This window comes from Petaurus breviceps, unplaced genomic scaffold (genome assembly GCF_028583685.1).
Source record: "Petaurus breviceps papuanus isolate PSGF00001 unplaced genomic scaffold, PetGlider_PUasm1.0 90847, whole genome shotgun sequence".
NCBI lineage: Eukaryota > Metazoa > Chordata > Mammalia > Diprotodontia > Petauridae > Petaurus > Petaurus breviceps.
Window position 1 is genome coordinate 2,934,356 of NW_027187360.1, and position 144,179 is coordinate 3,078,534.

A 144,179-nucleotide genomic window follows, 5' to 3' on the forward strand; every position below is an offset into this window, starting at 1 on the left:
CTGTTAATCCAGTCACTCCATACCTCTGATGGCTCTTTAAACATCCTCCCATTGCTTACATCCCAGCTGAGGTAATCAGCACCCTTTTGTTTTACTCTGACAAAACTGGTTAAAGAAGATATGTGCCAGAGTAAAAACCACAGTATGTAAACAGAAAGCAAATAAAAAACTTTTAAAATAACAGACTTTTTGGTGCAGAAATTCTCATCTTTAGATACCTATTAATGAACACATTCACAGAACTGGCAAGTGATAGCTTAGTTTTCACTTTATTCAGTACACATTAGATACCTACTCTGTGGCAGGTATTGGGAAACTGCACAAACACAGAAACAATCCTTGCCCTCAAGTTTAAATAATGGGGAAATTGGGAGCCAAAAAGTTTTAGTTTAGAACATAACATTTCCATTTTCTTAATACTTTTGTCTCCATTGGTTTATTTGATCTTAAGCCTGTGAAGTATATATTCACATACTTCATGCAGATCTCAAGAGATCTTCCTACTGGCACAAAGCTAGTTGGAAGCCACATCACTTGAAGGGGCCTTCAAGGATCAGTGAATCCAAGCCTCACCATTCTGCACTCATCCCTGGCTAGCACAATTAAGTGTAAGAGCACTGTAGATAGGGCACTGGACACACTTTAAAAGGAACAGGAAAAATATTCACAAGGCTGTATTCAACAAGCAAGCCTTTAGTTCACTTATGTCCTTAAATAGTACATTAGAAGTCCCCTGTAGGAAGATAAATTGGATGATGCAAAAAGCAAACTAAGAATGTTATAAATGCTTCACAGTATTAGTTCTATGGGCACCAATCTCAATCTTCTGGGTCCTGGAGGTATTCACCCTGGAAGGATTTAGAGGAGGGAATAGCTATCATTAAATATATCTAAAGGTTGATATGGAAATAAAGTCAGCATTCTGGTTGTCCCAGAGGCTAGGCACTCAACTCAGACCTGAAAGGTCATTCATTGCTCAAAGATCTCTAGTGAAGGGAAACCTCTTTCTGCCAACTTTTATTCATTGCTTTTTCTTTCTGTTCCCTCCTTTCTTTTCTGTCCCAAAACTGCTCCATCCCCTAGAAGTTTTCTGTCCTCCAAGCAGTTAAGTGGCACAGTGGATAAAGCACTGAACCTGGAGTCAGAAGAACATCTCACTTGGGCAAGTCACTTAACCTTGTTTGCCCAAGTTCTTCATGTGTAAAATGTGAGCTGGAGAAGAAAATGGCAAACCACTTTTGTGTCTTTGCCAAGAAAACTCCAAAATAAGATCAGAGACCTGACTAGAACAACAAAATAATCCTCAGTTCCTTCAACCAATCTTACTTTGCAGGATCTTGAAGTCCTCTATGATACTGGTTTTTCTGCTCTGGAGACTCTCCAGCTTGTTAAGGTGCTCACTCTAACGTGTGGCACCCCAAATTCCAGATGCCTGACCAGGGTGAACCACATGTAGACCACCCCCACCTTGTACCTGAACACTGGGCCTCTCAAACGGAAGCAACTTTTCTGCTGCCATGTCAAACTTTGCTTCCTCATTCGTGACCTTTTTTTTGGTTGGGCAGCTTTCTGACCACCCCTTCCCCATCCTATATTTTAAATATGTATCCCCATTAAATTTGGCCGTATTCAATTCAGTTTGGTATTCTAGATATTTTGAATCATCATAGGAAGTGTCAGCCACCTCTGCCAGCTTTGTGTGCCCTGGAAATTTGATGACCATGCCAATTCTGCCTTAAAAGGCACTGAAATGATTGTCTAACAACATAGGGCCCGGCAGCAGAGACTCCTGAGGCATTCCATGAGATCATGAATTGTTAGAAATCATTCACTGGATATATCAGACCAATTCCTAATCCACTCTACAGATCTCTTGTTTGTAATGACATGGAATGAAATCGTAAAGTGCTCTGCTAGATTCCAGGTAGCCCTGTATGGATGCTGCTGGTAGTTGGTAGTACACTGTACATTTAGCTTCAAAGTTTGGGATTCTAGCATTCTATCCTATGTGATTTTATATAGCCCAATGTAAAAAAAACAACAAAACCCAACAATAATATTATTATTGTGTGATCCTGAATAAGTTAATTCCCCTCACTGAGCTTTCAGTCTCATCTAAAAATGGAACTAATACTTGTACTAGTACCCGTATCTGGTGATGACAGCTCTTCATTGGGGGCAGCTAGGTGGAGCAGTGAATAGAGCACCAGCCCTTGGAGTCAGGAGGACCTGAGTTCAAATCCAGCCTCAGACACTTAAAACTAGCTGTGTGACCTTGGGCAAGTCACTTAACCCCAATTGCCCTCCAAAAAGCAAAAAAAAAAAAAATTACTACATTGATGTGAACTATTATGTGTTAAGTAAAAGATATGAAACTTGCTTTCTACCACTCCTTGAAGCTTGTCTTTTCTGTATCACAGCAGTTAGCCAGAGTCAGTTCTAAAAAATCTGTGTCAGCTTGGAAAAATACCATACTAGACTTTTTTTTTACAGAATTCTGGTTTTGGCAAAAAAAAAATTTTTTTTTTTTTAAATAAAACCCTTCAACCATACATTTTGCATATATTGCTCAAAATCAATTTAATATAGTTTAGCAAACATTTAGTACATTCCAATGGTTTCTGCAATTAAGTGCCAAAATAAGTGTTAAAAAATACCAAGAAAGCAGAGAAAAAATATGCTCAATGGCTTATCAAAGGCAGAGTCTGATGACAGATGTTTTAAAAGAGCTGGCAGAGTCCTGGGTGAGTGGAGCAAGCCTACTGACATTCTGCCCTGGTCTGTGGGTGTCAGCATGTGCTCCCACTGAGAGCTTGGGAGCACAGAATGATGTGCAGTTCGGTTTTAAATGATCCATCACTTCCCTGGAGTGGGCACGTGCTTACCCTCACAGATTGCGTCACTTCATTATTGCACCTATGTTTTACCATCAGTTTGTTGTAGAGGATCAAAACCAAGTTTTCTAAGTTGACAGTAGTAACAAGGTCCTGCTTACTTCCCATTTAAAATAAATCCAACACCTTGCACAGGAATGAAATGATGAGCTATCTTCTACCTACTTCATAACTGATAGCACTGTACAAATGAAGGCTTACATCTTATGGAATTAAAGATGAATTTAATTCTCCAGATCGTGAGTTTCCAGTGTAGTTCTGTACCTTTGAAGGCAAGACTGCAACTTAGGGTAGAAATACGGTTAGCCATCACAGCTCCTTCAAGTGGTTCAGTCTGTTCAGTTCTTCTTAGTTAACCTATATTTGATTTTGAAACTGCCAATCTTCAACAGTGTTTCCAAAGCACATTGACAGATATTTAACTGGCTAAGGGGGGGAAAGGAGTGGGGCTGCCCCATTTTGGTGTCATTGTGCCAGGCAGACATACAGCTTACTCTCCTCCCCTGAGAATCTGGTCTATGCCTCTGATACACCTGAGGCCTCCCAAACCCCAGAGGGATGCATGGAAGGGAAAGTAAGTCTGCCAGTGTTGGTGTGGCCTTAGGGAATGGGAACTAATGAGACTTTCAGAAGTAAGAACCCAGGGAAGAAATCCCAAGTTTGTGCTGCCCTATTTACAACTGCACATCCATTAACATGAGTCCAATGACCCATGATATTTGTGACCCCAAAACAAGTTTCTGCATTCCTTTCTTTAGTCACTGCTCAAAGATTACCAGGATTCATTAGTTGCAATTTTATTGATCAATGGTTTTTATATAAAGTTATTTTAGACCTTCTGATTATTGGCCAGACTGAATCACATTAGCATTACAAGTCCTTACCTCCACTCCCCCAAGGAGGGAAAGGAAGGGCAGGCAATCCAGCAACAATAGTATACAAGAATAAATTAACCAAAAAAATTTAGTATGACCATTTATTGGTGACAAACACTCAGTTTTACTTACATTCCATGAGGAGAAAAAATTTCCAGCGTGAACAATGAACTGAAGCAGTACTTAACTTGCAAGGCGACCGTGCTTTTTTACCTGGACCATATGCAAAAACTTACTGCACACATTTCTGTGCACAATAACACAACATCAAAAGCAACACAGTTTTATATATAAACATCGTTAATTTTTTTCAGCCCTACATGGAGATGTAATTCAACAGTATAAAGCACTCAAGGAAAATCAATCTGCAGTTTTTATATGTACTACACTGAGATCATATCCTGTAGTGTTGTGAAAGCTGTGTGCCACAGAGAGCTATATATACACACATTTATTTTTTTAATTTTAAAAAGATCAAAATTCATTTATTTTAAGTTCTGTTGTGTTTAACAAAAAAAGGAAATAGTAAGTAAACCAAATGATCATGTGAAGCTTAAAATTCCTAAAATGTCCAATTTACAAACCATTGGGCAACTTCATCAAGGCTCTATATAGAGAGATATATATGGATATGTGTGTATATTATATATATATATCTCTATAGATATCTGGGACATTAAACTGGATGGCACACAATTGGCATCATCGGAATGGTCCTAGGCTACTCCGATAGAAACAAAATGTATAGCCACATACATGGATATGATCTTTGCAGGTTAGTTTACAGAGAACGTCAGTCTCAGACAAGTTTCTAAACTGTGCTATATAACTAGATACAATTGAGAAACTTTCAAATGAAAAAAAAACGTATAGTGTCGTTTCAATCAAAACAAAAAAGGAAACTAAAAATGTATCACTGTCTTAGGATAAAGCAATGGTTATGGTTTCAGTAACTACAAGGAAGATGGAAGGGCTGCAGCACTCACTCTATAACAGGTTACACTGAATAGGAAGCATTTGATTTTCTCTGGTGCTTTCAGACTTGGGTCAAGTCTAATGCCTGTTGGGCACTGCTGTCCAGTGTCTGTCCCTAAAGGTTTGAGTTAGCCAGTTTGAGAAGGGGATTGCTTTCCTTTTCTGGTTTCACACATCTATAAAAACACAAGACAAAGCACTGAAGAAGACCATGTGACTCCAGGATGATGAACAATTACTTCCTAGTTGAGACAGGAGGACTCAATGTAGGAGACCAGAGAGTTGCTCTCCGTTCACTTGACCCTCCTTCCCCACGAACAGATCCAAGCAGTAGCTTGTGCATGATTTTAGCTCTCCCCCACTGCACCTCCTGTCTGGCCCCATCAGAAGAAACCAGGAGAGTTCACAATCACAGCCTCCTCCTGTTTGTCTCCATTCTCATTACTATTGCCTTCTCCATTTCATCATTCACCACATCTCTCTGCCCATTGGAGGCATCAGAAATTCCAAAATTGCAAAGCAGTTTCAGTATATATGTTGAACTTTTAAAGTGGTTTGTGGCCAGAAAAGGTTCAGCACCTCCCACACCTTTAAAGAAAAAAAAAACAAGATAAGTCATGAGGCACCAGTTATGAAATGTGATTTGTTGAGTCCCTGACCAAAAAAAACCAATACAACGCAAGAAAACAAAAAAAATAACACATCCAGGAAGTTCAGGTAGCCTGGCAGGTAGGCCTGAGCTTATGGCAAAGGCTGATTGTAGTACTTAAGGTACTTAAAGATCATTCCCCAGAAGATGATCTGATAAAGCCCAAGGAACTGTTGGGGTTAGTGTGAGGGGAGCAGAGGCTTGTTTCCTATAGTAACAACAGTACACTCACACAGACATTGGTCCATTTCCTGTTCTTGGCATCTCTGTACTTTGTTGGTCCAACTCAGACAGCAACTTTAAAATGTTCAGTGCAGCCTGGGAAACGGAACAGAGAAAGGAGAGGAAGGACATTTCTCATTAATCACACAGCTTAATAACCTGGAAGTAGGGAATGAGGACCACTTTGACTGTGATTGGTCAGGTAGCAATCACTTAAGCTGAGTTTGAGGAATAACCTTTATCACTCAGCATTTTCTCATTTAATGACTGTTCTACTATGATCTTGACGTTGGCAAGGAGGTGACCTGGGGCTGTCCAACCTGAGTCACAAGCTCTGATGGGTCTTTTGTTTGGGCTGTAGGCCTGACCAGCTCTAAGTTCAAAGTAGCTCATTCCCAGAGATTTTTGTCACTAGGATTTTTTTCATTTTGTCACATTTTTTGGCAGACATGCCAACTCATGAAAGCTGTCTACGTAAGTATGGCAGGAGGAACACTCAAACTGAGGAAACCACAGATTTTTTAGGTAAACCGTATTTCACCGGCAGCACCAGGTGTTCCAGCTGGTGCGACTCTGCTGGGAACTGATGAATTTCATTCTGGTGAGAGGCTAACAAAGGGCCAACACCATTATGACTCAAGACAACTGATCCCAAAGTCATAAATGACAGAAGAAATAGTGTGGGGAAGGAAGAGAAAAAGAAATACAAGGAAGAAATAGCAAAAAATAGTTCTCATCCTGATGTGAGGTTTGTACCAAGAGGAACGATTCTCCCCTGAGAAATGTTTGCATTTTAGCCAAGTCAAAAGTGGATTAATTTTGTGTGAGAAAACAGAATCAGATATTGAACAACAAACTCAGGATGTAGTTACAGTGTTCTTGGGGAAATGTTCTGCATAAATGAGCAATTTGCAAAGAGCTGGAATTATAAAGAGCAAAGATTTTCAAAGAAAATGTGAGGTCAATTACCAGCTGAAATAAGTGGGACAGTACCTGGGTTTTTAAATTCACAGCTCTCCACTTATTTAATTTTCAATCAAAAGGGCCAGCCTCAAGTCACTTAACCCCAATTGCCCTATGGAAAAGGCAATCGGCCCTCCAAAAGGCAAAAAAACTAAACCAAAAAAGCCAGCCTATGAACAGGCAAGGTCACTTAAGTGTTAAGTCACGTACCATATCATGGCAGGATTCCACATCCTTTCCGATCCCATGGCTGATCAGAGGCGGCTGAGAGGAGCAATTTATGAGAGAGACAAATTCATTCTTGTTGTTTTTGGGGAAGTCTTTGTACTCCACCTAAGAAGTCCAACAACAAGAAATTACTGTCATTCCTAAGGACAGCTGGGAAATTGCCAGCGCAACTCTCAGCTAGTTCTGCCTACGAGACGAAGAAAAGTGAGCCGAATGCTTTGGGCCAGAGATGGCACCTGGGTCACTCTGGCTACATTTTCCCTATTGTTCACTAGACCTGACTGGGTTGGGAAGGAGGAGTCAAGGACCAGAGACTAATACTTTTACACACCATCGCACAGACTTTTGCAGCCCTCATTAGCACCAAACCCTTCCCTGTAGGATACTTTTGTTGTTGCTGACGACAAAGTGATTTCCTCAAAGACACAATCAATCTGGGGCCTAGACATGCCTCTTAGGGACCCTAATATCTGCTAACTTCTCCACGTCTTAAAGAAGCAATCATTTTTTCACCTTGGTGAACGAAATGTCAGATACAAAGAATGTCAACATCATCACAACTGCTCCTTTCAAAGGCTAAGTTGTTAGGCCAATAAATCAAAGGCTTAGTTTCTCCAGAAGGCTTGTTTCTTTTTTCAAAGGCACTAGACTCCCTCTCAGCAACCAAGTAATGTGACATTTTCCAATTCTTCTTTTATCAGACCCAAGATATAAAATACCTCCTTTAAAAGCTGAGCAAAAATTCTCAAGTCTAGGCCAAGGCAGAAGTTAAAGTTAGCTCAGTCTTTCCCCCGAAGAAAGGAATCCTTATAATTAGTCCTTGTGGTATATGGTAAATTTCCCAAAACAGCTCCATAAACTTTTAGAAGTTCCTCCTCCCCAACAAGCTGGGAAAATATGACAAGACAATGACATGTTATGTGGTTCAAAAATAAATACCTGGATTCCCTGGACATTGGAAAGGTAATCCAGTTGCTCAGAAGGTCTGGTGAGTGGCCCATGGGGGACATGGCCTGAGGAGATGTTATTCTTTAAAATGGTCTCAGCTGTGGGGGAGGTCCCCCCATACAACAGCTCTCTAGCAATCATGGCTGTGACTGTTGCCTTGGCGGGATTCGGAGCTACCCTGGTAAACTCTTTGGTATGATGTCCTTGATTGACTCCTACCGCCTGTGCCACTTCAGGCACCATGGGAAGAATTCCTGCTGGAAGTTGCTGATGACTGAGATAAGGCATCCTAAATTCATCTTCCTTATTACCTAAGGAGACATGTACATAAGTTCAAAACAGCCATCAAACTCGAACGCACGATAGATACATAGAAACAACAGGCAAAGTGGCAACATGCACATAAAATCATATGAAATAAAAGGTATATATGTTGTCATATATAGATTGGGCACCAATAAATAACTAAGATGTTAAACAAACCCAAGGATCAGCAATGATACTTGCTTGCCAAGTTGGCTCAAAATCTCAAAGAAAGATGTAATAGAAACAAAGGAATGGTGGGAATGAACTCAAGAAAGAGAAGGCAAGAAGTCCCTGAAAAATCACTTATTATTCATCTCTGAGATATACTATGTACACACACACATATATATGCATGTGTTATATTTCATGTCAGAGTTAGATGAGACCTTAGAACACAGAATTTATAATAGCATAGCAGGGGAAGAGATTCATTCATCTAATCACTTCATTTTATGGAAAATGACATTTGAAAAGGGAAGTGACCTGCCCAAGGTCACAAGCCAGTTAATAGAAGAGCCAGAACTAGACCTCAGGTCTTCAGATTCCTAATACAAGGGGGAAAAGGTAAAAAGAAAGAAGGCAAGAAGAAACAACAGGTATTCAAACTCTTCTTTATGGTGTAGCATTAAGAGAAAATGAGGATAAAGACAAAGAAAGAAGCAAAGGAGACCACTGAGACTGATGCTTAGCCAAAGTATAATCAATGAAGCAAAAGGTCCCCACGACAAAGGCAAGCACGAGGTAGTGAGAACCTCAGCGGGGGAAGAAAGATAAACTTTATAAATCATAAAGGAATTCTAACTGATGTCTTCTTCCCCCCCTCCACAAAATACAATATTCACACAATCAGGCCAATCCATTTCAAAATTCCAATGAGGTCACACTTACTGGTCACATTTTCATCACCAGAGTTGGGCTCAAAAAAGGTAACTTTTCTTCCATCACCTGGTTTCTTTACTGGGGTCTTAAAAAAACAAAGTCAGAGACAAACCAATAGCATTTTTCTAAAGAATTTGATTGCACAGAGGAAAAATTAGCTTTTGTATTTACATATCAAAAATTAACAATGTCTACTGGGTTCATATTTGGAGTTCTAAATTACACAGCTCTCTATCACCACCCAGAGCTATGCAGGAGCTTAGGGTCACCACTACTATATGCAGTAAAACCCATTATAAGTCACCTTACTCTCCCACAGAATGTAGGACCACACACCCCTTAAAATATGCTCATTTTTTCATATAAATATAGAAAGCCATTAAACTTGCATTTTCTTATATGTCCTCAGACATCAGAGCCATACATAAAGTGGTTTTCTCTTAACCCTGAAATGCTAAACAATGGTATTCAAAGAAAGAGCAGTAAGAAATGGACAACTTAACCTAAAGGAGCCAAAAAATGACCAAATAATGTGAAATCATACTAATGCAAAGGAAAATTTTAGGGTGACTCAATTTATAAATCCAAGAACACTCTGGGACTAATATCACCATCCCAACTGAGATGAAAGTAAGATACTGTTTCAAACAGAACAAAGGCAGTGTGGTGTAGTGGAAACAGCACTGGAGGGGAAGGCTAGAGATCAGGGTTCAAATCTCAACTATCAATAATTTTCTATGTGACTGGACAGGTTATTTCCCTTACTGGGGCCTCAACTTCCTCATCTACAAAATGAAGTGATTGTACTAGATGACCTTTAGAGGCCCTTCAAGTTCTGACAATTTATATTCTCTGACTGAATTGTCAAAGATAAAGACTGAAATGCAGTCAAATGGAAGGGCTCCCACCTCATCGGTAACTAATGATAAATCAATCCTTACAAGTTTTGGCAGGAAATTTTTAAAAACAAAGCCCAACATTTAGCTAGGGTATATTAAAATAAAGCAGTTTGGGGCCTCTACTGCTGTAAAGCAGCAGATGAGGACTGTTCTCAGAGTTGTGCAGAGCACAAGTGAACTAAATAATCACAGTGTTTTCAGGATTATCCTGACAAAACCATTCAAAAATTTTGAAGAAGAACCATGAAGGTTTTCACAAGGAAGTACAACTTGTCCATTCCTGTGAACAACTGAAAATTTCCAGCATGACTCTTTTTACCTGATATTTCTGAGCACCAGGGAACCTGCATTAGGGGGAAAAAATTCTACCAAAACCAACAGAAATATATGCCTTCTTTTCCAAATCTAACATCACACTCTATCTGTGTTCTGGAAAATCAAGTCTAGCTCGCTCACTAATTTAAGCCTCATGTTAACCAGTCTCCTAAGCACACTTTACTTTAGGAGATAGGGATGGATACTGGACCTGTGACTTCACTGATAGAGGGAACCTCCCTTATCAATGCAGGACACAACCTTCTCTGCAATTCAGTCTTAGAGAATTTCCTAGAACCATCTGAGGTTAAGTGGTTCAACTAGGGTCACAAAGTCAGAATGGGAAGTAGGACTGAAGTCTTCCTGGCTCTGCAGCCGGGCCTTTATCTACGTTGGCATTCTGCCTCTTTATGTTAAGAAGTGGCTAAACTGCACACAAGTTTCAAGCACAATTATCCACCATTTCACCAAGCAGAGAAGAATCTCTTTTAAACAACTGCCCCATGCCTTTAAGGTACTAAACAAGGATAAGAATTCACAAACAATTTTTCACAGTCCGTTTGTAGATACTTGAAAGATATCATACTTCTAAGCACATTCTCATGTTCGAGGTGTTGAAACAACCACTGGAGCATGTTTCTTTAAAGACAGGATTTTTTATGACTTTCTCAAGGACCTTATTTGATGTTGGTCCCTACTGATAAGTCTCCCTCGAGATGTAGATTTTGTCTGTCTGTGGATGGTTACCTTTTCTTCTGTCTTTAGCGCTGGCTTGGGGGGTTGGGCTTGCGGGACTTTGAAACCTAGGATCTCTAACATATTTTCAGCTGCATTGCGCTTTGCCACCTTCTTATTTGTGCCCATTCCTTCGGCAGTGTGGCCACCAACTTTGACCTGCACAAAATCAAGCAACAGAACTATAGTTAAGTTTTTTTTTTTAAATAAGCAATCAGGGTTAAGTAACTTGTTCAAGGTTACATGGCCAGTTATTTCTGGGTGGGTGCTAAGTATTTGATCCCCAGGTCATCCCGACACTGGAGCCAGTGCTCTTACTCGCTGAGCCACCTGGCCGCCCCTTGTAGTTAAGTTTTTACTGCAAAAATCAAACCATGGCTGGTTTGTTAAAAGAACGAGTCAAATAATCAGAGAAAGTTGAACAGGTTTCTATTTTTATACAAGCTGTTCTCCACTTATGAAGTCATAAACACTAGACCACATCAAATACAGAGAATGAAAGAATTGGTGTAAAAAACTTGAAGGTCCTTTCTAGCTCTAACTTCCACACTGTGCTAAAGTCCCTTCCAACTCTGACCTTTTAAGAATGACTTATTTCATCTCATGGTCTATTAGCCATACTTCTTAAATTGTTCCTGGTATAAAAACAAAGGATTTAGAGTCTACCAAACGCCTATATATAACAACAGCCTGAATGACTAGCTGTTGTCGCCATGTAAGAAATGACACAACAGTTTCATCTAATCTGAAACCATATATGCACAAAAGGCAAAAGATGGTTGGGGGCAAAATCTACTGGGCAAATAGTAAAGAGTGTTTAGAACTGTCAACTAAATGAGTTTTAAGAGGTATCCCAATATTGGAATTTTCAAGGAGACAACATAACATTACAGGTAAGGCATTTAAAAAATGAGTAAACATTTCAAAGAATGTTTTCTCCCAAAGAACGTCTAGTCTCCAAACATAAGGTAACATTAGGCTGCCCACATGACAGAATTTCACTAAGCCCAGTGAAACCCTCCTATATACTATCAATTTCAGGACAGGACTAGACGTGTGGGGAAGCAATAAACCCCTAGGCAAGAAATTCTAGACAAAGACATGGGAAAATGGAAGAGTGGTTCTTTTTAAAGGCCACATGGCAATGTCAGCAAACCTATAAGGGACAAATAAAAGCACAAGGAAGAATAAAGAAACGTACCTCTTCATTAACAACTTTTTCATGTATTAAAATTGGTAATCTTAAGGTAATCAGGCCCAACCCTTCTCTTCACCTACCTGCATTACGAATTCCCTGCGCCGTGGAAGGCCTCGCTCAGTAAGAAGCATGTATTCAGGCTCCTTATCTTTTTTGGCCTGCTGGATTTGGGCGAGTCGGCTAATAGGATTCATTCCCTGACCATATTCTGGGCTTGTCTGCAGCTAAAGAGGAAAAAATGTTGGCAAAATTGGCTGTCACATCATTGGAGGAAATAATTTCTGGTTCAGAGTGAATATTGATTTCAACTTAATAAATTGGTTTAAAATTTTAAAAGTTTTGAAAAGGTCTGTGAATATTATAGCTTTGAAAACAAGGATTAAAAACTTGCTCCTCACAAATGAATACTACTACTTTGAAACAGATAATCATCACAGGAAAATGTAATCAAAAGATTTTATTCAATGTCCCTACTCACCACCTTTCACCAAAAGGCAGTATGTTTTCTGAGGAGGAACTATTAGACCAACAGACAAGAGCCCTAAGTTCAAATTTTAGCTTTGACACAAGCCATATGGATAAGGTCATAACACTTGGCTTCTCTGTGTCTCAAATTCTTTTTTTTTTTTTTTTGCTTTTTGGAGGGGAGAAGACAGGGTAATTGGGGTTAAGTGACTTGCACAAGGTCACATGGCTAGTAAATGTTAAGTGTCTGAGGCCAGATTTGAACTCAAGTCTTCCTGACTCCAGGGTCCATGCTGTATTCACTTTGCCATCTAGCCACCCTCTCTCAAATTCTTTATATGTAGCATAACATTATACTTGTCTTGACTAGTTAACAAGGGAACAATGAGGTAAATATTTAATAAAGTAAATGTGATCTGTTATTATAATGTAAAAATGAATTTTAATAAGTCAGAGTACAAGGAACACAGAGGTAGGAGACATGTACAGAGCATCTTATTAATATCAAGCCCAAAACTTTAGGTTTTATAAAGTGGACTTTTTGCACAGATGAATTTCTATATTATTGGAATCTGAGTACAAATTGCAATCTGTTCAACTGACATGATCAGACCTGTATTTGAGAACAGCAACACTTTGATAAATATGTGGAAGGTTAACAGGAGAGGAGAGAGATTTGAGGCAGAGAGCCAAATGAAAAGTTACTACTACAATCCAGGATAGAGGGCCTGAACTAGGGGGTTGGCTTAGATAAGTGGAAACAAAAGAACAGAGGCAAGAGATGTTATGGAGGCAGAACTGATGAGACTTGGCAACTGACTGGATGAGGAAGAAGGAAAAGTTGAAGATAACTCAAGGGCTTTTGAGCTTGGTTGACTTGAAGGATGGTGGCACCATTGACAGAAACACAGAACACAGCAAGACGGGCTAGATGTCTATTTGCAAGGAAGAGAAGATGGTGATGAGTTAGCTGTGTCGAATTTGAGGTGTTGGCCAGATATCCAAATGGAGATGTCTAGTAAACAAAAGGGGATAACATCTAACATTTATATAGTGCTTTAAAGTTTGCAAAATGTTTTATACATATTATCTCATCTGAGCCTCAAAATAACCCTGTGAAATATGTGCTGTTAATTATCATTCCCATTTTATAGATGAGGTAATATCGCACACTATATGGCACCTAGCTGCCTAGTGTGGCCTTGAAGTTCTGAGAGATTAGGAATTAGAAATATATAAATTTAGATGCTCTCTCTTGTTATGGAATCAGAAATATATAAATTAGGGGTGATTTCTGCAGAGGTGATCATTGAACCCATGGCAGCAGATGAGTTCACCAAAGGAAGAGACTAGAGGACTTAAGATACAGCCTTGGGGAGCACTCATGCTTAGGCCATAAGAGGAACATGATAATGAACTAGAAGAGAATTTGTTCCTCACAAAGAGGAAAACCAGCAAAACAACTGACATGGAAGCCAGTGAATAAGAGAGAATTCAGGTGAAAGCGATAGTAAAATAAAACAAAAAACCACCTCAATATTACAGAAAGGCCAAAGAGGATGAGGACTGAGAAATTAGAGCATTAGATTTAGTCACCGATTATAAGGAACAATGAGAACAAAAAAATTAAAAAGGAATGCTGTATAATTACAATGGCCAAGTTTGAACTTGAAAGAAATGTAAGACAATGCATACCTCATTACTTTCTTTGCAGAAGTGAGGGGATATGAGTGTAGAACACTGCATACATATATAATGTCAAACTGGCTTGACATGGTTAGTATTGCTGACTTTTAAAATCATCTTTCTTACTCTTTGTTGGGAAAAGGGATCAATAAATTAGGAAATTAAAGTAGTATAAAAACAAAAGACATTATCAATAAGATTTTTTAAAAATCTGTGATGACATTTGAAAGAGAATGTTCAGAAGGAAGAATTGCAAGGGGTTGAATCAACAGTTATTAAGAGCTCAGGAAGGTGGAGAAAGTATACCATTCTTTCTAGAAGAAAGGTAGCATTTATTTGGTGATGGGTTGTTTTTTATTTTGTTTTTGTGAATGTAGTAGAAGGGAAGAGGGATGGGAAGGGCAAACTATTGAACATTCATAAAGTATATAATGAGGCGGTCCCACTATTTAGCATTTGCTTAGTTCCCAAGGGCAGAACAAATAGGTAGAAAGTATAAGAAAACGGTTTTCAGCTCAGTTTAAGAAAGAACCTGCTATTAATAACAGCAATCAAAAAACAGGTTCCCTCTCACTGAAGGGCTTCAGTAGAGACTAGACAACCATTAGCTGTCCTCTCCAATTTAACCACAGCACCTGTGCCAAAGTAATTATCCTAAAATGACTCTAACTGCCTCTATCATTTCTAAACTCAATGAACTCCAATGGCTTTGTTACTTTTAGGATAAAATACAAATCACTGTCATTTAAAACTTCTCATAACCTACCTTTCCAGGCTTATTACACAAGATGACCCAAAAATTCTTATGGCAGCTTTAAGTTATTAAAACTGGAACTTTGTATATGAAATATTACCGTCCTTTCTCACATTCCATAGGCCCCTGAGCTGGTCTTGTTGATGCTCAACATGCAAATTCTTCATCTTTTGGCACTGTGCCTTTACAACAGTCATTCCCCATTCTTGGTATAGTCTTCCTCCTCATCTCTGCTCTAAGACTCCCTAATTTACTCTGTAGTTCAAGTCAAACCCCACCTTCTACATAATGCCTTTGTTGATTTTTTCCTGCTGCTAATATCTCTATTAGTTTTTATTTATTTTGTTTATATAACGTGTGTGTACGTGTGTGTGTGTGTGTGTTTTTCCCTGACAGGGTGGAAACTCCTCAAGAGCAGGGACTATTTAGTTTGTGTCTTTCTAATTCCAGTGCTTGGCACATAGTAGATGCTTAATGAGTGTTTGTGGATTGTTCGAAATCACAGGTTCATAGATTTAGAGTTGGAATAGGCCTTAGCAACCCTCACATTCATTGCTACTTTTATATTTTATAATTCACAAAACAGAGACCCAGGGAGGCTGGGTCAACTATTCTGAAATTTTTTGGATGCTGCAAATATTAGAGGGGATTCAGACTTCTGATAGAGATTGAACTACATCATCTTGGAAGTTTCCTCCAATTCTAAAATTTAGTAAATCAACTAGTCTTGTTGATGAAGGAAAGGCTAAACAAGTTGTGGCAAATGAATATAATGGAATATGTGTTGTAAGAAATATCAAATATAATTACTACAGAGAAGTATGTGGAGATGTATATGAATTGGTAGAAGTGAGTACGGTACAACTGAATGCGTGGCAAAACTGAAGTCCTATGACCCAGGTTTGATTTCTGGAACTGCCACTTATTACCTATGTGACTGTGGGGAAATCATAGCCCCTCAGCCTCTGTTTCCTCATCTGTAAAATGAAAGGATTGGAATAGACTATTAAGGTCTCTTTCTAGATCTACATTTATGATCTTATAATGCAAAGTAGAACCAGGAAAATTATATATATGTAATCACTATGATTAAGACAGAACAACAACAAAACTACCAGGTAGGGGATTATGGACATGGAACACTGACTGCATATAACAGCGGCTTTTTTCCTGAAGTGTTGGCTAATTTTCTGACTTGGGGGTTTTTCCCCTTTTAAATGTTTCACTATATGGGATAACTTTCTGAAAGAGGGAATATCAAAGGGATATCATTAAAAATATAGATGATGTAAAAAAAACCCTTTTTTTTAAAATCAGTGGGTACAAGATGGTTAAAAACAGGAAGGTCCTATATACTGAGAATATCATTTACAACACCTTTTTTTGTAGCGGCAAAGAATTTTAAACAAAGGTACTTTTAGGGAATGCCTAAAGAAATAGTAGTAGATGAATGTAATAAAAAATTATTACACCCTAGGAAACAACAAATATGAAGAATTCAAAGAAGCATGAAAAGACTTAAATGAAGTAAAGACTGCAGTAAGCATAACTGAGAAAAAAAATCCATGATAACAATAATGTAAATCAAATGAATGAACAGAGTCAACTGAATGCTGCATATCATAACAACCAAGCTTGTCCCCAGAAGAGTTGAGAAAAAGTACCTCCCATCCTCTTTTGTTTTGTTTTGCTTTTTAGAGGGGGGAAGGCAGGGCAACTGGGGTTAAGTGACTTGCCCAAGGTCACACGGCTAGTAAGTGTTAAGTGTCTGAGACAGGATTTGAACTTAGGTTCTCCTGACTCCAGGACCGATGCTCTATTCACTGTGCTACCTAGCCACCCCTCCCATCTTCTTATAGTGCATATACTGCAAATAGGCATAATTAATGTATTGGTTAGTTTCATTCATCTGCTTTTTATTCCTCTTTCTTTTTATGCTTTTTTACAAAGGATAGCTTGCTACACAGCAGACTTGGAAGGGATATATTTAGAAATGAATGTGATGTGAAAAGATTAAAAATATGATAATTAAAAAATTAAGTCAAGCAGTAATTTAAAAGCCTTTTTCACTGGAAAGCATTTTGAATAAGTTGTGGTCTATGAACTAATGCAGAGTGAAGTGAGCAGAACCAAAAAAACAATTTAAGACTCTAACATCAATATTGTGAAAATGAACAATTCTGAGGAATTTTACAAACTAATAAAGAATGAAATGAACAGAACAGGGAGCATAATTAACACACTGACAACACTGTAAAAACAAGCAACTTTGAAAGTTGTAAGAACCATCACCGATACAATGGCCATTCATGAAGCCAAAGTAGTTATGATGAAACATGGTCTCCATGACAGAGAGATTATGAATTTGGGACACAGAATATGATAGATACATTTTTAATAAAGCCATTGGGGAAAACTGCTTTGCTTAACTATGGATATTTGTTGAAAGAATTTTTTTAATGGAGTGAAGCATAAGAAGGAGAAATAACAGATTTGTTAATTTTTTTTTTAAATAGAGAAGGGCAGGTACTACAGATATGAAATGTTGCATGCACTTTCAGATGAAGTCACTGTATTATTATAGTTTAACTTAACTGTTTAATTTCATCACAAGAGTTCTCAATCTGTAAATGTATGTAATGTAATAAGAAAACACATCAATAAAACTGTGACAAAAAAAGAAAGTATTCTGACCTTAACTATTGATTTTGTTTTCTTTTTTATTCGTGGCTTCATTTTTTCAACTGTTGGAAGTGGGGGTAATTTCTTTAGTTCTTCAAGGACAGCTATAGCAGCATTTTTCTTTGAAATCTTCTTGCTTTTTCCTTCACCTTCACCCATGAATTCACCAACTGATACCTTTGTCACAAAACTCTTCATGTGAGGTGGGCCACTCTCCCTGGTGACCTGTTTCAGAGGGAAAAACTGAGTGAAAGCGTGATAAACACTTATTAAAAATGGTAGGGGACACTGGTTACAGCAAAGTTCATTAACATGAAATACAGAATGGGGGTCAAAGGACAGAATTTCTAAATGAGATATATGGCATCTCAAGGAAATGTATATAAAGGGACATTTTTCTCACTGATCTTTCAAAGGTGTTTTGTTGTTTCCCCCTTCACGCTTGCATCTTTCAAGGCTCTCAAGAGAACTCATTCTCACTCTACAAGTTGGCTTGCAGTAGCATGGGAGATTTTCTTCATTTTGCAGACAAAACAATTGAACCCAAGAAGTGACACAGTGGAGCATTATTGTAGCACAACAGAAACAACACTGGATGTGGAGCCATAAGACCTGAGTTCAAATCCAGCATTGGTCACTCCCTTGGCCAAGTCACTTTAACATTTTGAAACCACAGTATCTTTATCTGTATAATGAGGGGGTTGGACGTGATGGTCTCTAAGGCCCCTTCTGGCTCCTCTAGGGTTCTATAAGCTAGAATGCAGTACTAAAAGATAATAGCATCCTTGGTAATTCCAAAGTCCCACAGCAGGTTCCTAGCAGAGACAGAACGTATCCAAGCAATAAGTTCCCACCCCACCACATTTTATGACACAGCTACCTCTGGTCTTAGAGGGAACATATCAACTGACCCAAAACACAATGAGGGAAATATCACTGCTTCTCAAAAGGAGGTTTTGACAGCCAGAGGAAAGAGACTGAAGACAAACAAATGACTTCACAACAAGGCTGAGAGCCAAAGCAGCTGTGGCTGGAGAGGACACTGGACGTTTAATTCCTTCCCAGTATGGTTATGCTTTGCAAATATGGCAAATATGTACAGAAAGATACAATATAATGTATGCAACTTTATTAATTAACACAATTACTTTTAATAAAAATCATGTTGGCCTATTACAACACATTGTTTGAGGAAGCAGTTCATCATTAACTGCTAGGAATTTCTGCTATATTTTTGCGTGTGTTTTTGTTTTTCCTCTTCATCCTATTTCTTGATGCCCCATAAATTCTATCTCAGACTCATCATGTTACCCCCCAGAATGATCAAAACCGCGTGGCATAAGAAGACACACATTGTCTTCAAAATGAAGACTTGGGTTTGTGTTCCAGCCCTGTCATGTTGTAGTTACACAAGTTTGGGAAAATTCATTCCCCTCTTGAGACCTCCATTTTCACCTCTATAACACGAAGGAGTGCTGAGCTCAATCTCCAATGTCCCATCTAGCTCCACAATTCTGCTACTATAAATTGATGGCTCTATTTGTACATCTCAGGAATATTTTCCAGCAATGCTTTATATATAATCAACTTTTTTGCTCAAATATTAGATGCAGTTTCATCATTTTGATTTTTTTTACTGTTTACTTTTACTTTACATTTACTTTTTTAAAATCTCTACTGCTGACTGATATGAATATACAACACTGTACTAATGCCCACTAGTGATCCCACCACACAATAGTATCACACTTCCATTTGCATTTGCAAATGTATTATCAACATTTAAACTCTGTATTAGTTTAATTGAAGTACCAGATAATGCAATTCTCTCTAGTCTTTTCTATCAAATTATTTCATTTAGACTTGTTTTCTAATTTAGCCTACATCTGCATCAAAAAATTAATTCAGTCAGGGAATAATCTGCAAAAGTCGTTACTAGAAACATGATAGAGTATGAGGGCTTTTATGATAGAGTATGTAAACTTTTAAATAATTACATGGAAACACTCAAAACAGTACAGTTTTAAGTTAAAAAAAGGGTTTGGGGGTTAAAAAAGGGGTTTATTTTAAAGATGTATTAACCACCAGAGGGAGCTCCTACATTTTCACATATATAAATAAAATATAGTTAGAAATAGGATTAAGGTTAGGGCTACATTCATGGGTAAAATACCAAATTAAGTGTGCCTATAAAAATGCTACATTTTAATAGTTAAGACCTAAGTATTTTGCAAGATAGTAAATTATAACTATCCTGTTTAAGGGGGAATAATACATTCAGAAACTATACCTTTCCTTATCATTGAAATAACAAGCATTTCTCTAAAATGGTACTTTTTTTTTCTTTCTGGAGGGGAGAAGGCAGGGCAATTGGGGTTAAGTGACATGCCCAAGGTCATATGGCTAGTAAGCGTTAAGTAAAATGGTATTTTTTTGACCTGATGTTATAGTATTCAACAAAAGTTGAGAACTCTTGAAAGTTTGCATTAGCTGTTTTCAGTCTTAAAGGTAAAAACAGGAGAAAATGTCGAAGTATCCAGCTACAATTTCTAAAAAATGAAACTCTGAAACTGTTTTTGAAACTACTAGACACATTGGGAAAAGGATAAAGTATCCTTTGTACATTCATATGTGCAAATCAAAACCAAATAAGAATTTGCAAATAATTAAAGTACCTTTGGAAAATAAAAACCTTTTTCTCTTTACCTTCCCAAATTGATTGGATTTACTGTCTTTTTAGGTAATCCAAGTACAATACTTGCTTTCTATTTTGGATTTCTTACAGTGGGATTTATTTTAAGCATATGTAGTTGGAAAGGTAGGATTTAATTCTTAAAAGCAGTATATAAGTAGCTTTTTAAAAGATAATTTCTCAAAAGGATCTTGGGAAAACTCTCAAAGACTGCCTAGAGAAATAACTAAACTCCAAGGTTAAATCAAGGGTTTCAAATTATAAAAAATTGCATAGTTTATCCTCACTTTCTCCAAAATGAACACCTTGAATACTTCTTAGTATGAACTTTCATTCTTGCTTATTAATAAGCTTACCTCAAAATTCACAGGCAAGTTCCGTTTAAGTGCAATCTCAAACACTTGGCTTATTTCAGATTTATTGAGATTTTCATCATCTGGTTCTCTTCCATTCACCTAGAAGATCAGTCATTTAAAAACAATCACATTTTGAAGTTGTCTGGTAACTTGCTTGATGAGACTACAAAACTAAAAGCCTTCAAAAACCTTTGCCTGATGGGTATTAAACTTTTAAACTGGACAAAATAAAGCATATACAGTTTGCTATTGTATTACAAAATAAGTTACAGCCTATTAAACTCAAGTTGTATTGTGTCTCAAATCTACCACCAACAATCTACCCAGCTAAGGCAAAAACATAAGTAAATCTCTTTGGATATTCTTGGGGCTAAATTCCATCGCAGACATGTGTCACTCCTGATTAGGGCAACATCTTGACCATTAAATCTTTTTTTTTTTTTTTAAGCAATTGGGGTTAAGTAACTTGCTCAAGGTTACAGGCCAGATGTTTCTGGGTGGGTGCTAAGTATCTGAGCCTGGATTCGATCCCCAGGTCATCCTGACACTAGGGCCGGTGCTCTTACTCGCTGTGCTACCTGGCTGCCCCAACCATTAAATCTTTAATTGGCAACAGTAAACCAAATCTGATTCTGGAAGATTCATAACCTACTAAACGATCAACATGTGTTCAAATATAAGCCTCTCTACACAGAATTTTAGAATTTTGGAGGATTTTTTGCATTTGAAGTAATCTTATACTGATTTGAAAAGTAATCTTACATTGATTATACTGTCTCTTGTACTGGGGAGTACAGGAGACAAAGAAGAGGCTGATATGATGCTGACAAGACTTTTACTAATGTTCTACTTGTTAACTTTGGGATGCAAACTAATGCTAATCCTTTGAATTCTATACAATATTTCACAAGCCTCTAGTTAAACAAAGCAATGTATTTTAAAAGTTTAATGATGACATAAGATAATGGAAGATGTAGTCAGACTTGAAAAGAGATTGAGAGAGCAATGTTCTTGGAAAAGTCCACTATCACAGTAGAAGTGTATAATTTCCTTTACCCAGTGAAGACGTTCAGCAAAGGATTTGGAAAATGTTTGGGACTCGGGGGACCAGAAATGTAAGAATAGAAACTTGGCCATAAACAGGTTATTTAGTTTTTATCTTAATTGCCAAGCCTAATGGCCTTTTATCAGTCTTCATCTTTCTTGACTTCTCTAAACTGATCTTTTGATCATCAAGTAGTAGCAGGAGAATTTAAAATATCTTATAAGTCCATTTTCCTTCTCTTGAAAAATTTCTCAAAGCAAGGCAATGCTGGACTAGAACCCAAGATCATAGATCTTTAGATGTAGACAGGACCATAGCAACACATGGAAGTCTACACAAGTTGCTCAATACTGTATATGTGCTATACATTTCAATGTGTTCATCAGGTGGACAATGAGACAATTAAGGGTCAAAGAAGTTAAACACATTGCCAACAGCAAACAAACTAGCAGCAGAGCTGGGAAGTGGAAAAGGTATATCTTACCCTGAAAAAAAAAACAAAAGCAGCAGTTCTAAGGGTAAAGGAAAATGAAATTAAACTCTAAGTGAAAAATCTCACTTTAATGTCACTGAGACCATAACCATGCCTCTAATTATGTTCTCAGTGGACATATAAATGTTATTAATGATCTAATTCTCTTCTCTTTGCATTTTCATTCCTATCTAATTTCACTGTACTTTTGGCCCAGTCAAAATTATATTGTATGGCATTTCTGGTAGTTTATTAACTTAAACACATACTTCTATTTTTGTTGTTACTATAAACTCTTGTGAGAAAGAAAGCCTATCTGTACAGGGTGTACATTTTTTTTTAAATCAGAGGAGGATGAACTCTCAGTCAAAGCTTACTAAAGGAACCAGGGAGAAAAATAGTAGTAGCAAGATTATTTTTGTTATGTAGAAAAAATAATTTATATACTCTTATCTGGGCTTTAGAGAAACTGTAGTGAAGTTACTCTGCATGGTGTTCTTTAAAAAGTAAAACAGAATTTAAAAAGAAGTGAATTTGGAGTTAAAGAACCTTAGTTTGAATCTCTGCTCCCTAAACCAACACTAACTTGCCACATGACCTTGGGCAAACCATTCAGCTTCTCTGGGCCTCAGTTTCCTCATCTGTATAATGAGATTGTACTAGTTAAGGAGTGCTGAAGGGGTCATGACTGGAAAGAGTTTAAGAAGCCCCACATTAGATGACTTCTGAGTTTCATTCCAACTCTAGATACACCAAATGTGTATGGCTCCTATACACCAAATAATTCAGACAGATTAAAAAAAAGCCTAGGAGGCGGCTAGGTGGTGCACCAGCCCTGGAGTCAGGAGGACCTGAATTCAAATTCGCCTCAGACACTTAACACTTACTAACCGTGTGACCTTGGGCAAGTTCCTTAACCCCAATTGCCCTCCAAAAAGCAAAAAAAAAAAAAAAAAAAAAAAAAGCCTACTGAATCCCTAGTTTCATCCTTAATTCAACTAATTTAATTCAACTCAGCACTATTATCTACTACTTGAAAGAATCAGTGCTGGGTTACAGGAACTTAAAAATACAGAGACAATAGAAACCTCGCACTCAAAAGAGTTCACAGTGCTAGGGGTAGAAGTGAAGTTAACTATTATTTGCTAAGCACCTCTCAGGTGCCAGGCACTGTGCTTAGCTCTCTCTCTAGCTCTCACTCGCACACACACGCACAACTACGATATGAAAAAGAGTATGACAGGCTATGAAAGAAAGGCTGATAAAGTATAATAAGAAATGTTAGGACAGTGATTATTTTTTTTATCTGGAGTGGTAGAGTGGAGAGATGTCAGGGAGGATTTCATGAAGTTTTTAAGGGTTTTTAAGGGACAGTAGCAATTGTACTTCTAGGAATGGAAGTTAGAGTGAACAAAGACAAGAGGATTAAAGAAGGCAGGATGAAAAGAGGAGGTGGAGAATAATCCAGTTTAGCTGAAATGTGGGCTAAATGACAAAAATTAGGGTGGGAAAAGGCGGAAGAGGTGGAACTGAACCAGGTTACAAATGGCTTTGAATGCTAGGATCAGTGTTTAACACTTACCTAATAAAACATTAGTCTCATCATTCATCTATAACTAAATCCTATTTAGACTGGCTTACTTCAGCAATAAGATCACTGGTATCTGAAAGACTCAGCCGTGTAACCCCCACATAGACCATTCCTCCTTTAAATTCTTCAAGTAAGTAAGAGAGCTGACTAGCTAGGGATAACATGAACAACCTCAGGATAACTGCCCTCTGAGAACATGATGGCAATTATCATCTAGAAGATGTAACCCTGTCTTAGGCACAATGATATACTGCAGACAAAGCTGTAAGGTGGTCCAATTATCCTGTATTTCAATTTGGAATTATGCAAGAAAAGTGACTAAATTGTTCGTTTTGCTCAGTCTAGCAAGCAATCCTACTACTTACTGGATCTGGATATTTGACTTCCTCAAGGAAATCATAGACAGTAATAAGATCTAGTACTTGGCAAAATATTCACAGCAACACTCTTGGTGGGAGCAATGTCTTTCTATTGAAGAATGGCTGAAAAATGAATAAAATGCAACATTTTTGTACATTTTTGTGCAGTAAGAAATGACAAATATGAGAAATGTGGGAATTGATTCACATGAAGTGATGCAGAGCAGAAACAGAAGCAAAAGATCATCAATTATTATAATGTGAGGGAAAAGATCACTAAAAGATGAAGTGTAATGGAAAAAACCAATGAAAGTCCCAGCAAAGAAATAACGAAGTATTACCTTCTCCTTCCTAGCAGAGGAAGGGGGAATACTGGGATCAATATTGTATATACAATTAGACTCAATGTGCATGTTGGATGTTTTGCCTTATCTTTTTGTCACAAGAGAGAGTTCAGTCTGGATGGGAAATGACTATAATATAAAGACAAAAGGCATCAATAAAATAAACAATCATGTTTCAACTAAAGCTAAGGATTCCATGAGAAATATGGGAATAGTAGAGAAAGCACTGGGCTAGTAGGCATGAGAAGCAGCATGGTGAAATGTTAAGTGTGCTGCACATCCCACCCTATCATATGCTATAGTCAAGAAACCCAAGCCTATGCCTTGAATTACCTGTGTGGCCCTGGAAAAATCACTTAATTTCTGAACCTTCCTTCCTACAACTCCAAAATAATGGTGCTGGACTCCAGAATCCTTACAGAGATTCAGCATAGTAAAGTAGAAAGAATGCTTGATTTAGAGAAAAGAGAAAATGGACTTAGATCTCAGTTCCACTACTCAATGTTTATATGACCTGCACTTAATCTCTCTATTATTTTGTTTCCTCATCTATAAATTCAAGGGCTAAGCTAAATGATTTCTGAGACCTTTTCAAGCTCTAAATAAATGATCCTATACTCCATGAGCCCATAAAAGACTCTGATCCAAGGTTAAAGTTTTCTGTTTTTATTTCTGATTATATCACCTATCAAAAATCTATCTTAGGCTAGGATAATGATTCAAGCAGTATGTTTTTTGACTAAGAGGAAAAACCAAGCCTATGACCATTGGTAATTATTACAATTCTACTAGCAATATATGAAAACAATGGGAAGTGAATACCCTTGGCCTTCACAGATAGTGAACTACACTTTACCTACCTAAGTTCTCAGGATTTTGCTCCACTTTCTAAACCATTTGTCACTGGTTCCCTAGAACTTTAAACAGCTGCCTCATTCCCCCATATAGGTGAATGGATGTGTCACAATAGTGGTTAAAGTGATCCCTTGATATAGATTAAATTTGTAAAGTGAACAGAAAAGAAATGTGTTGGGGTGGCTAGGTGGCACAGTGAATAGAGCACTGGCCCTCGAGTCAGGAGGACCTGAGTTCAAATATGGCCTCAGACACTTAAACCCAATTGCCCTCCAAAAAGAAAAAAAATTAGAAAAAAAGGGGCGGCCAGGTGGCACAATGAGTAAGAGAGCCAGCCCCGGAGTTGGGAGACCCAGGATCGGTTCCAGCCTCAGATACTTAACACCCACACAAACTAACTGGCCGTGTAACCTTGAGCAAGTTACTTAACCCCAATGGCTTAATAAAAAAAAAATAAGAATAGAAATGTGTTAAGTTCCATAATTACTAAGAGCCAGCAAGTGGATCTAGAGTTGGTCCCCAAGTCAGGATAACCTGGATACAAGTCCTGCCTCTAACCCAAACTGGTTCTTGTGGCCCTGGGCATGTCACTTAATTTCTCAGTGTCCTGAACAACTCTCTAGGACCTATTAAGTGCACAGAAGTGGCTAATCTGCATTGGTTAAGGGAGTTCCCTCATTAGGAGCTGCTTTCACCTATATCACCTATATGCTAGCTAGGGATAACATTAACAACCTCAGGATAACTGCCCTCTGAGAAGATGATGGCAATTATCATCTAGAACATGTAACCCTGTCTTAGATACAATGATATACTGCTGATGAAGCTGTAAGGTGGCCCAATTATCCCAAAAGGCTATAAAAATGTACATATATACCCAGCATTACCACTATTAGCTCTGTATCCCAAAGAGATAAAAAAAAAAAAAGAACCTTATATGTACAAAAATATTTATAGAAGCTCTTTTTTGTCTTTTTTTTTTTTGGAGGGGGGAAGGCAGGACAATTGGGATTAAGTGACTTGCCCAAGGTCATACAGCTAGTAAGTGTCAAGTGAGGCCGTGTTTGAACTCAGGTCCTCCTGACTCCAGGGACAGTGCTCTACTCACTGCACCACCTAGCTGCCCCAAATAGAAGCTCTTTTTTTTTTTTTAAGCAATCGGGGCTATGTAACTTGCTCAAGGTTACAAGGCCAGTTATTTCTGGGTGTGGTGCTGAGTGTCTGAGCCCAGGATTCAATCTCCAGGTCATCCTGACACTGGAGCCGGTGCTCTTACTCGCTGTGCTATCTGGCCGCCCCTTAGAAGCTCTTTTTGTGGCAGCAAAGAATTAGAAATTGAGGGGATGTCCATAAATTGGAGAATAGTTGAACAAGTGGTGATATATGAATGTAATGGAATACTATTGTGCTATAAGAAATGATGAGCAGGCAGATTTCAGAAAAACTTGGAAAGACTTAGATGAACTGATGCTGAGTAAAGTGAGCAGAACCAAGGGAACATTGTACACAGTAACAGCCATATTGTGAGATGACTGACTTTGATAGACTTAGCTCTTCTCAGTAATGCAAGGATCTAAAACAACTCCAAAAGACTCATGATGGAAAATGCTATCGAATCCAGAGAAAGAACTTTGGGGTCTGAATGCAGATGGAAGCATACTTTTTGCTCTCCTTTTCTTTTGTTATGTTTTGTTTCTCTTTTTCATGGTTCCTCCCATTAGTTCTAATTCTTCTTTCCATCATGACTAATGTGAAAAGATGTTTAATATGAATGTATAAGTACAGCCTAAATCTGACTGCACGCTATCTTGGGGAGGAGAGAGGTGAGGGTGGGGGAGAAAATTTAAAACTCAAAATGTTATGAAAGTGGATGTTGAAAACTAAAAATAAATTAACTAATTATAAAAAAAATGATGAGCAGAATACATTCAAAAAAACCTGGGAAGCCATTACATAGTAATGGCAATATTGTAAGATGATCAGCTGTAAACAATAGCTATTTTCAGCAATATAATGATCCAAAACAATTATGAAGGTGTTACAATGAAAAATGTTATCCACCTCCAAAGAATTAATGGTCTGAATGCAGATGTGAAACATATATATTTTTTTTTTAAGCAATCGGGGTTAAGTAACTTCAAGGTTACATGGCCAGTTATTTCTGGGTGTGGTGCTGAGTGTCTGAGCCCGGGGTTCTATCTCCAGGTTATTCTGACACTGGAGCCGGTGCTCTTACTCGCTGTGCTACCTGGCCGCCCCGAAACATGCTTTTTTACTGTCTTTATTATTCTTGGGATTTTTGGTCTGCATTTTCTTTTGCAACATGGATAATATGTAAATGTTTTATATAACTGCACATGTGTAATATATATCAAATTGCTTGCCTTTTTAGGAAAGGACAAGGGGACGCAGGCAAGGAGAGAATTTGGAACACAAAATTTTGATAAACAAATGTTAAAAATTTTTGTTTATATGTAAGAGAAAAAGATAAAAATTAAATGTTTAAAAAAAAAAGACTGCCAGTATATACAAGGTTTTCTTTGAGGAAACTTGGTCATTTTAACTGTAGTTTTTGGAGGTTTTATTTGCTATCTCTACACTATTATGATCATTGCATATGTTGTTTTCTTGATTTTGCTTACATTACTTGGCATCAATTCTAGAAGTCCTCTCTTTTGTCTATATTCTTCATATTCACTGTTTCTTTAGGGTACAGTAATATTCCACTGTAATTGTATACCACAATCTATCTAACCATTCAATGTACATCAACTTGGTTTCTGGTTTTTTTACTAACAAAATAAGTACTACCACAAATATAATTATGATAAGCATTTATATAGCACTTATTAGGTGCCAGGCACTGTGCTAAGCACATTACAAGTATTATATTATTTGATCCTAATTTTTTTTATCACCATTTTACAGATGAGGAAATTAACAGCAGTTAAGTGACTTACCCAGTTAGTAAAGTTTCTGAGGCAGATATGAACAGAAGTCTTCCTGACTCCCAATTGAGTGTTTTATCCACTTTAATACTTAGCTGCTATGTTGTAATTATATTTTGGTTCACTTGGGCTTTTGTTCTATCTTTAAACTCCTTTGGGAGTTCTTTGGATCAAAGGGTAAGAACATTTATTTTTCTTAAATTACTGATAAGTTGTTTTTACATTATGACATTTCCTAATTTCTTCCTCCCCTACTTCACCATGAGAGCCTTTCCTTATAACAAAAAAAAGGAAAGAAAAAAAACAGTTCAGCAAAACTAAGATATTGAAAAAGTGATATATGTAGCGTTCCACACCCGTAATCCCCTGCTTCTACAAAGAAGAGGGGAAGTACCTCCTTATATCTCTTCTGTGGGGTCAAGCTTATTATAGTCGGTTCCTATCTACTGAAAAATGGCTCGTTTTTCATGTATGTACATTGATCTTGAGTAATATACCCTTTTTAGATATCATAAGATGCAAAGATTTTCCCCCCAATCAAGAGCATCCCTTTTTGTATTAGCTTTATTCATGTAAAAGTTTTTAATTTCATGTTATATAAATTATGTATTGTATCTTTTGTAATGGATCCGAACCCTTGCTTAGTCAAAAACTCCTCTTGGCGACAGATATGAAAGGTATCTTATCTTTTTCTCCTCTACTTTTTAAAATGGCATTACCTTTTGTATTCTGGTCACATATCTATTTTGAACATACTGTGTGGTATATGATAAAAAGATGTTGGTCTAAACCTCATTCCCATAAAACTGTTTTCCAGTTGATGTTATCTTAGTTATAAGGGAAGGCAGAGGATATATTTGGAAAAGATCATGATATAAAAACAAAAACACCAATAAAACTTAAAACAAAGTTAAATGTACTAAAAGTCCTTTATAATGCTGATGTTGGTCACAGTATATCCACTTGCCCTTTACAAACTAACTGTATTATGTCAAGGTTTTATCATCTACAATAGCATTACATTGAAAGTCTATGTAGCAATAATATATACAAGTGAACCATCACTCTCTAAAGGGATCTTTTCTTTAACTTTATTCAACTGCTTAATATAAGCCTAAGGAGACCCTTGATTACACTGTAGAACAATTATTTGCATTAACAATTCATTAATATGTTCCCTTCATGAAATGTTATACCTACTAATTTTACAAGTATAAGGCTTTATGCCATTATGATTCAATGGCAAAAATCAATTTAAAATATACTCATGGCACATATTTCATAAGCTGTAAATGGGCCAATGAAAATTTAACTAAAAGAATTATTTGCACATTAATCTTAAAGATGTTCAAGCTTCATAGTCTTACTTTCATCAAGGTTATGTCACCAGATTTAAGAGATACAAATGTACTAAAATCTTTTTGCTCCTTTTTCAATAATATTATGACAAATACCACAAGGAACCCTAATATGCCTGACCCAAAATACTGACTGTATTTTACATTGCTGGGTATTACTTACTTACTTATTCCCTAACATTGTGCAAAAGAGGCTAAAAAAAACAACGTGTTTCTTTTGAAACACAATTTTTCTATAGTCTGAACAACATTTAGAGAATAATAGTAATAATGAAAAACATTTCTATAATACTTTAAAAGTTTGCAAAGTGCTTTATATACATTATTTCATTTGAGCCTGAGATAGGTAATACAAATGTTGTGACCCTCATTTCACTGAGTTATATGCTATATAAATGAAAGCTCCTGGGGGGCAGAGCCAAAATGGTGGCATAGAAACAGGAAAACTTCACTGAGCTTCCCCCCATAACCACCTCAAAAACCTATAAAATATGACTCTAAACAAACTTTAGAGCTACAGAACCCACAAGGTGACACAGGGATAAACAAATCTCCTGCTGAAGGTAGCCTGGCAGGCCAACAGGAAGAGTCCATCACAGAGCGCTGGGAGCAGAGCCCAGCCTCGGGAGCTCTTGGTTTTAGCCCCAGGGCAGCCCCGACCAGCAGCAGCTAGAGTGGACCACCACCAGCTGTGGCAGTTTCCAGAATTGTCAATCCATAAAAGACAAAGGCAAAGTAAAGGATCAGTGTGGACTTTGGGAACAGGGTGACTGAGTGCAGTCTGGCCTCTGCCCCCAGAAGCAGAAAGCAAGAGGAGGAGCGGCAGCTGTGCAGCTGCCCCCATGTGGCTGCTCCAGAGCTCCTGGCGTGCAGATCAGAGGGGGACCAAGGGACCATGCTGAGGGGAAATCACAATTTCTTTAACCTGCTTGGATCTGGATCACTGTCCTGAGTGGGGTCCTAAGGTGTGTGACCAGGGAGCAGAGCCTGGGGAGGTTTTAGAGAAGGCACCCAACTAATAGCTCTGGCAGCTGTGAAAACTGGGACAAAGCTCTCCTCTCTGGAAGCAGATTTCTACTGTGGCAAGAAGCTCAAAAGTCAAGTAATTGAGTGACAACATGAGCAAGCAAAGCAAGCACAGCAATCCAATATTAGATTCCTATTTTGGCGACAAAAAGGATCAAAGCATGGAACAGGAGGAAGACAACAAAGTCAGAATTCCTGCACCAAAAGCTTCCAAGAAAAATATGAACTGGTTGCAGGCCATAGAGGAGACTAAGTAGGATTTTGAAAATCAAATAAAAGAAGTGGGAGAAAAATTGGGATTAGAAATGAAAATGATGCAAGAAAATCATGAAAAGAGAGTCAACAACCTGACTGAAGAAAATAACACCTTAAAAAATAGAAAAACTCAAATGGCAAAAGAGGCTCAAAAAGCCAATGAGGAGAAGAATGCATTAAAAAGCCAAACTGGGCAGATGGAAAAAGAATTTCAAGAGCTCACTGAAAAGATTTAGATTTGAGCAAATGGAAGCTAAGGATTTATGAGAAATCAAGATACTATTAAACAGATCCAAACAAATGAAAAAATAGAAGGCAACGTGAAATATCTCACTGGGAAAACCACTGACCTGGAAAATAGATCCAGGAGAGATAATTTAAAAATTATTGGACTACCTGAAAGCCATGATCAGAAAAAAGAACCTAGACAATAAACCTTGCCACTTTTACCGAAAGAAGGTTTGAGGACTTGAATTTTTCCAGGGATACTCCCCTGTACCCTGACAAGCCTGAACAAAGCCTCTCCTCCAGTCAAGACTGGAAGGTACTGTACCGGCTCTGGGGGTGCAAAGACAAAAATGAAACAATCTTTAACATCAACTAGCTTCCTTTCTAGGGGCAGAGTCAAGATAGCAGAGCAGACACAGGACTTCTGCTGGCTCCGGCTCCCACCAACTCCAATTCGTGTAAAAGGTGACTCTGAACAAACTTTGGAGCTACAGAAATGACACAGAGAAGCTAACCTCCCACTGAGGAGATCCTGGCAGGCTGGCAGGAAGCAGCCAGCCCAATGCTCTGGGAGATGACCCCAGCCCCGCATGAGCCTGAGGTTTTAGCCTCAGGGCAGGCCTGACCAGCCACTGGCTGGAGGGACTTCAGATCACTAGCAGCTGTGGTTTTCAGAATTATGAATTCATACATACTAAGGTCTAAGTGAGAGGGTGGAGGTCCTGGAGTGTGCGACCAGTTTGCCAGAGCCTGTGGAGACTTCAGAGAGGGTACCCAACTAATACCTTCAGCAGCTAAGAAAATCTCAGCATTTGGTAAGAAGCTCTCCTGTCTGGTGGCAGGGTCCTACTGTGGCAAAAAGCCCAAAAGTCAAGTAATCAAGTGGCAACATGAGCAGGCAAAGGAAGCAAAACAAGCAGAGCAATCCAACTTTACACTCCTACTTTAGGGACAAAAAGGATCAAAGCATGGAACAGGAGGAAGATAATGAAGTCAGAAATACTTTCTTCCAAGAAAAATACGAGGTGGTTACAGACCACAGAGGATCTTAAGAAGGATTCTGAAAACCAAATAAGAGAAGTGGAGGAAAAATTGGGAAGAGAAATGAGAACAATGCAAGAAAATTATGAAATGAGAGTCAACAACCTGACTGAAGAAAAAACATCTTAAAAAATAGACTAGCTCAAATGGCAAAAGAGGCTCAAAAAGGCAATGAGGAGAATGCTTTAAAAAGCTGAATTTGCCAGATGGAAAAAGAATCTCAAAAGCTCACTAAAGAGAATAATTTCTTCAGAATTAGATTGGAGCAAATGGAAGCTAGTGACTTTATGAGAAATCAGGATACTATTATTACTATTACTATTATTATTACTATTAAACAGATCCAAACAAATGAAAAAATAGAAGGCAATGTGAAATACCTCACTGGAAAAAACACTGACCTGGAAAATAGATCCAGGAGAGAGAATTTAAAAATTATTGGACTACCTGAAAGCCATGACCAAAGTAAGAACCTAGAAATCATCTTCCAGGAAGTTCTCAAAGAAAACTGCCCTGATGTTTTAGAACCAGAGGGCAAAATAGAGGTTGAAAGAATCCACCAATCATCTGAAAAAGATCCCAAAAAGAAAACTCCTAGGAATATTATAGCCAGGTTCCAGAGTTCCCAGATTAAGGAGAAAATATTACAAGCAGCCAAGAAGAAACAATCAGAATATTGTAGAAACACAATCAGGATAACCCAGGATCTGGCAGCTTCTACACTGAGGGATCGATGGGCTTGGAATATGATATTCCAGAGGTCAAAGGAGCTGGGATTAAAACCAAGAATCACCTCTCCAGCAAAACTGAGTATCATGTTCCAATGAAAATATGATCATTCAGTGTAACAGAGGACTTTCAAGCATTCTTGATGAAAAAACCAGTTGAATAGAAAAATCTGACATTCAGATACAAGAAGCAAGAGAAGCAAGAAGGTAAACAGGGAAAAGAAATCATAAGGAACTTATCATATTGAACTATTTACATTCCCATATAGAAAAATGATAATTGTAACTTATGAAACTTTTCTCAGTATGAGAATAATTGAAGGGAATAGAAATGTGTGTGTATGTGTGTATATATGGGCATATGAATACATATGTGAATGTATGTATGTATATATGTACAGGTATACATAGACAGAGGGCACAGGACCAATTTAATGGGAAGGGATGATACTTAAAAGGTGAAATTAAGAGGGGACAGAGGAATATAATGAGAGGAGATGGGGAGAGACAGAATGGGGTAAACTATCTCATAAGAAGAGGCAAGGGAAAATGGTTACAATGGAGGGGAAGAACAGGAGGCAAAAGGGAATGGGTCAACCTTATTCTCATTGAATTTGGCTTAGGGAGGGAATGACATACACACTAAACAGGGTAACTCACCCTAAAGGAGAATAGGGGTGAAGCAGATGAGAGAGGGGATGATGGAAGGGAGCGCAGGCTGGGGGGGGGAGGGAAGTTGGAAACACGCACTTTTGAAAAGGGAAAGGATCAAAGTAGAGAATAGAACAAGTGGGAGGTAGGGTAGGAGGGAGGGAAATATAGTCAGTCTTTTCCAATATATCCACTATAGAAATGTTTTGCATAGCTACACATGTACAACCTATATTGAACTGCTTATCTTCCCAGTAAGGGTGGGTGACAAGGGAGGAAGGAAATGAATCTGGAATTCAAAGTTTTAAAATCAAATGTTTAAAATACACACACACACACACTCTCTCTCTCTCTCTTATTATTTTTCACGTAACTGGGAAATAAGATATACAGGCGCTGGGGCATAGAGATCCACCGTGCCCAAATGGTAAGTCAGAGTGGGTATGGGAGAAGATATGGGAGAGAGCAGATTGGAGGAGGGGATATCCAGTGGGATCGCTATTTTGGGGTGGTGGGTAGGGGAAAAACAGGGAGAAAATTTGTGACTCAAGATCTTGCGGGAATGAATGATGTAAACTAGAAGCTAATAAAGCATTTGATAAAAAAAAAAAAAACTTAGAAATCATTCTTCAAGAAATTCTCAAGGAAAATTGCCCTGATGTTTTAGAACCAGAGGGCAAAATAGAGGTTGAAAGAATCCACCAATCACCTCTTGAAAAAAGATCCCAAAAAGAAAACTCCAAGGAATATTATAGCCAGGTTCCAGAGTTCCCAGATCAAGGAGAAAATATTACAAGCAGCCAAGAAGAAACAATCTGAATATTATGGAAACACAATCAGGATGACACAGGATCTGGCAGCTTCTACACTGAGGGATTGAAGCACTTGGAATATGATATTCTGGAGGGCAAAGGAGCTGGGATTAAAACCAAGAAATCACCTATCCAGTAAAACTGAGTATAATGTTTCTGGGGAAAATACGGTCATTCAATGAAATAGAGGACTTTCAAGCATTCATGATGAAAAAAACAAAGTTGAACAGAAAATCTGATATTCAGATACAGGAAGCAAGAGAAGCATGAGAAGGCAAACAGGGAAAAGAAATCATAAAGAACTTATCAAAGTTGAACTATTTACATTCCTACATGGAAAAATAATAATTGTAACTTATGAAACTTTTTCAGTATGAGGATAGTTGAAGGGAATATAAATATATATATATATATATGTATACATACATATATATGTCTATATAGGAGGCTATATGGGCATATGAATACATATGTGAGTGCGTATAAATATATATGTACAGGTATACATAGACAGACGGCATAGGACCAATTGAATAGGAAGGAATGATACTTAAAAGGTGAAATTGAGAGGTGAGAGAGGAACACAATGAGCGGAGATGGGGAGAGACAACACGGGGTAAATTATCTCATATAGAAGAGGCAAGGGAAAACTTACAATGGAGGGGAAGAACAGGAAGGCAAAAGGGAATGGGTCAACCTTACTCTCATTGAATTTGACTTAAAGAGGGAATAACATACACACTAAATTGGGTATCTCGCCCTACATGAGAGTGGGGGGAAGGGGATGATGGAGGGGAGGGAAGGTTGGGGGGGAGGGTAGTTAGAAGCACACTTTTGAAAAGGGACAGGGTCAAAGTAGAGAACAGAACAAGTAGGGGGTGGGATAGGATGGAGGGAAATACAGTCAGTCTTTCACAATATATCCACTATGGAAATGTTTTGCATAGCTACACAAGCACAACCTATATTGAATTGCTTATCTTCCCAGTAAGTAAGGGTGGGTGATGAGGGAGGAAGGGAAAGAATCTGGAATTCAAAGTTTTAAAATCAAAGTTTAGAAAAAAATATTATTATTGTTATAATTATTATTATTATATGCAACTGGGAAATAAAATAATAGGCACTGGGATATGGAGATCCATTCTGCACTACAAGAAAGTCAGAGGGGGTTGGGGGACAAGATAGAGAGAGCAGATGATTGGGAGAGGGGATATACACTGGGATCGCTGTTTTGGGGTGGTGAGTAAGGGAAAGACAGAGAGAAAATTTGTAACTCAAAATCTTGTGGAAATGAATGATGTAAACCAAAAATAAACATAAAATAAAATGAAAGCCCCTCACAGAAAACAGATTTGCTATTTTCTTTGGTAATAACATTTTGATAAACTTGTCAGGAATTATTTTTGTATAGCCTAAATCCTTCCTTCTCCTGCTTTAGCATCCTATTTTGCCCCCAGAAAGAAGAAAAGCAAATCATTTCTATAAGAACATGTCCCTGGAAAATAGCGGTATAAGTCAAACAATTGAAAAACCAACCCTGTCATATCAATCTTGTGTTTCGCTCATCTGAGGTCATAGACAGACACAGACAGACAGACAGACAGACACACACACACACACACACACACACACACACACATCAGAACCATACACTGCAGCTCAAGAATGACCATGAAGACATCATCAGTCTAGAGGTCTGTTTCCTTAGAAGTAGAAACCAAAATGCAAACCAGGTATATATTCAAGTCTTGTTTAAGTTTGGATTGAAGATGAACATTTTCTCTCAGTTTCTTTATCAACTATGTTGTGGCTGAGTGAGGTCGTAAAATCTGGATATGATCTTTTTTAAGTGTGATGTGAGCCTACTTTCCTCCTTAGTATCATGACCTCTGAGGAGTAATGTCTTCTGCTACCTCCTTAAGCAGAATTACATTAACATATAAATAAAATATATTAACGTTATATATTGTCTATTTTACATATAATATGTAACATATAGCATATAATACATCAATAAAATATAACATTAACATATTAATGTTAATGATTAAATTTTAAATTTAAAGTAAAAGCAAACTAGTCTCATTTATACCTTAATCCTGTTATCCTGCTGACTGAGGTTTATTGCCACCTATGCTACATGTACCAAAATATATCAGCAGCAGCCCCAATGAACACAACAGCATATAGATACTTATTTCATAAGTGTTATACTCTCATGTAGTAAAAAACAAAACAAACACATATACACACACACCCAGCAAAAATAATTTTTCTATATAAAGAAAATCTTTCCTTAAGACTAAATGTCAGCCTTAGAAACATCTAAAAAAATTTTTCTGTGTTATGTTCTGGCATCACTTGAAATAAATGTAATAGCACAAACTCACAAGAGGATCTAACAGATAACAATAACCTTTACTACCTAAGAATATATTAGCCATTCTCAACTCTATTGTGACACATAGTAAAGATTATGCCTTAGGGTTACAAGTCTTCCATGAAAATACTAGAAATGGCATGAAGGAAGCAAGGTGCCAAAATTTCAAAGTTTTCCGAAAGTACTAGGAAACCATAAGCATTTTTCAGAGGGCAAATGCACAACAGGGAAGCAGATTAGGAAAGATAAACAGACAAAAATGTTAGTGAGACCCTTACCTCTGGTTTCTCAGGCAGGGGCTCATTCTGCAAGATTTTCAGTGCCTTTGCAGCTGCATCATGTTTTGCTGCCTGTCTTGTTCGTCCTTTCCCATTAAATTGTTGTCCTCCAATGGAAAGCTCAACTTGATAAAGTAAAGGTGGGACAGGAAATGGGTAAAAGTACCTAAAGAAAAAAAAATAATCAGGAAATGGGTATGGGAAAAGGGGAAAGGAGAGCTACATTTCTGAGATTTTTCTATTTGACCAATATCTAAGAAAATAAAATTCAAAATATCACATTCTTTAAAGTTTCTCTAGCATCACCAACCTGTTAAATCACTAGTAAGGATTTTACATGGATATAATAAAAGACCCTTAAAGTTTAAAGTAAGGCAAAACTACTACGTAGTATGAATAGTAAGGAACTCAAGTCTAAAGCTCTTTGGAATTTAGCTAATCATTTATTCTAAAACGATATAACATGCTGACTTCTGTTCATCAATCCTCAATGCTTTAGGATCCAGTTACCTGAGACAAAGAACCAAAGATACATGCTCCCTTGATTTCTACCACTGAACTGGTCTTTACTGGTCCTAAATTTGTTTTTATTCTTAGGATCACAGGATCATAGAGCTAAAGCTAGAAGGGATCTCAAAGGCTATGTAGTCCAATTCCCTCCTTTTTTGTTTTGGTTTTTTAAATAGATGGAGGAAATTGAGGTCCAGGGAGATAAATGCCATTTGTCAAGGTATACAGGCAGTAAATATCAGAGACTGGATTTGAACTAAGTTGTCTGACTCTAGAACCAGTGTTCTTTCCACTGTATAATGCTATGCTTTAAAGCCATACAGTATAATTAAAAAATTGCACTAAGAGTAATACCTACCTTGCAAGATATTTGTGAGAATTAATGTGAAATACTTTGGAAATGGTGTGGTGTGGGTTGTAATTTTCTTGGAACACAGTTCTTAAAAGGGGAGTCTGGTCTCTGTAATTCTCTATTTGTTACTAGATGACTTAGTTTGGGAACCATCCTTTAAATTGGCCTAGCCTGAAGAACAAATGAGTTACTGGCTGTTGCTTAAACTTAATGGTACTGATCCATTTAAGTAGAAACTGATACTGCTTTTTGTTGACAACTGGAAGTTTTTAAAGTCAGTCATTTTAAGTACACATGCTCTTTCCAAAGCCAGCTTTTGTTAGTGTCAAGACAACAGTTTAAAAAAGCACACAGAAAATGGATTTCAACATAGGGCAAGCCTGGGAAGGGTCAAAGCAATACGGTCTTATCTGTGCTGTCTTATCTGAAGGTTTATTTTTATTTTCAGGGATACAGCAAAAATGTCTTATCTAAAGAACATACCGTGGGGGATAGGCACCTCCTCTCATATTATAGTTATAGGTGGACTGCATTCTTGTGTAGGGATCAACAGGCTTGTACATTGGTTTTTTTCCAAGTTTCATGCAAAGTGCATTTAGTTCCACTGTTGGGGTTACACTGTCTGTAACACAAAACACCAATAATTATTTTTCTCAACATTAGAAAACTTCAATTTATTAAGTCATCAAGAATGGCATGCTGTATGCTAATTAGATTCTTGATATAAGGTACAAGTACTTCAACCATAGTCATCCCAAGTCAGGAAACAGAATGATTATACTGTGATTTTTCCACACATAGGAAGTTAATATCAGAGAACTTTATTAGTATGTTAGCAATTTAATCTATGTTGCTTAACAATTTCAGAAATTAATGACAGATACACAGGGTTAGATATTTGAAGTTTAAGTTCTACTGCAAGTCAAATCACATTATCACGGTATCACAGTAGCTTAGGATTTTTCCTCATAATAACCTAAAATCTCTATTTCTATTCATCATTCTTCCTTCTGGAACCAAGCAACATAAGTTTAGTCTCTCACCTCAAAGATTTGAGGAGAGTCATTAGATTCCCCCAAATTCTCTTTTCTCAATGCTAAATATCACACGTGTATCTTAAATAAGTCCTCACAGAGCAGTTTCAAGGACCCCTTCACCATCCTGGTCACCCTCCCCTGAACACATTCCAGTTTGTCCAGATTCCTCTTAAAATGTTGAATCTAAAAAAGAACACATTATTCCAGATGTGGTCTGAGTAGCAATTAGTACAGTAAGACTATCACCGCTCTTGTTCTCATACCAGATGTTTATTAGTGAAGCCTAAGATTAAATTCACCTTTTTAATTCCTAAGAACTGTCTAAATTATTTTGTTAATTCTAATGTAGCTGATAATATTTGAAATAATGGAGTCATCTGGGCATTAGAAGCATGTTTGTTATACAGATTTTCATCTTGTGCTATTTATAATGTTATTTGACTTACAATATTACTTTTCAGAGAAAGAAGAAAAGAAGTTCTAATCACTCTTTTATACCATAGAAGTATGATTTTAGTCGATATCAGAATCATTATATTTGGAAATGTATACTATTATTTTTCCAAAAATGTTTCCTTTTCCAAATGACAAATATTAGAGGGGATATGGGAAAACTGGGACACCAATGCACTACTGGTGGAGTTGTAAACTGATCTAACCATTCTGCAGAGCAATTTGGAACTATGCCCAAAGGGCTATAAAAATGTGCATATATATCCTTTGACCCAGAAATACCATTACTAGGTCTGTTTCCAAAAGAGACTGCTTTTAAAAAAAAGGAAAAGAACCTATATATACAAAAATATTTATAGAAGCCTTTTTTGTGGTGATAAAGAACTGGAAATTGAAGGGATGCCCATCAACTGGGGAATGGCTGAACAAGTTGTGGTATGATTGTAATGGAATGCTATTGTGCTATAAGAAATACAAGTAAGATGCTTTCTGAAAAACCTGGAAAGACTTAAATGAACTGATGCAAAGTGAACAAAACCAGGAGAACACTGTATACAGTAACAGCAAAAATTGTAGATGATCAACTGTGAATGATTTAGTCATACAAAGATCCAAGACAATTCTGACCTATGAAGAAAAATGCTATCTACTTCCAGAGAAAGAACTGATGGAATCTGAATGCAGATGGAAAACGTAGTGTTACTTTGTTTTTTTCTCGGGTTTTTTGTCTGTTTTCTTTTACATGACTAATATGAAAATGTTTTGCATCATGATTACACATGTATAACCTTTATCAAATCGCTTGCCTTCTCAACAACAAGGAAAGGGAGGAAGAGTAGGAGAAAATTTGGAACTCAAAATTGTTAAAAAAAAAAAAAAAGGTTAAAAATTATTATATGTAATTAAAAAAACAAAGTAATAAAATTCAAAAAAAATTTCTTTTTTTCAAGTTCATAAACTTCTGAGTAGTTGTCAAAAAAAATAAACTTTAGACATTAAAAAGTGAGTGTCTAAATCACATTTAAGAATAGCTATTTTACAACAGCCACAGAAAAACACCATCAATGACAAACATTCATTTTTTTAAAAAGAAAAAAATTCAAATCGAAAATGTACCTTCATCAAGTATGCTGAGCATAAGAATGAAAATCATGGGAATGCTGATTACAAGAGGCAATACAAATTTCAAATAAAAATTCAGATTTTATACTAAAAATTCTCCCCCCTTTCCTAAGCTCTCAATTGATTATTTTGTGGTTCGTGCAAGCCTTGATTGTAGGAAGAAACTAGGTAATTTTAGTTATATCAAACCATTAGAACATACTGTGATATAAAGAACCAATTAACATTAAGAGTACAGGATTCAAAGTAAAAAATAACACTGACAAGGTTCCTTGAATTTGTTTCTATGTGCCAGGAGACTGAATTTATTGAACTCAAGGTTTTATGTATTACTAGTTATGCTAGTATACTCATGTATCGTACAAGAGTCCTCTAGATTAAGATGAAGGTTTACTAAATGTGAAGTTTGCCATTGATAGGGTATAATCTGTGCTTTCAAGATCGTTAGTTAAGCAATATTCATATACATACTAAATGGGTACCTCTAGACACACTTTTGAAAGGAACCTGTCTTGGCCCACGCATAATACCTGGATTCCTTCCTTCGCTACGAATAGGACGGGCTGTTGGTTTAGGAAATTTTGTTCCTTCCAAAGCTTTGGCAGCAGCTGAGTGTTGGGCTTTTTTAATACTAGTTCCTTCAGCTTCCCAATGCTGGTCTCCAAGTGTCAGCTGCACCGTAAACACCTACATATGAAAATGGTGAGTTCTCAATCCTTGATGTCTGATATAATTTTGAACATATCACCTGGACTTTACTTGCCATGGCCAAAAGGACCATAAATTTTTCCATGTATACTTCTCCCCCAACCCATTTATTTTTAAGGGAAAAAAAAAAAGACAGTGGCTAAAAGAGCACAACATGCCATGGAAAAAGAACTGTGCTCTTGAAAGCTAGATGAAAGTAAAGGATGGGGGGGAAAAGATAAAAATATTCTTCCATCGTTTTAAATCCTAGACTCTGATCATTTAGAAGATATCAATATTATGAATAAATTCTTCTAACCACCCGTCATGGCAAATATAACTTTATTTATACACAGTTGTCTCAAACAATTAAGAAAATGTTTGTTTTGATGCCATGTCTGTTGACCTTGGTCTGAAAATATAACCCTATCAGGACCAGGGCTTGAGTCAATCTGGGAACAAATTATAAATTTTGCCTAATATTTTCTGTAAAGACTCAGCACAAACAAACAAACAAACAAAAAACGGTAGCATCTACAGGTAGTCTGGATTAGATGCACCGTAAGCAAAGTTCTCTCTTAAGACCATGACAACTTTAATCACGAGTAGGTGCTGAAACAGTTCATCCTATCCTCTGCATGCCACCATGGTGGCAAGCTTTATTCCTCCTTTTTTAAGTGCAAAACTGACCCCATCATGCATACTCACTCTTTCAAATAAGGTGATACTATTAATCTTATCACTAAGTTTTACATCATATTCAAAAACTCTTCATATGTACTTCAGAATTTAGCAACAACAATGAAAGATATTTTCTGATTTTTTTTCATCCCACAACTGGAAAAAAAAAAAAACCCTCCTGCCTAAAACTTTTAGGGGCAATGTCAGTTCTACTGCATTGAAAACATAAAAACTGGTAGGCCTAAGGGGGTGGGGGCAACTTGCCTTCATTGTTGATTTTTCTTGCAGGTCTTAACTTCAGGATTCCCTCAGTGCAGAGCTTCCACTACCAGGGGAAAAAAATTAAAGAATCCTTCACCCCCCTTGAAACATTAGGTGTCTCCTATATATTTGCTGCAGTTCCTGAGGTTAATAATCATTTAAGTGCCAACAGTATATACTCATAATCCAGGTTGGCCTGGCAAGGCAAATAGCAGCAATCTGCAACAGCTATGAAATCCCAGGGTCATTTTGGTGATCCTTGCATGGAAAGGCATTGAAGGGGTAAGGACTAAAAAGAAAAGTTAATTTCATTAACACTCTCATCTCTCTCCAGGACTTCCCCATCCAGCGCTGCTTCCATTCTGTTGGATTCTGTTGTGTTATTATAGAGATAGTTTCATCCTTGTGGTATTTCATAGCTAGTGCTGGTAGTGAATTGAAGTTTAAATCTCACTTTTGCTGGAGTTAAAAGTACCTAAAATTCATTGGCCCTATTAAGGGCAAAAGCAAAACACCAACCTGTAAGAGCAGACCTGAAAAACTGGGTGTCCAAAGAATCATGTGTCTTTTATCTCTTAACCAAGAGTGTCCCAAAAGGTCTTTGCCCATTAACAACGGACCCCTGTCTTTTTGACAACATACATAGTATCTCCCCTCCCCACCACCCTGCCCAAAATAAGCAAAGTAGTTAATAAAGGGAATCCCAAAGTTAAAGTCTGCAAAGAAAAATCCTGTAGGAGAGACATTAGTTATATATGCTAGCTGCCTTTCAAATATGAAGATTAAAAAAATAAAATTATGCCCAAATGTAGTGTTGAAACTGACTTTACAGGAAGTATAAATTTCCATTTTGCTTAAATATGAAATTCCTCAGACCTGCTGTTGACAAATACCAAGAAAAACGTCGGATTCCAATAATATGATGCTTTGAGGTTCTACATGTCAAGGAAATGAGGCACAGAGAGGTTAAATAACTTGCCCTAAATTATTCCAACTCTGTTGAAAAACCAATAGCAGAAAACCCGTGTCTCAATTCTTTATCCTCTTGTTCATTCTCTCCACATGTAAAAATGCTAAGGCCACACACAGAAACAGGGAAATACCTAGATGTGCAGAAGTTTCAAGCCCACACAATTTATACAAATTTTGAGCCAAGTTTAAGAGATTAAAATACTGGTAGGTAGCTATAAATAACAAAATTCAAAAAAAAATTCAAAAAGATGGTCAACTTTCCATTATTTGTGGAAATAGGGATGACACATACCTAAAATCCACAGATAATCCAAAAGACTAATTTTGCCAACTAGTTTCACCATTCTTCTTCAAACCTTTTACCAGAGGTGTCACCTGTTAAACAAAACTGTTTTCTTCATCACCTCCTCTCCCTTCCCTGCCTATGGTACAAGTGCTAATGAGAAATGACATGACCAAAAGGCAGGCACAGTAGTAGCAAGAGGAGGAGAGACCAAGGGCCTGGATAATCCACACTGGAAACATTGATTGCCCTTAGACAAAAGTAATTATGGGTATTCAGAATACTAACCACAAAAAGTTTATTAATTGAAACTTTCGAAAAGCCGAAGAGTTCCAATCCCTAAATCAAGTATACATTTCCTTTGGCCCAACTCTGCAAGGATGAAAAAGAAAGCAACTTGTCAAAAACCCATCTAAGAAACTGCTTTATTACTTCAGTGTCACTGACACCCTCTTAACAGCTCAAAAATACTCTTATATCACAGCACCACTTACAACAGTAAGAGAAAACATTCCTGGTGGTTATAAATGCACAAGCAGTATGGACAATATTTACCTTAGAGTGAGCTGGACCTTGCTCACTCAAAAGCTTATACTCAGGCTGAATCTTGTTGAAACGGGCTAACTCATTCACAAGACACATTGGGGTTTTCTCTTTGGGGTTTGCCATGTTAGAAGGAACTGAAAAATAATGTAAGAGCATTGAAGTCAACTGCTGGTATGTAAGAATGATGCTTTCCCAGGGATATGAAAATCAAGGGAAAGCAAATTGAAGTTCTGAGTATTTACAGATGAAGCCATGTAAAACCATAGGCCCTACAGTAGGAGACATGTGGCTACTGAAGAGACCTCTGTTGTCTTTTCTGAACCAGTTAAAGATAGTTGATCTAGAAGATGTATCTTCAATGGAGAGAGAATAGGAGTTTTAGTAGAATAACTAAAGCACACAGCAAGCAAGATATAGGATCAGCCATTGTAACCAAACAATGGAAGAATAAGGAAGTCTTTTTAGCAAAGACTCACCGCTTAGTGCATCACCTAAACCTGTTGTTTCATGACAAGCAACATGCCAGTGCCATTTCTAAATTGGCACTGTGCTTGCCATTTTCCAGAAAAGTTATCATTCTAGGGGCACCTCCTGGTTTTTTCCCCTAGAAGTGGCTACTCACAGACTTAGTAACTAATGCTGATAATTATATTAAGTGACACAGCCAGGGCTTGAGGAGTTTATGAAGTTAACGAGATTCAGGCACAAGAATATGTCAGAAGAGAAAGCAAAAGATGCCAAAGGCATGAAATCCTTTGTCTTTTCCTTTTAAGACCCTCTTACATGGCAAAATTTGGTGGGAAATGAATCATTTGGGTAATGTGACAAAGTCAAGAACAGTAATATCTCATGAGCTAGCTCAAGGAAGGCTAGAGCTAACACGGAAGAAGCCATGCAGATGAGAGAGGGAGAAGGAAACAAAGGGAACACTTGGAGAATAGACTGATAAAGCAAAGGAATAGAGAGAGGAAGGAGGAAATGTGAGGAGAGATCCAGGATCTAAGAGACGTATTTCAAGGGGCTTCTGTCATGGTAAACTGGCTCTGGTATGGCGCCACCTAGAGATACCTAGTTTGTTAGATTTGTTGCCCAAATAGCTAACCGGAGTGCTGGGGGATTTTCTTAAGTTTTAATGTTTCAGGTGTTACCTTACCATTACATAGGTATCTTCGGCAGATTTTTTCATTTCCTAGAACACAGAGTGGAGGGTTCCGGGAATTCTTTTTAAATTTTGTTCTTGGCCACTTTCCTCACATTCTGCTGGCTCTGCACTCTCATCTCTGAAAGGCATATCTCAGTACCTACCCTCTGCACTTAAACTTGCTTGTCCATAATCAAAATGCACAAATGCCTTGGGGGTCTCTCTTATTTTTTCCATAAAGTGCCACAGACCCTTAGTTTGGGATTTCTCCCAAAAACATAGAAAGGGTTCTGCTCATACACAAGAGCTATCAATTACAGGAAAAACTTTGTTGTTGTTTTTTTTTAAAGCAGACAAGATTTTATATTCAATAATGAATCTCTAAAACTGTATAGTCAAATTCTTCTTGTAACCAACCTTTTATAATGGACTATTTCTAGTGACATTGGTTTCTTTTTTAAAACAACTTTGAAATCTTTTCTTTTTAAAAGGGTCTAACAACCTAATGTCTAGCCGGTATTTTACTTCAAGGATAAAGGACAGGAGATGGCTTCTTGAAGTAACTTTTGCTACTGCTCTCTTTATCTTCAAACTACTTATCAGGTCATAAAACAGGCTAAGAAAACAGTTGAAATAGAAGACACTTGGATTCATATGCTTACCTGCAGCTGCACTGGTGGATGTAATAGATGCAGAGGGTAAAGCAGAGTTTTGAATAGGTCTACCTGCATTTTCAGAGGGCAGAGAGCTAGTAGTAGAAGGAATACTCATCAAAGGCTGTGAGATAGTAGACTGGTTCTTGTTCAGTATTTGGCTCCCTGAGAGAGCAGCTGATGGGTTCTGAACTTGAACTTGAGACATGTTCACTTTCAACAAAAGTGAACAACTGCAGGTAAACAGCTTTCAGTGCAGGTTAATTCAGTGCTATGAAGTCTAAAGTTCTACCTAAAAGTTGTAAGGAAAAGAAAATAAAAAGATAAATTATAGAGGAGATATGCAATTGCCGATATCCAGATAAAATTGGTGTTACCTACCCAACAAGGAAAATAGCCCAATTTTAGCCTGTGACTGGGCCACTTCATTTAAAATATGTGTTTAAACATTTTAATCGGTAGATGTTTTGTTTCTACTTGGTATACAGTAAGCTGCCCTATTGGCAGCCTTCTTACAGTTGAAAAAAAAAAGATTTTCAATGCCCACATGTTCTGCAATGACAGATTTCATTTTTGCTCATTTTACTATTAGACTTAGTGGAGTATAGTAATTTGTATTGGTGCATATTTGAGAACTGAAAACTGTCCACATATTCCCTAAACTTTCACAATACAAATTTTAATTATTAAAATTATCATTCTTAAGATTTGTAAGAAGCCAAGAGCAAATTGAGTTTTCAAGGGTATTAACAGGTATATCAACACTTTCAATTCTAAGAATCTTGTGCTCAGATATGAACCTTTCACCTCTTCAAGTTGACAGAGGATACAGAGCAAGTCTCAACTTAAGCTGTTTCTCTTCCTTGATGATGACAGAGCAAGTTGCATCAACAATCTGAGCTCATAAGCATGTTCTCTTAAGATTAGTTTGGTTTATTTACTGCAAAGTGTTATGCACATTTTAATGTACAACATCATGAGAAATAGATTGGAACAGATTAGCCAATAGGAATGTTATCAAAAGCAGAAGCGGTGCTGGAGGAGAAGAGAAGAACAGGAATAGATATAACAGATGTTTTGGAGTCTGGCTGTTATTTGGGTGGTTTAGATTTAAAGAGATTTTCATCTGATGAGGAAAGAGTACTCTGAAAATGTTATTTCTGATCAAATTGGAATTCATTCATTAAAAAAAAAAACACAAGGACAAAGCTGCTCATTTTTTGTGGCCTTCCAGCTAAATAATAAAAATGTTCTAAGAACTCAAAAGGCCTTATAATAACTATCCCCCACACACACACGCACTCAAGCACCTAGAGAAATGGTTGACAGTTCAGCTCGTAAATTGCTAAGGAGCAAATCTGGGTATCTGGGCTATGGAACCTAAGCAGGAAACTGCTATTAGAAAATTAATTAAATGGTTCTACAGTGAGGAATAAAATTATGTGCTAACTTTATAAAAATGTCAAGAATCTTTATTGTTTCCCTGATTAAAGACAGGAAGCAAATAGCAAGACAAATACTGTGTAAATTCCCAAATACTTGTGTATTTCAACTCAACATATCTTACAGTCAAATGCATCCAAGACTGAAAAATTAAGGATAATTCTGTTGAAATGAAGTGTAAAAAAATGTAAATATGACCTTAGTGAACATTCTAATGAGCAGGATCTTGTTTACTTATAGATATACATGAAATCATAACACACCAAGGACCCCTTAGGTCACAGATATGGGCAACAATCTCTGTTAAAGACTGTCATCTTAATAGTTTCAAACACTGGCCTAGAGTTCTAAAGATGTTTTTCATTTTACCCACAAAATAAAACTTTCATTTTCTTAAGAAAACTTATTAAGGGTATTTTTCTTTGGAAATAAAAATCAACTTCACAGACAGAATGAGTCCTTGGCATCACATGCAGAACACATGCTTAAAATAAAATGAAGGCAAAATGATCTGCTCTGGAATCTATTTGCATGTTATTAACAACTGAACTACACTGTCAGGAGCCCAGAGACTGAATCTCTGAATTAACTTGGACTGAAGATAACCATTTTAGTTAGTGCTGATCAATGCCAACCTATTGCTTACAAGCACCTCCATACGTATGAAAACCTCCCTAAGGGTTGGGGAAGGACACTGAACATTTTAATAGTCGACTAGAATTTTAATCCTAAACTATTTGGAAGTTAAGCTGGTCTTTCCAAAGTGGAACTTCCTAATCTTGTAACCCCGGAAAATTTGAAGTTCTCAACAGGACTAAAATGAAAGATATAAAACCCGAGTTTAACTTTACTTATTAGCAATTTAATATATATATATAGATCTTTCAAAGTCTGAAAATGAAATCCAAAGGCTTTTCCTCACTCTCTCAATAGGCTCCATTCCTATTCTTACTAGCTGCAAACATAAAAGTACTACTCTTCATAAAGAAATTCATAGTAATTTAATTGACAAATTCCAGAAAAGAATATTTCCTTTTCATCCTACCAAATAGTCTAAAACACAATCAAATCTGTGAAAATTTTCATGGATTTAAATGAAAACCCTTCTCTTGACACACACACACACACACACACACGCACACACACACACACTACTTACCAACATTTTCACATAAAAAAAATAAAGGTAAGTACTATTGCTCTTTAATTCCATGCAAATTTGCTAATAAGTAGACTCCAGATGTATCATGGGATTTTATATTTATTATTCAAGCATAAATTTAGACAGTTCTGAAACTCTAAACTTCTCATGCAAACTTTAGATTTTACTCCTCCCCAATCACTTTTAAAGACTCATGCTACCTCACAACATATGATTTTCAACCAGAAAAAATGACTTCACACATAACCTTAGGTTTTCTGACAGCTTAACAGGCCTTAGAGAGACTAGAGTAAAATGAAGAGTTGGCAACTGCAAGATTCTAGAGTTTTTATGTAAACATATAAATGCAAAACCCTTTTAACATTCTCTAATAGAACACTTTGTTCTAATTAAAAATTAAAAAAAAAACTTATCAAACCTATGATACTATGATATCCTTTTGATTTCTTCCAATTTGGACAGCTTTAGTTACTCGATGGTTGAGTAAAAGAAGGCTAATGTTATTTCAAAGTTCTATATGTTATGTACAATTTTTGTATTGATAAAAAGGGATGTACTTCCCCTGAAAATGCTTGTAAGTCAAGGTTTCCCAACTCCTAACATTAAATTCCATTTCACGGCACTTTCTTAAAAAAAAAAATAAAAAACATCACAATGATTGGCTGCTTCAATTTTACAAGTGTTTTTAGTTGAAATAAGGAGAAGAAAGTCAGAGTTCACGAGTTCGACAAAAACTTTATTTTAAAATAAAAAATAGAATGTGCTCTCAAATAGAGATACCGACTACCTAAAGAACACTACATCAACTAAGAGCCAAATGTATTTTGTTGACATATCGAATAACTGTGAACACGTTAAGAAGTTAGGTAGACTTTTCTCAAGAGTTTGTAAATGTATCTTTCACCATATCCACACAAATATAATACTTCCCTCACCTTCAAGTATCAAAGCAGTTTCAATCTTTGTAGTAAAGGAATATGTCTGCAGTCATGGGCAAAATATCTAATTTTAAAAATTATATTGACATAAAAGACTAACACAAAGTCACTTTATAAAAATGGTTGTGATTCATCAACAATATCACCCTAGTGTTCTTTAAAAAATAACTGATATTTTTCCAGACTCCGCTTCAAAAGAAAAGCAATCAGAATTTGTCAAGCTACCCCTCCAACTCAGCCACAACAATTTAGCAAATTTTTCCTCTTCTTGAATGCTCTGCCATTTTTTGGAGACAGTGATGTGGATGGGGAAGCCAAGTGTTAAGAAAAAAATCTGACCCAGGAACACATTAGATACACAAAGATGAAAAGTACTGAGGATCATTTCCACTGAAGAACACTAACAATTTTATCCACCTTGTGACCTACAAGAAACAAAAATTGTTCTTGCTTTACTTTAGAAGAATCAATCTGGTGTAAACATTTCTCACAGATATAAGTACCTTACTTTTAAAGACAAGGTACATAGGTTACATACTGAACAACTGAAGCCTTAAGGCACTAAATAAACATTATCTATTAGTCTGAAGAAGAGAGCAATATCCTATGAATAGCTGAAAGTTTTTGAAAGGCATATTTGGGTTCAATATAAGCACAAACTTGATAATAATCTGATATGTATAAAAATGGAACAGACTGCCGTTAGAAGCTGTTTTTCAGTCATCACTAGCAACTTTCAAAGAGAAGCTGGATAACTACCCGTTATAAATGTAGCAGACTCCTGCACGAGGTGGTTAGAATAGATGACTTCTGTTTCTTCCAAACCAAAAAGCCTATTATGGTAGTGACTGCTGAGATGCATCTACTCAAAACTACTTCTGACAACAAAGAAAAATTTAAGCTAAAATCTTCCCCACCATATAGAACCCTATCCTACATTTCCCATTTTCATTCTGCCAGGAAAATCCAGGAAATATCCACTAGCTCAGTGGATAGAATACTGAACCTGGAATCAGGAAGACCCGAAGTTCAAATGTGACCTCAGATACTTAGTAGTTGTGTGACCCTGGACAAGGCACTTAACTTCTCAGCCTCAGTTTCCTCATCTGTAAAATGGAAATAATAGCATCTACCTCCAAAGGCTGCTGTTCAGCTCAAATGAGAGCTTTATAGTGTTACAAACCTTAAAGGTTCCTTTCCATCTGAGACACCCCTTCCCCCCCAAAAGATTTTGTTGCATCTTCCTTAAAATGTAGCCTTCACAGAACCCAAGAGTATTGAACTAATAGTTAAGTCCATGATCAATACTGGTTTAATAGATTAAAAACAGCTCCAATAAACTCTGTGGCAATTTCTAAAAAGGGATTACTTAACTTCCTAATTATCCCTACTCTCTCCACATTTCTGGAATTTCATTCTAAGTGTAATAAAGATTTGGGTATTTTATAAGAAACCATTTTCCTGATTACTGTAAATCAATAGTATTCTCCATTTCCATATCCACCAGATATGGAAACAATGATAAGCCCCAAACATTGACCTAGCCTTTATGGAATGAGTTCCTGAAGCATTTGCTATGAAAATTGTAGCATCAAGGAAAGAATGTCTAGCAGCAGGGTCATATACCAAGGCTGAAAAACAAAGTATGCCAACTTAAACACTCTTCAACCAGAAATTTCCTCCCCTTAAAAGATAAAGCTGAATTATTTGGGAGATTCTTGGTACAAACACCAGCACATATATAGTAATTCAAACATATTATGAAAGATAGAAAAAGCACTAAAGAAGTAATCATTTACTGGAAAACATTAACAAAAATAATGATCAAGTGATTCACACTGTTTTAGACTTTTACATCAAACCCAACAGACTAGATGTGTTCTCATGGTAAACTAATTCAATGCCAGGTATTTGATATAGAATTTCATCTTTTCTAGACTAGCTATTGTTGGGTAATCTATTAACAACAACAATAATCCCTCACCACTTTAAAGCATGGTTTATTTTACTGGGACCAATCTAGAAAACAACCTATATCATACTTTGCACTAAATTCAAAGAAAACACCTCTTTTGCCAGAAGTCTGAATACTTTATTTTCTTTTCTAATCATTTTTTCCAGGTTTTTCCTTTTTACCTTCTTCCAATTCATCTTTTTATAAAGTAACAGCCCCTCCTGCAACAAACATTTTAATCATGTGATGTATACACATTCAATACACAATATTTGTTTTGCCTGAGATACTAAAGTACCATTCTGCATACATAGTATATTATTGCCTAAGCAGACTTGGATCAATGTAACAATTGTTAGCCATTTTCCCTCCACAAAAATAAACTCTAGGATATATGTCACCTACTCAGAAACATTATTGCCTTACCTACAATATTCTTCAACACAGGTAAGTACTGGGATCCTGTTTATAAGAAATCAGCCTAGTGCAAAGTAGTAACCAATAAAGCCAAATCAGAGAAAACAAAACTAATCTTCAGAAGCGTGAATCTCTCGGTCAGCTCTCGTTCAATAACTCTTGGCATTTAACTTCTCTGTGCCTCAGTTTCCCCTCAGCTGCCAAATGGCCATAATAATATTGTGATAAATTTCAAAGGGCTTGAGTTGTTTACTGTAGTCTAGTAAATTAAAATATGAGTAGCAGGCTATGATAGTAATAAAAGCACTCTACATTCTTTGAAGAAAGGTATCAAACAAACCCAAAGTATAAATTTTACATATATAATTCACTCCCTTTCTCCCCCCAATCCAACAAGGAGCTCTGTGCAACTTCCCTAACCAAACTGTCTCAGTCTGGGAAAGGCAGCATGAAAGAGAACTGGACCTAAGAGTTAGAAGTGAGTCTCAATTTGGGTCACTTATTAGGCATGTGAGCAAGTCATTTCACTGTTAGGATCCTCTATCTCTTCATTTGCAAAATGAATAAAACATGAGTACTACTCACATCACATATGCTGAGAAAAGCACTTTTTAAGTCATAGCGCTCTATTAGCAATGTGAGCTATCAGTATTTCCTCATCCTCAGGGAGGGTATTTGTCTCCTACTTACCGCAGAGGGAAACTAAATTGTGAAATTTAGTTAGGCAAAAGAGAAAGAACTTTTAGCATTTGGAAGGAAGGTGCTTTAAAAAAAATAATAAAACCTTTTACAAAGCATTCCTGTTCATCTAAGCATGTAAAGAGCTTTAGGGTTTACAGAAAAGAGATATGATATAAATGAAGTATTTTCAAAAGTCATGCAAATTCTTACAAAACTTTTCTTTCTTTTGCTTGGATGATCAGAAGCTGCCAGTGATAAATAATGAGAGTTAATTTACAAACATATCTGAAGACAGATTCAACACTGTTCTAAAGTTTTTCAAAACAAACTTAGTACCAACAGTGAGTGAAATCAGAGAGTAGAAAAACTCACCAAAGCCTTAAATCAATTTGACCAACAGATATGCTCATTAAATAATCTATGTTTAACTTCAATCAGTGGTCAAATATTTATGTCTTTATGTTAAAAGTATGTGGAAGTACTGGCTAAGGGTTCTTTTATTCTGGTCATCAATTTTTCCTGCAATTAACTTTTAATTAAATTTTAAGATATTAACTCAGACAAAAATAACTGCATTAATGATTTATTCCACTTTTATTATATTACAAAACACCACTAGAATTAAGATATCTGCTTACCAAACACCAGAAAAATGAAGTGATTCCTTCAATGAAGAATAGGATAATTTCAGAGTGAATGTAAATTTCTGGTACCTTGAAAAGAAGGTGCTCCAGGGACAATGTAGTTTTGGTTTCAGTTCAGTGATGTTATGAGAATTAGAGATGCCTGGCAAGAAAGATAAAACATTAATAATTTTCTTGAGTATGTTTTCCCCCATTAGGAGTAGGAAAATACTGCCAGACCCAAAGGTAGAGGTAAAAAACAAACAAATAGGGAAATATTCTGAAAATATATTTCTTAGTACAGAACTCTGCAAAAAGGCTCTCCAAAAAGCCCAATTACCTGGAAATTTTGTATAGTTTTCTCTGAAAGTAAACACAGACTCTACAGATATAAGGAGATACCTAATTTTTAAATTCTCAACTCTTTCCAGCAAAGGGTGTTTAGGAAAAGTGAAAATTAATTCTGACTGGAAAACATATTTATAAAAAACAACTAGACATCATATACTATACAATCATAAAATACTTTCAAATATAGATAATTTTTAAAAATATATACAAATGTTTCATTTTACAAAAGTATTTTCTATTTGTCTGAATGCAAAAGCAATTATTAGATTAAAATGCACCTCAAAGTATTGTGTGAATGTTCTGTAAAATGCCCCCAAAGTTCTGGGTTTTTTTTTTTTTGGGGGGGGGGTTAAGTACAACAGATTAGCAATAGTGAATCTAAGTCAGTATCTCAGATGAGATGACATCTGAGAATATGAATTCCCATTTTTTCAGGCACGCATTTCTATGTAGGTAGTCTCCCCATTCACCTTTAATGAGTGCACTTAACATCTAAAAGAACTTCTTTTAGTTCTAAAAGAACTTTTTACATGTAGATCATTATATTATTTACAACTTCTATTAATATAATTCCTGATATTTTTATTTCTCTCTTGTTCTGATAGTAGACAAAATGAAGTATCTGTTCAATTTATTGATTTTAGTATAACCAATGGCTCAGTGACTCAGACTGGGTTCAATCTTGAGAGGCCCCTTTCTCCCTACGTTTTGATTTGTGCCCCACCCAAAGTCTACTCTTGGTAATTCTCTGATTAAACTCATATTTAGGTCTCCCTTCAGTTTTGGATACACAGGCCTATTCAGATCCCAGACATCCTTTATTCTACCGTACAAGAAATTTTTTAAAAAGACTCAATAGCCTATAAATAATGCAGTAAAACACATAAAAGGGTCATAGCATATAGTTCATAATTAATATACTGCTCCCACTTTCCATAGATTCCTAAAGTCCTTCCAACTTAAAGCTCCATCCAGAGATTTGGGCTTCATTATGCTATAGGAAAAATATTCCCACTGAAATAAAAATTTTCTTACAGCATTTAGAAAGGGAAACAAAATTGGATATACCAGAAAGAAATTCTGTAAATCCCTATTTAATCCTACAGAGATATGTAGTTAAGCATAAAATCTTATAGTACTACTGTGAGTACCTGAATTCCTTCAGAAGGGAAACAAGCTTGAGGTTGGCTAGTAGATAGGCAGCACCTCTCCCCATTAATCACCCACACACCATCTGAATATTTCATGGCAACATAAAAGTACAAAATCCAGGTTCCTTACTCCCTCATATCAAGTTACTTAACCATTTTCTGCTCTTCCAGCTTTGGGGGCTTTCTCTCTTCAAAAGAGTACCTTTGCCCCGCCAAAATTCCATTTTCTTGATAGGTCAGACTTTAAGACTCTTGAAAGTGGATTAGCTGGTAAGACAATCCCTAAGGCAGGTGCTGCTTAGGAAATTATCCCTTTTTCATTTATTTAGTATTTAATTTTTCCCCAGTTACATGTAAAAATAATTTTTAACATTTGTTTTTAAAACTCTTGAGTTCCAAATTCTCTCCCTTCCTCCCCATCCCCACCCCTCCATTGAGAAGGTAAGCAATTACATACAGGTTATATATTCGTAGTCATGCAAAACATATCCATAATAGTCATGTTGTGAAAGAAAATATGGACCAAAAAAAACCCCAAAAAACAACTTAAGAAAAATAAACAAAGTAAAAAACAAAACAAAACAAAACAAAAGTTGCTTCAATCAGTATTCAGACACCATCAGTTCTTTACTGGGGATAGGTAGCATTTTTTATCCTAAATCCTTCAGAGTTATCATGGATCATTTTATTGCTGAAAATAGTTGTCATTCACAGCTGATCAACTGTTACTTTGTACCCATAACATTTCACTTTGCATCAACCCATGTAAGTCTAGATTTTTTTTTGAGAGCATCCTGCTCATCAGGAAATTATCCTTTTGTTAGAAAGTTAGAGCCAGGTATTGATTGGTTAGTGTCTAGGAACCCTCAGAAACTTCCTTTCTCTGATTAAAAGGCTGGATTCTGGAACTCTCAAACTTGAGGCTGTTAAAGAATGACTTCTTAGCATGAACTCTCAACACTCCCCCATAAACTGGGGTGAAGAACTCCAATCACTTTAACCATATGTTTCCTCTTTCCATAGCTGCTACATAGTTGACAGCATATGTTCCTCTGTGACTAACTCTCCAGGGCTCACACTCAACACTCAACCATTGCCCAACTGCTGCTGTCTTTTGGGCTAAGAGGGAATCATCTCTGGGACAACTGACCATGGGTCTTATCTCAAGGTAGCCATTAATGGATAGGACACAGTGGTAGAGAAATCCCTCAGGATCCTGTCTAATCCTAACTCCTAGCATAAGGAATACTTTTATAAGCCAGCACAAAGAAGTCCACAATGTCCATCCCAGAGGAGTGTGAGCCATCCAATTTGTTATCATCAATCACTGAGAAGTTTTTCAGGAGGAGCCATGGGGCAATTCCATATTCTTCACAGGAAAATACAATTAGGTTTCACTTCCCTATAAATTCATCAGATTGACCAGACAACTCTCCAGATTTTCCCATTGAAATTCAGAGATGAATATTTTTATTGAAGATTTTCCAAGTATACTACTCTTAGAATATTATTATATGTTACTGCTCAGAAATCAGCTAAAAACCAGGAAAGAAACAAATCTCCGAACAGCCAAAACTGCTATCACAAATTCATAAATTTTACTCATAAAAGGGTCCCTCCAACCATGATTCATAGTCTATCTTTATTTTATACACAGTTCTAGTTAGTTTAGTTATCTGCATTCCAAAACCAGTTGATCAGAAACAGTGGATCAGTGTAGTAGTGGATAGTAGATAAACCCGATGATGACCAGTAAAAAAAGACAGTGCATAACAAGGATTCAGAAAAACTACAAATGGCAGACACAAGAACTCAGAAAATTTTATATAATATAGGAGCAAAACCCTAAACAGCTCAATAAGCCTAGAAGGTATCAGAATAATTGAGTTTCAAAAAGATGACTTTGTGTCATTAAAAAAGAGATTGTTAGGGTCAATATGCCCTTTGGGGAAGACAGGATCTAAAAATAACAGGTTTTAGGAGAAATTCTTTGAAAAATTTAAAATTTTAAAAAGAAATGCAAACTCTTAAAAGTATCAATTCTCAACTATCCAGGAAATTCAACTATTTAGAAAGGTGAATTCATCCCTGAGGATACCACAGGATTGAGATCCTAACTAAAAGGCAACTTATTTGTCTAATGGCATTCAAATGACATACAGGAAAAAGTCAGAAGTTCAAAGATGGAATCAGACCATCTCAACTGCAGAACATAACCCACCAAACAGTAAGATCTTACCATACACATATATAATTTTTTAGAGTGAAAAGCCATTCTAAGTAGAATCATAATAGCAATGGCATATAATATACACACACATATGATAGAAAATTCACAGGATAGGTGATTTTAATTAATAAGCATAAGGACAGATAAAACCTGTTAAATCATAAAGTCCATGATGGAGAGACACAGAGACAACCTAAAGAGTAATACCTATCCATTTAGAAATTAAAACTTTCAATATCCTTTCTGATATTAATGAACTATACTTATGTCATAATAGACCATATAGTTTATCCGAGAAGTACCTACAGCATGAAATCTGATATGCACGTACAATCTCACTGAAACTAAAAATCTAAATATATTTAATCCATTTGATCAAAGTATTATAAACTGACTACTGATCACTTGGAGTATTGTGTAAGCCTCTTTCTTGAATACTTTCATATCAAATTAGGAAGAACTGATTCTGAGGCACCTGAATATGCAACCAAAATATCCTACCAATATCTCATTTCATCAGACCATAAAGGAACAGCACAAAGTGCAAAATAAAGACAGAAGAGGGAAAATAAATTGGAGTAACATAAAAGAATGAATAGGAAGGATAAAGGGCAATTATTATCAAAAACTGTATTGCTGGGGTGGCCAGGTGGCACAGCAAGTTAAGAGCACCGGCCCCAGAGTCAGGAGACCTGGGATCGGTTCTGGGCTCATATACTTAACACCCACACAAAAATAACTGGCTCGAGCAAGTTACTTAACCCCGATTGCTTTAAAAAACAACAAGAATTGTATTGCTAATTATGAGCCAAAACCTGGAACTAGAAATTTTATTTTTTCTTAGAAGGAACACAGAATTGCAGTTTAATACTATCCATCTCCTGACAGAGGTGATGGGCTCAGTGTGCAGATTAAGATATATTTTGACCAATGAGGGGATTAATTATGCTTGACTATATATATTTGTTACAAGAATTTTGTTTTTCTTTTTTTTTTTCAAAGGAATAGATGACAGAAAAAATAGGTATTTTTTCATTGAAAAAATTGCATTAAAAAAATTTGGGGGTAGCTAGATGGCACAGTGAATAGAGCACCAGCCCTGGAGTCAGGAGGCCCTGAGTTCAAATCCAACCTCAGACACTTAACACAAAACTAGCCATGTGGCCTTGGGCAGGTCACTTAACCCCAATTGCCCTACCTTCCCCTCTCCAAAGAAGCAAAAAAAATAAATTAGTTCATAAGTTCATTTTAATGGGACTTACTAACAAAAGTTAAGTCATTAAAACGTTAACCACCTTTTCTAAGAATGACTCTATGTTAGGTGCTATATGGTTCCAAATAGGATGAGAACATGTTTCTTGACTTTATAAGGCTGACAGTCTAGTAGGTGAGAAATGGAATGCACATAAATAACTATAACTCAAGATGCAATGTGGAAGTGGATTAAAAAAGACACAAAGTGTCATGAGAGTTAGAAGCAGAGAGCATTTCTTGCTGGGAAAGACAAAGAAACTAAGATAAGTTTCCTGGAAGAGATGGTATTTGAGCTGGAATAATAAATACTACTACAAACAAAAGTACTATTAACATTAATTTCTGTCCTTTTATATATCATACAAATCTTAAAGGGGGAAAAGTTTAAAACATAGAGTGTTTAGAGGAGCATGAAATAGTTTACATGTCAGATATAAGGATAAGGGAAGAATTTATGACCAAACAAGAGATAGAGAGCATTCATTACAGGATGTAAAATGGAATAATTTTTGGTTACATTAAATTAAACAGGATTTGCACAAATAAAACCAATGTAGCCAAGATTAGAAGGAAAGCAGAAAACTGGGGGGGAGAAATTTAATAACAAGTTTCTCTAATATATGTATAGAGAGAATTTCTAATATAGAGAGAGAAAGGAGATAAATTTATTAGAATATAAGTCATTTCCAAACTGATAAATGATTAAAGGATATGAATAGGCAATTTTCAGATGAAGACATCAAAGCTATCTACAGTCATATGAAAAAATGCTCTGAATCATTGATTAGAGAAATGAAAATTAAAACAATTCTGAGGTACCCATCAGATTGGCTAATATGACAGAAAAGGAAAATGACAACTGTTGGAGGGGATATGGAAAAATTAGCACACTAAGGCACTGTTCATGGAGTTGTAAACTGATCCAACTATTCTGGAGAGCAATTTGGAACTATCCCCAAAGGGCTATAAAACTGTGCATATACCCTTTGACCAGCAACACCATTACTAGGTCTCTATCACAAAGAAATCCAAAAAGAAAAAGAGAAAAAAAGGACATGTATGTACAAAAATATTTATAAAAGTTCTTTTTTGCAGTGGTTAAGAACTGGAGATTGAATGAATGCCCACCAACTACAGAATGGCTAAATTAGTTTTAGTATTTGATTGTGATGGAATACTATTGGGCTTACAAAAAATGATGAACAAGATGCTCTCAGAAAAACCTGGAAAGACTTACAAGAATTGATACAAAATGAAAAAAGCAGGACCAGGAAAACATTATACACAATAATAGTAATATTGTACAATGAAGAACTATGAATGTCTTAGCTATTCTCAGCAATACAATGATCCAAGACAATCCCAAAGGAGTAATGATGAAGCATTCAATCCATCTCCAAAGAAGTAATTATCTAAATATATACTGAAGCATGCTATTTTTCATTTTTATTCTCCTTTTTTTTAAAAATTGGAGTCTTCTTATACAAAATCACTAATATGAAAATGTTTTACATGATTGCACATGTATAACCTATACATTTGCTCACCATCTGAAGGGGGGGGAAGGGAAAAAAGGATAGAATTAGAGGCTTAAAAGTTAAAAAGTTGTTTTAATATGTAATTGGGGGAGAAATATTATATATTTAAAAAAAACATGAGGGGCAGCTAAGTGGAAAGTGGATACAGCAACAGTCCTGGAGTCAGAAGGACCTGAGTTCAAAATCAGCCTCAGACATTTACTAGCTATGTGATCCTGGGCAAGTCACATAACCCCAATTGTCTCCAAAAATAAAAATAAAAACACAACCAGGGGGATAACATTTATCAGCACATTCTAAAATATTTGAATGATTGGTCAAATTGCTAATCAGTGAAAAGATAAATAAAATACCTTCTATCTCATTAAAAACAAATTGTGGTGTCAGAAAAAAAATACAAGGAGAATCAACCATGAAAGCACTGATAGCAAACTTAACTAAATCTGCAATAGTTGACATGAAGCTAGGAAGGAGAGCTAACATGTCAGACATTTTTGAGTGCAAAAAGATCTCAACAAGATAGGACAATGGAAAGAACCACTGGCATATAACAGAATTAAATGTAAAGCCTTATGTTCAGGTTCAAAAAACCAAGTACAGAAAGGGAGACATGGCCAGTCAATTTATGTTGGAAAACACCTGGAGGTTTAAATTTAAAGCTAGGTCAATGAGTCAATTTTATGACATGGCAACCAAAAAAAATCTGATGACATCTTAGGCTGTATGAATAGAGGCATAATGCCCAGAATGCAAGAGGTTATAATAGTCCCACTGCATTCTGCCTTGCTCAGACCACAGCTAGCGTACTGTAATTTAATTCTTGGTACCATGCTAGACTAGAAGAATACTGACAACTAGGAGAAAACTTGAGGGGCAGACAGAGCTAGGACCTCCCCATAGGCAGTAATTACAGAACAACAAATGTTATCTAAAGAAACATTTCCTGGCACTTAAAGTTGCTCCAAAGGTGAATGGGCTTCCTCAAGCAGATAGTGGAATGATGGCCACTTGTTAGGGATAACAGAGTAGTGGTGTTAAACTCAAATAGAAAGCGATCCCTGAGATCTCTGCAAGCTGTATATTGACTTAGAAAACCACAAACTGATTATCCATGTCGTATTTCATTTTTATTTATTTTGTTATGGTTCAGGCAACACTCCAGAGTTTTGCTGGTCCCTTACACCCCCTAGGAGTTTGACATTTCTGTTGTAGAGGTGTTCTTGTTCAGAGATGACCTTCCAACAATGAGTTCTATGATTCTACAATCATAGAACATAGAGAAACATAATTAGATGATAATGTGGTTTGACCTTAAAAATTCCTATTTTAAAGTCTTTAAGTTGGAAGGGGCCTCAACGATAACTTTACAGATAAAGAAGGAATTGGAACAGGGACTGAACTTGCAAATTCACGGTGCACTCCAAGGTGAAGAAATATCCTCTATCCTCTACCAATGAATGCAGTTCAATACCTCTGACGCACTGAGAAAAAGGCCTAGAACACTAAGACTAACCCTGCCTAGTCATAAAACATAAAACTTTGAACTAAGTCTTTCTGACTTTAAGGTCAGCTGTCTATATACTACAACATGATGCTTTGTCACAGACAAAGACACTAATACTAACTCAGCCTCCCTCGTTCAAAACTCAGGGTTATTTCCTTTTCTTCTTCAAATGATCCTCACACAATAATTTTAAAGCCAAATGAAAATTTATTGAATCTTAATAATTTTTTTATTTTTTTAGAAGTCCCATATATCAGTTTATATTAAAGTACAATAGCAAAATATGCAAACCAGGAAAGTATAATGCCCTCAACCAGGGTACACAATTAATATCACTCCTATACCTGTAGCCAGAGATCCTGGAAAGAGACCTAAGTTCATTAGTAACCTCAGTAATGATGTTTTTAAAACAAGTATAAACTATATTAATCTAATATATTTTTTAACCTTTATCATCTGGCTCAGTGAATTAAGCAAAACTCTTTGGATAACTAATTTTTTTTTGGAGGGGGGAAGGTAGGGCAATTGAGGTTAAGTGACTTGCCCAAGGTCACACGGCTAGTTTTGTGTTGTGTCTGAGGCCGGATTTGAACTCAGGTCCTCCTGACTCCAGGCCTAGTGCTCTATTCACTGTGCCACCTAGCCACCCCTGGATAACTGATTTTTATACAAGGTTGAATCTATAAAATTAGTATCTTGATTAAACAACTTTTGCATTACATTTGAGCTACAAAGTGACAGTTAAGAAGTCTAATTAAAAATACTTTCCTCACATTTTTTTAATCCCACTTTTTAGGAATTATATCTTATATAGGTATACTGAACAAAACCGTTAAAGAAACAAACAAAAAAACTAAATGTGCTGATTCTTTTTTTTTTTTTAAAGCAATTGGGGTTAAGTAACTTGCTCAAGGTTACAAGGCCAGTTATTTCTGGGTGTGGTGCTAAGTATCTGAGCCCAGATTTGATCCCCAGGTCATCCCGACACTGGCGCCAGTGCACTTACTTGCTGAGCCACCTGGCTGCTCCTAAGCAATTGGAGTTAACTAACTTGCTCAAGATTACACAGCCAGGTGTTTCTGGATGGGTGCTAAGTGTCTGAGCCAGGATTCGATCCCTAGGTCATCCCCACCAGGTCATCCCACTCGCTGTGCTACCTGGCCGCCCCTAAATGTGCTGATTCTTAATAAGAGTCTTCAGGGATTTTGTAGATCTATAGCTATATTATCTATAGAATCGAAGATGTGATATCACCAATCTTATTAAGCAGTTTTGCAACTTTAATGTATACAAAGTGAATTAAGCTACTTGCAATAAGTTTTGCTTTAGTGGAGCTGGGTTTTTTTGGCCCACAGCACTCAGTAAAGTTTACCATCTGAGACATCTTTGTAACCTCTGGTACACAGTAACATTAACAAAAAATCTCACACACAATATTTTCTTGAAAATATGGTCTGTTCTAAATTTTATCTTTAGGATAAACTTATTATTCAATTATACATTTTACTGGCAGCAGAGTACAACAGAAAACTAGTACTAGTGTGCTAGACTCAGAAACCTAGTTCATGTCCTGGCTCAGTCACTAGCACTAAAAGCACCCTCAACTTCTCTGTGTCTCAATTTCCTCATCTGTAAAATAAGGATAAAAATGGCCACTCTACTCTGCCTCACAGGATATTATGATCACGAGTACAAAGGATATAGTCAATACTAACTAACCAAACTTCATAATATCCTTCCTTAAAGGTAGCTTGATTAGATGGGATTCAGTTCAACAGATATTTATAGATGTTCATTAAGCAATCTGTCAAAGGTAACAGTCAACATTAATCTTGATATTAAAAAAACCACCACAACTTGGTTCTTACTCTTCTATCTCCATAACTAATCAAGCTCTTCTTGAAACATATCCCTAAAAAGACTACATAAATCCATCTTAGTTAAAAATTAACTTTAACAACTAGTACATCTTCTCAGAGAGTTGAAACTGTAGTTTGCAATTTCATCTTTTTTAGTATTGCCGTAGTGCTATGACCTGAACCATAATATAAGATTTACTTAAAGAAGTCAGGAGAAATTAAGAACAGAAAACTATTTTTATTTTCAAAGCCTCCTGTCACCAAGAAACTCAATTCAAAAAGCATATTAAATATTCATTCTAAAAATTAAATGACTATTATTTATAAGGCATCATGCTAGGTGATATAAACAGACTAAGCAAAAAAAAAAAGTCTGGGACCCTCAAAGTTTACATTCTACTGGGGGAGGAGGAAGGGAGAAATCTCTAAAACAACCTCTGGTAGGTCTGGCATAAAGCAAAAATCACAGTAAAATGTTATAGTAATTTCAGTGACCAGCATTACAACCACCACCCAAATTCATTCAGATACCTTAACCAGTTAAAGTAATTCCCATATTTAATATGACAGAAGGATTTATAATGTCCAGATTAAGCAATACTTTATCATTCTACTAGTTTCAAAGCATGACATCAAATGTTATATGACATGATTCAGTTGAGGGATTCACATAAGAACATTAACAAGGCCTCAGGCATTGACTCTTGCCAGATTTGTTGTTGAAATATCCAGTAAGTCACACTGCCTACTTAGTAAAAGCAATAGTTCTTTGCAAAACTGAAAAATTGTATTAGTGCTAATGGGTTTAATTCCAAATAAGGAAATATTCTTGGTCATATCAAAGAATATAGGAGAAGAGGAAATCAGCAGAAATCTTCCAAGTTCCACTTACTTTGTGCTTCAATGTATTAAGTATTTTTTGGCTTACTGTTACTATGTCCTGGTTGCAGAGGCCTGTCTTTTCATTTTCCATTACTGGATGCATGACACTTTAGAACTGGAATCCTACCCCTGAAATAGTTCTACAAGTTTTTGTTTGTTCCATAACTTGACATCTATATACAAATGTGCTTTTTCTGGCTGTATCCTGAAAGGAGCCAAAACTGATTTAGAAGGGAGTATGTTTATGACAGTAACAATAAATACTAAAAAAACTTATAAATGAAAAATTCTGGAAAGCTTGAAGTATTTTTCAAAATAAAATATAACCTTTTCCTCTTCTAGAGTACTAAGTGGGGGTTCAAAAACTACAGTCTTGCCACGTTTCGGTGACTAAAACAAAACAAAAAATTTCCACTGCCTCTAAGGACAGAAAATGGAATACTAGTACATGTTTACAACAGAAGAACTTTGAAAGCAATGTTTATAGCTATGCATTTAATAATTCTACTAACTGATACAAATTAAATATTCTTGTTAACTTCCCTAAATGACAAAAATATCTTTTAAAATTACAAAGGACAGTATTTGCTTGTCATCTACAGTTATGTTGGTATTACATGTCTACTAAAATCAAGGTGGTTTCAAAATTACTAAATTTACTATTTTAAAAAGTATAGTAGGTGATGAGGCTTTTTAAAAAATCCTCCAGAATAGAATTTAAAGTTTCTAATCAGAATATTCTTTAATTCTTAACCTAAAATTACATCAGCATATTTGCACAACCACTGTAAAGAACCTTTCAAAGTTTTCATCACATAACTTATTAACCATAGTTTAACTTTGACACAAAAAGTTATTTTCCATTAAAGACAGTTTAACAAATGTCCAATAGACCAGGAAGAAAAATCCAACAGTTTGATTTTTACAAAAATTAGTATCAGAAAGGGAAAAGCAATTGCTGTTTCATACGCAAACAACATACAAATACTATAGCTTGTAATCTAAGAAAAAACTGATCTAATCCTGTCCCACATATAATTCATCAAAACCTCCATTTTAGCCATAAAAATGTGTATTACAATAATTTCTACCCCACAAAATAAAATAATTACTATCTGTAAATTGCTAACTGAAAGATAACTTAATACATTCATCAGAAAAAAAGTAACTTGACAGAGAATAACAGCTTGGGAAAAATTAGTTAAATTCTAAGTCAATTTTAAAATACTATAGTTTGTGACAGCACTGCACTTCACAAAAGGCAACAGGTAATTTGATTCACAGTTTAAACATTTAGAAAACTTACAGCTATTTTAAAATACAGTGGACAATAAGACCTTGTAAATGTATCAAACTATAATAGTGTGTGTACTTCATAAAATTAAGCAAAAAATGTTTCTAAGAAGATGTGTAAATCAAACATTTTAATTAAGGGAATCTATTTAAATAATTTAAAATAAAAGAACCTTTTTTATAGAACAAATAAATATTGCCCAATCTTTTTTGTAAATCAGGGTTTTCACAACCTAGTTTGCTTAGTACAAGATATACCAGTATACCTAACTTCTGAATTAAAAATAAACTCAGCATGCACAAAAGAACCTGCCACACTAAAATCTCACTTGTCACCACTAAAATTACTCTCTGCAATTCAACTACTTTAACTTTTATGTCAATAACTCTTAATATAATTTATCTCACTTTGATTACCTAAAAATAACCCAAGCAACTTAAAATCAGCTTTCTCCTGCAGATTCACAACAATTAAAACAATTTGACAGCATAAGAAAAAAGAACGAAAAAGTCCCTGAAATTTTAAAGCTCCCCCCCCAAAAAAAAGAGATGACTGGGCTGCTATATGCTATACACTTTTGGTCTTAAAAAAGAGATTCTCTTACATACAGGACTATATTGCAACATGAGTAAATGCATAGATTTATAATGGGGGTCAGTAAATGGGAGCTGGCAAAAAGGCATGGTGTTAGAAGTTTGTACTATATTAAGTAGAAGACGTTGCAATTTGGAGTAAGGACGGAAATATACTAATGAATAGATCTATTTACTAAATACAGGATGCCAATACTACCTTTCTCCTACATGGTTGCGGCCCCAATGATAAATTAATCAGCTAGTTCCACATACTTTATACTGGAGGAATGATGAATCTCTCAGATCTCTATCAGTTGCAGATCAGTATCAACTGAAATACTCTTTTCCTCAATACAACCGCCTGCAGAAAAATGCATTTCCTCCCAAAATGCACAGGTGTATCAGGGCTGCAGCAAAGGAACTTTGATACCACTACCGTTTCTTTCCTTCCCAAAGAACCAGAACCATACATAACTTCATCCATAATAGAAAGGCATATTTGATATAGAAAAGCTGGATGATAAAAAAAAAACCAAACAAACCAGTCTATCTTCTCCCTTAGAATAATGAATATTGGGACACAGAACAATAAAAAACTGCTAGAGCTTCAACAATTTAATTAAACGAACAATGCATGGACAATCTGGCAGACAGCAGAAAAAGGAAAAGGGTCAGAATAAATTCCTTTAGGCATTTGAGTTCAGAGGTAAATACTCTAGCCTTAGAACTGGGCTAGGGGGAAAAAAAATGAACTGGGTTTGGGCGGTGTGTGCAAAATCATGAAGAGAGGAGCTTACTTCTGGCTCCTGACTAAAAGGGCCTGCTCTGCTCTTCCCCTCCGTGGCAAAGAACAGGTTAAAAAGGCTGTTGCACGTCCCTCAGGCCGAGAAGGTGCAGGGGAGAAAGGGGACTGCTGGGAGAAGAAGACACTGGTCCCCAGCAAGGTGGGGGCTGCAGGAAACACCATTCCTCTGGGGAAAAAGCGGGGAGGGGCACCAAGCAAAAAAAGGCCAAGGATGGAGAAGGGGCGGCGGGAGAGGCGGCAGAGGAACCTGCGCCTCCCGAGCCCCCATCCCCCGGGAAGGGCGGCCAGGGGCTGGGAGAGGAGGAGAAGGCTGAGGGCTCTTCTCCCAGAATAGGCCTGATCCCCGCCCCGGGGAGGGCGGAGGGACTGAGGCCTTTCTTGGGGGAGGGGGTGGCGGCAGCCCCTCCCCACTCAGGCCAGGGAGGGAAGCTAACTCCCTCGGCGGCCTAGTGTCCCCAGCCCTGTGCGCCGAGGCACGCTGAACGCGGCGGGCTGCCTCGCCTCCTCAGGCTGAGCTAGGCCGGGGTGGCTCGGGGGAGCGGTCTACCGTCCCCTCCTCCTCTCCCTCATCCACCCGCCATCCCAGGCCCTTCCCCCAAGCTGCAACGGGCTGGGCCGAAGCGCCTCACCTGGATTCCCGGGACTCGTCCCCCGCCGAAGGATCGGTTAGGCGGTGGTTGTGAGGAGGGGAGGGGAGGCGGAATGGCCTGTAGGGGGGCGGGCGCCGGGGATCGGGGAGGGAGGGAGGGGGGAGCCGAGCCAGACGCTGCGGCCACAGGGCAAACACTAAAGAGAATGAGCCGCTCGGGCTCCCGCAGCCAGGCAGGAAGTGACGGGGGGAGGGACAGGGCCAGACCCCCTCCTTACCCAATCCCCTCCCCCATTACAGAAACTACAATTCCCGGCAGGTGCAGCGCAACTCCAGCTATAGAGACTACAATTCCCAGCAGGCACTGCATGAAACCCTCACGATTACCCTCCACGGTGGGAATCAAAATAGTTTTCCCAGCAAACTGAGGCGTGGCACTTTGCTGTGGGCTCTCCCAGCCTGTCCATTCTTGAGCTAGACTGATGGGAGTTGTAGTTCCCACGCAATACATAGGCCCAAATTCAGGGACAGCTGGCAGGAAGTGGCACCCTTTTAAAAGCACAGGCAGGGGTTACCTCTGATAGGATGTCCTGGAACAGGTTGGTATTATTCACTTAGACTTCAGCAAACACGCCTGGGTATAAGCATCCTTCTCTTGGTCTGTGGCATACACTTTCACCCCCCTCCCCCCCAAGGTAACCCTGGCAGCCTCAGGAATCCCAGAGGGCCTATTTACATTGTCTTTGTTTCCTCATCTGCATTCTTTCCTTCCCTCCCTCCCTTTCTCCCTCCCTCCCTTCCTTCCTTCCTCTCTTCCTCCCTTCCTTCCTTCCTTCCTCCTCCCTCCCTCCCTCATTTCCTCCTTCCCTCTCTTCCTTCCTCTTTTCTTCCCTTCCTTCCTTTTTTCTCCAAACAGAGAAGCAGGAGTTAACATAATAGATGACTTTATGTCCAGAATCCTTCAGGCCCCCTAGAAAAAGCAAGCTGAATAAACAATCTGTAGTTTGTACCAGCTTTAACTTAGACTGTATTTAACCAAGGTTTTCTAGAAGCACACCCTGAAATTATTATTCTCCAACCTTGCTGTTTCTAAGCTCCATACTATCACCTTTCTGTTTACACTTATCTTTTTACATATACTCTCATATGTAATTTTTTATAGAAAGATGAAAGAGGGGGCGGCCAGGTAGCACAGCGAGTAAGAGCTCCGGCTCCAGTGTCGGTGGGGATCGAATCCCGGGCTCAGACACTTAGCACCCACCCAGAAACACCTGGCCATGTAACCTTGAGCAAGTTAATTAACCCCAATTGCTTAAAAAAAAAAAAAAAGAGACTGTGATCTTCCTTGAGCCATAAACATATAGCCTAACTAAACAATATTAGGGCCTAAAAAAAAAAAAGATGAAAGAGGTTATCTTCATTCTTATTCTTCTGCGTGATTCTTGGGCATATCTTCCCATAATTCCTCCCTAAAGGATCTGTCCAATACTCTATGGCATTTTATTCTGTGTTTGTAATTTTTGCATTTCAGAATTCTAGTGCAACACCTCACTCTAAATACATGACTAGCCTACCTCATTACTTTCATGTGCTAAGAATGGTACTCATTAAAATCCTTTTTTTTAGTATAAAAATATAATTTATCATTTATTATCATAGCAATCAATCAACAATCATTCATTAAATACAAACTATGTACCAGGCAATATTCGATGTGCTAGGACGCAAAAACATCAAAACAGTGTCTTCTGTCAAGGAGCTTACATTTTAACATGGAGACAATATGAACATATGTACAAAACTATACATTTCATGTGTACAAAACACATACAAAGCAGATTCAAGGTAATCTTAAGGGGAAAGATATAAGTATCTGGGGGACCAGGAAAGGCCTCACCCAGAAGGTGGCACACTTGGCATAGCGCTATGATAAGTTCTCAGTAAATTCACGTTCATTACATTTAAATTGGATGCCAACAGGAAGCAGTCAAGTAATGTTCAAATTCAATGATGTAGATCCTACTCTGAATTAGCTGACCTGTCTGACACTCAAATTAATAAAAGTTCTACTCTGATGTCTCATTGAGAACCCAGAGTTAATTTCTGGTGCCTCAGGAATGACACAATTTTCTGTTCTTGTTTTGTTTGTTTGATTCCAGGGTTTTCAAACTTGTTGTGTCAAAATCACATGGTTCTTCCCTTGTCTCCCACACCACACAAAAACCTTTTGGTTTTGTTTGAAAAGAAACATTTGGTACTTAAGCTATATGGCATTTTTGTGGAACTTAAACTATATTTTGTTTTGTATATTGCTATGAAAGCAGAGTTCTTTGGAATTATTCAATGAAAGTATCTAAAATGTTCATAGACTTTTACCCAGAGATTCCACTGCTAGGCATATTCCCCAAGAAAATTAAAGATAGAAAGGTCCTATATACATCAAAATATCCATGCCAACACTTTTTTTTGTAGTAGCTAAGAATTGGAAGCAAAGTAGATGCTTATTGTTTGGGAAATTGAATGTAATGGAACATTATGCACCATAAAATAAATATGATTACTCAATATAAATAATGTCTTATATTTATTATTAAGTATGTTGTATAAATATTAATTAATACTAGTAATTATGTAATAATATAAATATTTAATAATAATAGATAGGAATGGAAAGACATATATGAACTGATATAAAATTAACAGCACCAGGAAAATAATGTATACAATGACTATAATAATATAAATGGATAGAACAAAAAAAAATCCCAAAATTTAAAACTAATTAATGATCAAGCCTGGGCCAGAGGAAGAGATGAGAAAATGCACCTCTGTCATTTTTTTGCAGAGATGGGGAATTGTGGATATGGTACAATTAATATACTGTCAGTCAATCAACAAACCAGATGGTGGGAATACAAAGAAAAAAGTGAAACAGTTCTTGCCCTCAAGGACCTTGTCTGGGAGAAGAGGCAGAAAGGTAACTAGTAAATATGTAAATAGATAAAGGTAATTTTGGGGAGCAGAGGAAGGCATCCAAATCTGTAAGGATCTCATGTCTTAAAGGATCCTAGGCATTCTAAGATGTAGGGAAAGATTATAAGGTGTAAGGAAAGAGAGCCTTCTGAGCATGGGGAGAGCAGGTATAATGAGAGAGATTAGTGTTGAAGTTTTGTGTGTGGGGAATAAGAGTAAGAAGGCCAGTTTAGTTGAACCATAGAGATTATGAAATACAGTAAATGTATAATAAGCCTGGAAAAGTAGATTGGGGCCAGATTGTGAAGTGCTTTAAATGCCAAATTATTCTGTCTCATCTTTGAAGCAATAGAAAGTCACTGGAGTTTGCTAAGAAGTAGAGTAACATGGTCGGGCAGTTAGGTGACAAAGTGGAGAGAGAGCCAGGCCTGAAGTAAGGAAAACCTGAGTTCAAATCTAAACTCAGACACTTGATAGCTGTGTGACCCTGGGCAAGTCACTTAACCCTGTTTTCCTTAGTTTCCCCCTCTGTAAAATGAGCTGGAGAAGGAAATGACAAACCACTCCAGTGTCTTTGCCAAGAAAATCGTAAATGGGCTCACAAAGAGTTGACACAGCTGAACAACAAAGAGTAACTGAGTCAGACTTACACTTTAGGAAAATCACTTTGGCAGCTCTTGGTCAATGTGTTGTTTAGTTTTGGTGCAATGTTTTTTTTTCTGTCTTAGTCTTTGTTAGAAGGGATAGCTCTTTGGAGAGGGCAGAGGTGAGGGGTATATTTGAAAATGAAGGTGACATAAAAACAAGATATCAACAATTCAAAAAAGAAAATATCATAATATAATGATGTATTTACACACAAAAAAGATTGCTATGTTATCTACAGTAATAGGGAAATATTAGCTTTATTTACTTACAAAGCATTTATAAACATGTGAAGTGTTTTTTTTTTCTTAAATAAACCTCAGAATGTGTAGCTAAATGAATGTCATCTTTCAAAATGGTCACATTGGAAAGCTTTATACTTATTCCAATAATGCTGCTCAAAACACTTGGAAACTCGTAATTTCCACAAAAGAAAAGCAGTCATATTACTTGGATGACCTTTCATTTATCACTAAAAATGATATTATTAAATATGATTATCCACTTTATTCACTACACAGCTTCGACTTTCAAAAGATGAACCTGTCCTGAACAATGGGGTATATGAACATAATATTACACTATTCCATAAGAAATGACAAATCTTGGGGCGGCCAGGTAGCACAGCGAGTAAGAGCACCGGCTCCAGTGCTGGGATGACCTGGGGATCAAATCTGGGCTCAGATACTTAGCACCACACCCAGAAATAACTGGCCGTGTAACCTTGAGCAAGTTACCTAACCCCAATTGCTTTAAAAAAAAAAAAAGAAATGATAAATCTCTTCTGGAAATGCTGCATGATCATGACTTTTGAAACACTGCAATCTTTGATCAGATTTGGCTCAAAGGGCAAAAGATACATAATAATAGCTAACAGTTATATAGTGCTTTAAGGTTTGTAAAGCCCTTTACAAATACCTAATTTTATTCTTATAACAATCCTGGGAGGTAGGTAATATCTCCATTGAACAGATGAGAAAATTGAGGAACACAAAAGTTAAGTGACTTGCAAAGCTAGTAACTGTCTAAGGCTGCATTTGAATTCAAGTCTTCTAAACTCCAGGTCCAGCACTCTCTATGGCACTACCTAGTCTTGTTGAGTAACAGGTAGGCTGCTGCATATTTCCACAGATGATCCATATCTAAGCAGAGGTATAGCAACATATCAAGAAAATGTATTATTAGAAAAGGAGGTGGGTTAGTCATTCAATTAAATTCAGAAGACATTTACTATGCCTTTTATTGTTGTCATTCAGTATATCCAATTCTTCTTTGTAACCCTGTGGACCATAGCACACCAATACTGTCCATGGGATTTCCTTGGCAAAGATACTGGAGTGATTTGTCATTTCATTCTCCGGTAGATTAAGGAAAACAGTTTGCCCAGAGTCAACCAACTAGTAAGTGTCTGTGGCTACATTTGAACTCAGGCCTTGCTAACTGCAGGCCCTGTGCTCTATCCACTGAGTCACCTAGCCTCCTTTATTATGCCTACTATGTCTCAATCTTTGTAACCGGAGATACAAAAACAAAAATGAAAAGAGTACTTTGCCTTCAAGTAGCTTACAGTCTCCTAGAGGGAAATGTCATGTACAAAGGTAAATACCTATAAAACATATAAAAAGTAATTTGGCAGGATGGGGTGGGGCAAGGGGGCAGATGTAGAGAGCAAGAGACAAACTGCAAGGTCTCCTGTAAGAGATAGCATTTGAACTGAGGCAAAAGGCAGAGGTGAGAAGAAAAAGCATTCTAGGCATTGTGAGTGTAGGCGTCACCTCTACAGAAGCGAGGAGTAGGAGATAGAATGTTCAAAAAAGAACCATCAAACAAGCCAGTGTGACTGTGACTGAAAAGTAAAGTAGTGTCAGTCAATAAACATTTATTAAACACCTACTATGTGCTAGGTGTTGTGCTAAATACTAGGATCTTACTATCTAAGGAGGGGGAAAATGCAGAAAAAGAAGCTGAAAGGTGTTGGGGGCAGGGTGAAAGAAGGCACCTCGCTCCAGGGCATAGTGGAAAAGACCAGAGAAATCCAAAAACAGAGCTGCTGGTAGGAAATGAGCTGATTGCCCTGGGCACTTTTTCAAAAGAATGTTTTTGGAGCTTATAGTTCCATCCTCCAGTCAGAGGGTCCAGTTTGAGGGCAGAGGACACTGATGAGATGTGAATACCAAGGCTAATTTGATTTTGCAAGATAATGAGATTTCCCAATTATGTATGAGGTTCCTGGGGTATTGTGGCACCAAGTCCAAGTAAGTCTAAAAGCTGTGTAGCTGGTGGAAAATGAGGAGGAGGGGAAAGTAATAGGGATGTCTAAAAAAGACTGAAGCCAGATTGTGAAGGGTTTTAAATGCCAAACAAAAGAATTTGCATTTTATCCCAGAGGCATTAGGGAACCCATGAAACTTCCTGCTCAAGGAAAAGTGACCTAGTCAGACCTGTGCTTTAAAAACATTATTTTGGCAGCTATGGGAAGGAGACATTAGAGAAAGACTAGACTGGAGGCAGGGAGAACAATTAGAAGCAGAGAGATTAGTCCTGGAAACTTAAATTGGTGGTCATGTGAGTGGAGAGAATGTGTGAGCGGAAGTAGAATTGACAAGACTTGGTAATTTGATTATGGGGGTGAGTTAGAATGCAGAATTGAGGATGACTCAGAAGTTATGAACCTGGGTGCCTGGAAGGAGGGTGGTGCCCTCAACTGAAATAGGGAAGTTAGGAAAAGGATTTTTTGGGGAAGACAGTAAGTTCTGTTTTAGACATGTAAAATTTGAACCAGCCAGGTGGTTGTTGGTATTGTGGGAATGTAACTGAGGAGAAAGATGACAGCTGGATATGTAGATTTAGAAACCATCTTCAGAAATGATCATTGAACCTGGGCAGGGGTGGGAGTGGGGTCGGGGAGGCAGGGGTTGAATAGACCATCCACAGAGAAAAAGAAGAGTGTCCAGGTCCTGAGGTATACTAACAGAAAGAGGTCAGGCAGGACATGGATGAAGATCTACCAAAGGAGACAGAATGATCAGATAGGTAAGAGAATAGAACATTTTATTTGAATACCTGGTTTTTTTTTTTTTTGGAGTTACTAAGTTAATTTAAAATAAGAGGTTTTTTTTTTTAAAGGTAATTACCTTTAAAGATATTTAAAACAATGTAGAATTTGAAGGAAAGTCCCAAAGATGAATCCTAAAAATTTGTGTATAATGGCAGAATTATTGAAGTAAAAGTGCCGATTCTCAGGGTGATTACTCAATGGGACAATACTCAATTCTAGGTAAATGTTTTAATATAATTAAAAATAAAATCTATCTTGTAGTCACATGTCACACATATCTGTTTCATCACCCTCTAAATTATTAAAACAACGTTTTATTCAAATTCATTAGAACTGGGATTAAATTTTTTCAGTTTTTCAACAAAGCTTCAAAATTTTAAGAAAGTTTAATTTAAAAAAACTTATCTATGAACAAGTTAGTCAAATCTGAATTTTATAATACTAAAAAAAATCCAGTTTTATATGATTATGGTATTAAATGCCACATAAATTCTTGAGATACTCTTTCCTAAGGTGTAATTTACTACTCAATGAATCCAGAAACTTATTTTGCAAATGTAGTAGAGCCATTATCTGAATTTACTTCCAAAATATTATTAACCTGTTTCAGGGAAGCTTCATATGTAGAAAAAAATAATTATAGGAAGAATTCACAGAAAAATAGTTAATACATTTAATTTAAGCAACAATAGACATTAAACTAAAGTAGTAACATATCCCTGAAGGCAGGATATTGATTTAAAAAACTACAAATTAATATTATCTATGTTATATCACATTTTTTTTAATTTTGTTAAACATTTCCAATTACATTTGAATCTGATTTGGGAGTTTTGCAAGGAACTTGTGGCCTGTAGGCTATGGGGTTTGATACTTCTACGATCACGTTAGTCAATTGTATGATGTAAATATATAGGCTTGTTGTAAGAAAATTTGAGAAAAGATTTGCTTTGTTTTGTGAGGTTCCACAAATATTTCTGTTCCCTATGATGCTGTGATGATTGCATAATGTCCTAGAACATTATAGGGCCTCCTCAAAGAAATCAGAGCAAAATGGAATTTTAAAATGGAAGGTACCTTAGAGATTAGTTAGTCAAACCCCTTTGTTTTATAGATTAAGAAACTGAAGCCTCCAAATTACTTGTCTAAGGTCACAAAGGTGATAGGTAGCAGAAAAAGGATTTCAACACAGATACTTTTTCCACAGCCACTTAAAACTAATCACTTTGCAAACTATAAAACATTACATAAATGTGAGTTATTATCTAAAAAAGTTTTCAATATCACCATTTAAATTGTAGGTCTCAAAAAATTGGAGCATTCATTATAATATTTACCAACTTAATAGGGGTAAAGTAAAATGTTTAAGAATATTCTATTAATGGTAGTGTTTTGAATTGAATGCTGTATTCAGTAGACATTTTTTTTTAAAGCAATTGGGGTTAAGTAACTTGCTCAAGGTTACACGGCCAGTTTTTTGTGTGTGGGTGTTAAGTATCTGAAGCCGGAACTGATCCAGGGTCCTCCAGTGACTCCAGGCCAGCGCTCTTACTCACTGCGCCACCTAGCCGTCCCTAGTAGACATATTTTTGTAGCTTGACATAATTATATGTTTCAGATAAACTTGATAATAATTTATATATAATAGTGCTTTAAGGTTTACTAAGTGTGTTCCTGACAACAGCCCTGGGTAGTATGAAATACCAATACTATTATGCCTATGTTATAGATGGGAAAACTGAGGCTCAAAGCAGATAAGTGACTTGTCCCTGGTCACATAGCTGTTAAGTTGTGGAATCAGAATTTGAACCTAGGTTTCCTGACTCTACGTTTAAGTGCCCTCAAGGAGCTTACAATCTAATAGAGGAGACAATGTGTAAACAAATATGTACAAACAAGCTATATATGTATATGTATATATATATATATATGATAAATAAGAAAACACTATAATTAAGAGGGTTTAGGAGAGGCTTTCTGTAGAAGATGGGATTTTAGTTAGAACTTGAAGGAAGTCAAGGAAACCAGGAGGTGGAGATGAGGAGGGAGAGCATTCTAGACACATAATACTATATGTTTCAATCGTTATCATGTGGAAGAGAGATTGAATTTGTTCTTCTTGGTCCAAGTGGGGGAGACTTAAAGAGTAATTAGCAGAAGTTTCAAAGAGGAACATTTAGACTTATCACAAGGAAAACCATATTAACAATAAGAACAATCCCAAAATGGAATGGGCCTGTTAGAAGGTAGTGGGTTCTCCTTCCCCTGAAGTTTGGCAACAAAGGTTGGATGACCACTCGTTGGATGTATTGTAAGAGGAGATTCTTGTTTAGGTATAGGTTGGACTAGATTGACTCTGAGGTACCTGGCATTATTTGATTCTGTGAAATATATTGTTTTCTTTATCTTCCCCTCTTATTGCTCACTCAAGTGAGAAAACAGAATTAACAAATAAGCAATCAGGGTGGTGAAGATTTTATATTATTTCATTAAAATTTTCACTAGATTTCAGTTACAACTCTCTTTACAAGTTGTGTGATGCCAAAATGGATCTGTAGTAAGATGCCTTATTGGGAGATAACATAGCAACAGTGTAGATATTACATAATGCAAAAAGATTAAATAGCAATTGCACTGGTCAAACATTAGGATCAAAGATGGCCGATGGTGTTATTTAGACTAGCTATCCTCCATCCTTAAAATAAATAACATGATACAGTGCAAAGTATACAAGTTAAAAAAATGTTTTTGGAGGGAATGAACCTGCAGAGGTTAAAGTAACAGCCCTCACAAGTAGTCTGCCTGCTTGGCAGGTTTCTTTTTGTAAGCAACTTGAACATTTAGATAGAGAATTATTGCCAGCAGTGTAATAAAGAATATTACTTAACTTTTTCTTTATCATTACTTAGGAGAGGAGATGGAATGTAACTTAATTTAGGGTAGATGTAAGTACAGCTAATATATATATATATATATATAGTAGATTGTTAGACACTTGAACAAGCTATTGAAATTATATTTTTTTCCATTGTAAAGTTTTAACAATATCACATCAGGATCATTTAGTTGCTACTCTACTAAATGTGAGCATGTAGTAAAATGCTCAATTTGATTCATAATAAGTTTGCCCAATTTGTTTTTTGGTCATATCTTTCAAGTCCCAGAACTCACTTGAATTTCTACACTTGGTCCTATATTGGGTTAAAAGTTATATTTTAGTATACCAATAATTCATAATAGATAACATAGCTGGTTTGGCTATATTGTTAAGGAATTTTTAGATTTGTGTCATTTATATAACATTATTTTTTTTTAAGAGGGGGGAAGGCAGGGCAATTGGGGTTAAGTGACTTGTCCAAAGTCACACAGCCAGTAAATGTTAAGTGTCTGAGGCTGGATTTGAACTCAGGTCTTCCTGACTCCAGGGCCAGTGCTCTATTCACCGTGCCACCTAGCTGCCTCCCCCTTTCCCTTTTTTTTTTTTTTTTGCTTTTTGGAGACGTTCTTTGTGTTTTTTTTTTTGTTTTGTTTTGTTTTGTTTTGTTTTTTACTGGACCTGTGCTTCCATTAGTGTAGGGAGCCACAGGTGAGGAAATTTTCTCTATCAATACATATGGGAAACTTTTCTGCAATTTATAATCTGGGGGTGGGGCAGGGTATTGCATGGGATACTGAGAGATTAAATGGTTTGACCAGAGTTATGCAACCAGAATTGTGTCAGAGGCTGGACATAAACCCAAGGCACCAGCCACTTCTGATCACTATAACAGGCTGCCTCTTTTCATATTAACATATTTGTTTGGGTAGCAGAGATGACCAGGGGAACTGATTAACTGCCTGCAATACCTTCCATGGAACTGGATATTCATCCTAGTCTCTTGCTTAGGGGCATGTACATTGGCCCCTTACTGGAAGGATACACTGAACTTTTCTGATCAGTCCTTAACCATTCCTCCCACTCCTCTCCAAGATTATAATAGTGAGAAGAAATGACTTCCTGAGACAGTTTTTCTCTCCTTTTCCCCCTTTTCCCTCTCCAACTTCTAAAGGAGGAAGGCAATAAAAATCTATGTATCATCTATTTTTACACTGGAGTCCAAGGTGAGGGGATTTCTCTCATCTCTTACTTCTTAGCCACTACACCTTCTAGCAAAAATTAGATAGCAGTGGGAAACATGTTCTCCTAGGTAAACTTGAGACTGGAGTTTCTGGATCCTTCATTTTCTGGCAGCTGTCTTCTGCCTCTTTGTTTAGTAATTCTGAGAAATGGATTTAGGAATTTCCAACCTTGGTAGTTACTTATGCAATCCTCAGTTTCTGTAGAATTCTGGTACCAGTGATATTGGTCATGCAAAAGAGGAAGATGTATTTAATAGTTCATTTCTCATATCATATACAAAATAATCCTGCATCAGGAAGGCTAAAGCAAAAAAAAAATAATTAAAAAAAAAAAGGAATGCTAAAGCCATGTGGGGAAGGTCTCTGGACCTTGTCAATGCTCCATCATAATTGGTAAAAGTAGTTGCTTGGTCGGTCTGAGATGATTGTAAAATACCTGTTTAGTGCCCAAAAAAGAATCCTTGCCTTCTGGAGGGAATATAGTGAGTATAATGGTCTATTTGTGGGGTGGCTAGGTGGTGCAGTGAGTAAAGTGCTGGCCCCAGAGTCAGGAGGACCTGAGTTTGGTTCCATCACTTAACACCCACACACACACAAAAACTAGCTGTGTAACCTTGGGCAAGTTACTTAACCCCAATTGACCTCCAAAAGGCAAAAAAAGAAAATAAATAATGGTCTATTTGAGCATTTTATGTCATCTGTATTTGTTCATGTGTACCTTGAGTCCTTTATGCCTTAATGCATAACTTAAAAAAAATTTTTTTTGGTATCTTGCTGTTAACATCTCCAGAATTTTTCCCATTTTCCTTCCCCTTCCCAGAGAACCATCCCATATAGAAATTTGTTGTTGTTGTTGTTATAGAGAAAATGTTAGAGACAAAAAAATTAGCAAAACCAATGCATTGAAAAATTGTGAAAATATGTGCAATGCATCATACCTATGAATCTTCTACTTCTGTGGAGGCTTGTTTCATATCCCTCCCTTGGAACAATGCTTATTCATTGTGATTCTACAACATTCACTTTTGATTATTTTATTGTTGTTCTTTCCATTTACATTATTGTAGTTATTGTGATTATTGTTTTCTAGTCTCTGCTTACTTCACTCTGCATCAGTAAATCTTTTCCATGCTTCTCTACATTCATCATATTCATTGTTTCTTACAGAACAGTAATATTCCATTACATCTGTGTCCCTTATGCATTTTCTATGGTTGAAGAAATAAACAGTTGTACTGTACTGCTACACATATTATATACCTTTGTGGTAGAGAACCCTGTTACTCATATTTATGGAGACCTAAAATATGTTTTAAAGATATTCTTGAAGAAATTCTGGCAGGGACATTAATGAATCAAAGACCCTTCAAGGGCAAACCTGGGTCCATGTAAACCCAGAGGACTTCCTGGTCCTTTCTCCCAAATGACATCTGTATTAATCTTGTAATCTTGTTGGGAGTAGGGGTTGTTTCAGTCATTGTATTTGTGTCCTTCTGGGCCATTGCCAGTCATCTTGACATATGTTTGCCACTGAACTCTGATGACTCTGGGGGAGAGAGTGAAGCTGATGACTTTGCTCAGCTCTGCCTCACTTAGATCCAGTTCACTCAAAAGTCAAGATATCACCCTCCTCATGTCATTGGTCCTTTTTGAGAACAAAAGATGAACACCAATCTGTGAGTAGTAGTAGCTGCCCCCTGGGGACCCAATCAGCCAGTTCCAGTTAGGAAATCTTACTGTTTCTTCTTTCCTTTCTCCTTCTGTCCCTCTGTCCATGTAGGGAATCAAACCCTTACATGTGGATGCTCTGTCCAAAGGAATATAATTTTTGATCACTTATACTTTGCAAGATATCTTGAGGTTTGGGGGCTAGATTTCCCCCCCCCCCCCATTTATCATTACCTTTTTTAAAAAGCTGGGACAAGTCTTTTGTTTTGTGTAATTTTCATTTATGATTTCTTGAAATATAGCTCTGAAAAAACAGGCTTTGAAAAAGTCCATTGTTATTCAAATAGAACTACTTGACTATGCCCGTAAATTCAAATCACTGGGTTTCATTGATTGACCAATAATAGGTCCCAGCCCAAGCCTCTCTTGCTCCTTGTTTGGGCTTTGATGGCTCAGAGTGGGTGTAAATAGCAATAGTTTTCTCTTCTGGCTAGAAACTTTGAAAGTCTTCTGCTCCCATTCTTTTATGATGGCAAACTAGGCCGTCTTTTGTCTTAATTTTAGCCCTCTTACCTAGCCCTTTATCACTGAATGGATGTTGAATCAGATTAAATTGAGACCTGGGAAAGATCTTAGTTTAAAAAGGCCAAGGTCTCCCCATTGCATCCTGGACCATCACCAGTCATCTTGACTTATGTCTTGCCATTGGACTCAGATGACTCTGGAGAGAGTAAGGCTGATGGCTTTGCTCAGCTCTGCTTTACTTAAATCCAATTTACTGGCTAGTTAAGACATCACCCTCTCAATGTCATTGGTCGTCTTTGAGAATGAAGGACCAAAAACAATAATTTGTATCCCTAGCATCTATGTGCCTAGTAGGCACTTAATATTTGTTGATTGTGTGCCTTAGAATACTAACAAATCTTAGTATAGAAAAAAATGTTTTAAAAAAAAGTTGATAGTTATCTTCTTGGATAAGCACAGTCTTCTAAAAGAAGTATTTTTACTATAACAAAAGAAAGCAAATGGCAAAAAGAAAAGTGAAAAAAGGAGGAAGAAAAATGCTCTCATCTACCATCTTGGTAAATTCTTTTTTTTCTTTTTTTATTATTATATTTTTTAAAACTTTAATTTATTAATTTGTTTGTTTCCTTTTAGTTTACAGGATTCAATTCCACAATTCCTTGAATTTCACATTTTGTCCCCCTCCCTCCCATGGCGGCTTATTATCAAGTATAGGATCTGTAAATACTTTCACATTATACAATGGTCAGGTTATAAGGATGGATTGTACCAGCTGGAATGAAAAATGGTAAAGAGGACATAAAATCAAATAAGAGAACGAAAAAGATCAGGTATTTTGCTTCCACCTGGATATAAACTTAGTTCTTTCTAGTTCTTTCTCTGGATGCATGTTTTTCTCTCCATCATGAGTCTTTTGGGATTGACTTATATCCCTGCATTGTTGAGAAGAGTCCAGCCTATCAAAGTTGGTCATCACACATACGTTGTGTCTGTAATTGTGTACAAATTACTCCTGGTTCTACTCTTCTCACTTAGCATCAGTTCTTTTAAGCCTCTCCAGGTAAATATGAAGACCACCTGCTCCCCGTTTCTTATAGCGCAATAGTATTCCATAACATGCATATACCACAACTTGTTCAGCCATTCCCCAATTGATGGGCACCCCCTTAATTTCCAATTCTTTGCCACAACAAAAAGAGCTGCTATAAACATTTTTGTACATATGGGTCTTTCTCCCATTTCTATGATCTCTTTGGGATATAACCCTAGGAGTGGTATTGCTGGATCAAAGGGTATGAAAGTATTTAGAGACCTTTGGGCATAATTCCATATTGCTCTCCAAAAAGGCTGGATCAGTTCACAACTCCACCAACAATGCATTAGTGTTCCAGTTTGCCCACATCCTCTCCAGCATTTGTCATTTTCCTGTTTTGTCATCTTAGCCAATCTGACTGGTGAGATGTGGTACCTCAGAGTTGTTTTGATTTGCATTTCTCTAATCAATAGTGAATTAGAGCATTTCTTCATGTGCTTATAGATAGCTTTAATTTCTTTCTCTGAAAACTGCCTGTTCATATCCTTTGACCATTTATCAATTGGGGAATGACTTGTATTCTTATAAATTTGACTCAATTCTCTGTATATTTTAGAGATGAGTCCTTTGTCAGAGACATAGGTTGTAAAGATTCTTTCCCAATTTCCCACCTCCCTCTTAATCTTGGTTACATTGGCTTTATTTGTACAGAAACTTTTCAATTTCATGTAGTCAAAATTATCCATTTTACATTTTATAATGTTCTCTAATTCCTGTTTCATCATAAAGTTATTCCCTCTCCACAAGTCTGATAGGTAAACTATTCCTTGTTTTAGCAGACTGCTTACAGTATCAACCTTTATACCTAGATCATGAACCCATTTAGACTTGATTTTGGTATATGGTGTTAGATAATGGTCTATGTCCAGTTTCTGCCATACTATATTCCAGTTTTCCCAGCAGTTTTTATCAAATAGTGAGTTCTTATCCCAAAAACCAGGGTCTGGGGGTTTATCAAACAATACATTACTGTAGTCGTTGACTTCTGAATCTCGTGTGCCTAATCTATTCCATTGATCCACTTCACTATTTCTAAGCCAGTACCAAGTAGTTTTGATGACTGCTGCTTTATAGTACAGATTGAAATCTGGTAAAGCTAGTCCACCTTCCCTAGCATTTTTTTTTCATTAATTCCCTTGATATTCTGGACTGTTTATTCTTCCAGATGAATTTTGTTACTATTTTTTCTAACTCCATAAAGTAGTTTTTTGGTAAATTAATTGGTATGGCACTAAATATATAATTTAATTTAGGTAAAATTGTCATTTTTATTATATTAGCTCGACCCAGCCATGAGCAATTGATATTTTTCCAATTAGTTAGATATGACTTTATTTGTGTGAAAAGTGTTTTGTAGTTATGATCATACAGGTCCTGGTTTGTTTTGGCAGGTAGATTCCCAAATATTTTATAATGTCTACAGTAACTTTAAATGGGATTTCTCTTTCTACTTCTTGCTGTTGAATTTCATTGGAAATATATAGGAATGCCGAGGATTTATGTGGGTTTATTTTATATCCTGCAACTTTGCCAAATTTATTTATTGTCTCAAGCAGTTTTTTATTTGATTCTCTAGGATTCTCTAAGTATATCATCATATCATCTGCGAAGAGTGATAGCTTGGTTTCTTCTTTGCCTAACTTGATTCCTTTGATTTCTTTTTCTTCTCTAATTGCTACTGCTAACATCTCTAGTACCAGATTGAATAAGAGGGGTGATAGTGGACACCCTTGTTTCACCCCTGATCTTATGGGAAATGCTTCCAGCTTCTCCCCATTACATATAATACTTGCTGATGGCTTTAAATAGATGCTACCTATTATTTTAAGGAAGGCTCCATTTATTCCTATACTTTCTAATGTTTTTAATAGGAATGGATGTTGTATTTTGTCAAAAGCCTTTTCTGCATCTATTGAGATGATCATGTGGTTTCTGCTAGTTTTATTGTTGATATGCTCAATTATACTGATGGTTTTTCTAATGTTAAACCATCCTTGCATTCCTGGAATAAATCCTACCTGATCAAAGTGTATTATTCTTGAGATAAGTTGCTGTAGTCTTTTGGCTAGTATTTTATTTAGAATTTTTGCATCTATATTCATGAGGGAGATTGTTGGTAAATTCTTAGAGTAGTGAACAGTTAATACCCAAGAAGAAGGATAAGAAGAAGAAATATGGTATTATTCTGAACTGAAAAGTCGTCATTTGCAAAGTAGAACCAAAGGGAGTATATGGGTGTTCAAGAAGCAGTAGCTCCTCTGTTGTGAGGGTTGCAGAGCTGTTTCCAGGGCTCCTCATCCACTTTTAGTGTCCACTTGGCATTCAACTTTCAACTATGGCTCCAAGAAGCTATAGCATGGTAAAACTGTCTCAGGAGATGATAAAGCAGGTTGAAGGTAGCCAACAGGCTGTTGCTGAGGTGGGAGGTGTCTACTTCCCATGTGATGCATGTAATGACTTCCTCCTAGTGAAGGAGAACAGTTTGCTTCAAAAACCAGGAAGGTGGCTGAAGCAGGCACTGTGGAGTGCTTAGAACTTATGAGAATGGATGGAACACGGATCTAGGGATCTTAAGAGGTGATATACAGTAACAGCTATATTGTACAATGAACAACTGTGAATGACAACTATTTTCAGCAATGCAATGATCCAAGTCAATCCCAAAGGACCCATGATGAAAAATGCCATTTGCCTCCAGAGGAAGAACTGATGGTGTCTGTAGCGGCAAGTACCCCAAGCGCGTCCTCAGGGTTTGCTGCCCATACAGGTTCTTGGATCTGCTTTGATAAAGGAAAGCAACTCAAAATGGGTTAACAAGCTTACTTTAATCAGTCAGACATATATCGTTTACCTTGTTCAGGGGAAAAAGGTCAGCACCCCGAACTTCAAAGCATACAGGCAGAATTATCAAGACAGAAACAGAACAAGTAGACAGATTTCCAAACTGTCCAACCATTACATCCATACCCAGTCAACATCTGGGTTTCAACATCTGGGTTTTTTCAAAGCCGGGGGACTCTCAACAACAGCTTCCCAGAATTCAGATCAAATCACAGAACACTTCTCAAAGTGAGTCCCCAAAACAAAGCTACACATCAGGGCTTATATAGCCTTCTCCTGGCTCAGAGAATGTAACAACCTTATTGACTCACTGGCCAATCAAGAAGTATCTACTGAAAAACAAGCCTCCCACCCCAGGCTCCTGGTGCACCTTAGCCTAGGGGCAGGGAAGATCTTTAAAATTTACATTCGCATTACAGTGTCTGAATAGAGTCTGAAACATACTATTTTTCCTTCCTTCCTTCCTTCCTTCCTTCCTTCCTTCCTTCCTTCCTTCCTTCCTTCCTTCCTTCCTTCCTTCCTTCCTTCCTTCCTTCCTTCGTCTCTCTCTTTTTCTTTTATTCCACAAAATGGAATGTTTGGAAATGTTTTACATTGAGATGACTGAAAAACCCAAGAGACAAAGTTTCTAGGTAGTTAATAATCAATTTACTAATTAGATTCGATGATAAATAAATTGATGGTCTGTGGGTTCTCTTGGTAACCAAAGGCATCTTATGGAGATACTGAATGCCTTAATACACTTTTAGAAAAGGGGTTGCTCCTAACAGGTGAAAAAAATCAACCCTGATTGGGGAACAATTAATGAGTGGGTGGACTTTCAAATGAGAAGGTAGATTGAAAACCCTCAGCTCCTCCTGCTGAGAACATGGCTTGATCATGAGATTCAGTCACTTCCAGAAATTTGGACGAAGTAATCCATTTCTACTCAGACCACTCTGGATAGTTTTCTCCTCCATGAGCTGGGTTTCCCAGACTCCAAAGGAAGGGTGCAAGGGCATGGGCTTAATGCTTTAGGGCTGGAATTCACCTAGATTAGATTCTGTTTAGACCATAAACAAAAGTAAGGTCTCTGGATTATGGGTTCCCCCAAGATTATGGAGCATATATCCCAAGGATTAAGCTAATCTCATCTATCAGCATTGTCCTACAGAGACTGGCTGAATGATTTACAGGAACTGGTTCCTGAATAAGGAAAAACATCAATCCTAATTTAATAATTGGTTATTAATAAAATAGAAAAATAATCACCTTTGTTACATGATTACACATGTATAACCTACATCAGATTGCTTATTGTTTCAGGGGGAGGGGAGAAGAGGAGGGAGAGATAGAATTTGGAACTGAAAATTTAAGAAAAAAACCTCAGAAATGTTAAACATTGTTTTTACATGTAATTGGGGAAAAAATAATTTTTTTTTTTAAAGCAATAGGGGTTAAGTAACTTGCTCAAGGTTACACGGCCAGTTATTTCTGGGTGTGGTGCTGAGTATCTGAGCCCGGATTTGATCCAGGTCATCCCGACACTGGAGCCGGTGCCCTTACTCGCTGAGCCACCTGGCTGCCCCTAAATATTTTTTTTTTAAAGTGGTGATATAGTACAAACCCTCATTTTACAGATTAGGAAACTGAAGCCCAAAGAAATTGAGCAATTTATCCATAACAAAGTATCCTGAGGAGCAAATAAAAAAATATGACAACTTATATGTTGATACTTTATGTATTGAAATTAAAACAGTTACTAAACAAGGTTAATGTTCATGTTAAGTTTTGAATTTTAAAAAGGAACGTCATATTGGGTGTTCAAATGTTCATGGAGTTAAAAAAAAAGGTTAGTAGCCTCTAGTATCTAAACATAGAATTATTGGTATTTTGAGATTCCTTTTGGCTAGATAGGGGTATAACTAAGCATTGTTGAACCTAAAGAAAGACAGCATTTCTTAATCACTACTTTCTTACCCTACTCATTAACACCTGGGAAAGGGAGAATAAGGAAAGAGGTGGTATTATGCAAAAAATCTTATTTCATCAGTATAGATCTTTCCTCTACTGACTCAGATAGGGGACATCTATGCCTTTACTAAATGGTTTTATGAATTACTGTGGCCAGAAATATCCTTACCAAGAGACCTGCATTATGGAAATAAACCTTTTCCACTTTTTGGTAGGAGGATTCCCAGATTAGACAACAGGTATAATCTACTTTGGGGCAGCTAAGAGGTGAAGTGGATAGAGTACCAAGCCTGAAGTCAGGAAGGAAGACCTGATTAGTTCAAATACAGCCTCAGATACTTGCTAGCTGTGTGACTATAGGTGTCACCTAACCCTGTTTGCCTCAGTTTCCTCATCTGTAAAATGATGAGAAAAAAATATAAACTACTTCGGTATCTTTGCCAAGAAAACCCCAAATCTGGCTACAAAGAGTTGGACATAACTGAAACGAGTGAACGATAATCAATTTGGTAGATGTTCCAGACTTTGTGCTGTACTCTACACTCTCTTTAGAACACAGGTTCACCATGATGTTATAGGTAATACATTGGAGTAGGGCATCAGTGAGGGGTTCTTTCCTTAAACAGGAAACTACTAACTCTAGGGAAAGGTCTTTCAGTTCCCCCCCCCCACCCAAAGACATTATCATGTGCCTAAAATGTGGCAAGCAATTGTGCAAGGCAAACAATGAAATAATCTCTGCCCTCAAAGAGCTTTCATTATATAGGGAGAGACAATGTACATATATAAATATATTTTAAAAAAGGTAAGTTAATTGTGGGGAGACAGTAACTGGGGGTTGGGGTGGGAGGGGGTAGAATCAAAAAAGGCTAATGTAGTATGTGGTTCTTGACTTGAGCTTTGAAGGAAACTAGAATTGTAAGAAGTAGAGATAAATATTGATTACATTTCAAGAATGAGTCTAAGACAGCCTTCTCAAAGTCAAAGAAATGGGAGACCAAATGTTGTATATGGGGAACAGCAAAAAAGTTAATTTGGTTAGATTGAAGAGTAAATGAGAGGAGTACTATATAGCCCTAGAAAGATATGTTGTAATATTCATTCTTTAATTAATTGTTAACTAACCAAAGTTGATTGCTACCCTTAAAGGGAACACCACCTCTTCCAATGGTCATATAAGCTATGAGCCCACTTTCATGATTGTCTTTGGACTAAGAGAGAGATGCCAAATGACCACCCTTTTATTAATAAACATGCTGGCATTATTAATAAAATTATTAAATTACCCAGAAATTATGTCTCTTGAAACCTTTCTAAACACATCATAAAACAGACTAGGCTTAAGTAGCCTTGGATTTAATTTCTTTGGTTTATGTTGGTACAAGTTATTTATCATTTTCTGGCATATGCTAGGTTCTTAATAGTACATGGTCTTTGCTTTCAAGCAGTATATTGTTTAATGGCCATATGGTGGCCACAGATCCTTGATTTTCCAAGAGACTCCTAATTTCAAGAAATAAATATATTAGTTTTCTATTTTTGTTAGAAATATCCTGTTAGACCATGTGTTCTGATTTTGCTTTTTGGAAATATAGCCCCCCAGTTCACATCACTTTTCTTTTTTTTAAAGTTAATTGATTTATTTTTAGTTTTCAACATTCACTTCCAAGACAGCATGCAATCTGATATAGGCCCTACATACACATTTCTATTAAACATATTTACACATTAGTGATATTGTATAGAAGAATTAGAATGAATAAGAGGAAGCATGAGAAAGAAAAAAACAAAGCAACAAAAAAAAAAGAAAATAGTCTGCTTCACTCTGCATTCAGACTCCATGGTTCCCTCTCTGGATATGGATGGCATCCTCCATCGAGTCCCCTGGAACTACCTTAGGTCCTTGCATTGCTGAGAAGGGCCAAGTCTATCAAAGTCAGTCATCAAACACTGTAGCTGTTACTGTGTACAGTGTTCTCCTGGCTCCACTCACCTCACTTAGCATCAGTCCATACAAGTCTTTCCAGGCTTTTCTGAAGTCTGCCTGCTCATTATTTCTTTTAGCACAATAGTATTCCATTACATTCATATACCACACTTGTTCAGCCATTCCTCAATTTATGGGCATCCCCTCAACTTCCAATTCTTGGCTGCCACAAAAAGAGCTGCTATAAATATTTTTGTACATGTGGGTCCTTTTTCCATTTTTATGATCTCTTTGGGATACAGACCTAGTAGTGGCATTGCTGGGTCAAGGGGTATGCACATTTTTATAGCCCTTTGGGCATAGTTCCAAATTGCTGTCCAGAATGGTTGGATCAGCTCACAGCTCCACCAACAATGAATTAGTGTTCCAACTTTCCCACCTCTTTTCCAACATTTATCATTTTCCTGTTTTGTCATGTTAGCCAATCTGACAGGTAAGATGTGATACCTCAGTTGTTTTGATTTGCTTCTCTCTAATCAATAGGGATTTAGAACATTTTTTCATATGACTATAGGTATCTTTAATTTCTTCCTCTGAAAACTGGTTCATATCCTTTGGCCATTTATCAATTGGGGAATGACTTGTATTCTTGTAAATTTGATTCATTTATCTATATACTTAAGAAATGAGGGGCGGCTAGGTGGCACAGTGAGTAAAGCACCAGCCCTGGAGTCAGGAGGACCCGAGTTCGGTTCCGGCCTCAGACACTTAACACCCACACAAAATAACTAGCCGTGTAACCTTAGGCAAGTTACTTAACCCCCCCAGTTGCCCTTCAAAAAGCAAAAAAAAGAAATGAGGCCTTTATCAGAGACACTTAATTGTAAAAATCCTTTCCCAGTATTCTGCTTCCCTGCTAATCTTGGTTACATTGGCTTTGGTTGTGCCACATCACTTTCCTTTAAAAAAAAACATCCACAAATACATCACTATGATGGTTCATTTTCTCTCTTTCATTTTTTAAAAATAAATTAATTATTTTTAGTTTACAGCATTCAGTTCCACAAGTTTTTGAGTTCCAAATTTTCTCCCCCTTCCTTTCTTCCCCCCCCCCCCGCCCAAGATGGCATGCAATCTGATATAGGTTCTACATATACCTTCACATTAAGCATATTTTCACTTTAGTCATGTTATAAAGAAGAATTACAACCAATGGAATGAACCACAAGAAAGAAGAAACAAAACAAGAAAGAAAAGAGAGAGCAAATAGTTTGTTTCAATCTTCATTCAGGCTCTGTAATTCTATCTTTGGATATGGATAGCTATTTCCAACATGAATCTTTTGGAGTTGTCTTGGAACCTTGAATTGTTGAAAGGAGCCAAGTCTGTCAGAGTTAGTCATCCCAGATACAATGTGTCTCTAATTGTATACAATGATCTCCTGGTTTTGCTCCCCTCACTCAGCATCAGTTCATATAAGTCTTTCCAGGTTATTCTGAAGTCCATCTGCTCATCATTTTTTTAAAGTTAATCTTTTATTTATTTATTTTTAGTTTTCAACATTCATTTCCACAAGATTTTGAGTTACAAATTTTCTCCCCATCTTTCCCCTGCCCCCACCCCAAGATAGTGAACTTACTGAATATCCCTTCCTCCAATCTGTTCTCTCTTATATCCTCCCCACCCCCCCCACCTTTCTAGTAGGGCAAGATGGATTTCTATGCCCCAGTGCCCATAAGTTCCTTATGGTTTCTTTTTCCTGTTTATCTTTCCATGCTTCTCTTGCTTCTTATATTGGAAAGTCAATTTTTCTGTTCAGCTCTGGTTTTTTCATCAAGAATACTTGAAAGTCCTCTGTTTCACTGAATGACCTGGAGTTTTTTTTCCCCTGGAGTTTTGCTGGGTAGGTGATTCTTGGTTTTAATCCTAGCTCCTTTGACCTCTGGAATATCATATTCCAAACCTTTTGATCCCTTAATGTAGAAGCTGCTAGATCTTGTGATATCCTGATTGGGTTTCCACAAGACTCAAATTGTTTCTTTCTGACAGCTTGTAATATTTTCTCCTTGACCTGGGAACTCTGGAATTTGGCTATGATATTCCTAGGAGTTTTCTTTTTGGGATCTTTTTCAAGAGATGATCCATGAATTCTTTCAATTTCTATTTTGCTCTCTGGTTCTAGAATACCAGGGCAATTTTTCTTGAGAATTTCTTGAAGGATGATTTCTCAGCTCTTTTTTTTGATCATGGTTTTCAGGTAGTCCAATAATTTTTAAAATTTCTCTCTTGGATCTATTTTCCAATGAGATATTTCACATTGCCTTCTATTTTTTTCATTTGTTTGGATCTGTTTAATAGTATCTTGATTTCTCATAAAGTCATTAGCTTCCATTTGCTCCAATCTAATTTTGAAGGAATTGTTCTCTTCAGTGAGTTTTTGAAATTCCTTTTCCATCTGGCCAATTTAGCTTTTTAAGGCATTCTTCTCCTCATTGGCTTTTTGAGTCTCTTTTGCCATTTGAGTTAGTCTATTTTTTAAGGTGTTACTTTCTTCAGTATTTTTTGGGTCTCCTTTAGCAGGCTGTTGATTCACTTTTCACGACTTTCTTGCATCATTCTCTTTCTCTTCCCAATTTTTCCTTCATTCTCTTACTTGGTTTTCAAAATTCTTCTTGAGCTCCTTCATTGGCTGTAACAGTTTATATTTTTATTGGAAGCTTTTGATACAGGAATTTTTACTTGGTTGTTTTCTTCTGGTTCCATGTTTTGATCCTTTTTGTCCCCCAAAAAAGGATTCTATGGTCTGATTGTGCTTCCTCTGCTTGCTCATCTTGCCAGCTACTTACTTGACTTTTGAGCTCTTTGCCATGGTAGAACTCTGCTTCCAGAGTGGAGGGAACTGTGTCCCAAATTGCTGGGGTTTTGCAAATGTATCAGAGATCTGAGGAGGGCACCCTCTCTATAGCCTCCACAAGCTCTGGCACACTGATGTTTCTCACCCCAGGACCACCACCCAAGACTTCGACCCAGATCCAAGTAAGGTCAAAGCAAGAGCAATTACCTTCATAACTGCTTCCCTCTTAATCTTGGTTCCATTGGCTTTGTTTGTGTCACATCACTTTTTTTTTTTCCTTTTTTTTTTTTGAAATGGGAAAGGCAGGGCAATTAGGGTTGTGACTTGCCCAGGGTCACACATCTAGTAAGTTTGTCAAGTGTCTGAGGCAGGATTTGAACTCAGGTTCTTCTGACTCCAGGGCTGGTGCTCTATTCAGTGTGCCACCTAGCTGCCCCCACATCACTTTTCTTAAAAAAAATAATCCCACACATACATCACTGTGTTGGTTCATTTTCAATTTTACAGCTTAGCCGACCTCAAGTGGAAAGTATAGGCTAAGACAAATAATAAAAGGTCAAGACTTATGGTTATCACCATGAATCGGCTTTTACAACTAAATTTGGAAATTGGCAATGTGGCATCTGGCATAAGAAAGAGGAAATAGCCTTGTATGGTGAAAAAAGTACTAGTTTAGGAGTCTAAAGACCTGGTCAGATACTAATTTACTCTGTAACCTTGGAGACAGATAATTTCTCCTCTCTGGGCCTGTTTTCTTCCCTGTAAAATTAGGCAATTGGACTAAACAAGAGCAAAGGTGCTATGTAGCCAGGCCATTCCCAGAGTCTGCTGCTTCTTTGCCTTTTCTTGCAACCTTCTGTGTTTCAGTGGAACCATCAGAAATTCTGTTCCCCACAATTCAGAGGAATCATCCACTTCTGTGTGTTGTCTCTCCCTGTTAGAATTAAGATCTTTGGGGGCAGGAACTGTCTTTTTATTGTATTTGTATCCCCAGGGTTTAGCTCAGAGGTTGGCATATGTTGTCTGTGGCAAACCTGCCTGACACCTGTGGATCCTAGGCTTTCTAAGCTTCACTGTGGCTTGGAGGGGACCTGTTTCTCAAACACCGGAAGACAAGCTCTGGCTAAGATCTGGATGAAGGACTGTGCCTAAGGGTGGAAGGCTCAACCACAGCAAGGTTCCCTGCTAGGCAATGAATTTTCTGGTTACCAATTCTCTCCCCTATGGAGGGGAAAGGCTTGAAGTAAGGAGAACAATAGGAAGTTAGTGAAATATGACAGCAAGAAGTGGCAAGGACCTGAACTAGGGCAGGGGCCTTTCGAGTAGGACCAAGGGTCAAATGGAAGAAATGGGTAATCCTCCAACCATCCATCATCCATCGGGACGCCTCTCCTCTCCCCCTTACCCCTCCCGCATTTTTCTCATAATGTTTCCTCTCTTTGAGGGACTTGCTGACGCCCTAATTTCTCGCCTGACTTCCCTCAGCGCCCTGACCGCCCTATCCTATCCAGCCGGCGCCTAGCACGGTGCCCAGCACACAGCAGGGTCTTCATAAATGCTTACTGACTGCTTAAGGGCCCTTTCTTCCTCCAAGTACTCCTTTCAGCTAGTTCTCCTCCCTCCTCTGTTAGGAGGACAGAGGACTTGAGGATCTCTAAGGTCCCTCCAGGCTATGACAATTCACAAATTTATAAGACAATCCACAAATCCCCGCCCTCTCCAGAGACCAGAACGGCCCACTTAACAAAACACAAGTTCCAGGCAGTCCCACCCCCTTCCCCCAAGCTCTCTTGGCTTAAGCAAAGACCCACAAGAAGGGAGCTGCCGGCACACTACTGTAAACTGCTGTAGCGCCTGCGCAGAGTTGCAAGGGTTGAAAGCCCCTGTGGCGTCTGCGCAGAGTTGGAAGCTTAGACGTAGCTTGCGTAAGGAAGGAAAGAGCCTATGCCACCTCCGTCCCCCACCTCTACTCTCAGCACACGTAGCCTCCCAGTCCCACTTCCGCGCATGCGTAAATTTACGGTGGCCGAAGAGAGGAAATGGATGATGACTGAAGCGGAAGTGCTGGAGGATCTATACATGCGCTACGGGAAGTGTTTGTGGAGCTACCATGCTTCAGGATTTAGACTTGATCTGGACTATTGGGGAAGATGATCAGGGGCCCCTGGAACCAGAATCCGACAGCGGGGGTGATGAGGAAGAGGTAGGTGGCGGCGGGGGGTGGCGTGGGGGGGGGGTGTCGCTTGCCTCTCCGAGACGTAGCGTGGTTCAGTGGAAAAAAAAGTGCTAGGAGTTAGGGAACGACTGGGTTGGAGTAAGACCCAGAGGGCAGGGACTGTTTCCTTTTTCTCTGTTTCCAGCGCCTAGCACCGAGTCTGGCACTTACGTAGTGCTCAGGTATTGCTCAACAAATGCTTGTTAATGGATTGGTGGAAACATTTATCTTGCAACTTGAATACACAGGACCATGTTTATCTTGGGTGGCGGTGGTCATGGTGGAAGGAGAATAGCTGATGATGCAGTCAGTTAACATACACTCTGTTGTGTATAAGATAAGTAATAATAGCTATGTTACCAAGTTGGGAAACAGTGAGTGTATAATAAAGGTACAAGTTACTTTGGAGGTTCAGAGGCATTTTCATTGGGAGTAATCACTGTTACAGGAAATGGTTTATTAAGGGGTAAAGTTGGGTAGAATTTCAGGTGGTGCAACTGGTAAACTCCAGACCTGGAGTTTAAATCCATCCTCAGACACTTCCTAGCTTTGTGACCCAGGGCAAGTCACTTAACCCTGTTTCCTTATTCTTTAAATGAGCCCCAGAAAGCAATGGCAAACCATTCCAGTATCTTTGTCAAGAAAACCCCACATCAGTCAGGAGCTCTTGTTCATGACCAAAAACAACTAAACAACAACAAAAGAATTTCAACAGGTGAAGATATTAGACATAGGAAGGCATTCCAGCCTTGGCAAACATGTGAGCAAAGACACAAAAATAGGGAAGTTTGAGGAAAGATAAAGCAGGCAAGTACTTTGAAGTATGTCTTGAAAGACAATTTTAACATAATTATGGAAGGACTTTTTTCAGATTTTATTTAGTAAAGATATATTATTTAGTAGGATTTCTTTCCAATTCTTAAAAATATATGTAGAACTTCTTTAAGAAAAAAAATAAGTGATAATGAGATTGCTTCCATTCTCCAGGCTTCCCATATCTCAACTCTCTTGGGTACCAACTCTGGCATGAATTCTCCTATTGTTTTTTTTCAGGAGCCCATTGTGCTGGGCCGAAAAAAGCAGGCATTGCGGAAGAATCGGAGTGCTGATTTTAATCCAGACTTTGTTTTTACTGAGAAAGAGGGAGCATATGATGGGAACTGGGCCATGGCTGATGTTATGAGTCAACTCAAGAAGAAGGTGAGTTTTGCAGTGATAAGGAGATTTAAGATAGGGGTCCTGATTTATTTGGGGGTCAAGAGAATGGGTTCCAGGACCAAAATATTAGTTACTTAACTTGCCATTCATTATTCCTGTATACAGTAGACTCATGAGTTCCATTAAGACTTATGCTATGAATATTTAACAAAATTTTATTGATAGATTGTTTTACTTCATTTATATTAACTAATATATTTCCTCTCGCTTATTCTCTCTCTTTCTCTAGAGAGTTCCCCATTAACCAAAAAAAAAAACCAACTAGTTTCAGGGAAACTAGCTAATATATTTTAAAAAGTCTGATGTTACATGAGGTATTCCACATGCATTCCCCTACTCCTAACAAAGAAACAATGGGAAAGAGTTGCCTTCTCATATCTCTTCTTTGGGGTCAAGCTTGATCTTTATAATTTTTCGGGATTCAATTTTGAAGGCTTTTTAAAATTGTTGTTCTTCCTGTTTACATTGTTGTTGGCATTCTGTACATTATTTTCCTGTTTCTGCTTAGCTTTGTTTTGTATCAATTCATATAAGCCTTTCCATGCTTCTCTATATTCCATCACATTTTTCATTTCTTATGTATCCTGTAAATTTTTTGTGTTTCTTCATTGAATCTTGAAAGGAACTCTTGCTTTCTTTGTTACAAACAAAATATTTTAGGGCGGCTAGGTGGCGCAGTGAGTAGAATGCCGGCCCTAGAGTCAAGAGAATCTGAGTTCGGATCTGGCCTCAGACACTTAACACACACACCAAAAAAACCTAGCCGTGTGACCTTGGGCAAGTTACTTAACCCCAGTTGCCCTCCAAAAAAAAAAATATGAGAAAGCAAGCAATATGATACCCATTAGACATGCAAAGTCATGCAAAACATATTTTCATATTAGCTCTGGTCCCCCCCCTCTCCTCCCCCCAAAAAAGAGGAAGATTTAAAAAGTGGAAAGCAATATACTTCAATATACTCACTGAGTTCATCAGTTCTCTCTTTGGAGGTCAGTAGCTCTTTATATCATGAATCCTTTGGAATCCTTGTGGATCATTATATTCATCAGAGTAGTCAAATCTTTCACAGTTGATTATTATTACAATATTGGTGTTACTATGTATAATGTTTTCCTGGTTCTGCTCACTTCACTTTGCATCAATTAATATAAATAGCCTTCCTAGGCTCTTCTGAAACCATCCCCTTATCATTTCTTAGAGCACAATAGTATCATATCATAATCATATACCACAAGTTGTTCATCCATTCCCCAATTGATAGAGCTTCCCTCAATTTATGATTCTTTGTCACCACAAAGAGCTCCTATAATTTCTATAATCAGTAGTAATTTAGAGTATTTTTATATGACCTTTGATTTCTTCTGGTTGTTCATATCCTTTGAACATTTATCAATTAGGGAATGGCTCTTATTTTTATAAATTTAATCAGAGAAGCAGTTTCCTGTTTTTCTTATAATTTTGGCTGCATTGATTTTGTTTGTGAAAAAAATTTTAAAATTTCATGTAATCAAAATTATCTGTTTTACTTCCTGTGATCTTCTTTTTCTGTTCTTTCTTTATAAACTCTTCCTTTTATCCATAGATCTGACGGGCAGATTTTTCTATACTCTCTTAATTTGTTTATGATATCATTATGACCGAGTCATGTATTCATTTTGACTTTATATTGATAATATGGTGGGAGATGTTGGTTTATGCCTAGTTTTTGCCAGATTGCTTTCTACTTTTCCCAGAGGTCCAACATATCTAACTTTATTAAAATTTAATTTTACTTAACTTCTTTATGGCTAGATTTATCTATTTCTGAGAGGGGTAAATTGAGGTGCCCCACTAGCATCATTTTATTGTTTGTTTCCTTCTTTAGCTCATTTAACTTTTCCTTTAAGAATTTGGAAAGTGGGGACAGAACTAAGATGGTAGAGAAAAGGCAGGGACTTGCCTGAGCTCTTCCTATTTCTGTTCCAAACAACTTTAAAAAAATATCTCAAAACAAATTCTGGAGTGGCAGAATCCACAAAAGGACAGAGTGAAACAATTTTCCAACCCAAGGCAACTTAGAAGGTCAATTGGAAAGGTCTGTTGCATAGGGTAAAAGTAGAATACAGTCCAGCGGAGTTTGCACCAATGCAGACTGTACCATAGCAAACGAGCAGCAGTCCTTGGGGGTGACTGAATCATTATCAATAGCAGTAGTGGCTTCTGGAGCTCTTAGTCCACAAAAGGGGAAGAGGGGGTTGTACAGCTGATCAGAAGGAGATTACAGGGTCCCTTTGCTGGCACTGGGTGCAAGACTCTGTTGCATTTCCCATATTGGGTATAGGTCCTGCTTCTAAGTCCCAGAGTGAGGAGGAACACTAGCATATCAGAGCTTGAGGCCTCAGGGAAGTAGGAACTCTGGTCCCAGTTCCTTGAGAGTGCTCACAAAGCAGCACAGGCCAGGAAGGTAGAAAAAAACATACCTCTCCCTAGATCATACCACCTTAGAAGAACTGAAAACTTTCTTCTCCCAGGACCCTGCGCCCCCCCCCCCCCCAAAAAAAAAAACAACCCAAACTAATTATGAAAATGGCAGCATGAGAAACCTGAAGCTTGGACAGTGCACGCAGCCTGCCTCTCCCCTCCTCCCCAAGAGCACAGCCAAAATTAATATAAAATAAAAAGTCAAGAAATAGGATAGAAAAATCAAACAACTAAAGAACTGACCATAGAAATTGCTGTGGTGACAGGGAACATCAAAACAAACTTGGAAGAAGACAACAAAGTCAAAACTGCTATACTCAAATCCTCAGAAAGAAATGTGAATTGGTTTTGGGCTTAGAAAGAATTCTTGGAAGAGCTCAAAAAAGATTTTAAAAATGAAGTAATAGAGGTAAAAAAAAATTGGGAAAAGAAGTGACAGTGATGTAAGAGCTGAAAAAAGTCAACAGCTTGATAAAGGAGGCATAAAAAAATACTGAAGGAAATAATACCTTAAAAATAGGCCAAATGACTAAATGGTAAAAGAACACAAAAATCTATTGAAGAGAATGCCTTAAAAAGCAGAGTTGGCCAAATGGCAAAAGATACACAAAAATTCACTCGAGAAAAATGCCTCAAAGAGTAGGATTGGACAAATGGAACAGGAGATGTAAAAGCTCAATGAAGAAAACAATTCCTTAAAAATTAGAATTGGGCAAGTGGAAGTTCATGACTCCAAGAGACATCAAGATATAATAAAACAAAATCAAAAGAATGAAAAATTAGAAGAAAATGTGAAATATCTCATTGGAAAAACAACTGACTGGAAAACTGATCTAGGAGATATAATTTAAAAATTATCAGACTACCTGAAAAGCCATGATTGAAAAAAGAGCTTAGCTGTCATATTTCAACAAATTATCAAGGAAAATTTGATATTCTAGAACCAGATGGTGAAATAGAAATCCAGAGACTTCACTAATCACCTCCTGAAAGAGATGACAAAATGAAAACTCCCAGGAATACTGTAGTCCATTTCCAGAGCTCCCAGGTCAAGAAGAAAATATTTTAAACATTTATTTATTTTTAGTTTTCAACATTCAATTCCATAAGATTTTGAGTTTTAAATTTTCTCTCCCTCCCCTTTCCCTTTCCCAAGATCACTTGCAATCTGATATAGGCTATACATATATATTAAAATTAAACATATTTTCGTATTAGTCATGTTGTAAAGAAGAATTAGAACCAATGGAAAAAACTATGAGAAAGAAACAACAACAACCAAAAAAAAAGAGCAAATAGTATGCTTCTATCCGCATTCATCTGCCATAGTTCTTTTCCTGGATGTGAATAGCATTTTCCATCATGAGTCTTTTGGAGCTGTCTTAGATCCTTGCACTGCTGAGAAGAGCTAAGTTTCTCAAAGTTAGTCATCTCACAGTATGATTGTTAAATGTATACAGTGCTCTGGTTCTGCTCACTTCACTCACCATCAGTTCATATAAGTCTTTCTAGGTTTTTCTGAAGTCTGCTTGCTCATCATTTCTTATGGAACAATAGTATTCCATCACATTCATATACCACAATTTGTTCAGCTATTCCCCAGTTGATGGGCAACCTTTCAATCTCCAGGTCTTGGTCACCATAAAAAGAGCTGCTATAAATATTTTTGTACATGTGAGTACTTTTCCCATTTTATTATCTCTTTGGAATATAGACCTAGAAGTGGTTTTGGGTCAAAGGGCATGCACAGTTTTATAGCCCTTTGGGCATCCAGAATGGTTGGATCAGTTCAACTTGAAGGAGAAAACACTGCAAGTGTCCAGAAAAAAAAAAACCAAAACCAATTCAAACATCATGGAGCTATACTCAGGATCACAAAAGAGTTAACAGTTTCCAAGTAAAGGTTCAGAGGACCTGGAATATGATTCTGGAGGATAGAGGAGCTAGGATTACAACAAAGAATTACCTGCCCTGCAAAAACTGAGTATGATCCTTCAGGGGAAAAAATAGATATTCAATGAAATAGAAGAGTTTCAAGTACTCCTGATGAAAAGACCAAAGCTGAATAGAAAATCTGACTTTAAAGTACAAGACTCAAAAGAAGCATAAAAAGGTAAATGGGAGAGAGAAATAACAAGGGATTTAATAAGGCTAAACTGATTACATTCCTGCATGGGAAGATGATGCTTGTAACTCCTCAGAACTCTTTCATTATTGGGGCAATTAGAAGGAGTATACATACAGAGTAATGGGTGTGAGTTTAATATGATGGGATGATTATCTGAAAAAATAAAGTTAAGCAGTGAGAAAGAGGAATGCATTGGGAAAAGGGGAAAGAGAGGGTAAGTTATCTGGTAAAAGAGGCGTGAAAGAGCTTTTACACAGGAGGGGAAGATGAGGGAAGTTGGGGAAGAAGCACATGAACCTTACTTTCTTCAGAATTGGTTCAAAAAGGAAGTAACATATGCATTTAGTTGGGTATTAAATTTATCTTACCCTACAAGAAAGTAGGAGGAGAAAGGGATAAAAGAAGGGGGGGGGGGATGTGGAGCTGATAGAGGGGGGGGTGGGTTGGGGGAGACAGTAGTCAGAAGCAAAACACTTTTGAGGACAGACAGGATGAAAGGAGAGAGAGAATAAGATAAATAGAGAAAAAATTAAGGGAAATAGTTTGTAATTATAACTGAAAAAATATTTACAGCAAGTTTCTCAGAAAAAGTCTCATTTCTCAAATGTGTAGAAAACGGAGCCAACTTTATAAGAATACAATTCATTCCCCAATTGATAAATGGTCAAAGCATATGAATGGGCATTTTTCAGATAAAGTAATCAAAGCTATCTATAATCATATGAAAAAAAGTCTCTAAATGACTATTGACTAGAGAAATGCAAATTAAAACAACTCTGAGGTACCACCTCTTAGATTGGCTAATATGACAGAAAAGGAAAATGACAAATGTTGGAGGGGATATGGAAAAATTGGGACACTGATGCACTCTTCGTGGAGTTGTGAACTGATCCAACCATTCTGGAGGGCAATTTGGAACTATGCCCAAAATGCTATAAAATTCTATGTATACCCTTTGGTAAACCCTTTGAGTCAGCAGTACCATTACTAGGTCTGTATCCCAAAGAGATTAAAAATAACCAAAACAAAAAGGAAAAGGATCCATATGTCCAAAAAAATTATAGCAGCTCTTTTATTAGTGGCAAAAATTGGAAATTGAGGGGGTGCCCATGAATTGGGGAATGAGTTGTTTTGATTGTGTTGGAATATTATTGTGCTCTCAGAAAAATCTGGAGAGACTTACATGAACTGATATAAAATGAAAAAAGCAGAACCAGGAGAACATTGTATATAATGAGAGCAATACTGTATGATGATCAGTTGAATGACTTCACCGTTCTCATCAGTACAGTGATCCAAGATACTTCTGAAGGACTTAGGATGAAAAATGCTTTCCATTTTCAGAGAAAGAACTGATGGAGTCTGACTTAGATTGAAGCAAAATAAACTTTCATGTTTCTTTTGGTGTGTGTTTTCTTTCATAACATGACTAATATGGAAAAATGTTTTGCATGACTGCACATGTATAACCTATATCAAATTACTTGCCTTCTCAATGAGGGGAGATGGGAGGGAAAGAAAGAAGAATTTGGAGCTCAAAATAAAAAAAAAAAACCCAAATGTTAAAAATTCTTTTTATATCTAATTTGGGATAAAAATAAAATACTAAATTAAAAAAAACATATAATTTGAATGCTATGCCATTTGGTTGTATATTGATATTACTTGATTGTCTGTGGTAGGATTTAGCAAAATGTTGTTTCTTTGATTCTCTCTTTGAATTAGGATTATTTTTCCTTTTGCCTTGTCTGATATGCTTGTTACCCCTGCCTTCCGCTGAAGCATAACAGAGTCTGCTGCAATCCCCCTTTTTTTTTTAACTCTATGTGTCTTTGTGTTTCATGCAGGCTGTATGTTCCTGATTTTTGATTTCTAATCAGAAATCTTTTTTTTGGCTTCCATTTTATGGATGAATTCATTCTTCTCACATTCACAGTTATATTTACGAATTGTATTTTCCTTCACCCTATTTTCTTCTCTTTATCCTTCTCTCTCTCTAAGTTTCTCTCTTTTTCTCCTCCTTCTCTTTTAACCTTTTCCTCTCCTCAAAAGTTTGTTTTAAGCTGCCCTTTCTTTTTGCTCCTTCCCTTCCTTCTTCCTTGTTGAGCAAATTTTATTTCTGTAACAACAGCGTGTGTGTTTTCATCTTATGACCAGTGAAAAAAATCATAATTAATATTACCTTGAGGGGCGGCTAGGTGGCGCAGTGAATAGAGCACTGGCCCTGGAGTCAGGAGGACTTGAGTTTAAATCCAGCCTCAGACACTTAACACAAAAACTAACTGCGTGACCTTGGGCAAGTCACTTAACCTCAACTGCCCTCCAAAAAGCAAAAAAAAAAATTAATATTACCTTGAGTTTCTGTTGTATTGATTCCACAGTGTAATTGTTTTTATGCTGTATTAATTTTATAATTGAATCTGCATCTGCCTGAAGCCACTTTGTTATATTTTTGAGTTGAGCTTAGCAATTTTGGCTTTCCCTCTGAGTTAATTTAAAGGTATAATTAAAAGAAAAGTTATGTCTCATACTGGTAGCTCCTGGGATACTTCCAGGACATGTTTGTTATCTTTAAACCCCACAATTTATCTTGTTATCATCCCCAAAAGATATGTCTTCTGTTCTTGCCTGTCCTTGTAAATTAAGTGAAGTTATATCTCTTCCAAGGAGACACAAGTCTGGTAATTTTGATTTCTTTACAAGATGCAGATGGGCTCCATAAATCAATTAGCATTCCTTAATTGTCAGAGAGGGGTGTGATTAGCCTCACTGGAATGCCATCCCATTTTTCTTGGTATACCTATTCAAAATATTCCACGACTACAAAGACTCCCTTCTTGTGTATCAATAAAGAGAGTTCACTTCTCACTGACTTTATTGAGATGAACAGTCTGACCCACTTTGTTAATAGTTACATGTGTTATTGTTAATAAACTGATTTTGCTATGAGTATGTACCTCTGTCTACCTTTATTATTTTATTTTATTAATTTATTTGTTTACTTTTAGTTTACAAGATTCAGTTCCACAATCCCTTGAGTTTCAAATTTTCTTCCCTTCCCTCTCCTCCCTTCACCTTCCCCCCTCCCCCCATGGTGGCAAGCAATCAAATACAGGATCTACAAATACCTTCACATTAAACATTAGTCAGGTTGCAAAGAAGGATTATAACCTGTGGAATGAACAATGGGAACGAAGAAACAAAACAAGAAAAAGAAAGAGAGCAGGTAGTTTGCTTCCAATCTGCATCAAACTCTATAATTCTTTCTCTGGATGTGGACATTTCTTTCCATCATGAGTCTTTTGGAGTTGCCTTATAACCTTGCATTGCTGAGAAGAGCCCAGTCTGTCAAAGTTGGTCATCACACATATGTTGTGTCTGTAATTGTGTACAAATATCTCCTGGTTCTGCTCTTCTCACTCAACATCAGTTTGTATAAGTCTCTCCAGGTTATTATGAAATCTGTCTGCTCCTCATTTCTTATAGCACAGTAGTATTCCATTACATTCATATACCACAACTTGTTTGGCCATTCCCTAATTTATGGGCATCCTCTTGATTTCCAGTTCTTTGCCACCACAGAAAGAGCTACTATGAATATTTTTGTACATACAGGACCTCTTCCCACTTCTATGATCTCTTTGGGATACATCCCTAGAAGTAGTATTGCTGGGTCAAAGGGTATGCACTTATTTATAGCCCTTTTGGCATAGTTCCAGATTGCTCTCCAGAATGGTTGAATCAGTTCACAGCTCCACCAGTAGTGCATTAGTGTTCCAATTTTTCCACATCCTCTCCAGCATTTATCATTTTCCTGTTTTGTCATCTTAGCCAATCTGACCTGTTAGATGTGGTACCTCAGAGTTCTTTTGATTTGCATTTCTCTAATCAATAGTGATTTAGAACATTTTTTTCATATGCTTATAGATATCTTTAATTTCTTCCTCATCTAGTAAGTGTCAAGTGTCTGAGGCTAGATTTGAACTCAGGTTCTCCTGTCTCCAGGGCCTGTTCTCTATTCTCTGTTCCACCTACCTGCCCCCTCCCATTTTTTTTTGAGATTATTCCATCATAATTGAGTCACAGATATGTCTTCTGTTTATGTAAACTTTTACCTGCCCCAGTGATAACATTTTTAGGAGTTACATATATTTTCTTCCCATATAGGAATGAAACAGTTTAACCTTAAGTCCCTTTATAATTTCTCTTTCATGTTTTTTTTTAATGCTTCTCTGGACTTTTGTGTTTGAATGTTAGTTTTTCTATGAAAGTTCCCTATTTCATTAAATGTTGAATTTTTTTCTTCTCAAGGAACAGTCACTGCTCCAACCTTCAGTTTTGCATGGTATTTTATTCTTGGTTATAATCTTCATTCTTTTGCCTCTCAGAATATTGTTTTCTAAGCCTTCTGCTTGTCCATTGTAGTAGTTGTTAAATCTTGCATGATCCTGATTGTGGTTCTCTGATATTTGAATTGTTTCTTTCTGACTACTTACAATATTTTCCCCTTGGCTTGAGAACTCTGGAATTTGGCTATTATATTCCTGGGAGTTTTCATTTTGGGTTCTCTTTCAGAAGGTTGTCATTGGATTCTTTCAGTTTTAGGTTTGCCCTCTGGTTCCAAGAAATCAAGTTAGTTTTCCTCAATAATTTCTTGAAATAGGATGTTTATGTTTGCTTCAAGTAGTTCACTAATTCTTAAATTATTCCCCCTGGATCTATTTTACAGGTCAGTTGTTTTCCATTGAGATATATCAAATTTTTAAAACTTTTTTTTTCTGCTTTTTGGAAGGGGGAGGGCAGGGCAGGGCAATTGGGGTTAAGTGACTTGCCCAAGGTCACAGGGCCAGTAAGTGTTAAATGTCTGAGGCCAGATTTGAACTCAGGTCCTCCTGATTCCAGGGCTGATGCTCTATTCACTGTGCCACCTAGATGCCCCAAAACATTTTTATTTAAAGTTTTATTTAAATTTTCTCTCTTTCCCCTTCCCCACCCTCCCCCTTCTGAGACAGTAAGCAGTCAGCTAAAGATATACATAAGCATGTAAAACATTTTCATATGTCATTTTGTATAAGAAGACATGAATAAAAGAAAAAGAATGAAAGAAAAAAAGTGAAAAATAGCATGCTTTAGTCTGTATTCAGTCAATGTCAGTTCTTTCTCTAGAGGTGGATAGTATGCTTTATCATTAGTCTTTTGGGATTGTCTTGGATCATTGTATTGCTGAGAATAGGAAAATCATTCACAATTTTTCATTGTACAATATTGTGTTTCTGTGTACAGTGTTCTCTTGGTTCTGTTCACTTCACTAAGCAACAGTTTTTTTTACTTTTTGGTCTTTTTGGAAGGGGGAAGGCAAGGCAGTTGGGGTTAAGTGACATGTCCAAGATCTCACAACTACTAAGAATGTTAAGTCTCTGAGGGCGGACTTGAATTCAGATCCTCCTGACTCCAGGGCCTAATGCTCTATTCACTGCGCCACCCAGCTACCCCTAAGCATCAGTTTGTGTAAATCTTTCCAGGTTTTTCTGAAATCATCCTGCTTGTCATTTCTTATAGCACAGTAATGTTCCATTACAATCCTATACCACAACTTTTTCAGCCATTCCTCAGTTGATGGGTATCTCTTCGATTTCTAGTTCTTAATTACTACAAAAAGGACTGCTATAAATATTTTTGTACAAACAGGTCCTTTTCCCTTTTTTTTTGCATGTCTTTGGGATATCGATCTGGCAATGGTTATTGCTTGATCAAAGGGCATGCATAATTTCAAATTACTCTCCAAAATAAAGACTGGATCAGTTCACAAATCCACCAGTAGTGCATTAGTGTTCTAGTTTTCCCACATCTACAGTTTCCGACATTTTCCTTTTTTGTCATGTTAGCCAATCTGATGGGTATGAGATGGTACTTCAGAGTTGTTTTAATGTACATTTCTCTAATCAGCAGTGATTTAGAGTATTTTTTCATATGACTATAGATAGCTTTGATTTCTTTGTCAGAAAACTACCTGTTCATATCCTTTGATCATTTATCAATTGGGGAATGACTTATATTTTTATAAATTTGACTCAGATCTCTATATTTGAGAAATGAGGCCTTTATCAGAGATACCTGTTATTAAAATTTCCCCCCAGCTTTCTGTTTTCCTTATAATTTTGGTTGCATTGGTTTTGTTTGTACAAAACTTTTTTAATTTTATATAATCAAAGTGATCTGTTTTACATTTTGAAATGCTCTTTATATCTTCTTTGGTCCTAAATTTTTCTTATCATAAATCTGACAGAGAAATTATTCCATTGCTCTCTTAGATATTTCACATTTTCTACATATTTTTTTCATTCTTTTGACATTGTTTCTTGATGTTTCATGGAGTCATTGGCTTCTGCTTGGCAAATTCTAATCTTTAAGGAATTTTTTTTTTCAGTGAAATAATGTCTATCTTTTTTCTCATTTGGCCAATTCTGCTTTTTAAGGAGTTCTTTTTACCTTTTTTACCTAGCTCTTAATTCTCTTTTCGTAATTTTCTTGTTTTGTTCTCATTTCTTTTACTAGTTTTTCCTCTACTATTTTAATTTGTTTTTAAAATCTTTTTTTTTGCTTTAAAAAAAATCCCATTTGTTAGCTCTTCCAGGAATTTTTCTTGGGCTTGTGTCCAGTGTGTATTTTTCTTTGAGGCTTTGGTTATAGATGTTTTCATTTCATTGTCTTTGGCGTTTGTATCTTGAGACTCCCTGTCACCATAGTAGTTTTTATAACCAGATTTTTGTATGTGTATGTTTGCTCATTTTTCCAGCTTCTTGACTTTGATTTTTATGTTAGAGCTTTGTGGAGGTAGGAGGTTAAAGTAAGTCACTGCTCCAAGCTTCAGACCTTTTTGCCTTGCTGTTTTCTTTTTTCTTTTTTGGAGAGGGGAAGGTAGGGCAGTTGGGGTTAAGTGACTTGTCCAAGGTCACATGGCTAGTTTTTTGTGTTAAGTGTCTGAGGCCGGATTTGAACGCAGGTCCTTCTGACTCCAGGATCTGTGCTCTCTATTCACTGTGCCACCTAGCTGCCCCTAATGCCTTGCTGTTTTCACAGCTAATTTTGGGAGTCTGTAATTTTTCAGTACTTCCAAGGTCATATGATCAAAGAAGAGTTGTGGTCACTGCTCTCCTAGTCTGTGCTCTCGTCTTTTCCCAGGTAGGGGTTCTGCTCCTTTGAAAGTAAGTGTTAGTGCCCCTTTCTGACCTGGAACTGTGACCTGGAACTGGCTAATAGGAAATGAGGTTGCCAAACAGTGTCCCATCTTGCACCTAGTGTCAACATAGGAAACCTTTATACTTTCTCACCCATTTTCTAATCCCCTTGCCATTTCTGGGTATTGTTGTCTCAGCAAAGCCCAAAGGTTTTGTTGCTGCCTTCCTATGCTGTGCTTCTGGCCAGTTCTTCATCCGAGTGTCACAGACCACTCCTTCTGATCTAACTTGTCTTGGGTTGGGAAAATGTCTTACCCTGATCTTTTATTGGCTGTACAACACCTGAATTCAGTTTGACATATTATTTTAACGTTGTTTGGAGGGGAATGCTGGAGTTTGACTGGAATGCTTCCTCTACCCTGCCATTTTGACTCTGCTTCTCTCCCCTTTGTTCCTTAAAAATTTTGTATCCCAACCTTAGGAAAGAACAAATAAAGTGGGCATTTCCATATACAGGGTGGAACAGATTAAAATGAAATTTCAGATCTCTTATATATAACTTATTTTCTTTTTTAAATATGTAAGTTCAACCTCTAAGTTTCACAGCTGTTCTGCTTTGTACCTCTTTCTGACCTTTCTGTTCTCTTCTCTGCATTAAAAATATCTCAGTAACTCTCTTTTGTTTCTATTACTTTTTCTTTTTTGACTACAGAATCTCTCTTTCATCCTCTGGCATTCCTTTGTCTCCCCATTAAGGGGAAAAAAGAAAAGAAAAGCCCTGGTAACAAATCTACATAGTTAAGCAAAAACATTCTCATATTGGCTTTGTCTGAAAATATACGTCTTATCTTTCATTTTAGTCTTTCCCATAAAATTATGTTTTTGCATTTTGTCAAGAAGTGGGTAGCATGCTTCATCATCAGTTCTGTAGAACATTATTAAGTAGAGTTCTCAGGTCTTTCAAAATTATTTTTCTTTATAATGTCATTATTGTATTACTGAGTATCCTGGTTCTGCTCATTTCAGTTTACATTAGTTCATATAGGTCTTCCAGGTTTCTTTGAAACTGCATTTTCTCATTTCTTAACAGTGCAGTAATACTATTATATCACATAAGAGCCATTCTTTTTTTTTTTTAAGAGCCATTCTTTTTAACAAAGATTAAAAAAAGGAAAAAAGACTATTCGGCAAAACCATCAAATATAGTGAGTATAATACATTACAATATTCTTTACCTCTCTGTTCTTCTACCTCTTCAGTGATGGGAAGGAAGTACATTTTCTCAAGTGTCCTCTAGGACCAAGTCCATAATTAGATTCCAAGGTGATAATGAAATAGCATTCATTTTCTTTTTTTGCTTTTCCATTTATATCATTTTCATGTTTCATATTTTGTTTTCCTGATTCTGTTTACTTTATTCTGCCTTACTTAGTAAAAGCCATCCCATGCTTTTATGAATTCTTCCTATTTGTTGTTTCTTATAATAATATTAATCCATTATTTTTGTGTACCATGTCTAGTCATTTCCCAGATTTTGGGAACTTGATTTGTTTCTGTTGTATTCTTTGCTCCCATGAAAGGTGTTGGCTAAAAATAAAAGGAATGAATGGATGAATAAGACATTTCCTTTTTTCTTTGCCTTTACCTCTTTGGGGCACTTGCTTAGTAGTGAGATCTTTGCGGCAAATAAATATTTTAGCTACTGTAGCATAATTAAGAACAGCTTTTCAGAATGCTTGGGTCAATCCAGAGCTCAGTCAGCGATTTGTATACTTGTCTTCCTATACACCTCCTCCTACATTGATGCTTCCCATCTCTTTTCATCCTTGCCAGTTTGTTAGGTGTGAGATAGAACCACAGAATTGTTTGGATTCTATTTTTTTTTACTATTAGTGATTTAGAATAATCTTTCATGTAGTTATTAATAATTTGTGATACTTTTAAGAATCATTTTTAAAAATACCTGTTACTTAACCATTTGTGAATTGCTCGTCATCTTATATGTTTGCATTAATTCTCTCTACATATTTGTTATCAGATCGTTAGATTTGATGCAAAGATTTTTTCCTATTTGACAGTTGCCCTTATCTTAGTTGCATTGATTTTGTTCACGCAAAACCTTTTTTTTTTTTGCTTTTTGGAGGGCAATTGGGGTTAAGTGACTTGCCCAAGGTCACACGGCTAGTTTTTGGGTTTTTTTTTTTTGGTTAAGCGTCTGAGGCCAGATTTGAACTCAGGTCCTCCTGACTTCAGGACCGGTGCTCTATTCACTGTGCCACCTAGCCGCCCTAAAACCTTTTTAATTTCATGAAATCAAAATGTTCTGTTTTATGTTTTGTAATTTGTATCCCTTGTTTGAAAATTCTCCCCAGCCATAGTTGTAATTTTTTGAAGTGTGATCTTTTATATTCATGTCTCATATCCATTTTGTATTCATTGTAGTATATCGTGTGAGATGTTGGTCTAAATCTAATTTTTACTAAGCTGCTTCTTTGCTTTCCTTTAAAAAGGACTTGCTTCCCCAGCTATCTTATGTTCTTGGTTTATGAAACACTTGGGTTATTGAGTTTAGTTGCCTTTTTTTCTTGCTTATGTAGTCTGCTCCATTATCTATTTTTCAGATAGTTTTGATGTTCTGGCTTTATAATAGTTTATTTGGAAGTACTAATCCCCCTTCATTCCATTTTTCCTCATTATTTCCCTTGAAATTCTAAAACTTTTTCTTCTTCAAATGACTTTTATTATTTTTTTTCTTCCTCTTTAAAATAATGCCTTGGTAGTTTGATTGGCATATCATTTTTTTAAAAAATGTGCATATAGATTTTTTTTAATGATATAATTTTTTTATATTCATGCTGCCCAACAATGAGTAGTTAATATTCTTTAAAATATTTGTTGTTATTTCTCTCAAGCATGTTTTATAATTGTATTTACATAAATCACAGTTCTGTCTCAAACAAGGTATTTTCCTCCAATTTCCTTTTTTTTTTGTAGAGAGCAGCCACAACACTAGATGACAAGATTGAGAAAGTTCGAAAAAAGCGGAAGAATGAGGTGAGAGAGAAGGGCAGGGTGATTATTTTCAGTTAAACCCACAACTTTGCTATCTACCCATAATCCCGCAGTTTTCTTTCAGTGCTTTAGTGTGGGGGTTTTGTGTGTAGTTTGGGGCAATGAAGGTGCTTCTTCTAATGTGTACTACTAGTTGTTTAGAACCCACATGTAACTAATTAGTCTGTTGACCGAAATATTTATTTTCATGCAGCTCTAGATTTTCCTGTGACTCTAAGGTTTTGATTCCTTTCTTAGGAAAAAGAAGCCAAATCTGGGAAAACAGTAGATGAGAAAGAAGGAAATGAAGGTTCTGAGAAGGAAAACCCAGATGACTGTGAAGGAGAACATGAGGTAGAGGCAAAAGAGGAAGAATCTGAATCAGAATATTCATCAGCTGATGAAAACATCCTCACCAAAGCAGGTAAATGTTATGTTGCACATTCTTGCAAAGTCATTTGAAAAGAAGAGATCTGTTTCATATGGGACTTTCTTTCCTTGTTGGCTCCTCATTAAGATGTTTTCTTTTGGATCCTGCTTTCTGCTCTGAATCCAATGCTTTTCTTGGAACCTTGTCCCTTCTCCTATTATTAACCTTGTCCAGTTGGTTTATGCATCCGTCTATGAGATACTTTCTTTGTGTGATTGAGACTCAGTTTGGGTAACAAGCCCTTGAATTTCATCCCAGGTCTTAGTGTGCAGGGACAGATAGCAAATAGTGCCTATCCTACATAATCTTTTTTGTCCTTCTTCTGTAGATACACTGAAAGTGAAGAAAACGAAGAAACAGAAGAAAGGAGAGAAGGTGATCATGGTTTTCAGAAATCCTGAGTGATGTTCCGTTCAGTTCCTAGAAGACTTTTTTTGATTATAAAGGGGTTATCTGGCTTCTGTGTTGTCACTCTTATGAAAATAAGGCCTCTCTTATTGGTTGCTCACTTCAGATAGCCTTCTGTTTTTCTTTGTAGGAAGTGGGTTTTTTTGAAGATGCCTCTCAGTATGATGAAAACCTCACATTCCAGGACATGAATCTATCTCGGCCTCTCTTGAAGGTATAAATAAGACTGCTTTGTGTGCTATAGGCATGAGTAGAGGGCTTGGCTTTGGTTTCAGCATAAGTATTTGTTTTTTGCAATATGTGGTTTATAAAAATAAAAATAGTCATTCTCCTGTGTCTAACTTAGTTATATCTCTTCAGGCCATTACTACCATGGGTTTCAAGCAACCTACTCCTATCCAGAAAGCCTGCATACCTGTGGGGCTATTAGGAAAGGACATCTGTGCTTGTGCAGCCACTGGGACAGGTAAGAGATTTAAAAAAAAAGGTTGAGTGATGTTGTCTTGGTGTGAAAATTGGAAGTCTCATTTGACGTGAGTGATTTGGTAACCACGCTTTAGTGGTTGCCATTAGTATTTCTTTTAAATATAAAATTCCTAAGTACACAGCATATTTATCTGAATGTGGACCATATCTCTACAATAACATCTCTGAAAGAAAAAAAACCCTAAAATATTCATATAAAAATTTTAAAACATTAGTTTTTGTTTAAATATAGGTGTTTAATTTTAAGCATAACTACTTCTAAATGCCCTCATTTTAAAAATGGGGATTGTAATAGTATTTATTTCATAGGATTGTTGTGAAGATCAAGTGAGATAGTATTTGTAAAGTGTTTTGATAAATTGTAAAGTGCTATGTAAATTCAGTTTTTTTATTCTTATTACTGTTTTAGCATTATTATGTCATGTTGTATTCAGATTTCATACAAGTCAAGTTTGGGAGCCAAGAGCCATCTTTATTTGATCCTTTATGATTTTATATACTGTCATCAGTTCTTGATTAGCAGTACTTTATTATTCTCTTCAATCTTTCCCTTAATTGCAACCAGCTGGTTTCCAATAGCTCTAAACTTTCTTTCTTTTTTTTTTTGGATGGGGGAAGGCAAGGCAATTGGGGTTAAGTGACTTGCCCAAGGTCACACAGCTAGTTAAGTGTCAAGTGTCTGAGGCTGAATTTGAACTCAGGTCTTCCTGACTTCAAGGCCAGGCTCTATCCACTGCGCCACCTACCTGCCCTATAATGCCTCTAAACTGAGAAGGCCATTGAATCTATGATATAAGGGGCATATATAAGAAAGAAAGTAGATTTTTAACTGCATTTTAGGGACAAGTATTAATTATCTTAGGTTATTTTGTGTTATCTAGGTCTTTTCCTTTTTCATTATGGTGAGCTATCAAGAGTTGATGGCCTTTCCCCTTATCAAGAAACATTCCCTTTATCAGATGCAGACTGGCGATGCAGACTGGCATATGCTCTGAGTAAACCTGTACCACTGTTGAACCCTCTCTTTACTTCTCATTATCTTCTTTCTCTTTAGGTAAAACAGCTGCTTTTGCCCTTCCTGTCTTAGAGCGTCTTATCTACAAACCTCGACAGGCTCCCATAACCCGTGTACTTGTTCTAGTTCCCACCCGAGAACTGGGCATTCAGGTACATTCTGTCACCAAGCAGCTGGCCCAGTTCAGCATTGTTACCACCTGCCTTGCAGTGGGTAAGTAGCTTGCTAAAATCTAAAATCATTACAATAATTGAAATTCAGGAGTAATTCTTTGTTAGTGAAGAAGCACTCACTATATGGAGGGACCTTTAGTAAAAGAACAACAACAGAAAGATGCAGTTCTTTTTCTTCCAAAGAAATTCTGTTTCCTTTCATTCTTAAGCTTTTTTTTTTTTTTTTTGCTTTTTGGAGGGCAGGGCAATTGGAGTTAAGTGACTTGCCCAAGGTCACACGGCTAGTAAGTGTTAAGTGTCTGAGGCTGGATTTGAACTCAGGTCCTCCTGACTCCAGGGCCAGTGCTCTATTCACTGTACCACCTAGTCGCCCCCATTCTTATGCTTTTGCCACCATGTAATGTAATGCCAAAAGAAGGCAACTTCCCAGGTTCAGAATACCAGCATAGGTGCTCTCTATTTTATTCAGTGACAAACCAAGAACAGAGAAGATCAAAACATGACATCATTCAAAATACAGCATTTACTAAGCGTGATTAAATAATCTCCAAGTACTACCCCACCCCAGGACCTTCCAATCATTCAATCAATTACAAAGTCTCTGTTCTAAATACTTCTCCACCCCTAGGCTATACCTTAATTAAGTCCACCACAAAGCCCCTCTTCTTAAATGGAGATTAGTTACCAAACATAAGGTCAAAAGTTCCCCACCCCTGGATCACAATTGAATCTACCCCAGAGTTACATCAAGTTTAAACACAGCACTTAATACCCAAATGGAGGTCTTTTCTTCATCTTGACACGAGGCAAGTTCTCAGCAATCTTAGTTCCTGGGGAGACAAGGCTTAGCAAGGCCATAAGATACATTGCCAGTCCCTTCATGAATTCATCCTCTGTCTGTAGAACAGTCCTAGAACCCCTGAACACATTAGCAAAGCCCTCTCCCAGGATTTCTGTAAACATACAACAAGAAAATCCTTCTTCAGGGCTTCTGAACCAACAGAAAGGCTCCCAGACCCCTGCAACAACAGCACTGTCCCTCACCAGTGGACAGTATTCACTCTGTCTGCAGGACAGTCTCCAGACCCCTGCAACAACAGTACTGTCCCTCACCAGTGGACAGTATTCACTCTCTGTCTGCAGGACAGTCGCAGGCCTTCTTAGCGAACAGCCAGGTTCCAGGACTTCTTCAACAAAAGGACTGTCTTTCACCAGTGGACAAATCTGGCAAAACAACATCAAAACAGACAGACAAAGTACCAGCAAAACAGCCATGTCTCCTCAGTCCTTGGCAGCTCAGGGGGCAGGTCTCAAAAGTCCAGGGCAATTCAAAGCGGCCACCAGCAATTCTCTTAGTCTCTCTCTCTCCACGAGGTGCTGCTTCCAAAAAGATCTTCCGCCTCTCTCTAGTGTCTCTCCAAATCTACCTCACCAGCTCCTCCCAGTTCAGGACTTTCTTTTCACATCAACAAGCCCATCCCACAGGTGGGATTAACAAACTCTGGGTTTTAACACAATCAATTTGAAAACCAAGCCAATACAGGGGGAATCTTTAAATGCCATTACTATCACACACCACCATTAAGGAAAGAGTGCTGTTGACTTTCAAGCTGCAGAACACATAGCATCATTTCCCACCATAGACTCCAAATATAACTAAGGTTACCAGCTGTGGTGCAGGTTTATTAAATATTCTAGATGATGTTGCCTTAATCATCTATACTCTCTCTTAATTTTTACATTTTGTCATGATTAGTTGATAACTGGGATGAATTAAGGGTGAGAGAAGAAGGTCTTCTGCCAACGATTAATTGTCCTATATTTATGAGCTTTCTCTTTAGCATCTTAGTGTTCTGTTCTTCAGATATTGTTTCTATTCTAAAGGGTCATGACATCATTGGACTCCTCTTCCTTAGGTGGCTTGGATGTGAAATCCCAGGAGGCAGCTCTTAGGGCTGGGCCAGATATCCTCATTGCTACACCTGGCAGGCTCATTGACCATCTCCACAATTGCCCTTCCTTCCATTTGAGTAGTATTGAAGTACTCATCTTGGATGAAGCTGACAGGTAAATAGAAAGTTTGGGGTTCTGGTGATTTTCGGATCCTAAGAACTTGACAGAAGTAGCCATTGCTCATATTCTCCCTAGTTTCCAGGGTATAGTGCCCACTTTTAAAGAAATGAAGAATTTTATTTTGACTTTCATTAACAAGTATAGATATTCAAATATATGAACTAGAGCATGAGAAAAGAAAACAAGCATACAGACTTGAAACCCAACAAAAAAATAGGGTATAATGGTTGTAGGTGTGTCTGAACCTTGAATTATTAACCATTGACTCAACCCCAAGAGATAACATATATTGTTGTTAATGTAGTAGTACTCATATCATGTTTGTGTCCCTAATTCTTTGTGATCATTTTCCCTGTCCATATTAAGCTGATTTTTTTGCTGTTATTGTTGCCTTTATAAGTGGATAGAGAGCCAGCTTCACAGTTAGGAGACACAGCTGTGACTACAGGCAAGTCACTTTATTATTCAGTGCCCCAGGCAAATCTTTTTTTTTTTAAATTGGAGGGGGGAAGGCAAGGCAGTTGGGGTTAAGTGACTTGCCCAAGGTCACATGGCTAGTAAGTGTGTCAAGTGTCTGAGAATGAATTTTTTTTTTTAAAGCAATTGGGGTTAAGTAACTTGCTCAAGGTTACATGGCCAGTTATTTCTGGGTGTGGTGCTAAGTATCAGAGCCCGGATTCGATCCCCAGTTCATCCGGGTGCTCTTACTGGCTGTGCTACCTGGCCGCCCCCACTGAGAATGAATTTGAACTCAGGTCCTCCTGACCCCAGGGCAAGTGCTCTATTCACTGGTCCACCTAAACTGTCCCTACAGGCAAATCTTTTATAACTGTTAGTGGCAAAGCAAGTGTTACTTTCTGTTGGTAAAGGAAGTTTCAGTACCAGGAATTCCTTATACCAGTGAAGTCTCAGGTCTGACCAAACCCCTGCCCCCACCTCCATCCCCTAAACCAAACTACTTTGTTGCTTCTGGTTCTGCTTTTTTCTCTCTTGTATTACTTTGTGACTTGTCTTCCCATATTCCTTCAAATTTTTCATATGAGGTAGTAATATTCCATTATGTTCATATGCCATAATTTGTTTGACTTTTCTACGATGATTGGAAACTGATGATTGTTTCAAGTCTCTTGCTATTACAAATAGCAGTGCTAGGATTATTTTCATAGAGATAGGTGGGTTTTTTTTTGTTGTTGTATTATACTTCTCGGGCTTTAGTTCCAGTTGTGGACCCTGATTGTGTATACTTTTGCAGCTTTACTTCTCTACTGCTTTCCAGATAACTTTTTGAAGAAGATTATTTAGGCATGATCACTTAAAAAGCCATGAGTGTTTCAGCCCTTTTCAGGCTTGACACATTTGTGAATCATCCAAGATGCACGTAAAGTGCTTTGTTACACCTTAAAACTCTATGTAATTGTGAGCTATTTACTATACTCCCATCCTCTTCCCTAGTTAAACTTAGCAGTCCACCAGTCTAACTCTTCATCCATCTGTTACCCCTATTCCAAATCATATTTCCTAAACATTATCCTTCCTCTTCTGTCCTCTGGTTACCACAGTTTTTTACCTTGATAGCCAGCTATTGATAAAGGAAACTAAACAAGTCTAACATGTCAGGATACCCTGTAATAACACACTTATTGGAAAAGTCAGTTATGGGGTTGTTGTTATTTGTATCTTGCTCTTTGAATGTTATTTTTAATTTTTATTTATTTATTTATTTTTGCCTTTTGGAGGGCAGTTGGGGTTAAGTAACTTGCCCAAGGTTACATGGCTAGTATTTTTGTGTGGGTGTTTAGTGTCTGAGGCTGGAACTGAACTCAGGTCCTCCCAACTCCGGGGCTGGTGCTTTACTCACTGTGCTACCTATCCGCCCCAGACTTTGAATGTTAAGTATTTTTATTTTAGATCTTTGTATTTGGGTTTTCCTCTACCCCAGTTTTCCTCTTAAGTCTTGGGCTTTTAGTTCTTTGTTTGAGAGTGAGAGCCCAACCTCTGCTTGTCTCATGATAGTTCTGTTTTCCCAGGATGCTAGATGAATACTTTGAAGAACAGATGAAAGAAATCATTCAGTTGTGTTCCCACCACCGCCAGACCATGCTCTTCTCAGCCACCATGACAGATGAGGTGGGCCTCTCTAGTTCATTTCAGCATTTGTAAACTCATGTTGGCATGCTGAAGTGTATCTGGTGCCAGAGTTGAGGGAACGAGAATTGTTTCAAGGGGATCCCCCTTTCTTTTGTAAATGAGCTAGAATTTTTTCATGCTTGGCAGGTAAAAGATCTGGCCTCAGTCTCACTAAAGAATCCTGTCCGGATCTTTGTGAATAGCAACACAGATGTAGCTCCGTTCCTAAGACAGGAATTCATTCGAATACGACCTAATCGAGAAGGAGACCGGGAAGCCATTGTGTCAGGTGAGACCTGAGGAGCTAGAGTAAAAGATTAAGGGGAGGCTTTATGTCTGTTTTTTGAGCCTGGGGAGGTATGTGATGTTATGACTGTTTCTTGCTCATGACCTTTCTCTCTTCCCCTCAGCTCTTTTGACACGAACTTTTACGGACCATGTGATGCTATTCACCCAGACTAAGAAGCAGGCTCATCGTATGCACATCCTTTTAGGGCTTATGGGGCTGCAGGTGGGAGAGCTTCATGGGAATCTCTCTCAAACACAGCGTCTGGAAGCCCTAAGGTAAAGATATGGAGTATCTTGGGAAATAAGACCAAGGAACTTCAAAAATTTCACATAAGCTCCCTAAAGTGGAATTGGGGAAAGGCAGACTTTCTCATTAAGATATAAAGCACCAGTATCAGAATTAGAAACAAAAATTAAGGTCTTCTAACTTTGTGGTCTCCACTAGTAAGGGTTCCCTGTTCAACATTTGCTGGCTTAGTCTGATCCTTTCTATTCCTCATTTCAAGGCGCTTCAAGGATGAGCAGATTGACATCCTGGTGGCCACAGATGTGGCAGCCCGAGGACTAGACATCGAAGGTGTCAAAACAGTGAGACAGACAATTTCTTTTGCATATTCCTGAATGAACTTTTATTAATGTTTGGGAGGCCTGTTTTATTTTTTTGTTTGTTTCTCAATCCCCCTTAGTTATAAGGCTGACTTTGCCTCTGTTATACTCAATTTCTTCCTTCCAGGTCATCAATTTTACAATGCCCAATACCATCAAACATTATGTGCACCGGGTAGGCCGAACAGCACGTGCTGGCAGGGCTGGTCGCTCTGTCTCCCTGGTGGGAGAGGAGGAACGTAAGATGTTGAAGGAGATTGTGAAATCGGCCAAAGCACCTGTGAAGGCCAGGATTCTTCCTCAAGGTAGGTGCTCTGAATAGCTTTCCACCAGGAGTTCTTCCTCCATTCCAGCTTTCTAGAAGAAATAGGACATTTTGACTGTTGGGGAAAAAAAAAATTGGTTTACATTTTTCTCTGGTTTGTAATTGTTAACAAAGTTACATTAAGTGGAATTTGAACATCTCTTTGTTGTTTTTTTTTTTTTGCATTTTGGAGGGGGGAAGGCAGGGCAATTGGGGTTAAGTGACTTGCCCAAGGTCACATGGCTAGTAAGTGTGTCAAGTGCCTGAGGCTGGATTTGAACTCAGTTCCTTCTGACAACAGAGCCAATGCTTTATTCACTGTGACACTTACCGTGTTTCCCCGATAATAAGACACTGTCTTATTATTTTTTGGACAGAAAAACACCATAGGGCTTATTTTCGGGGGAGGGCTTATTTTAATGAACATTGACAGCAATTTTAATAAACAGGTAAATGTGAACAAAAAAATGTACCTTTATTCAATAAGCAAATCACTGGGGAAGAACAGGATGACGCGCTCACTGCTGCAGCTCTGATTGGATGCAGCTCGGAGCGCGGAGTGCGTTTCATGGTGGGGCGGGGGATGGTGCATACAGAGGGTACCGCAATGTAGCGTGTAGCACAGCGGATCACCTTCACTACAGTAGCAATCTCAATAGGGCTTATTTTGGGGGGAGGGCTTATTTTAGAGGAATCTTACACAGTAAGGGGAGGGCTTATTTTCGGGATAGGTCTTATTATCGGGGAAACACGGTAGCTGCCCCACATCCCTTTATTCTTCATGTGTCTATTCCTGAGGTTAAAAACTATACTTTCCGTTTATTATTCTGATTGAAATGAAGGAGGCTTAGACCTATCTTCTTTATTTTTTTTCTTTTTCTCTTTTTATTTTTTAGTTTACATCATTCATTTCCACAAGATTTTGAGTTACAAATTTTCTCCCCAATTTTCCCTACCCACCAAAACAGCATTCCCATTGAATACCCCCTCCCCCAATCTGTTCTCTCCCATATCTTCTCCTATTCCCCCTTCAACTTTCCAGTAGGGCATGGTGGATCTCTATGCCCCAGTGCCTGTATATCTCATTTCCCAATTACTTGTAAAAAATGAACAACAATAATATGTATATGTTTTTATTTTTATTTTATTTATTTTTTAAAGCAATCGGGGTTAAGTAACTTGCTCAAGGTTACACGGCCAGGTGTTTCTGGGTTGGTATTAAGTGTCTGAGCCCGGATTTGATCCACAGGTTGTCCCGACACTGGAGCCAGTGTTTTTACTCTCTCTGCTACCTGGCTGCCCCTGTATATATTATTTTTAAACATTTGATTTTAAAACTTTGGATTCCCTTCCTCCCTAGTCACCCCCCTTCACTGGAAAGATAAGCAATTCAATATAGGTTGTACATGAGTAGCTATGCAAAACATTTCCATAGTGGATATATTTCCATAGTGGATATATTGTGGAAGACTGACTATATTTCCCTCTATCCTATCCAACCCTCTCACTTGTTCTAGTCTCTACTTTGATCCTTTCCCTTTTCAAAAGTGGGTGCTTCCAACTTCCCTCTCCCCAGCCTACCCTCCATTCCATTATTCCCCCTCTCTTCCCCTTCCCCTCTACTCTCCGGTAGGGTGAGATACCTGTAGCAGTAAGCACCTCAGCATCCCCAGGGTGGCTGCCAACACAGGTTCTTAGATCTGCTTTAATCAATCATATCATTTACCATGTACAGGGGAAAGTCAGAACCCCTAACTTCAGAGTATACAGAGGTTACAAGCAGAAGTTAGAAGAAAACAGAAAAACATATCAAGCAGACAGGCTTCCAAACTGTCCAACCATTACATCCATAACAAATCACAGTTACTGGAGAGGGTAGTATCAACATCTGGGTTTTCAAAGCCAGGGGCTCTTACCGGCTGCCCAGAGTCTCATCTGATCACTTCACAGAATACTTCTCAAAGTGAGCCCCAAAGCAAAGCCTCACATCAGGGCTTATATAGCCTTCTCCTGGCTCAGAGAATGTAACAACTTTCTTGACCCACTGCCTAATCACAAAGTATCTCCTGAAAAACAAGCCTCCCACCATAGGCTCCAGGTGCACTTAAGCCTAGGGGCAGGGAAGATCTTAAAAATTTACATTCCCATTACATTACCCTATTTAGTATGTATGTCATTCCCTCCCTAAGCCAAATTCAGTGAGAGTAAGGTTGACCCATTCCCTTTTGCCTTCCTCCTGTTCCTCCCCTCATTTAACCATTTTCCCTTGCCTCTTCTATATGAGATAATTTACCACATTCCGTCTTTCTCCATCTCCTCTCATTATATTCCCCTCTCACCTCTTATTTTCACCTTTTAAGTATCATCCCTTCCTATTCGATTAGTCCTGTGCCCTCTGTCTATGTATACCTGTACACATATATACACACACTCATTTATGTATTCATATGCCTATATACCCTCCTGCATAGACATATATATGTATACCCATACACACATATATACACACATATACACACATATACATTTCTGTTCCCTTCAGCTATTCTCATACTGAGAAAAGTTTCATAAGTAACAATTATCATTTTTTCATGTAGGAATATAAGTAGTTCAGCTTTGATAAGTTCCTTATGATTTCTTTTCCCTGTTTACCTTCTCAAGCTTCTCTTGCTTTTTGTATCTGAATGTCAAATTTTGTATTCAACTCTGGTTTTTTCAGCAAGAATGCTTGAAAGTCCTCTCTTCCACTGAATGACCCTATTTTCCCCTGGAACATGATACTCAGTTTTGCTGGGTAGGTGATTCTTGGTTTTAATCCCAGCTCCTTTGACCTCCGGAATATCATATTCCAAGCCCTTCGATCCCGCAATGTGGAAGCTGCCAGGTCCTGAGTTATCCTGATTGTGTTTCCACAATATTGACATTGTTAAGAAACTGCTTGTAATATTTTCTCCTTGATTTGGGAACTCTGGAGCCTGGCTATAATATTCCTAGGAGTTTTCTTTTTGGGATCTTTTTCAGGAGGTGATCGGTGGATTCTTTCAACCTCTGTTTTGCCCTCTGGTACTAAAACATCAGGGCAGTTTTCTTTGAGAACTTCCTGGAGGATGCTTTCTAGGTTCTTACTTTGGTCATGGCTTTCAGGTAGTCCAATAATTTTTAAGTTATCTTTCCTGGATCTATTTTCCAGGTCAGTGGTTTTTCCCATGAGATATTTCACATTGCCTTCTATTCTTTCATTTGTTTGGATCTGTTTAACAGCATCTTGATTTCTCATAAAGTCATTAGCTTCTATTTGCTCCAATCTAATTCTGAAGCAATGATTCTCCTCATTGAGCTTTTGAGATTCTTTTTCCATCTGGAAAATTCGACTTTTTAAGGCATTCTTCTCCTCATTGCCTTTTTGAGCCTCCTTTGCCATTTGAGTCAGTCTGTTTTTTCAAGTATTATTTTCTTCAGTCAGGCTGTTGACTCTCATTTCATAATTTTCTTGCATTGTTCTCATTTCTCTTCCCAATTTTTCCTCCACTTCTTTTATTTGATTTTCAAAATCCTTTTTAAGCTCCTCTATGGCCAGGTCATATTTTTCTTGGAAGCTTTGGTGCAGGAGTTCTGACTTTGTTGTCTTCCTCCTGTTCCATGCTTTTATCCTTTTTGTCCCCACAATATGAGTGTAAAGTTGGGTTGCTCTGTGTGCTTTGCTTCCTTTGCCTGCTCATGTTGCCCCTCAATTGCTTGACTTTTGGACTTTTTGCCACAGTAGACCTCTGCTACCAGAACTACCAGAAATGGGAGCTTTATCCCAAACTCTGGGGTTTTCATAGCTGCCGAAGGTATTAGTTAGGTGCCCTCTCTGAAGCCTCCACATGCTCTGGCAAGCTTGTCACTCACCCCAGGACCTCCACCCTATACAGCAATCCAGATCCAAGCAGGTTAAAGCAAGAGCCATTACCCCTCAGACTGGTTGCGTGGTCCCCCTACACTCTGGAGGCTAGGAGCTGAAGCTGCCACTTGTTGGTGGCTGCTCGGTATGGCTTCTCAGCTGCTTCTCACCCCGGGGGCAAAGGTCAGATTGCACTCAGAATTCCCAAGTCCCAAAGTCCACACTGCATTGACCTCTCACTTTTTCCTTGGCATCTATGGGTTGATAATTCTAGAAACTGCCCACAGCTGCTGGTGATCTGAAGTCCTTCCAACCAGCCACTGGTCATGCCCGCCTTAGGGCTAAAACCTCATGTTTGACTGGGGCTAGGGTCAGCTCCCAGAGCGCTGTGCTGGCTGCTTGCTGCTGGCCTGCCGGGCTGTCCTCAGCGGGAGGTTAGCTTCTCTGTGTCATTTTGTGTGTTCTGTAGCTCCAAAATTTGTCTCGAGTCATTTTTTTACATGAATTGGGGGAGGTGGGAGCTGGAGCTGCAAGGAAGTCCTATTTGTACTCTGCCATCTTGGCTCTGCCCCCTGTCTTCTTCTTTAAATTCCTTTTAGGCTTTCCTTCTTCATTTAAGTTTACTTACATGGATCTGTATAAAGCTAAGGACGAGCAGCTTTCCAGAGGACTGCTGCTATGAACAGCTTCAAGGTTCTGATTACATAGTATAATGAACTCTATTTATTCATCAGAAAATTAAAGCAAAACATTCACAGAAATCAAAGTACAGCATTCACAATGTTATAGCATAACAAGTTATCACTAAAGTGGCCACATAGTTTTCACCAAAGTGTTCACATTTTTAAGCAAAAGATATCATTCAGTAAGTCCTTAACTCAGTCATCCTTAAGGAGGCAAGCCTCCTTAATGGACACAAAATATAAAGGTCAGTGTTCTCTACCCCTAGGTCACATTGTCTTAAATCTTTCAGTCAAAAAGTCTTCTTTCTTCTTAATTGGAGATTAGTTTCCAGTCATCCTTAATTCAGTTATCCTAAAGAAGTACAGGATACAGAGTACAAAGTCCTCACACCCCTAGGTTACATTAAATCATGATCTTCTCAGTTTGCATTAAATACCCAAGGGGAGGCCTTTTCTTTTTTTTGTTTGTTTTTAATGCTTTATTAACTTCTGATTTACATCATTCGTTTCCGCCAGATTTTAAGTTACAAATTTTCTCCCTGTTTTTCCCCCACCCACCGCCCCAAAATAGCAGTCCCACAGGATATCCCCTCCTTCAATCCACTCTCACCCACATCCTCTCCCATACCCCTTTCGACTTTTCCAGTGGGTCTCTATGCCTCAGTGCCTGTACATCCCATTTCCCAATTACATATAAGATGGTATTAATGATAGTATATATATATACACACACACACATATATACATATATATTTAAATATTTGATTTTAAAACTTTCAATTCCAGATTCATTCCTTTCCTTCCTTGTCACCCACCCCCACTGGGAAGACAAGCAGTTCAGTATAGGTTGTACATGTGTGGCCAATGCAAAACAATAACATAGTAGATATATTGTAAAAGACTGAATTCACTTCCCTCCCTCCTATCCCACCTCCTACCCGATCTACTCTCCACCTTGATCCCATCCCTTTTCAAAAGTGGGTGCTTCCAACTTCCCTCCCCCTCAGCCTGCCCTCCCTTCCATCATTTCCCCTCTCATCCCCTTCCCCCCCTACTCTCCTGGAGGGTGAGATACCCTATTTAGTGTGTATTTCACTCCCTCCTCAAGCCAAATTCAATGGGAATAAGGTTGACCCATTCCCTTTTGCCTTCCTATTCTTCCCCTCCATTGTAACCATTTTCCCTTGCCTCTTCTATATGAGATAGTTTACCCCAATCTGTCTCTCCCCATCTTCTCTCGTTATATTCCTCTCACCTCTTAATTTCACAGTATCAGTCCTTCCTGTTAAATTGGTCCTGCGCCCTCTATCTATGTATACCTGTAAACATATATACACATATTCACATATGTATTCATATGCCCATATACATTCATATGTAGACATATATATATTTCTAATCCCTTCAACTACTGAGAAAAGTCATAAATTACAATTATTGTTTTTCCATGGAGTAATGTTAATAGTTCAACTTTGATAAGTTCCTTATGATTTCTTTTCCCTGTTTACCTTCTCATGCTTCTCTTGCTTCTTGTATCTGAATGTCAAATTTTCTATTCAACTCTGGTTTTTTCAGCAAGAATGCTTTAAAGTCCTCTGTTCCACTGAATGACCCTATTTTCCCCTGGAACATGATACTCAGTTTTGCTGGGTAGGTGACTCTTGGTTTTAATCTCAGCTCCTTTGACCTCTGGAATATCATATTCGATCCCTCAGTGTAGAAGCTGCCAGATCCTGGGTTATTCTGATTGTGTTTCCACAATATTCAAATGGTTTCTTCCTGGCTGCTTATAATATTCTCTCCTTAATCTGGGAATTCTGGAAACTGGCTATAACATTCCTAGGAGTTTTCTTTTTGGGATCTTTTTCAGGAGGTGATTGGTGGATTCTTTCAACCTCTATTTTGCCCTCTTGTACTAAAACATCAGGACAGTTTTCTTTGAGAACTTCCTGGAGGATGCTTTCTAGGTTCTTATTTTGGTCATGGCTTTCAGGTAGTCCAATAATTTTTAAATTATCTCTCCTGGATCTATTTTCCAGGTCAGTGGTTTTTCCCATGAGATATTTCACATTGCCTTCTATTCTTTCATTTGTTTGGATCTGTTTAATAGCATCTTGATTTCTCACAAAGTCATTAGCTTCCATTTGCTCCAATCTAATTCTGAAGCAATGATTCTCCTCATTGAGCTTTTGAGATTCTTTTTCCATCTGGCAAATTCGACTTTTTAAGGCATTCTTCTCTTCATTGCCTTTTTGAGCCTCCTTTGCCATTTGAGTCAGTCTGTTTTTTCAAGTATTGTTTTTCTCAGTTAGGCTGTTGACTCTCATTTCATAATTTTCTTGCATTGTTCTCATTTCTCTTCCCAATTTTTCCTCCACTTCTCTTATCTGCTCCTTAAGGTCCTCTATGGCCTGTAACCAGCTCGTATTTTCCTTTGAAGCTTTTGGTGCAGGAGTTCTGACTTCACTGTTTTCCTCCTGTTCCATGCTTTGCTCCTTTTTGTCCCCAAAATAGGACTGTAATGTTGGAATCTTCTGTCTGCTTTGTTTACTTTGCCTGCTCATTTTGCCACTCAATTACTTGACTTTTGGGCTTTTTGCCACAGTAGGACTCTGCCACCAGACAGGAGAGCTTTCATCCCAAACGCTGGGGTTTTCTCAGCTGCCGGAGGTATTAGATGGGTGCCCTCTCTGAGTTTCTCCACACGCTCTGACAAGCTGGACACACACCCCAGGACCTCCACCCTAGACTGCAATCCAGATCCAAGCAGGTTAAAGCAAGAGCGATTACCCCTCAGACTGGTGCTTGGTCCCCCTGCACTCTGCAGGCCAGGAGCTGAAGCTGCCACGTGGCACTGGCTGGCTGTGCCTGTGTCTCAGCGGCTTCTTGCCCTGGGGCTAAAAGCCAGGCACTCCCACTTACTGGTCTCAAAGTCCAGACTGCACTGACCTCTCACTTTGTCCTTCGCATCTGTGTGTTGATGAATCTGGAAACGGCCACAGCTGCTGCTGATCTGGAGCCCCTCTAGCCTTGGCTGGTCAGGCCCGCCCTGGGGCTAAAGCCTTGCTGTGGGGCTGGGCTCAGCTCCCGTTGGGTTCCTGCTGGGCTGTCCTCAGCAGGAGGTTAGCTTCTCTGTGTCATTTTGTGGGTTCTGCAGCTCCAAAGTTTGTTTAGAGTTCCCTTTTTACATGGATTGGGGAAGGTGGAAGCCGGAGCCGCGGGAAGGTCGTACTTCTACTCTGCCATCTTGGCTCCACTGGGGAGCCCTTTTCATCTTGATTTGAGGCTGGCTCTCAGCTTCCATGGTTCCTCTTCCATGGTCCCAGCTCCTGCCTGATTCTATCCAATTGTCATCTGGATTAAAGGGCAGGCAGCTCTCAGTTTCTTGTCCAGTCCTTGTGCAGTTCCTGTTCCATATTGAAGCTCACAGTGTCTCATCCACCTCAAGTCCTTCACACTTCCTGTTCCTGGAAAGACAAAGCTTAACAAAGCCACAATAACTTTAATACACATTGCTGGCACCAACATCAGTTCACTTTCTGCCTGTGAAATCAACATAGACACAACAAGGTCTGAGAAATCAACACAAATCATCAGTATAGTCCCAGGACCTCTGAAAACATCAGTTAGACCCTCCTCCAGGATTTCTGTAAACATACAACAAGAAAATCCTCTTTCAGGGCTTCTGAACCAGCAGTAAGGTCCCAGGGCTTCTGTAACAACAGCAGACGAATCTGACAGAGTAACATCAAAACCGATAGTCAGAGTACCAGCACCACAGCCATGCTTCCTTCCAGTTCTCTCTTCTCATTTCAGTTCTGTTCTCAATTCTTCCCTCTTCAGCCTGTGCCTCTCCTTTCATATGATCAGTAGCTCCTCCCTGCCCCACCCGTTCCTGTTGCATCTACAAGTTCCTCCCACTGTGGGATTCACAAGTTCTGTTTTTTAACAAAGACTTGGTATAATCAGGAAAACTCAGCTTGAAACAAGGCTAAATACTTGTTTGTTTGCCATTAGGAGGGTCAGGGAAGATCTTCACATCCCCATTACCATTGCAGTCTGTGAGTCATCATTGTGGGTAATCACATCCATGCCTTCTCATGCTCTGCCAGGGTTTGTCTTCCATAAGAGGTCTTTGTTTTATTAGAATGTTATAGATACCAGTGTTCCACTGAGGTTGTCTGTTGCTTCCTCTTACTACATGAATGGCCTAGCTCTTTTTTTCTAGTTATATCCTTAATGATGCCTTTTATGCCACTTTTTTACACCGTTGTTGGCCTCTTCATCTCTGATTTGTTTGTTGTTCTTCAGTTATATGCAATTTTAGTTCTTCTCACCCCACTTAGATGTAATCCTAAAATTCCGAGACAAGATTGAGAAGATGGAGAAAGATGTGTATGCAGTCCTTAGACTAGAGGCTGAGGAGAAGGAGATGCAGCACTCAGAAGCCCAGGTATGCAAGCAGGAGGAAACGGCTCCTTCACTGTGATAGGGAACGTGTTTTGGTTGGTCCTGTTTTGGTCTTTCCTCTAGGAAGCTTGCTATTCTGCTTTGGGATCAGAAACAATCTTAGGTGACAGACTCTTTTCATTAATGGTGTTTTGTGGATTAACGAATGTGCTAAAACAGATGTCCTAATTAGTGACCAGTTGGTTCACCAGTCTTGGGTAGGCATGCTCTGTGTTTCACTTTTGTCTTTTTCACAGATAAATACAGCAAAACGACTCCTAGAGAAAGGGAATGAAGAGCCAGAGCGGACCTGGTTCCAGAGTAAAGAGGAGAGGAAGAAGGAAAAAAGTGAGTCATGCATGATCAGGCTCTCCTGATATATTTTAGGTTCTTAGTCACTCCATAAGGGAGAATAATAAGAATCTGTAAATGATAATCAGGGACTTTTCTTGAAAAAGAGCCTTTTACTTTGTGGTTGTTGACTAACTTTAAGATAGAAATTTCATTGCTTAGGAAACAGTCCTTGAATTTTGTGTCCTTGTTCTTTCTTTAGTTGCAAAGGCCCTGCAAGAGTTTGACTTGGCTTTGAGGGGAAAGAAAAAGAGAAAGAAGTTTTTGAAGGATTCCAAGAAAAAGGGGGAAATGACAGTGAGTTGGAGTCTTGATGTCAAGGTCTGGGGAGCTTGGTGGTTTACAATTGTTCAGAACCTTATTCACTTTCCTCCCACCTCTACAGCCAGAAGAAAGGTCTCAGTTTGAGATTCTAAAGTCACAGATGTTTGCTGAGCGATTGGCTAAGAGGAATCGCAGGGCCAAGAGAGCACGAGCCATGCCTGAGGAGGAGCCACCCCCAGCCCCAGGTAGGCAAACACTGTAACTTAAGGCCTTGGTGGGTGTAAATTACAGTGATAAATCTGGTTAGTTAAGAGTGACCATTTATTTCTTGGAATAGGAGTCATTCTTCCTCTGGTCCCTGGTAAATTGGGCAGGAACATTGTCTGATGCCTAACCAGGATACAACCACATCAATTTGGGCTAAAGGCATTTGGAGACCTAGTAAAGAACACGTTGAAGTTTGCTTCAAGGTACTGGACGTGAATTTATAACTGAATCTTTCCCTTTATAGGCAGGAAGCAAAAGAAGGTGAAGAAATCTGTGTTTGATGAGGAACTTACCAACACTAGCAAGAAGGCTTTGAAACAGTATCGAGCTGGGTAGGATTTTAAATCATTTAACATTATTCATACTGTGTATATTCAGTGTATGTATACTGCCTTACGATTAAAATGGCACATTTAATGAAAGCATAGGTTAGAGTGACAGCTGCCAAAGCTTGGGAGTCATGTAGAACCCTAAATTTAACTTTACTTACAGTGTAAGCATGTTTTTTGAGAGTGCTGTAAATGCACTTCTGGCACATGTGACAAGCGAATTCCTTTAATGCTGATATTTTTCCACATGCAATGGTTTGGAGAAGTAGAGAGAAGTTTAGAATTTTAGGACTAATCTCTAGGCTTCCTGTCTCCACTCTTATGTAAAAATGAGAAGTAAGGTTTTCCCTATAGATTTACTACTTAGACAAGCTAAGGAGAGAAGCTTACCTGGATGGAGCTTTCTCTGAAAGACATGTTCTCAGTCTGGTCAAAACATGAAGCTTGCTCTTTTGACTATTGGGAACAGTTGTGGCAATAAGAAAATTGTCTATGACCTAAACAACTTGCATGATTGCTATGTTGATCACAGCCCCACCTTTGAAGAACGGAAACAGATGGGATTACACCATCCAAGGAGAGGAGGAAACTTCAAATCCAAATCCAGGTAAAAAGCTGTCACATTGGTGATTGTGGATAAGATCTTGGCCCCTCTTCTAGTAAGTAGATTATGACCATAGTGCTGTTGATTTCTTTCCACAGGTACAAGAGAAGGAAGTAGCAATAGTTACCTGAAGAGATACTTAAGGTTTAAACCTTTAATCCCTACCCTAAGGGAAATGTAATTCCATTGTTCTTTTTGATTGTAAAAATCCTCTTTAAAAAACTATTAAAAAGTCTCAATAGTTTGCATTTATTTTTAAATAACTGAGTATCTTTATCAAACTAAAGTCTTCTTGCTGTGTAACCTTTCCTTGACAGATAAAAACATTCTCAACACTCAACAACAATGTAATTGCATTTCTTTTGCAGGGACTTTGATTATTGTTGAAGTATTCTGTACTTTTGAAGTATTCTGTACTGAAGTATTCTTTCTAAAAGGAGGGGATGGGGATTGAGGTTACTATTCTATGCCTGAGAATGTATTCATTTTTTATTATTTTGTTCTGTGTGATAAAGGCTGGGGACAGATGAAGTTAGCTTGATAAAGGGAAGTAGAACCAGAAGAATCTTTGACTTATTCCATAGACACATGGTGTCCTGGTTACGCGTTGACTGAAAAAAGCAGAGGTGCTAACAGCTAAGTGGGCAACAGCTATGAGAAGGAAATAGGGACCATTTATTTTTGTCAATAATTGCTTTATTAATTGGCATCATATTCTAAAGTGCATAGTAAAGACAAAAAGGGAATGCATACATAAGGTAGGGGAATTTTGCTTGCAAACAGTAGAAAGGACCTGAGAAATCTATGTTTTATGGAACAAATGCCGTGGGGGCAACACCTAAGCAGGACAGACGGCCTGAGCATGGCCTGGGCCTGCAGACATCAGAGGCATGCTAAAAGCTCCACCCAGGCAAAAGCCATGATATAGGAAGAAGAGATGAAAGGGTTACACTTTGATAAGTAGGTGCTGCTGGTACTGAATGTCAATTTTATTCCACTCAGGGGATGAATGCGGCATGCCCCATGAGGCAGCCTTGCTTCCAAACCTATTTAAACTGCGATAAAAAAAAGCTTCTTGTCTTCTTGAAATTCAAGCCAATGAAAGTATTACTATTGTTACTCCTTGGTCATCATGGACATGTGCAAGGCCAAAGTTAGGTTTAAAACCCTGTCATAGACTTCTAATTTTCTGTATTCTCTTCAGCGCCTTTTGGAGTAAAGATGGCCCCAAAGGAATGCAAGAATGTTCCAGTTGAGCTCTTTTCAAGGACAAATGTCTTCTACGTAGCTCCTTTGGGACAAAATTGGGTTGCATAGCTGGGGCCTTAGATGCAGTCATTTAAGTATTAAGCTCCTACCATGTGCCTAGTGCCATTATAAGCACTGTACAAAGAGCATTTAGCTAAGACAGGCAGGAAGACAGGGCCAGGAGATTATCACTAGGCAACTTAAGCCTGAAACATGCACCAGGGAGGCTGACCTTATAAGAGAAAGAAAAGGGAAAATCTTGTCTATTAATTTTATTCTCGATTAGAGGTAAAGTGCTCACTTAAGCGCAGGACTAACTCTAGGAACAAACATTGGAAAAGTCCTAAAATGGATCAGTAGAGTGCCAAGATTTCAGGGAAGTCAGAAATAGCAGTCCCTTCTACAGGGAGCCAAGCCCAGCCTGGCTATGGCTGAGGGAGAAGGAAAGGAAAGGTAATAGGAAATCATCTTTCTAGATCAACCTGCGGATATCCTCAAAGTTCAACAGGTTGTTGGCTGTTTCAGACCAAGCTGCATGTTGGGCACCATCCATCTCTGAGGCCAGTTGATTGTTACTTTCCAGAGTGTGGTTTTCACCACCAATTACGGCATCACAATCAGGACATTTACGCCTCTGCATTGCTCCTCCACAATCACCAATTACATAGATGTGGCCATTGGGGCATTTGAACCAGTGACCTCGGGGATAGCCCAAAGCATTTACTATCTGTACTCGCTCTTGTTCTGAGATGCCCAAGCCACAGCAAGGAAGAATAGCATCCAGAGCTTTCAATTTCTTCACCACCAGTTCCTCATCAGTTTTACTGAATTTAAAAGTGCCTTCTAGGATCTCTCTAAGGGTGGTCACTTCTTCCATGACTGAACTATTCATCTTTCCCCCTGCCATCTTGCAGCGGACCAGGAGGTTCACCAAGTATGTTATTCTCTGCACTTCACTTTGGAGGTCTTCCAATTCCTGACTGGTAAAACTCAGACGTTCCTTTGCTAGCCATTTATGGACTTGTTCCAACCGAATCCTTACCCCAGCCCTCTCACTGACTTCTATCTTGTTCAGTGATTCCCGTATGTTGGCTAAGCGCTCATAAAAGCTGATTTGATTTTCAGCTAGACCCAAGGCTTTCACAGACAGATCAGATTGAGAGAGCTTTTCTTTTAGCATTAAAAAATCCTCAGAGAGTAACCGTTGGATATTGGTCTTTGCTTCTAGTAGGACCTGTAGCTCTTCCTGCCTGGTAGTGATTTCGCCAGCAGAGCCTTGTATCTTCTCCTTGATCCTTTCAATCTCTTCCAGGCGCTTCTTTATGCTAGTACCATACCTAAGGTTTTTGCGGATGGGAACCTGACAGATAGGACAGACTTTCAACTTGATGGCAACTTCTTCATCTTTCTGTTCATTCATATAACGGTCAAGAGCCTGTACCTCAAAGATGTGGCTACAATCTTCCAGTTGTACAAAGCGGGCATCTGGTTCATCCTCAAAGCCAAAGAAAATCTGTGTAACTTCATCTTGATGGCACACACGACACTTCTTGGGACATGGTTCCCCACACAGGCCAATGCAAGGATGGTTACAAGCCAACAACTTGGTACAAGGCACATAGCATGGGGGCCGATCACATGGCTCACAGCAAAGTTTGGTGCACTGGTAGTGCTGGCAGTGCCAAGTACAAGGTTCCACACATGGGCTGCACAGCTCTCCACACTTCTTTTTACACTGGCTATGAACACAGCGATTCTGGCAGATCCTCTGACAGGGTGGACACTCACCAATGCAAGGCTCCTGGCATTTATGTGAGCAGATGAGTAAGCGTTTGCAGGGACGCTGGCAGCGTTCATGAAACCGTCCTTCATAGCAGTCATGGCAAGAGCCTGGACAAGGGTGCCCACAGTCTAAGATTGTGCTACACTTCGTGGTACACTTGACAGGTAAGCCATATTGAAGATCTTCGACATTACCACATTTCACCTGTTGGCTATGTCCACACTTGAGATTTACAGTGACCATTTCAGAACAAAGACGAACACACTCTTCTCCACAGGAGTGACTGCATCTGTGCCCACATAGCAAGAATTTGGGACAAGGCTCCTGGCAGCAGAAATCTGATTCTGGCATGGAACATGGGACCATTTGTTGGTGTCCACAACGCAGAATTGTTTTAGGGACCTTCACTTGGCAAGGGCCACAGGGCTGAAAGCAAACTGATGGACACCGATGCCCATCAGCACAGAGTATCTTCTGACAAGGTTTCATACACTGGAATTCTTTGTGGTTGGAATCATAGGGATGGCAGGCTCTAGTACAGACATGTCCACAACTCAGCCGAAATTCACAGGGGAGGCTACAACCCCCTTCTGGCACCTGGTGAAAGTCAGTGGCTTTGGATACCAATGTTTGGGTATCAGGGTGGTTCTGACAGCATAACATTAGTGCACTGCCAATCTGACCATTTTCTCTCAGAGTGTGAAGGATCTTGCTCCATAGTGGAACTTTGGCTAACATCCCCATGTTCCCAATGCAATACATTCCCTTTTTGGCTCTGGACAGAGCTACACAGATTCGGTTTTTGATCTTGAGGAACCCAACTTTCTCTTCTTTGTTGCTCCGCACAAGGGATAGCAGAATGATGTCATTCTCTTCCCCTTGGTATTTGTCCACAACGTGGACTTTCACACCTGCAAATGTCTTAGCTGGCATGAGTTTGCGGAGACAGAAAAGCTGTCCAGTGTAGGTTGTAAGGATAGTGATCTGGGATGGCAGGTACTCCTGACACAGGAAGTACTTGCACAATTCTACCACAAAGCGAGCCTCATGCTGATTTTGGTGACTTTTCCCTTCTAGGATCTCTTGTTCAGGGAAGTCATGCTCTATGAAAAAGAGGTTGGAAGAGACCCCCTATGAAAAGTAAAAAGAAAACCCCTGTTAGAGATAGAATTGAGGCCATGCTGTACAGAATCTTATTCCTCTTTAAGTGCCTACTTGGTACAAAGAACAACTGGGCACTTTGAAGAGGTGACTAAAATTCAGAGTCCTGACACTAAAACTTACATAGTTTAGTAGTCACTTCTGATGTGACTTAACTCTTGACATGAATTGTCTGCTCATTTTTAGGAAGAGACTCTTTAAAAAAAGTTCTCTGACTCCACTTTTATTCTACTCTTTGCTTTGACTGGGACTTTCTCATAATTATGTCTAAGTAAGCAGATCAGTGGGATTACCAAAGGCTAGGTATGCTTTCTACTGAATACTTCTTGCTGATTAAGCTGGAAGGAACTGTATCACTCTCAACAGTTGATTCTCTTCCCTTACACAATTCCCTAAACTATTAGTAATAATCATAGAAATATCTGTTTGAATAAACTCACCTTGATTTTTTCATACTTGAGAACGGAGGGATGATTCTCTAGATCATGGTAAATGTGGGGTGTTAGTAGCCGTGCAATTTCAGGACGCATACGGTGCTGAAACAAATAGACACGTAAATTATTTGAAACATGATACTCTTATATCCTGAAAAGTGGGCATATGCTCCAAAGGCTAGGATCCTAATCCTAATTTTGCTGTTGGAAAAACTTGGGAAAAAGTATATCCTACAAGAAGAGCCCTTGACTCCCAACTGGCCAAATCAGCTATGCCTGAGTCAAGCCTTAGAAGAGAAATAAAATTGATTGAGAGTCACATCAGTAAGAGTATGTTTAGTCAGTCTACCTTCATGTGAAATCAGTTTTGTTAATGGCTAGATCTAAGAAATATATAAAATCCTTAGCCACGGCCTATTGTTTCTTACCTGGTAATTCAGACGGACAAAGGGAAGGTTGACATTTACTAGCCGCTCAAAGAGTGAGACCTCTAGATTGAAGTTCTTGGCTAGGTCATATACATTGGCACTGGGGCGCAGCTATGGGGAGTGGAGAAAAACATGTCAATATTTGGTTCAAAGCATATCCAAATTGACATACTTTGTAAAGTTAACTAAAGAGGAAAGGGCAAAGTCTGATTTTTCATTATGTCAAGTGCCCTAACGGTACTTTTCAGATTAGATTAGTTAGGAAAAAGGTAGGGCTAGTAGGGGTCAACAGAGGGAAATTTCAGAGGGAAGTAAACAGCACATCACAAATTTTTCCTTATTTGAAGTTCTTTTTGTTGGCTATGTAAAAGTAGGCCTTAATTTACCTGCTGGTGATCTCCAATGAGGATGAGATGCTGGCAGGCTTTGCTCAGTGTGGCAATGGTGTGGGCCTCTAGCACCTCTGCTGCTTCCTCAACTATGACAATCCGAGGCTCCACCTTCTGTAGGATCTGGCGGTACTTGGCAGCACCTCACAAATAAGGAGAAACAATAAACTCCTTGTGCAACATTTAGACCCTTACTGCAATAGAGGAACTATCCTTTGTGCCTACCTATACACCAAGGTAGGAGGTGTAGTGGATTCCAAGCCCTGAGTAAGGCAGACTCATCTTTCCGAGTTCAAATTTGGCCTCAGACACTTACTAGCTGTGTGACCCTAGGCAAGTTACTTAATCCTGTTTGCCTCGGTTTCTTTATCTGTAAAATTAGCTGGAGAAGGAAGTGGCAAACCACTCCAATATCTTTTTCAAGAAAACCCCAAATGGGGTCATGAAGTCAGACATGACTGAACAATATACCAAGCATGCACCTTAATTTATAACGTGGCACTGAATCTGGACTTTTTACATATCAGACCTTCCTTCAAATAACAGGGTGACTAACTCACATTTTTTGAGACAGGCAAAACTCAGAGGCAACTTAGTGACAGTTTCTTGACTATCTTTTTTCTGTCATGAGGCATTCTGGAGATGAATTTGTTTCTGTCCTAATTTAATTACAGCTGTGCTCTAGAAATAGTTGTGGACGTAAGCTGAAGCTGCTTACCTGTAGTTGTCATGCCTACAATTTGGGCGTCTTTGAGGATACAAAGATCTTCTTGTAGCTTCAGCTCCACCATCCTTTCTGCTGAGGCCTGGTATAGTCGTTCATGGTTCAGAATCCTTTTTCGAATATCTGCTTGGTACATCTGCAGCCACATCCTAGGGAAAGTGTATGAGAGTAACCAATCTGCTGGTAGAATGGGCATGAAACAGGAGATGTATCCCTGCTTGTCAAGACATTTATTGAGTGTCTACTTGACACTAGGAAATTCCTGACTGGAAGAAGCTTTATTTAATGGGAAGAAAGGTCAAACAAATACCTATAATAAGCAAGTAACAAACATATACATGTGATGAAATGGAAAGGTCAAAGAATAAGGTATTTTGTAAGGAAAGCAGATTTGCTTAATGGCCATAACATAAGATGACAAAGTTATATTGTGGGTAATAGAATGTCACAGAAGTTAGGTGAAGGTAGTTTTTTTTTTTTTTTGGAGGGGGGAAGGTAAGGCAATTACAGTTAAGTGACTTGCCCAAAGTTATACAGTTAGTAAGTGTGTCAAGTGTCTGAGTCTGGATTTGAACTCAGGTCCTTCTAACTCCATGACCTGTGCCCTATTCATTGTGCCACCTAGCTGTTCCATGTGAGGATAGTTTTAAAGCCCATAATCAGGGATCTTAATTTAATACAAGAGGCATCTGGGAGCTACCATAAGATTCTAAGATAATGAAAGGATCACAGTGATAACTGAGGAAATACTTCTTGCTTGCTGGAAGTAGAACACAATGGAGTGAGAAGGAGCAAATGAAATTACTGGAAAAATGTCCCAGATGAGGACTGGGGAAATAGAAAAGGCAAAGAAAAGTGGGGAAAACAAATCCCTGGCACTGCCAGATGGGGCAGAGTGAAGAGGATACCTATAGAGCTGCCACCGTGTATTCAGGTCCAGCTGCCACACATCCTCTATTTCCTTAGCTTCTGCTTCAGTCATTGCATTCAACTTTCGGAGCTCTACCTTTACTTTCTTCTTCATCTTCTTTTTCTGACTGCGTTGAGTCTACATGCAAAAGCACCAACAAAAATCACTGAATTCATAGTATTTTAGAATCAGTATCTTCTTGTTTCTCTTTTCTCTCCTCTGCATTTTATTTAAAAAGTAAAAATAGGTAAGTGTTAAAATTGCCCCTCCCTCCTCCAACAAATTAAAGAAATGAAGGAAAGTGCTGCTAGGGGTCAGTACTAACAATAAAGCCCCCAGCTGTACTGTCTTCTAGCTTTGGATTTTTTTCATGGTTAGTATAATATTTCTGCAGTTATGAATCTTTCCTTAGTTATACTCTTGGGATATTCTAGATGCTACTTAAAAAGAAATTTACCTCCCATTCTCCAGTTGCTTGCTCCTGCTCAGGTGCTACCTGGCCATAGTTATCAAGTCTCATGGCCAATAGCATTTTAGCCAGTTCTTGTACAGCTCCATTATCAACTTTTTTCCTTTGTCGAGGCCTAACAACCTCTTCTTCCTCAATCACACGGTCTGCTTGGATCAGGTCAGCCTCTTCTGAAATCTCAATTAGTGCTTCTTCCTCCTCACCTTCTTCCTCTTCACCCCCTTCCTGCCGAGCTGAAGAAGAAATCATGAAATGGTGGTGGTGAAGCAAGAGAAAGACATTTCTGACGAAGAAAGACAACACTCTAGGGAACGAAGAAGAAAAGGAATTCTTCAAAATTATGAAATGTGGGTGGGTGTTGATATAAAGTTTTGAAAGACTTGAATTGAGAAAGTACTCATCAACTACTGGTTCTCTATTCCTTCCCATTTCATTACCAAGCTTTGGAAATTATGTTAGTATTAGCCACTTACCTGCATTCTCGGGCTCTTCAGTGGGGGGTGAAGACACATTTTGGGTGAAGGCAGAAAAACCCAGGCCCAGCCACTCCAGGATCATTGACTGTTTCCAGCCCTTCCTTGAGTAAAGCCATTCAACATCCTGATAAAGGAAGACAGCATTAATGAACAGTAATGAGTTTGCTGACCTGCAAGGAGAAAATAAGCTGTGGTCTCCATTTGAGGATTTCAGATAGTGCCTTCTGTGTCCTTAGATTACCATTAACAGAAGCTCACCTTTCTGGCTTGGTGCACCCATACTCTAGAATTGTGGAAGGAAGAGGCAAAGCCAAATATATCAATTTGGGATGACTATGGCAGCTTACCGGCCCATTCATCAGGCTGTTCCAGTGTTGCGGGGCAATGTATTTCTGTAGGTGTCGTTCATGTACAACTCCCTTGGTGGTACACTCCAAATGATGAGCCCCTTTGTGGATTTCCTGTTCTGACTGTTTCATTTCTGTCATGATCTGCTCAAGGAAGAATATGTGTTGTGGAGAAAAAAGATACCACTCCCTTTTCCTCAGCCCTCCAAACAAGTATTTGAAAATAAGGAAACTGAATTCAGTAAGAAAATCAGGGGAAGAGAGACAGCAAGACATAGTGGATAGAGTTGGCAAGATCTTGGCTTAAGTTCTGTTTCTGATGCTTATTGGCTATGAGATCTTAAGTAATCCATTGAACATGAGTATCAAAGACAGTTCTAGTTCTACATGTTCCAGAACAGCTGCCAGATCTGCACTGGGAGAGCGAGTTTTTTCACTGAGATTTCCTTACAGCAAGGAAATTACAGGGGCATATCAGTGTGGTTTTTGAACTTCAATGTGCAAGTATTCCAAGTAAGCAGTTGGGCCCAGAGAAAACAGCAATGGAAAAAAATGCATGCACTTAAAACCTATGGGTTGGCCACCCCACTTTTCCCCTGTTCCCAACCTTACCCAAGTTCAGAAGCTGGGCTTATTTAAAACCAAATTCTGATGTAACACACTTTTGGAAGTGTAATGGGAATATTTGGCGATCGAGCACTATGCAGGTATATTTGTAGTGACTGTGGGCACTTTGAATATTGCATTGGTGCTACAGGAAGACAGTTAAGAGAAACAAAAATCACAAGCTACTTTTTGCACTTAATTTTTCCAAAGTGCTTTCATATCTGTTGTCTTATTTTATGGTTTCCCTTCAACCTCTTGGGGCTTGTACTCCCTAGTCAGTCTTAATTTGGAACATACACTCATGTAGGCCCTCCGGAGATGTACAGGGAGATTCCGTCGGAATTCTCGTTTATTTCGCAGTTCTCGTAGTGTGAACTGCTTCAAGACTTCGCTGCTGCTCCTTCCACCTACTCGAACAATGCTGGTCTTATGACATTTATATATTCCTGAGGAAAAAAGTGAACATAATGGGAAGTGAGAGGAACCACAAAAAAATTCCTCTTGGATGAGCAGTACATTGGGTAGCTTTGACTTGATTAGAATCTTGACATCTATATTATCTTTAAGGAAAACACTGGTACTTATAGGTGTTAATGAGTAAGATCCTGTGTGTGATATGTAAATGCTATTATCAGTACTGAATTTCTAGTAGAGAACAAGTTATCTAGAAAAATTTACCTTCCAGAAATTGGTCCAGGGCATGATTGGTATAGCACACAACAAGGATGGGGAACTTCCGTGTGTTAATCTGCCATACCTGCTCATTAGTCAGAAGGGCTTGGACAATTTTCAAACCCACATAGGTTTTCCCTATAAAATAAGCAAAAATACAGAGGTTAACATTTGAGAAAATTATTTCTAGTATGCTTAGGGTCCTTATTCCTAATAGGGAGGGGTGGAGGGGTAAGGAATAAGAGTACAATCAAAGAGGATGTCAATTAAGTTGCCTATAAAAAATTCTTGTGAAAAAAATTTTTTTAAAGCAATCGGGGTTAAGTAACTTGCTCAAGGTTACATGGCCAGTTATTTCTGGGTGTGGTACTGAGTATCTGAGCCCAGATTTGATCCCCAGGTCATCCCAACACTGGGGCCAGTGCTCTTACTCGCTGAGCCACCTGGCTGCCCCTAAGCTATTGGGGTTAAGTAACTTGCTCAAGGTTACATGGCCAGGTGTTTCTGGGTGGGTGCTAAGTGTCTGAGCCCGGGATTCGATCCCCAGGGCATCTCGACACTGGAGCTGATGCTCTTACTCGCTGTGCTACCTGGCCACTCCCCTTGTGAAATTCTTACAAAACATCAGGTATTTTTACTAATGTGATAGTAAATATTTACTATGGATATCTTTCCTTAAATAAAAACTGACAAAGCTCATTAATTTATAATTTAGTGTCCCTTAGTAAGAGATGGTGAATGTTAATTAACAATTTGGTATTTGATTTATAACATCTTATCTCTTCACCTCTAGCAATCCTTTCCATCCTTATATTTTTATTCTACTGGTTCTTGGGAAGCAGTTTTGGTGATCATTTATGGTTTGGGCATATGTTGGGAACCTGATTACCCCCTCCTGCCCATCCAAATAATTAATATGATAAAATTTGAAGAAAAAAAATCAGAACTTAACCTGTCCCTGGTGGTCCCTGAATAATAGCCAGTTCCTTAGTAAGAGCAAATTGTAAGGCTGCCATTTGTGATTCATCTAGCTTTAGGGCTTCTTTTGAGGGCCACTGGCTGAGGTCTAAAACATTAACTCTTGGTCTTCTGTAGTCTGGAATGTTCCTTAGAGATGGTTTCCCAATTTCATTGGCTAAGCAATTATCTATTAGGGCTGTGAAATCGTATCTGCCACCCATTAACAAGTAACTAGGCTCTCGCACATAAGATTCACACTCAACAATATTCTTCTGAAAGGGGACATCTTCCTCCTGAATCTCCTGTAGCCCTTCTAGCACATGTCTGTAAGCTTCAAAATATGCAGTTGTTTCCACCATGAGGAAGGAGTCTGAGGGTTGAACCTCTAGTAGCTGCTGACTCTGTTCATTAAAGCAAAGCTGTACAATTCCATGGTAAAGGTCTTCATGGTCCCGGTTAGATACAGTTGCAAAAAGAAATGTCTCAAAATTATCCTTGGACATGCAGACCAAGGAACCATAGAGCAGACGTTTGGAATTCTGCCAACGCACAAACTTTAATGGTTTTGTATCAAATTGTACTTTGTATACAATACCAGATGATGCACAAAGAGGTGTGATAATCCGTGTGTCAAAGTAGATTCGGATGTCATTGAATTTCTTCTTCCTCAAACCCTGGTCTTCAAAGCTCTGAAGCAGTTCCAAAATCCCTTCTCTCAGGGGTCTAACAAAATCTTCTCTTAGGAGTCGGAAGTGAGTGTCCAAATAGATGCTAGTGCTTTCATATCTCCCTGAGATGATGTTTGGGCGAAGAAAGGGCTTTTCATCCAGGTGTACCTCATTGTATGTAGGGTAAATAGTCATTGTTCTATAGTTATCCTCATGCTCTGCAGTTTGAGGTTTCACCAGGGTATAGGTGTCAACCTTTAGAGTGCCCTCACGTCTCTTCTCTTGCAAGTGTTCAATAATGGTCTGAACCTTTTCCAGATTTTTTTCTGTCTCTTCTCCAATATTGATGCCAGAAGCTCTCAAAGCATTGAGAGAAGCTGGCAAAATGGACATCAACATGGAGGTTTCTTGCACAGAGCTGGCTGGGAACACGCTTACCAAGTCTTGGAGAAGTGAGAGAATGTTATTAATATGCTCTGGATACTGGTGTCGAACAGCAGGGACAGACTCAGTTATCATTCCTGCCACATAACTGGGTAGGCATACTTTGAGGAAATTGGAGTTCTTCAAAATGCCCAAGAGATGCAGAACGCTCTGTCGATCCATTCTAGAGCTACATGCCTTCCTAAGTACTTGGCAGATGAGCTGAAGTAAGCCAGGTTTCATGAATGTATGATCTAGAAGATCCTTAAATCCAGAGTTAGCAGCAAGGGTGATGACTACCTCTGAAGGATCTTTCTGAAGGAGACTTTCTAAGAATACAAAGCCAATCCTCTTCACTTGAGACTGCTCCCCAGCCTTTTGATGTGGACTCCGCCACTTCATGGGATCTTTTCGAAAATGGACATTTTCAGCAGGTTGGTGCCTTCGGTCTCTACCGTCTTGATTCCCGTTTCTTCTTCTGGCTTCATTCTCTTGACCATTTCTTTGTCCTCTAGCTTCATCATCAGTCTGTCCACCCTGGTATCTCCTTCCCTGATGAGGATTCCTCCCCATTCCACTAAACCTTTCTTCCCTTTGCCATCGAGGAACAGTGTTGTTAGCTCTCACATCTCTTCTGGGTAGGTCTGTTCTTCCTCTTAAAACATTAACTGGTGGGTTATTTGCCCAATTTCTGGTTCTTTGTGGTAGTTCTTCATCTATGTGGCCTGAACACAAAGGAAATATTCAGTAAGCAAGACACCAAAACAGAAAGGAGCAAGGCACAAGACAACCACAAAGAACAAGCTATTTACTCTGTAAAGGGACCCTGCCCCACCCCAGGGGCGGAGAAGAAGACTAGTATAACCAGGAGCCCATATATGGTGATAAATGCTGTTGGGACTGATGATTGGGCGAGAAGGGTCGGGAAGGGCTATAAAGGCCCTAGGGCGGAAGTAGAGGAGAGACACGAGACGCGAGATGCGATGTAATCAGTGGAGAATAAACACCCCCCAAAAACTCCCTCCGCTCTCTGTCTGGTGATTGTTCCCCTCAAGGGGCCGGTGACGACCGAAGACCCGGATATGGGTAAGTAGAGGACCGTAGGGCAGGTGAGGATTCCACGGGCAGAGGGACCCCGGCATTCTGGCGCCCGAACAGGGACCTGACAGGGACCTGAGCGCTTGGGCCCGGGGAGGACATCCCACCTAGCCGGCGGACGGTCTGCTAACTGCAGCTGGTCTGCGTTAGCCACCAGACAGCCTCGAGAAAAGGATTCTCGGGAAGAGGACAGTATGGGTTCAGGGCTTGGTATCCCTGTGTTTCGAGCGGAGGAGAAGGGGGTCTTGACCGCCCAGCTTTATAAGCTGTGCGCACAGCGGGGCGCTAAACTCCCTATAAAGACTTGCAGGCAGTTTATTGAGAAGGTTCTGGTGATCTGCCCCTGGGTGAAACCCTCGGGCTTACAGCCGCATAAGTGGCAGGCTGTAGGTCAACAGATGGCGTCTTATAATCAGACGTGCCCGGGGTTTTTGTCACCCGAAGACTTCAGGGTCTTCAAAATCGTGGCGGCAGCGGTGACCGCCCCAGATCCGCCCCCCCTGCCGTGCTCAGTTAGCACCCAGTGCGGTGCGTCTCTAGCGGGGTCAGACTCAGAGGGGTCCGGGGGCCATGAGGAATCTAAGGACGGGAACAGGAACTATCGCCCTAAATACCTGTGGGGGGACCTGGAAAAGGTTGCCCGAGAATCAGCCCCGGTGTTGAGCGAGTCAGAGGAAGAAGAGACAGCAAGGTTCCCCCGAGAAACCAGAAGGAGGAGAGAGAGGGCTCAGAATCCAGGTAAGGGTGTCCACCCAAGGGTGGCCGACGATCGGGAAGATGAAGGGTGGAGATCCCCCCTCCCTCCAGTCCCGTGCTCCTCTAAGATGGCGCCCCTGGAGACGCCGCATGTTGAAGGGTGGGGCCCTCTTCCGCCTCCTTCACGGAACCATGGAGGGCCCCTCCCGGAAGTCACGACACCCCCCTCTTACTGCCCTCAAGGGGCGGTCCCTCCGAGTGCGGGGGAAGGACTTTTGAGGCGGAGCCTCCGTCTGGCCGCAGAGGCGGGGGCGGAGGTTGACTTTGACTCCTGGGACATGTTCCCGATTTTGACTGATCCCTTGACGGGAGGTCGCACTCATGCCCCCATCCAATATAAGGCCCTGAAAGACTTTAAAGAAGCTGTGACCACATATGGCCCAGCCTCTCCCTATGTCAAGAAGTTGCTTGCCAATTTAGTTGCTGCCCACCCCTGGACGCCCGCTGATTTCGACGGGCTGGCGGTGGCTTGTCTGGAACCATCCACATACCTAGCCTACCAGGCGCAGCTTCGGAGAGAGGCCCGGCGAATTGCCCCGCTCAGACCTCAGAGGGCCCCGCAAGATACGGAGGACTTGATTTGCGGGACAGGGCACTTTGCTAACCCGGCAGTCCAACTAGCCTATGGACATGCCGACCTGGACGATGTCCAGGAGGCCCATATGAGGGCTTGGGAGAAAGCCTCGGTTAGGGGCCAGGGGTCTGGGACCAAGCTGGTAGGGTTGAAACAGAGGCCCGGCCAGTCCCCTCTCTCCTTTGTTAATGAGGTCCAGGAGACTGTCCATCGATCCATCGGGGAGGGCAGAGCCATGGAACCGTTGATTAGACAACTGGTGAAGGAGGGCCTCCGCTCTCGGGAGGCGGCTGCCGTTAACGCACTGCCCTCAGATGCCCCTCTTTCTGACATAGTGGATAAGCTTATGGACCTACCTCCAGACGACCCCTTAACACAGTCGGCTGCAGCAGCCGCCTCCAGAGATAACGCACTGGTCCAAGCCTTAGAAAAGCTGGTTTTGGCCAGTGCTGAGAGAGACAGTAACATCCTGGCAGCCGTCCAACGGCTTTCTTCTGACCCCGCCCGTGCGGCCAGTAAAGTTTGTTTTGGGTGTGGCCAGAGCGGCCATTTCAAGGCTCAATGCCATGCCGTTCCTCGCAAGAGCTCCCCCAAGTGTTTCGCATGTGGAAGGCCAGGTCACGTGGCTAAGTATTGCCGCCTCAAAAATCCGGCGTCCTCACCTTTAAGGCCCTCAAGCACCCCCCCTGGGGATGCCCCGGATTCCATGGCTGCCACACAGGGAAACGGGGGGTGGAGGGGGACGACCGCCGTTCCCCCTCCGCAGCCCCCTCAGGCGGCCCGACCTCCCCGGTTCTGATGGCCCCTCCTCTTGGGACCCCCCCAAATCAGCCCTTCCACCTCCCTCCGGGGGGGCGAACACCTGTCCCTGCCTCTTGTCCCTTCTATCCCGCACTAGTTATTGGAGTGGAGGGCCTGGTTGATTTTATAACCCCTACGCAGATTGTTGAGTCTTCCAAGGATCCTGTGATTTTGCTTAATCCCCATGATTTTCCCACCCCCCTGCATAGTGGCCAGCTGCTTGGCAAGGCTTTACCCCTAGTTGACAAAGGAAGCGAGACCCACCCCAGCCTAAATTGGACGCATTGCATTTCCTCGACCCGCCCCTCTATGGTCGTTCTGGTTTCTGGTGTCCCCGTCCTCGGTCTGGTTGACACGGGTGCGGATTGCTCGGTTATTAACGCCGCCCAATGGCACAAAAACTGGCCCCTGACTCTCCCCACTCTAGATGTCAGAGGAGTAGGCGGGAGCAAAAGAGCCAAGCAGGCTGCCCGCCCCCTGCCATGGGCCATGGAAGACCTGGAGGGTTTCTTTACACCTTTGTGTTTGCCAGATCTCCCCTATGCCCTGTGGGGCAGGGACCTTCTTTCTCAGATGGGCATGTATTTAACAACCTCGGACCCCCCTCCGGGAAATGGGTCGGGGCCACTGCCTTGAGCTTCGCCCCCCGTTTGACCTGGATAAATCCAGACCCGGTCTGGGTGGACCAGTGGCCCCTTACAGCTGAGAAGCTCACTGCCCTAGAAATTTTGGTGGAGAAGCTTTTGAAGGAGGATAAAATTGAGCCGTCCTTCAGCCCTTATAATTTTCCCATTTTCGTGTTAAAGAAGAAATCTGGTAAATGGAGGATGCTCTATGGTGTCCCCAAGGGCGAGGCAAGGCTCATAGTTCGGCGGTGCTCCGTGTGTGCCCCCTTCCGTCCCCGCATCCCCGAGGCATCAACTAATCCGCAGGGAGATGCCCCAAATGCGCTTTGGCAGATGGATGTCACACACCTTGGAAAACGTTGCATCCACGTCTCTGTGGACACGTGCTCTTCCTTCGTTTTTGCAACCTTGCAGAACGGGGAGTCAGCCCGAGCAGTGATAAGCCACTTGTATGAGCAGATGGCCATGTTGGGACCCCCAGTAGCCATAAAGACGGATAATGGCCCTGCCTACGCCTCCCAGGCTTTTGCCTTGTTTTGCGCAGAGTTTCAGATTACTCATGTTACTGGCCTCCCCTATAACCCTACGGGACAGGCGATTGTTGAGCGGGCCAACCGCACCCTTAAGGTCGTGCTTGCCAAACAAAAGAGGGGAACTCCCCGCTCCGTCACACGTCAGGAGCTGGCTCAGGCAGTTTTTACTATGAACTTCCTAGATTTTGGTCTTCCCACGCCCAGCCCACGCCGTCACTGGTACAACTTCCATCGCCTAGCCGCGCCCTGCCCGGCACGAAGGTGCTGTGGAAAGACCTTGAGGGCAATTGGCATGGCCCAGTGACGGTGGTGGAGCGCAAGCTCGGCCACCTCTCCTTCCGGCCCGAGGATGACGAGAAAGCAACCCCGCAATGGGTTCCTCTTCACAGAGTTAGGGATGTGGAATG

General features: G+C 38.6%; 3 protein-coding genes across 15 annotated transcripts in view; 1 reads left to right on the top strand and 2 right to left on the bottom strand.

Annotated features, from left to right (window-relative positions):
* Nucleotides 1-3,856: 3,856 nt before the first annotated feature.
* On the bottom strand, nucleotides 3,857-67,208 carry STAU1 (staufen double-stranded RNA binding protein 1). 11 transcript variants are annotated; one of them, XM_069072370.1, is made up of 16 exons: nucleotides 67,081-67,208; nucleotides 53,099-53,171; nucleotides 45,800-46,082; nucleotides 44,006-44,130; nucleotides 41,049-41,253; nucleotides 38,438-38,576; nucleotides 37,093-37,258; nucleotides 20,722-20,820; nucleotides 17,686-17,916; nucleotides 12,167-12,310; nucleotides 10,901-11,047; nucleotides 8,949-9,024; nucleotides 7,746-8,065; nucleotides 6,789-6,911; nucleotides 5,626-5,711; nucleotides 3,857-5,332 (listed from the first exon to the last, which is right to left on the bottom strand). In XM_069072370.1, exons 3-16 carry the CDS (start codon nucleotides 45,996-45,998, stop codon nucleotides 5,317-5,319), a joined length of 2,076 nt encoding a protein of 691 aa, XP_068928471.1. In that variant the 5' UTR covers nucleotides 45,999-46,082; nucleotides 53,099-53,171; nucleotides 67,081-67,208; the 3' UTR covers nucleotides 3,857-5,316. The 11 variants fall into 11 exon arrangements, with proteins under 11 accessions (XP_068928471.1, XP_068928477.1, XP_068928476.1 ...); XM_069072376.1 differs by having other exon boundaries at nucleotides 17,686-17,898; nucleotides 41,097-41,253; nucleotides 53,024-53,171; XM_069072375.1 differs by having other exon boundaries at nucleotides 41,097-41,253; nucleotides 53,024-53,171.
* Nucleotides 67,209-92,681: 25,473 nt separating this feature from the next.
* On the top strand, nucleotides 92,682-127,949 carry DDX27 (DEAD-box helicase 27). The gene is made up of 21 exons (XM_069072389.1): nucleotides 92,682-92,899; nucleotides 93,965-94,111; nucleotides 108,890-108,949; nucleotides 109,205-109,370; nucleotides 109,705-109,751; nucleotides 109,915-109,998; nucleotides 110,145-110,250; nucleotides 111,325-111,498; nucleotides 113,375-113,525; nucleotides 115,559-115,658; nucleotides 115,806-115,947; nucleotides 116,069-116,222; nucleotides 116,453-116,534; nucleotides 116,680-116,857; nucleotides 125,769-125,875; nucleotides 126,129-126,219; nucleotides 126,425-126,519; nucleotides 126,608-126,731; nucleotides 126,998-127,085; nucleotides 127,615-127,689; nucleotides 127,785-127,949. The coding sequence occupies exons 1-21, from the start codon at nucleotides 92,807-92,809 to the stop codon at nucleotides 127,801-127,803; spliced, it is 2,283 nt and encodes a 760-aa protein (XP_068928490.1). The 5' UTR covers nucleotides 92,682-92,806; the 3' UTR covers nucleotides 127,804-127,949.
* A 411-nt stretch (nucleotides 127,950-128,360) lies between these two features.
* ZNFX1 (zinc finger NFX1-type containing 1) overlaps nucleotides 128,361-144,179 on the bottom strand; it is a 474,364-nt gene continuing 458,545 nt past the window's right edge. For 2 of the 3 annotated variants that reach the window (XM_069072386.1, XM_069072385.1), the window contains 12 exons: nucleotides 138,286-140,109; nucleotides 137,340-137,471; nucleotides 136,959-137,107; nucleotides 136,056-136,199; nucleotides 135,706-135,832; nucleotides 135,221-135,465; nucleotides 134,762-134,901; nucleotides 133,848-134,002; nucleotides 133,127-133,272; nucleotides 132,741-132,851; nucleotides 132,319-132,414; nucleotides 128,361-131,848 (listed from right to left, as the gene is read on the bottom strand). In XM_069072386.1, the coding sequence (XP_068928487.1) occupies nucleotides 129,407-131,848; nucleotides 132,319-132,414; nucleotides 132,741-132,851; nucleotides 133,127-133,272; nucleotides 133,848-134,002; nucleotides 134,762-134,901; nucleotides 135,221-135,465; nucleotides 135,706-135,832; nucleotides 136,056-136,199; nucleotides 136,959-137,107; nucleotides 137,340-137,471; nucleotides 138,286-140,109 (5,711 nt within the window). In that variant the 3' untranslated portion in view covers nucleotides 128,361-129,406. The remainder of the gene's footprint in view (nucleotides 131,849-132,318; nucleotides 132,415-132,740; nucleotides 132,852-133,126; nucleotides 133,273-133,847; nucleotides 134,003-134,761; nucleotides 134,902-135,220; nucleotides 135,466-135,705; nucleotides 135,833-136,055; nucleotides 136,200-136,958; nucleotides 137,108-137,339; nucleotides 137,472-138,285; nucleotides 140,110-144,179) is intronic. The other variant, XM_069072387.1, reaches the window with a different exon arrangement.

What these genes read in the sequence shown, in the direction of transcription:
- STAU1 (XM_069072370.1), bottom strand. Translation starts at nt 45,998, where the DNA reads ATGTCTCAAGTTCAAGTTCAGAACCCATCAGCTGCTCTCTCAGGGAGC. An exon ending in ACTTGCCTGTGAATTTTGAG is followed by an intron (nt 17,917 to 20,721) that starts GTAAGCTTATTA and finishes GCTTTCACTCAG; the next exon opens with TTTTTCCCTCTGAAACAGGT. An exon ending in CCAATGTCCAGGGAATCCAG is followed by an intron (nt 6,912 to 7,745) that starts GTATTTATTTTT and finishes TGGACTTCTTAG; the next exon opens with GTGGAGTACAAAGACTTCCC.
- DDX27 (XM_069072389.1), top strand. Translation starts at nt 92,807, where the DNA reads ATGCTTCAGGATTTAGACTTGATCTGGACTATTGGGGAAGATGATCAG. An exon ending in TACCACCTGCCTTGCAGTGG is followed by an intron (nt 111,499 to 113,374) that starts GTAAGTAGCTTG and finishes CCTCTTCCTTAG; the next exon opens with GTGGCTTGGATGTGAAATCC. An exon ending in CAGCCACCATGACAGATGAG is followed by an intron (nt 115,659 to 115,805) that starts GTGGGCCTCTCT and finishes CATGCTTGGCAG; the next exon opens with GTAAAAGATCTGGCCTCAGT.